Source organism: Lampetra planeri, chromosome 59 (assembly GCF_965212315.1).
Source record: "Lampetra planeri chromosome 59, kcLamPlan1.2.h2, whole genome shotgun sequence".
Classification (NCBI taxonomy): Eukaryota; Metazoa; Chordata; class Hyperoartia; order Petromyzontiformes; family Petromyzontidae; genus Lampetra; species Lampetra planeri.
Window position 1 is genome coordinate 2535638 of NC_136165.1, and position 121896 is coordinate 2657533.

A 121896-nucleotide genomic window follows, 5' to 3' on the forward strand; every position below is an offset into this window, starting at 1 on the left:
ATTTTAAACAATCCTCAAAAGGTTCTGAAGGGTATCGAGTCCGAATATAAAATCGAGATTTTTTCTGCAACCCAAATTTTCCTCGCCGTTTTTTTTTAAGCATGTAACTTTAAAGATGATAAAAAACAACGAGCGATGCGCGCTACCGGTCACCCAGTCAATACAAATGTCCAACTTTTACATCGCCCAAGAAACGCAGACGTGGCAATCGCCACTGCCCGTCGAGTCGTCCCCTACTGTCGGGTCCAACAAACGACGTCGCCGCTCATTAACATCCAATTTCCACTGCAAAAACCGAGCCGCGCTGGGGCCATGCCAAACCAGTCCCCTGGTGCTGTCCAGGTTGTGGAACTCGATGCAACGCGTCTGCACGAGATGCCGTGTCGACGGTGCACGCAACGAGCAAGCCGGGGCATGCGTGGGGGCGACACGGTGACCCTGTGTTTAAGTCGAATTGACGCATTAGCCTGACCCCTGGCCCCTGTCTTGCGAGGCCAGTGCAGTGATTTGATTGCGGCACAGCAAAACAGCCAGCGGGGAAAAACAATTCACGCTCGGCTGGCTTGGCTCGGATGCGTCGGTGGAAAACGGACATCGAGAGGTCCAAATGCACGTCGCATGTGAATTGTCAATCCACAGTGAACTTTGTTATCATTGGCACTGCAGAAATACCTTAAGCAAAACGAAGGGTACACATCCTCCATCCTTCCGTACACTGCTTATACCGTAAATTTAAAAATAAAAAAAACATTTCATTTGCACACTCTCATCCACTCTCACCACCCTATCCTTTACCCCCACCCAAAAAATAATTAATCGATACGTTTGATCTCGGCGTCATATATAACGTGTTCAGACAAGCACGAGGAACCGCAAGGTGAGCTTCACGGTGACCAGCTGTTGCATTAAAAATCCCTTTTCCTCCTCCGCAAAAAAAAAAAGCAATCCTATCCGGTTTCCACATCAGAACGATGAGGCAGTGACAGGTTTTAGCTTCAATGATTTGTTGTTCCCCATAGCAGGAGGCTTAGCGATGTTGGTGATAATCAACGCAGCGCGTGAAATGACTCGGCGCACGCACACACGGGAGTGTTTCACTTTTGGTAAACATCCCACCAAATTAGCAAAGGGATCATCATTGCAAGAACAAACCAAGACCCCCCCTCACCTCCCCTGCACGTAGGACCATTCATGCCAGTTGCGTTTCAGTGCCGGCGAGAGATGACGCTAGTCGTTTTTTATGAAATGTTACCGTTTGAATATAGCAGGAGAACGTTCAACCTGACACACCCACGATGAATTAAATAAAATGAAACCCAAAGAGGAATAATTACTTTGCCGCGCAGTCCGTTCGGGTTATAATTATTTTATGCAAAACAGCAAACCCGCTGTAGTAAGCACTCCGCTTGTGGTTGGAAACCAGGCGAATAAGCTGCGAATTAGTTGACAGCTCCACATGGGGGGGGGGGGGGGGGGGGGGGCGAAAATCTAAAGTAAATGGAATGAAACTGATTTGCATGCTTCTATTTGCAAATTTACACGGCAGAATTACAAAACCAAATGGCATCAATTTAATTGGGCTAGCACGGGTCAGGGTTACGGTACGGGGCCTACTTTTATTTACTAGCAGCAGCTGCTTTAGTGCGAAAGAAACTTCCTACGGATAGCAACCTCCCCCACCCCCACCACCCCTCGTTTGAAAGAGGAGCGAGTGAGTGACCGAGTCAGGGCCAGGTGTCCCCCATAGCATTCTCTTAACTCTTTTAAACTTGCTTGACAGGCAATGCAACACCCCGACTGCATCTCCTGCAGCACCTACCGACGTCGGGTGATCGCCAGAGAGACAGGCAGCCTGATGCTCGGTGGCGAGCGCGAGAAACGAATTTTCTTTCACCACTGCCGGAGGAAAGGGGCACCCACCCCACCCGCTAGACTGAGCTCTAAAGAGTCACTCGAGTGGTCGTTTTCACCTTGATCTTCTAACACGCTGAACAAACACACACATCGTCCAAGAGGTGGGAGTAACCCACACCTCACCCCCACCGCACACGACCTGCAGACAAACTGTGGCGATCTCGAGTAATAACTGCTGGCTGTACAGAGGCAGGGGAGGAGGGGCGTTTCGTGAACTTGCACCGGTGGGAGAACGAACCCGGTGACCAACAGATCGCACGCAGGTCCAGCGTGCTGACCCGAGTCAATCACGCCGAAGCAAAAATGTTCACGGGTGACGTTTTAAAAGTGACGCGTCCACGGGGCTTGTGGGCAACACTGTGCTGCTCACTGGGAGCATCGGTGAGAGGGGAGACTTGGGGATGGGGGGACACGTGGGGGGAGGGGAGGACGATGACAAAAAGATCGCGAGGTCTGAGACAGCGCAAAACGCAAACGTCCGCAGGAAGCGTTACGCGCCGAACTAAAAACAAAAAGTAAATAGACGTACGGACAGACGGGTGGCAGACGTACAAAAGACGAAAACGACAAAAAATAATATACACATATATATAACAAAACGTCGTTAGAAGGGTCGTTTGTGAGATGAGTGCGAGTGTGTTCTTTTTAGGAAAATGCCATCGTCAATTGTAGTTGTGCTCCATTTGTACCCAAGATTGAGTCGAGTGGGTGAGTGATTCGAGTGGACGGGTGGGTGAGTTAAGTGGGTGGGTGGATGAGTGGGTGGGTGAGTGGGTTACCATTATCAAGAACCACCCCTCATGTTGGCAAGCGGATCAGTGGGTGACTGAGTGAACGAGATGGTTAAGTTGGAGCGAGTGGGATGCCATTGCTAAGAGACAACTGACCCTGTGTAAGTGAGCGAGTGGGTTGGTGGGCAAGTGAATGAATCAAAGACCCCACGCCAGTGGTTCAATGGGCGATTGAGCGTCCGTGGTGTGGGTCGGCGAGTCTCCATCGACTGCAAGTATACACGGGTGAGTGAATGAACAGGTGCGCATGTCAGCGCGGGTAACGCAGAGGCAAGTGGGCGAGCGATCGTGGGTACGTGCATTTGAGTCGGCGAGCGTGTGTGTGCGTGCGGGCGCACGAGCGAACGAGAGCATTCGTTTTGGCCAAAGCACAGCGGGGGTGGGCCCCGCTGAGCCTCGGAGCCGCTCCCGCCGCCCGAACACGCGAGATCGCCGGGGGTGGTGGTGGTGGGGGGTGGTGGTGGTGACGGTGAACAAAGGGGGTGGGGCGAGCGAACCACCGACAAAACCGGCCGTACGGCCGACCGAGTAGCCACCCCCGAATCGGACGAGCGTCACCGCGGGCGGGCGGCTCTTCTTAAGTGTCCTCGTTCATGTCTTCGCTGTCGTGCCGCGGCATCTTCTGCGGCGGTGCTGCGCCCTCGCCCTCCGCGTCCATCTGGCCTTGGTCGCGCTTCTTGCCCGAGCTCTGGGGGGTGGCAAAGAAGAGGCGTTACGCGACGCTCTATAAGAACATAATTTACACTATTGGAACCTCATTTGCCAGTAAAAAATGATAATTGTTTTTTTACCCTTCTATCTGGCAACAAAACTGACACCTTTTTTACAAGGAGTCATGTTTGCATAGACCACAATACCTGCAGTCATAATGCCTTGTGGCGTCATCTGGTCCAACCCATGTGAGACTAGGCTCTAAGGAAAGCTGTCTCGGGTGTGGACCAATCAACTTCAAGGACAGTGCATATATTATCAGAGTTATGTTTTTTGTTTGCATTATGGCTGCAGGTATTGTGGTCTATGTAAACATGACTACTTGTAAAAAAGGTGTCAGTTTTGTTGCCAGATAGAAGGGTAAAAAACCAATTATCAAGAACATAATTTTAAACATTATACAATCCATAACAGGTGTTTTGGGTTAGATCGCGTAAATATGTGTCGATGGACCCGCCAGCACCCGAAACACAGCCAATTAGTAAGGTTTGTCACGTAAACCAAACGTGACAATTCGTTTCGCCGGTAATTACAACTAGCATCATCAGGCAACAACCAGGGTTGTGGGGAAATCTTCCTGTTTCGGACTTAGAGGGATAATTGTGATGTCGTCACTTGTGAGCCAAGTAGGCGCGAAGACCGGGGGTGGGGGAGGGTATTGGATGCATATAAATTACAGTGGATATCCATTAACGACTGGGTTACTCATAGGGTAATCAACATGCATAATGTGCATGCACAACGTGCGTGAACGACGCACATACATTACGCATGTCAATCGTCACGGTAACACGCACGAATTTCACGAAATGGACATGTGGGGGCTGGATCTGCCACTGAGCGTCACGGGGGGCAGTTCCGTCTGTCCCAGCTCGCCGTCGGTGAGTTTCTCTCCTTTCCTGTCGTTTATCCGAATATAGCGCGGCGCGCACCGGGCGGTAGGGAGCTCACCCGCTTGTCCAACCGCTGGTTAAGATAGCGGAGGAGGATGTTCGTCTTCTCTGTGATGATGACTGCGAAAACAAGCACAGCGCACGATGTGAACGGCGGCATGGTGGAGCCACACGGACCGCATCGCCTCCGCAAGCATCCAAGGCCTCCCTTGTCAAGATGAGAGGCTGCGCTGTCCGGGGACTTGTCTGGTTAGGACTCATCGTCAGGCCGCTGCCGAACGACTGAACGACAGCAGCAGTGAGGGGCGGCAAACACGACCGTGTCTTCCATGTTAAAGGTTTTTTTGGGTACGATCGCGTAAATGGATGTGTCGCTAAACCCGCTACCACCTGACATAGCTTATTAGTAAGGTTTGTCACATAAACAGAACACGCCAATTTGTTACGAGTACAGCACCCCGGTGTGTTCATATATTTACGTGATATAATCCAAGAAACCTGTATTATGGATGATATTGGTCGCGAAAGCCTTCGTGTTAAACGGCTGTGTCTGCTTCACAGAGGACGTTAAATATCCCAGGACGTCATTTTAAAATGAGCAGGCCACTTGCACCGTCTTCACGGTACAAATTACTTATCTGGGGAAACGCAACGCGGCAACTTTGCCCCCTGCTGTCAGACGAATGCCCAACCGGCAAGCCAGTGCTGCGTTCCCGTTGTGCCGCACAAGGACAGCCGCTACCGGGCGTATCCTTGGCTAAACTGCAGCAACGCATTGGAATGGTTGAGATGAGACGCAAGGTGCTTAGAGGCATACAAGCATGCGGCCCTATAAATACAAATCCTTATCCCCTTGTACCGACATGGGAAAGCTTTCTTCCCGAATCCCCATCTCGATAGCACATTCATCATCAGCCACAATCTGTTCACCGCGCAAGGCCTTCCCAAGCCGCCACCACCTCTCTCACGGTCTCGTGACGCAAAAATCCACCGAGCAGCCCCTGCATACGAACTGGCTCCCATCGCTCCATCTCTGCAGCGGACGTCCCTCTCCCGCACGCTCCTTCCTCTCTGGCCGCCACTTCATCGTCTGAGTATCGCCTCCTGCCCAAGCCCACTTGCCCCTTCCTTAAGAGTCAACACGATGCCCCGTAACTCACGTTTGTTCACCCAATCCTGCGCAACTCTAAGGTCAATTTCCACCTTCATTTGACGCGGCGGGTAGGCGAGCGTTGTCTGCGGAGACTCGAGCTTCGCCGAGGCTTCTCCATCGCCCCTCTAACAGACGACGGTGTAATGGGAACTGCCGCGTGGAGGGGGTGGGGGGGGGTGTAGTGTAAATGCACGTCTCACCCTGCTCCGAGGGGTACTCGCGCGTCGGCAGGTACACGGGCGGCCTGCGACTCTGCGACACCAAAGACAGAGACAAAGTTCCCCCGTGTAGCCTTAACAGACTGTTGGGGCAAGTGGTGTTAGCAAGCACTTACGAAGGCCGGCACTGTGGCACACGAGGGGGTGCGTGGCCAGCACCACACCCAACCTCTTTTGTCTCCCCAGTGGCGATGTTGACACACTGCACCAGGTACTCATTTGAGGCAGAGTCGACCTAGGGGAGGCCCAGGATCGGTTCAGATAATCGCCACCTTCCCCCCCTTCCAACCCAGCTTCACCTGAGGACGGCTGCTTGCGTTGTGGCCCATAACGTCGTGAGATTTCATTTATTATGTTTTATTCTATTATTTTATACCCATTCTACGTGACTTTACCGAAAGAACCAAGAAGATGAATCCCTGCAGTCACGAAAGCTTTAAATCGAAATTTAACACTGATACATTGTTACTCTTGGAAATGTGTATTACAAGTCACAGTGTTTAAAGTGAACAAATGTGCTCCGGTTAATTCGAAATCCACGTGATCGCCTCTACAGTACAGTAGTTGCATATCTTTACAACAGTGGGCGGAGTTTGATTGATGTTGACTGACATGGCTCTGATATACACTTCGTGGGCAGTCTTCTTTGTCGGAGCAGGAAAGTGTTATTGTATATCACCGAGCACGCGCATCTATCGGTCGTTTGTATTCATTCTAAATCGAAAGAGTAACAATCAAAATCGTCAGCTGTGCTTCATTTCGAGTGATTTATCTGATCATTTATGTTGCGAGTTCTAATTTACGAAACCGTGTAATGGCAGAGAAACGGAAGAGTGTTATTTTAACTTAATATCAGAAACTGGAAATACGTAATTTTTCAAACCTGTTTAAATGAGAGCATGTTTTTGATTGGCCTTTTGTAATAAAACAAGATCAATACATTCTTTACTACAAATTTTTGTTTAGTTAATTAACAAACTAAATTTTCTTAACTTAGACATAGAGATGCGCGGTAAATAGATCTTTTTGGATTATCCGCGGCCAACCTACCCATCATTGGCACGGATAATCGAGTCTACTTTCGTGTCTAAATAAGACTGCACCTCTAGACGCTGCACATACACAGTAAGGACGTTTACTTTATTGTGAGAAAGAGGCAGTTAGTCATAGGCAGAACGCAAGGAGGAAGGTCCTTAAGCCTCGAGTTGAACTGGAGTACAGAGTCCGAGTCATTATGGTCTATTGCTCTCTCTCTGAGTCTGTGGGTCTCTGTGCAAGACCAACAGATCCAAACAACAAAACGTGGATTTACATAGCATACAAACGCGACCAGATCTATCGACCTCCCACCTCATATAGATTTCTTCTCTCAAGAACAGTGGTTTCAAACTTGTCCCATCAACCCTCAATGTTTGCGGACCACTTTGCGCCAATAACGTACTTTTCTCGATTAAAACTCCTCCAAAAGTGCTGTCAATTGTTACTTTGAAAGTCTTACAAAATATAGCAGTAAAATTACGTCTGCAAACACAGTTCCTGGGGCCCACTTCTAAAGCCCCGGACGGTCGGCCAAAATATCGTCTCCAACAGTTTGGGAACTACCACTGCTGACTTCAGAGCTCATTATAAGATCGCGTAAATATAAATGTGTCGTTAAACCCGCCACCACCCGACACAGCCAATTAGTAAAGGTTTGTCACGTAAACAGAACATGCCAATCGCAAGTGACGTCATCACATCTATCCCTCTATTTAAGGAACGAAACAGGAGGATGTTTCCACAAATCTGGTTGTCGCCTGATGATGCCGGTTGCAATTACTGGCGAAACGTCGTACTCAGAATGTAAATGCTGTAGATTTGCTCTCCCAACACACCGGTAACGAATTGGCACGTTCTGTTTACGTGACAAACCTTACCAATTGGCTGTGTCGGGTGGTGGCGGGTTTAACGACACATTTATATTGATGCGACTGTTGGCAAGAGATAGACTGTAGGGTAAAGACCGTAGGCGATAGAGATATAGGCCTGGCACACTGAGTCCGCGGGGTAGTAGTACCCTGTGTATAGACTGCATTATGTATACTGCACAGACTGTACCACATATATACTGTAGAGTTTATGGACTATCTCACTGAGGCCTGGCACACGGTATCATGTGTGTGTGTAGACTGCATTATGTATACTGCACAGACTGTACAACATATATACTGTAGAGATTATAGACTGTCTCACTGAGGCCTTGCACACCGTATCCTGTGTGTGTGTAGACTACATTATGTATACTGCACGGACTGTACCACATATATACTGTAGAGATTATAGACTGTCTGAGGCCTTGCACACCGTATCCTGTGTGTGTAGACTGCATTATGTATACTGCACGGACTGTTCAACATATATACTGTAGAGATTATAGACTGTCTGAGGCCTTGCACACCGTATCCTGTATGTAGACTACATTATGTATACTGCACGGACTGTTCAACATATATACTGTAGAGATTATAGACTGTCTGAGGCCTTGCACACCGTATCCTGTGTGTAGACTACATTATGTATACTGCACGGACTGTACCACATATATACTGTAGAGATGATAGACTGTCTGAGGCCTTGCACACCGTATCCTGTGTGTAGACTACATTATGTATACTGCACAGACGGTACCACATATATACTGTAGAGATGATAGACTGTCTGAGGCCTTGCACACCGTATCCTGTGTGTAGACTACATTATGTATACTGCACGGACTGTACCACATATATACTGTAGAGATTATAGACTGTCTGAGGCCTTGCACACCGTATCCTGTGTGTAGACTACATTATGTATACTGCACGGACTGTACCACATATATACTGTAGAGATTATAGACTGTCTGAGGCCTGGCACACCATATCCTGTGTGTAGACTACATTATGTATACTGCACAGACTGTACCACATATATACTGTAGAGATGATAGACTGTCTGAGGCCTGGCACACCATATCCTGTGTGTAGACTACATTATGTATACTGCACGGTCTGTACCACATATATACTGTAGAGATGATAGACTGTCTGAGGCCTGGCACACCATATCCTGTGTGTGTGTAGACGACATTATGTATACTGCACGGTCTGTACCACATATATACTGTAGAGATTATAGACTGTCTGAGGCCTTGCACACCGTATCATGTGTGTGTAGACTGCATTATGTATACTGCACAGACTGTACCACATATATACTGTAGAGATTATATACTGTCTGAGGCCTTGCACACCCTATCCTGTGTGTAGACTACATTATGTATACTGCACAGACGGTACCACATATATACTGTAGAGACTATAGACTGAGGCCTTGCACACCATATCCTGTGTGTGTGTGTAGACTACATTATGTATACTGCACGGACTGAACCACATATATACTGTAGAGATTATAGACTGTCTCACCGAGGCCTTGCACACCGAGTCCGCGGGGTATCGGCTGAAGTTGTTCTCGTCGTACACGGGAAGACCCTTAAGGAAGTCCGCCTGGTGGAGAAGAGACACAGAGACACACACACACAGAGAGAGACACGCGCGCACGTGAAACACAACCCACCTCGTTCATGAACTACCCCCAACTCGCCCCACCTCCTCGCTCAACGAGGGGTGCGGTGGGGCTCGCGGAAAGCCGCGTTGCTGCTGCTACCGCACGGGCCTCGCTGGGGCCTCGCTGAGGCCTGCGGGCCCCGCTATGGCCTCGCTGAGGCCTCACTGGGGCCCCGCTGAGGCCGCCCCGGGCCCCGCGGGCTTCGTGAGCCGCGTCTCGCCACCACCCACCATGTCGCCTCGCCGCCTCCTGCGGGCCCCGCGCAACGCCTTGTGGGAGCGGAAGTGCGTCATTCGTCACACACCCCCTCCCTCTTCTCCTACGAACGAAACCCCGCCCCTCCCAATCAATCACCCCCCACCTCAGTCCCCCCCCCCACTCGATTGCCCCTCCCCCACTCAATTCCTATCCCTTCGAAACCAACACTCACTCAACCTCCCCACTCAATCCCCCCCACTAGCCCCCCCCCCCACTAAACTCACACCGCTGACCCCCCCACTAACCCCCCATTAACCCCCCCTTACTAAACTCACACCGCTGAACCCCCCCCCCCCACTAACCCCCCCCCCACTAAACACCCCCACTAACCTCACACCACTGAACCCCCACTAACCCCCTCCCCACTAACCCCCCCACTAAACCCACACCCGCTCAAACTCAACCCCCCCCTTCCCCATTGGTTCAAAATAAAACGAAACGATGGAGTCGTTTCGACACCCACACGGTGTCTCATCACCAGGGCTGCTTGGTTGTTACTGTTAGGTTTTTTCGGTAAAGTCACGTAGGTAAAAATAATTAATAAAAATAAATAATAAATATTTAAACTAATAGAAATAATATTAGAAATAAAATAATATAATAATGCTTCGTTGTTGTAATGTAACCGGACGATTGCCAACGTTGTGTTATGATTGCGCATCTTTACCCAGAATTGCCTCGCCCGAGATCTCAAGACTTTGTTCAGGGGCCGTCCATAAATGACGTCACGCACCTAGGGGGTGGGGGGGGGGTCAGACATTTGTGACGATGTGTGACGAGGGGGGGGGTGAGAAATGTGACGTCACATCAAAATGCGCAACTTTAAATAAACATAGGCAACACGTTCTACTTAATTAAATAGACGATGGGGGGGGGGGGTCAAAAATCGTCCAAAATCGCGTGACGTCATTTATGGACGGCCCCTCAGGCGGCTTCTTGCAAATGTTTCGCTGTTTGTTGTTGTTATTGGATGTAATCCCACTTGGAATTTACAACGACGAAAAAGTAAATCGTATAAGTTCCAATTCGGATGGAACCGGTCCTTGGGTTGTCTCGATGCATCAGCGCTGCTGCTGCTGCTGTTAGTCTGCCACAATTGCGAAAAGTTTATTTGACGGTAACTTAACACAATAAGGGCCAACAATGACAGCTCTTCAAGAACTGTTGATGGGGTGGTGGTTTTCATTTGCCTCACTCGCGTAGGTTGTGTCATTTTTACACGTCCTCCGTGTTGTTCGAAACTTGTTGGCGGGGTGGATAGGTTGGGGTTTGTATGATTTTTTCCCTTCCCAGACTGCACGTTTATTCTATTAAGATTAGTTTTATTTCTATCGTTATTTAGCGATTTTATTTAAAACGTAGCCTTGCACTGTATTTCTCCCCTACCTAAGATGGCCGTCCAATTAACATGCGCCCCGTACAGTTACAGCCGTTGTGCGATGACGCAACGACGGACTCCACCTTACCAAGATGGCCGCCACGACGTCATCGTCAACCACCACCGAGCTCTCACCTCCTGAATGGCTGACGGCGAGCACGTGGGGTTAGAGGGGGGAGGGGTGTGGTCACAGCCAATCACGTGGTGTACGGGGCGGGGCGAAGGGGTCACAGCCGTAGCACCGGAGGTCAACCCCCACGTGTCTTGGCGGCTGCTGCTGCTGAACGCACTCGCTCGACTTGGCATAGGGAAGGAAGCGAAGGCGGACGTCGCATTCGCGAGGGGAGAAGATGCGTCTCACGGCCGTGCTCGCCATGGCGGCACGAGCCGTCAAGCCGGTGACGAGGGCGCAGAGGCACCACCGCTACGGCATGAATCGCCCTTGGACGCTCGCGTCGAAAGCGCGCAACCCGGCGGGCAGCCGCAGGCCCATCGTGCTGACCGAGCCAATGGGGGAGCGGTGGAGCATCTTCCGCGGAGATATCGTGAGGCCGTGGGCACAGACACGCCGCAGTCACCCGCAGAACATTGTCGTCAGCAGCGGTAGCGAGCAGCAGCTTCGTTGAGTGGGTGACAACGGTTCTCGCTCAGGGGGTGTGGGCATCGTGGGGGTTGCGGGGGGTAGCCTCATGCGGCTCTTTAAACGACCGCTTCGTGAACGTTCTTTCATTGAGGACCGCCACCGTCTCGTGCATTGAGGCTATTGAATTATTGAGGGGTGGTTTTCTTTTTACTTTTTTGTTAAACCGAATTCTAAAAAAAAAATAACGGCGGCTCTTCTTATCTTCTTGGTTCTTTCGGTAAAGTCAAGTAGAAGGAAAATAATAAAATAATACAAATAAAACATAATAAAATAATTCTCACGACGTTTCGGCTACGACGCAAGCAGCCGTCCTCAGGTGAAGAATGAAACACCACCAAGCTTGGAGCGTATATTTAAGCTGGGTTGTAGCCGAAACGTCGTGATAATTATTTTATTATGTTTTATTTTTATTATTTACATTCTACGTGACTTTACCGAAAGAACCAAGAAGATGAATCCCTGCAGTCACGAAAGCTTTAAATCGGCTCTTCTTATGTTTTGATTGTCGATTCCTTCCTTGGTCGAGATCTGGAGTGCGGTCACCACTTGGTGTTGCGGTGCTTCACGGTTCGAATGCAGCGGCCGCCCCGGTTATCGCTGCGGGTGTAACGATAACCGGAATACTGTAATAACACGCGCCGCCCGCTTAGCCGTGTTCGTTAAAGATCTCCCGAAGAAATGCGCAAAAGTTTCCCATTGTGTGCCGTATATTTTGTTTTTAAAAATCGAAAATTACCCACCAATTATAATCCATTTGGAATCGTACATATCATCGCCCCCCCCACCCCTATTGGTAGAATAATGCCCCAGGTCTCATGGCCACGAGACTGCCCTGGTCTCCTGAGTTCTCATGTGCTTAAACCAAAAAAGACAACTTTGATCATTGAATCCTCATCAGCACTCCCATCAATCTTGACATCGCAGTCATTGTGGTGGTTATCAGCATCATCATTGTGGTGAATATCTTTTTATCTATAACGCTTTAACCAAGGTGCTTTACAAAGAAATAACATCGGTACCAACATATGAATGTCACGGTGGAGATGGGGTGAATTAAATTGATGAGAGAGGAAGCAATGAGGGCAAATCTGTGATGATTCGTCAATTTGGTGAAAGAGAAATTGATGACGGTAAATGATGGATGGATTGAATGAATGGGGTGAATGAATGATAGCCATATAATGTGAATAATTATTCTGACAGTAAATGATGATGGATGGATTGAAAGAATGGGGCTAATGAGTGATAGCCATATACTGTAATGAAAGTATGAAGAAGGAACAGTAACGGTGGTGGTGGTTATGAGGGGGAGATTAAGGGGAGGGGGGGGGTCGTGGGGTGAGCTCTGGAATAAGAAGTGTGAGTTTTGAACGAGGAGCGGAAAATTCGTGAGCGAAGGTAACAGCTTAATGTGGAGGGGTACGTTTGTTCCAGTGAAGGAGGGGCGAGAGCAGAGTGACAGTGTGGAGTGTGAGCACAAGGAGGAGGAACAGAGAGACGGTTAAACATTGAGAACGCATGAACGTGTTCACGCTCAACGAATCCCAAGTTCAGCATCTACCACGTGCTACCCGTCGCTGTATTATCATGGCGGTTCTAATCGTCTTAGTGCTGATGTAGCCCTCGGAAGGTGGCCGATCTCTTGACGCACCGAGGTCGTGTGGCCCCAGGTGGAGATCCTGAAGGGGAAGGACGCGGGCAAGCAGGGCAAGGTGGTGCAGATCATCAAGGAGCGGAACTGGGTGGTGATACAAGGACTCAACACGGTACGCGCCCGTTGCATGAATGATCTGGCTCTACCCATAACTATCCAACCAGCCACTTGTACGAGCCCTACCATTGAACCTAACCAACTAGCTACCAGTACTAGCACCTCCCCTAACCACTCACCAACTAAACACAAGGATTAGCATTACCTCGAACAGACAAGCCGCGAGTGCTATGAAAAATAACAATAAGTTTTACCCTTTCTGTTAAGATGTTCAAACACCAAATGGATACCTTTTGCAAGGAATCAAGTCTGCATTAACCACACGTACTTGTGGTGAACATGCAAACAAAACATGCTAATATACGCATTGGCTTTGAAACGGATTGGCCTACACCAGAGATAGCCATGTTTCGGGCCTAGTCTCACCAGCGTAAGATCAGAGAATGCCAAAATGCGAATAGTACAAAGACAATGCAATATCAGAGCAATTTATAGCTTGGGCTGAGCAGCAATATGATGGGACCTTTTTTGGGGGAGGGATAAGGTTGGTACTTTTTTGATACTGGCAAAAAAGGTATCGCTCGTGCCAGCCCTACCTCTAGCCCTAACCCGCTCGCCAACGAACCACTCCTACAAACCCTACCCACAGCTTTAATTTTAGCCCAAAGTGAAACTTCCAATTTGACGCGACAATATTTTTTTCGTGGTGACCGGGCTGAAACAAAGCAACTGCACTGCACGCGAGAACCTGGATTCAAACCCAGTATTCTTTGGAGCAGCAGGTCAGTGTCTCTGACCCCCTTAGGCAACTGGGCTACGTCTTGGAACGTAGTTTTATCGACTCAAAAACGTCCTGAAGATCTCTAAGAATGTGGAACAGATAAGCACACAATACGCATCCCTCCTATGTCGGTCTCTGCATGTAGAAAAATAAAATTAAATGAGGTTCCAATGGTGTAAATGCTTACCCCAAGCTCTCATACTCTGATGGTGCGGTGTCTTTGAGTTGTGCGACTTTTGGCGTCATCTGGTCCAACCCATGTGAGACTAGGCTCTAAGGAAAGCTGTCTCGGGTGTGGACCAATCAACTTCAAGGACAGTGCATACATTATCAGAGTTATGTTTTTTGTTTGCATTACGACTGCAGGTATTGTGGTCTATGCAAACATGACTCCTTGTAAAAAAAAGGTGTCAGTTTTGTTGCCAGATAGAAGGGTAAAAAAACAATTATCATATTTTTTACTGGCAAATGAGGTTCCAATGGTATTACACGACCCATAAACCTCCACAGAATTAAGTACAAAGAATGTTATTGTGCCCCCCACCAGCACCAACGCTCCCCTCTCTGCTCCCCGTTCCGCCCCGCAGCACTACCGCTACACGGGCCGCACGCCCACCTTCTCCGGCATGTATGTGGCGAGCGAGGCGCCACTCCTGGTCAACGACGTTGCACTCGTGGACCCCACAGACCGGTAAGATGGTTGCTCGCCAGCTCGACGTTCCTCATTCACCAGCCACAGCCAGATCTTCCTTTGTTATGTAGACTAGCCGTAGTGTCAAGCCGCACCTTACCATAATAAAGGCTCAGTCCTTTGTTATGAAGACTAGCCGTAGTCTCAAGCCGCACCTTACCAGAGGTGGGACAAAGTCATTGTTATGCAAGTCCAAGTCGAGTCGCAAGTCATCAAATTCATGACTCGAGTCTGACTCGAGTCCAAGTCACATGACTCGAGTCCACATCTCATAGGTGGGACAAAGTCATTGTTATGCAAGTCCAAGTCGAGTCGCAAGTCATCAAATTCATGACTCGAGTCTGACTCGAGTCCAAGTCACATGACTCGAGTCCACACCTCTGCACCTTACCATAACAAAGGCTCAGTCCTTTGTTATGAAGACTAGCCGTAGTCTCAAGCCGCACCTTACCATAACAAAGGCTCAGTCCTTTGTTATGAAGACTAGCCGTAGTGTCAAGCCGCACCTTACCATAACAAAGGCTCAGTCCTTTGTTATGTAGTCTAGCCGTAGTCTCAAGCCGCACCTTACCATAACAAAGGCTCAGCCCTTTGTTATGTAGTCTAGCCGTAGTGTCAAGCCGCACCTTACCATAACAAAGGCTCAGCCCTTTGTTATGTAGACTAGCCGTAGTGTCAAGCCGCACCTCACCATAACAAAGGCTCAGCCCTTTGTTATGTAGTCTAGCCGTAGTGTCAAGCCGCACCTTACCATAATAAAGGCTCAGCCCTTTGTTATGTAGTCTAGCCGTAGTGTCAAGCCGCACCTTGCCATAATAATAAAAGTGGGCCGGTCCTGACCCATCCCCCTCCCCCTCAACCAGTATATATACGGGGTAGTATCCCTTGGAATCTCTCATTTACTTGATTACGGCAAGCGTGCTGTGACGGTTCCACCTGAAGACGGAAGCTTGTGTTGCCTCCGAAACGTCGTGATTTTTATTTTACTTTTATTAATTTAGAATTTTTTACCTACGTGACTTTACCGAAAAAACCTAAGAATATGAATACTTGCAGTCACGAAAGCTTCAAATCTAGAATTAGTGGCATAGGGCCAATGGCTAGTGGCGTAACGATCATGAGTGTACAGGCGGTGCAAATGCATCAGTGCGCCGAGATGTAAACACCTTGCCTGGTGGTATACAGGTTGTGGGTTCGATCCCGACCCTGGTGCCTGCTGTATATTTGGAGTTTGCATGTTCTCTCCCCATGTTCGCATGTATTTTTCTCCGGGTCCTCCGGTTTTACCCTCCACATTTAGAAACAACGTGCGTTTAGAGTATTTGGCTGCGTTAAAATTTCCCACAAGCCACTTCGTTGAGCGATAATTCGTGGCCAGGTCGCTTCTGAAAAAGAGCCACATAGGCTTTACCTGGTAAAATAAAAAGTTAGTTTAACCGACGCGTCTCCGCGTGCGGCTGTGGCTTCTGCAGGAAAGCGGTGAACGTGGAGTGGCGCTTCACGGACGAGGGCGAGAGGGTGCGCGTGTCTGAGCGTACGGGACGCATCATTCCCCTGCCGCCGTACCAGCGAGACGACGGCATGATCCCCGAGCAGTGGAAAGGTTCGAGTCCATCGCCGCTGACCCCACCCAAACATTTCCCCATCTAACAACAACCGCCGTTTGGCCACTTCTTTCTCTTGTAATGTCGTTATTCATCAAACCCGTCCCCTCGAAGCATGCATCCAATACACTTATTCCGTCCCTTGATGGCTTCCTTTATCGGTCTTCTTTCGTTGAAACCACTCACAGCTCTATTTCTTCCTTAATCTTCTCAGTCCGGCTCACTCTGTGCAGCCTCCTACATACCCACACGTCAAACTCTTTGAAACGTCTCGCTCCATCCTCGCTCTACGCATATCTACACTCTAGGACCATTGGCTCGGCAGTCTTTTTCTTTTCCGGTTTCACTCCTCCTTGTCAAGAACACCTTTCCTCCCGCCGAATGGCTCCTTCGCCATACCGGTCCTTTGACTTTATTTCCACTATAGCCTTAGACCATCAATTGAAGACACTGGAGACCCTGGTTTAATCACAGGGTCTCAGCTGTGCCAAGCCCGGCGCTCCGAGCCACCCGGTCGCCTCGGCTGTTTTGATTCATCGGTTGCCACTGGCTCGAGTAACCCGCTCCCCTCCCGCATCCGTCCGGCAGACGGCCCAAAGGACACGTCGACGGAGAATGCATTGGCTTCCACCTACTCGCCGTCCCTCAAGACCTTCGAGGAGGAGATCATGGACGCCATGGGCATCGTGGAGGAACGACGGCCACGCAAGTCCTTCTGGTACTAGAAGAGGAGGAGGATCTGGAGTCGTACGCGCGGTCGCTGGTGGTTTTCGTAGCGGAGCACTAAGAGTTTGCGGGCACTGAAAGGTTCGTCGTGAAGTGAATTGTTGTTCACCACACACGCATCATCAAATCGCTCGTGAGAATCTATGAGCCTCGCACACGACGACGTGCTAATGGATAACTTGGTTTAACGGACAAGAGTACGTGGAGACAAACAAATAATCGATTTGTGAATTTAATCGTGGCAATTAAACAATTTAATTGCTGGTGAGGGGGGAGGGAGGGTGCACAGACATACTCGCATAGACACATGCGCATCGACACACATATATGCAGAACATACAGCAAGGGGGGCACCCACACATACCCACACACCCACACACACACCCATCGGGTAACTCCAACACAAAATACAAATATCCCCTGTATAGCCTTTAGCAGACGACAATTGCTCTTACGTGAGCACCTATTAAGGTCATCCCAGCGCTCAAGGGGGATGATGCAGTTAGCACCACGCCCGGCCACCTCTGTTTGGCCAGTGCTGATGTTTGCACACACTGAACCATGTACAAAGTTAAGGCCAAATTTGACCTAAGATTCAGATATCACGTGCCACTTGATGTCAGCCGTGGCCGAGAATTAAAATGGGATTGGTCGGCGGGATTGTACCGCTGTGCATCGCTCGCCAGGCACTGCACACAGCACAAATATCCCTGTATAGCCTTTAGAGATCGTTGGAGGATGTGCTGTTAGCGAGCACCTATTAATGCAGGCACAGGAAAACGATGGGGTGGGTGGCCAGCACCACCCCCCGGCCACCATTGTCTCCCCAGTGCTGAAGTTTAGACACTGCCCAAGGTACTCACTTAAAGGCAGAGTCAAGCTTGGGGAGGCTTGGGACCCGTTCAGATGTTTGACACCCATGTTGGCCGAGCGATGATCGGAATCTGGTCTCTGGGTGTGTAGTGCAGGGCGCTAACCACATCACGACCACTCCCAATTAGCACTCACACACAAGCAGACACGTCATTCCCATCCTCATGCTCTCCCACACGAGTCTCTAACAACACGACTTGTACATGATTCACACAATGTCTAGTTCTGCCCTGAGCAGGCGATATCAGTGAATGCGGAAACTTTAATCTTACGCTAGCAGAGCAACTGCATCGCAGATAAACCCACGGCTGTTCCAGTGGCACAAGGAAGGCCCAGCAATCTTGACACATCTACACCATGTGTGTACACAATTAACTGTTCAATATCTGTGGGAAGATTATCCGTGTGCGTGTGAAACATTCTTAAATAAAATATCTTTACATGCTTGTTTTGTTTTAAGTAAAATATATACACACATCTTTAAGTGTGGGTTGATTTCATGATCAGCAGCACCTCACACGCCGAATGGGTCAGCGACTCTGTGGTGACCGCAAACACGGTGGCCAGTGAACCGCTAAGTTTCGGGAAGCAATAAAACTGATTGAACGTTCTACATCGTCACACCCATTCCACGGAGGTCAACAATGCATCTGTATAACCATATTCACATGTATTCTTCATGATCTTCCCCATTACCCTAGCTATTTGTGAATCCGACCATCTTTGTCACTGAACTACATCATATTGCTCGCACAGTAACAAAAATAACTAGGAGGCAGACGCGCCGACCGAATTGTACACGATAAGCACACACGCGCACACACACGCTTTTGCCTCTAAGTCCATTTAAAACGGACGCCAAACAGCCCGGACATTCTTTGAAACTTTATTCATTATATTGGGAAAATAAAGCTATAGACAGGAAAAACCGGGTGGGGGGTGGGCGCTGTGGCTACTTCGTCCTAAGGTTACACACGCGCGCACACGCTACAAATTTAAAAACAAAACCGCAAGCGTGGGGGGGGGGGCATGCACTGCAGATACAGAGGATTAACAACGCTAGTTCGCATATAGCATGGCTACACAATGGGAAAGGCAGCAGGGTCAGCAACAACTTTTGTAAAAGAGCAAGGGGTGGGGGGGGGAAGCTGCATGGAAGATGTGTTGCATGGGGTGGGCTCACAAACAACTTCGTCATGCCATAGTTGTCACTCGCAACAGCGCGCCAAAGGATTACACACACAAGACGTTGCTTGTTTAGTCGCATTTCGTTACGCACCCTCTTCAGTGCCTCAACGCGATTCTGAAAATAAATGGTCGGTGTTGTACGGGCTGACTTTGGCGAGGGCGCGCGACTTTTAAAAACGGATCTGCCTCAAGCGCAAAACCAGGGGGTGGCTACAACTACCCCTTTCCTCCCCACCACGCACAGACGTGACCAATGATTCGATACTCTTACGAGTCTAGCCCGGCTTGGGGGTTGGGGGTTGGGGTCTTTGCTACGTACTTCCTGTGGGAGACGTAGTAGGAGCACATGCGTAGGGTTAAGGGGGGGGGCGTGTTCATTGCAGAAGCCTCAACCCCCTTCCCCGCCCCCGTTTTCCACCACGTGTGCATGCATCTAACCAGAGGGGGTGACACTCGTGGGGTGGATTGGGGGGGGGGATGCAATGAAAGAGTAAAACAATTCCACGCAAGACAAAAGGAACTAAGAGTTTAAACATCTGACAATTTCTGACCAGAAGGGAGAGGCAACCCAACAACAAGCGGCTCTTGCCTTGACCGTGCCTGCCCTAGGCCGTTCGTGTCTCGGGCTGCCCGACGCGATTCTGGATCTTCATTAATGGAAAAGGGGGAAAAGATATTAAAGTTACGTTGTGCACAGTCACAGTGACGCGGCTTAATACAATGCCAATGCAGGGACGTCACCAGAGCTCTGTAATGTCACGCCGAAGGTCTGTTAGGATGTCGCCAACAAAGCTGCTCGCTCACGTCGGCCAGCCCGAGATGAGTCGCAGACGCACATCCCCGGCTACGTAACCGCATCACGAGAGAACCGTTTATTTCTTGGGCTGCGTTCTCCTTTCGTGGACCAAGGGGGCGAGGGTTGGGGGGAGGGGGGGCTTCGCCATCATCACGACGATGGCGGCGGTGGACGCGGGGCGACACCCGGCCACACCCCGCCGACGAAAATCTCACGTTAGGGGGCTGGGACGATCGTTCGGGGTCTCGGGTCGAGTTAGGAAGAGGATGGAGTGGGGGGGGGGGGAGTGATGACTCAAGGTGGACTGGTGGTGGAGCAGCCAGGTGAGATGAGCGCGTCGGCCCGCCGTGGAGCCACTCGTGAGTGCGTGGCGCTCACCACCCCCACCCCCTTCCTCTCCCCCTCCCCCGAGACCCCTCTGCATCGCTCGGCCCCGCTCGTTATTCCTTCCCGCCGGCCGCGCCACCGCCGCCGCCGCTCTCCTTGGGCTCCCCCGCCGCTTTCTGCTGCTTCTGCTGCATGATCTCGGCGTCCCTGCGGAGATGGCGAGGAGTGCGCGCGCCACCCATTTACACGGCACCGCGGTTCACGCGAGTAATGGACGTTGATTCGTGAGCTGCTGTGGTAGGCCTTTTAAAAGCCTTGTGGGAGGCCTCGATTGGGTGCACAATGACGCACTGGTTCTCTTTGCATCGAATTTCGCTAGAACAATGGAACGAATAAAGCTGTACTGAAACGGATTACAAATTACGATGTCAGACGTGGAGGTAAAAATCGAAGCCCAAAGAATTGCAACCCCATAACACACCTGGGGTCAATTCTAATTACAAATACAGCAGCATTAAGATGAACATTACATATTCTTGGTTCTTTCGGTAAAGTCACGTAGAAGGGAAATAATAAAATAATAAATATAAAACAATAAAAATTCTCACGACGTTTCGACTGCAACACACGCAATCATCATCAGGTGTGAAATCCACAGCAATCCACACCTAATGATGATTGCTTGTGTTGCAGTTGAAACGTGAGAATTTTGATTGGTTTTTATTTTTATTATTTTATTATTTCCCTTCTAAGTGATTTTACCGAAAGAACCAAGAATATGAATCCCTGCAGTCACAAAAGCTTTAAATCGAAATGCACATTACAGTTGACATCACACTGCGATTCCCGTCCGTTGCCAATTACACAATAAAGCACAATCGCAACGACTAACTTCAATCAGAGCTGACACTGCCCCTATAACTGTAAAATACTAAACACATGGACTCCTCTACTTATGAACACTCGACTTACGAACTTTCAGAGATACGAACTAACCTGTCTGTACGTAAGTTCAACCGCCACAACAGATGGCGGTGGTGGCATCTACATCTGTAGAACGTGAAGAACAGGTGGCACATACAGGAGATTATACAACTTTGAAAGCCATTCCCCATGTTTAGTGTGCACGTCGTAACAACACGCTTGGATTCGACAGGCGTAAAAAGTTGGACGTACAAACACAAATCGACTTACGAGCAGACCTCTGAAGCCTAACTCGTTCGTAAGTAGAGGAGTCCCTGAATATATAATTGGTGACGTTTCAGGCAATGGCCCTTCTCCATCAACACATAGGCCAGGACGGGTGGCCGCCACGCGTGAGAGAGAGAGCTGGAGAGGGAGTAGTTGGGAGAGGCCAGTGGGCGGTAGTGACTGAGAGCGCACCTCTGCTTGCGAGCGGTGGCTGAGAGGCCGTCTTCCTTCTTCTTGCCCTTCTCAGAATTCTTCTTCATGTTCTTGGCGCGGGCGAGCTCGCGCTGGTTTCCGCCTGAGGGTGGTTTGGGGGTGGAGGCGATGGCACACGGTTACTTGACAAGTAACGGTCAATCGGCTCGATATCCGATTTTTTGTTTGTTAATCGATACAATGATAACATAAAACGAACGTGCGAGTCTTTGCGATGGAATATTCGGTCCAAAAAAACGTGCCAATTTACTGCTTCAGCACCACGCCGGTGTGTTGGGAGAGAAATCCACAACATTTAACAATCTGGTGCATCGTTTATGATCAAGTCGTGCTCGCCAAAACGTAATTTAAACTTTGTCTAAAGTATATGCAAATGTTCGGTGACCTAGGTTCGATTCCCCGGTTCTGACTCCCCACCCTTCAACACGCAAGAACCCTAACTCCTAAACCCAGTGGGCTGCAAGGTGGTCAGTACCCCGAGATAGATGAGAGATTGTGAACCCATCTGTGAGGACTGTTAAGTGATCCACCTCCGGTTATTCTAATTTACTCCCACACACTAAACTATTACCAAACTATTTTTTTTCTTTTACCAGGTAAGGCCCACTGAGCTATGTAGCTCTTTTTCAGAAGCGACCTGGCCACAAATGATAGCTCAACGAAGTGGCTTATCACGTGTAAATGTATAGCGGCCAAATACTCCAAACCAGTGATTCTTAATCTTTATTGCAGCCCCCTTTGGTTGTCCGAAAGGGCATCTCGCACCCCCAGGGGGTGCGTGCACCCCAGCTTAATAACCTAAATGCGTGATGTTGATGCTAAACGTGGAGGGAAAAACCAGAGCACCCGGAGAAAAATCCACGCGACCACGGGGACAGGGACATGGAAACTTCAAATATACAGCAGCAGGCGTCAGGGTCTGGATCGAACCGACGACCTCCTGTATACCAGGCGAGGGAGTTAACATCTCGCCACAGTGGAACCCTACAACACTCCTGCTAAAACTCCTGATGTGGGGGAAGGACAACAAACTAATCGCAAAAAAAACCAGGGTTAGAGTTGGTTTAGGATTAAGGTTGGAGTCTAGGGATGAAGCTAATGACAGCTGATAACCTAGACAGCTGTATTTTACCATGAAATCAGCGGGGACAGTAGTCGTCTCGGCCTGGCAACGTACGGTGCAAAAGAAGTTCAATATACATACTGCCCATAGACTCAACACTGCACCTCCGATTAACATGGTTGGCTACGTACCGGTGTGAACGAAGGTCAACATACATACTGCACATAGACTTAACACTACCCATAGACTCAACACTGCACCTCTCATTAGCGCGGTTGGTTACGTACGGTGCAAAAGAAATTCAACATACACACATTTACACCCTTTTACATTGCGCGAACCCTTATGCCCTTCATCATCACCTTTATATCTTAGCACTGATTTCCATGTCCCTCCTTTACCATGAACCCTAATCGCTGACCCCCTTAACTGGAATCCTAACCGCTAAACCAACGAATACCCCCAACGGCCTCATCCCCTACATTGTAACTTTAACCCTAAATCATAACCCCCATCCCCCACTACTTTGTAACCATTAACCATGAACCTACACGCATACCTGTCAACCCCTTATCAGTGCCCCTACCAGACCTTATTGGTCACTCCGTGCCCCTTACAAAATCCCATCGCAAGGACAGAGAAACGCAAAGCTTCAAATCAAGATTAAACACAAACAAATACAGTATATAACACGTTTTTTTGTTGCCCTTTTGAAACGGCTGTAGGTCGTATGGACCTGAAAACTCAATTTCCCTGTACAAGAATACGGGTAAACAATATTGGTTAACATGTATGCCACAGAGAATAGGTTTTCCCCTATTTTCTGGCAACAAAACAGTTGTGTTAAGATGTTAAACCACCAATCTGAAACCTTTTACAAGGAATCATGTCTGCATTAACCACAATACTTGTGGTCAGAATGCAAGCAAAATACCGTACTCTAATAATATATGCATTGTCTAGAAAAAAGGGGGAAAAAACTATTCTCATATTTTGGAACTGGCAAAGGAGGTCCCATAAGGTACGCTACTACAAAATACACTTATACACTACACTATACACTACACTCTAAAATGTGCCCCTATTGAAACGGCTCTACGTCGTATTGATCCGAAAACTCTATTTGCCTGCACAAGAATACGGGGGGGGTATAATAAAAACCCTACCTATGTGTTGACAGCTATGGAGCACGTCTTAACAAAAACAACAACACAACTTCAAATCAAAATGAAAAACAACACATTTTAAACCCTAGTCCGGATTGGCGCGGCCAGTACGCCGATCCGCGTCACCATTTCTAACCGCCCCCCATCCTCCGCTCATCTCGAATCGTGGCGGGGAGCGCGACTCACGGGTCATCGTCGTCGTCGTCGAGTTCGTCGCGCGGCGCCGAGCGACAGGAACGAGGGGAGCGCGAGCCGAAGGTGGCTGGAGGGAAAGGCGGGAGGGGCAAAGACGAAGGCGGTGTGAGAGAAAGATCAGCGCACACGAAGCTTCCCCAACGACTGCTGCTCCACGTCCCTACGACGATGGCGGCGAGTGACGTCACTTCCGTCTAGGGGGGAGTTTAGGGGCGTGGCCGTTCCGCAGGATGTGACGTAACGATCGAGATCGATTACGTGAGGGCGATTAATCGCCTTTATCGATTCCTCACGCAAAATCCGTGACAATTAACGGCATCCCGTTGAACAAAAAAAAAGAAATCGCTCGAAGCGCACGCGCGCGCGCGCGTGTCGTCGTATCGATTCGTGCGCGCGGAGAATCGAAATCAAAGAGAATCGATTACCTCACAGAAGGTGGGGGGGGAGAGATAGAGGGGTTTGGGGGTGGCGAATCGATTCACGAAGCCAAATCACGACACCGCGGATCGAACTTCGATTTCTCGATGCGAGCGGTGGAGGAATCGATCGGTGACGTCTAAAGGACGCGACCCGCGGCGAGCGGGGCGAGGTGGTGGAGGGGTCCCCGACTGAGGAGAGTTCTGGAAACGGGGTCGGGCGTGGGGGGGCCCCTAAAGCAGCGCCAGGTAGCCCCCCCCCCTCCTCCTCTTCTTCGTCTTCCTCCTCCTCGGTCGGTCACCTCCTTTGAGCTTCCACGCGCTGCCATCTTCAAGCGAGAGAGACGCAGGCCGCGCACGGCGCGTGACCCCCCCTTCTCGCTCTGTGATGCCCCCCCCCCTCACTCAGTGATGACCCCCCCCCCTCGCTTGGTGACCTCCCCCCTCGCTCTATGATGCCCTCCCCCTCGCTTGGTGCCCCCCCCTCGCTCAGCCGCCCCCCTCACTCGGAGGTCCCCCCCCCCTCACTCAATGATGCCCCCCCTCACTCGGAGGTCCCCCCCCCCCTCACTCTGTGATGCCCCCCCCCTCACTCGGAGGTCCCCCCCCCCTCACTCTGTGATGCTCCCCCCCTCGCTTGGTGCCCCCCCCCCTCTCGCCCGGTGATGTCCCCCCCCCCCACTCGCTTGGTGCCCCCCCCTCGCTCTGTGATGCCCCCCCCCCTCGCTTTGTTGTATATATTGTTTAAAAATATTAAATTAAATATTGTAAAATAATGAAAGTTAATTATGTTAAATATGTAAAAATGTGTAATTAAGTGTGATTACCTAAAAATGTGTACAAAGTGTAATTAATAATGTGTTTAAAAAAATTATGATTTATGTGTGTGGGTGTGATTATATTACGTGTGATTATGTGTTTGTGATTTTAGTTATTACGTGGTGCGAGTATTATGGGCCAGAGGTCGCAAACGCGTTTTGTTTCCTTACCCGTACCCGGCCGCACCAGGGTCGCAAACGGGCACCCGTACCCGGCCGGGTACAGGTAGCCGTTCCCTACCCGTACCCTACCCGAAATGAGTGACAAACGGTTACTCACCGGTGACTCACGGCCTACCCGTACCCGTACCCGGCCGGACCAGGGGCGCAAACGGCTACCCGTACCCGGCCGGGTACGGGTAGCCGGGTATCGGGTAGGGTACAGGTATCGGGTACCCGATTGCGACCTCTGTTATGGGCTCTCGTTGTCTAGGGGTATGTATGTGTGATTGTGATCATGTCAATGATTATCGCTTGAACAATAATGATTCTCGCTTGAACAATAATGATGTGTAATTATGACAGGTCTCGGGATTCGGATCTCACCGCAGGATACAGTTCCGTCATTTATGACTGATGCACGAGTGTCAGAAAGAAGCACTCAGAACCTGTTTTTAATCGAAGCAACTTTAATCTCACTGTCACATCAAACTCTTGTCAACAAGAATTAATAATAGCAACGGCAATACCCATGCAAATATACGTACTCATCAATCAATAGGAAATGACAAAAAAACAAGTATTGGCTAACATTCACGATCACGTGATAAAAAAAAAGGCAGGCTCTAAAATAGCAATATTCGTACGGAAATGCGTGTCCAAAAAAAGATGCCTATCAAATGGTCAGAAGCATCAACAATCGGATCTCACGATCACGTGATCAAAGAATACTTACAGGCTAAACCACAACAACTTTGTCAATATTATGAGACCTCCTTTACCAGTGGCAAAATATAGTAATAGGTTTTTACCTATTCAACTGGTACAAAAACTGACACCTTTATACAAGGCATCATGTTTGCAATAACCACAACACAAGCAGTCAAAATGCAAACAAAAAGAAACAACTCTGATGATGATAATGATATGCACTGTCCTTGAAGTTGATTGGTCCACACCCGAGACAGCTTTTCTTAGAGCCTAGTCTCCATTGGTGTTGGACCAGATGACGCCAAAAGGCGTACAACTCAAAGACAGCGCACTATCAGAGTATTGAGCATCTTTGACTGTGATGATGATGATGATAATGTGGATTGATTTCTGTTTACCCGTACGGATTTTCTGTTGCTTTATTTAACCATTAAAACCTCAAGGTATAAGTACGGTAGTCCAATGTGTTTTTCGATTCTTTTTTTTTCCCGTCCAAAAAATAGTTTAGCAAACTGGTGGAGCCTGTGTGGATTCCCACAGCTTCTCTACACCACCATCTGTGTGCGTGTGCAGGTGATAAAACCAGCAAATGGAGGGTGCGGTGTCCCCACCATCACCTCCGTCATCATCGCCACCGTCGTCACCATCGTCGTCGTCGGAGGAGGAGCAATTCCTCCACGTCTCCGCCCGCGATGTGCTCGACCCGGATGAGCAACAGGCGTCCGCAGAGGACACAGGCCGTCGGGAGGAGAAGGAGCAGGAAGGGTCCAAGTCGGTAGAATGCGCGGGGGGAGAGGAGGAATGGCGCGACCCCAGCGATAAGGTGGTTCAGCCCACTGACGACCGAGGAGTGGAGTTGGAGGATGACGATGATGACGACGACGACACAGGAATGCCCCCTCTCGAAGACACGAAGCTGTTGGTGAGTTCTTCTAGATCGAACGTGTGTCTTATTTTCACCCAATCATCTGAGTTGCCATGTCAGGCCGGGTAGAGGGGGCTAAACGGGCATGGCACAGGTTAGAGAAGATAGGGGCTGATTTAGTACAGGAGGATGTGGAGCTGATTGGACTTGCCAAAGACCGGTACCGATGGTGTCAAGATCAGCTTCTATGGAGGAGGCTCTTGACAGTCGCTATTGGGCAGTTGGAGGCGGTCGCTCTCCAACAACAGCGGATGGTAGAGGAGCGACACTCAAAACAACGAGCGGAGTGCTCGGCAGTTAAAACGCAGCAAGTTGGCACAGTAGGGAGCAAAGGTGGTGCATCTGCCAGTGATCTCAGTCAACCTATAGGACCAGGGTCTGTTCCGTGACCTCTTCCTCCCAGCAAGCCTCCAACATTTTGCATCGCCTCAAAGGGGATGTCACCGCCACTTAAGTGGCAAATGGGGGCTATTACTGCTGTGTGAATGTGTACATACCTATCTGCTTATAAATGAATGTGTGCTGTGTACATGTGTACGCGCGGACTTACAGGGAGCAGTACTGTAGCGGTTGTCGCACCGCGATTGTGAACCCAGTGACGTGAGTTTTATTCCTGGCCAAGGCCAACACCAGCGGCAAGTGATGCCTGAGCCCATCCTGGGCCGTGTGTGTACATCACTACTGGGGAGACAAAGGCAGGCGGATGTGATGCTAGCCACACTACCCCCACAGCTACTCAATATTATCACTTGCCCTGAATGTTAAAGGCTCAGGTGGGGATATTTGTCTACATGTGAACCTATATCCATTATGAATGCGTAATGTACGAACCTATGTCCACGTGCGTGTGTGTGACCCAGGCTAGCGGCAGAGAAGCGCCGCCATCCTACGAAGACGGAGATGGTAAATCTGGAGATTCCGGCCAAGTCCCAGGGCCCAGACCGGACCCCGCAGGAAACACAGACTCCACCGCCGCCACCGCCGCACTTGACCAGTGCATGGATGTGTTGGGTGGGTTTCGGAGGGCTCAAGTTCTCGCCGAATGTCTTTCCTGGTTCCTCTGTTGGACTGGCGTGGGCAGCACGTGACACGTAGGGAGAGATGTCCCGGATGTGGTGTGCGCGGTGCACGGAATGATTTTCTGGCTGGCTTACACGGACAGACCCGGCTGAAATAAAGGTCAGGGTGGGGCGGGGGGAGGTGGGGGTTAATGCTAGGCCGAGGCAGCAGCGCTGTTATGTGGGATGACTGCTCTCACTCGAGCATGTGGAGAGCGAGGGGACGGCCGGGTGGCGTGGGAGTCGGAGTGCCGAGGTGGCACGTGTGTGTGTGTGTGTGTGCGTGGGGAGCGGTGGTGTAGCGGTTAGCGCGCTGCCCTACGAACCTAGCGGCCCGAGTTCGATTCCCACTCACGGCCAACACCAGTGACAATATTTTGAACCGGTCCTGGGCCTCCCTTAGGTCGACTCTGTCTCAAATGAGTACCTGGTGCGATGTGTTAACATGGCCACTAGGGAGAAGAAGGCAGCTGGGCGTGGTGCTGGTCACCGACCCCCTCGTGTACCGTTCTGGCCTCCATGGGTGCTCGCTTAAACACAACTTGCCCCAACAGTCTGTTACAGGCTATACGGGGGATCTTTGTCTGATTTTTTTGTGTTCGCGTAAATCTTTTGGAAGAGCGGTCGTGCAGCGGTTGGCGCACTATTTCGGCAAAGCCGAGTTCGTATTCCCGCTCGTGGCCAATGTCCTGGGCCTCCCCTAGCTCGACTCTGACTTAAATGAGTACTTTGTGCAGTGTGTATAAAAGGTGAGTACTAGGGAGACGAAGGCCGTGGTGCTGGCCACCCACCCCATTGTGTAGCCGTGCCACCCTTCATAGGTGCTACTCGCTAACAGCACTTGCCCCAACAGTCTGTTCAGGCTATACGGTGGATCTTTGTCTTCGTGCAAGTCTCGCTAAGTTTCACCCTCCCGTCCCCCCTATCACCTGCGTTGCCGTGGCGACTGCAGGTAACGGGCTGCTCAAGAAGAAGGTGATCAGGGAGGGGCAGGGAGACGAGTCACGGCCGCAGCGGCGACAGGAAGTCACGATGCGAGTGAAGAGCATGCTGGGAGACGGCACAGTGGTGGATGAGCAGGAGGCGCTGCGCTTCACCATCGGAGATGGAGACGTCATCCAGGTGAGGGCGTCCACCCCTACCCAACCCTACCTGGTTCCTTGATGAAATTTGATGGTCTCTGATTATTCCTGATGGCTCGTGGGCTCTGTATGATTCTCGTTGGCCTTAATGGTCCCTGATGGACTTCCGATTAGCGCCGCAGTTGGCTACGTACGGAGCGAAAGAAGTTCAACATGCATGCATACATGGCCTCAAATAGTCCGTGATGATCCCTGACGGTCCCTTAGACTCTTTGACGGTTTCTGTTGGCTCATTTTGATCCCCATTGGTCTTTGTCTTTGGTGGGTGCGTGTGTCTGCGCTTAGGCCTTGGATCTTTGTGCGGAGCTGATGGCCTTGGGGGAAGTCGCCGAGATCACGACGGATGCCAAGTACGCCTATGGAGCACTGGGCAGGTGAGCGGCTTGGTGTTGGGTGAGGGGGGGGGCATTGGGAGGCAAGCCACAGCTCCGTGCCAGCAGCCCAGAGGTCGCAACCGGGTACCCGATACCCGTACCCTACCCGATACCCGACTACCCATACCCGGCCGGGTACGGGTACCCGTTTGCGACCCTGGTGCGGCCGTGAGTCACTGGTGAGTCACCGTTTGTCACTCATTTCCCAACGTCTTGTCTCTTCTCACAATTCAAGTTCCTAGAATCAACCCACCCGCGCCTGCAACATGGCTTCATCCCAGAGGTCGCAATCGGGTACCCGTACCCTACCCGATACCCGGCCGGGTACGGGTAGCCGGGTATCGGGTAGCCGGGTATCGGGTAGGGTACGGGTACCCGATTGCGACCCTGGTGCGGCCGGATACGGGTACGGGTAAGGAATCAAAACCCGTTTGCGACCTCTGCAGCGGCCGCTGCTGCAACCTCTCAGCTCTGTCGCTAAGAGCGCTGAGTCGGTACCGCTGAGATCCGGGGTTCGAGTCTAGGTCACAGCCACCTGCGATTTAAAACTGGGGTCTCAAACGTAGCACGCTTGCCCTATGTACGGCGCGAAAGAAGTTCTGCATACATACAGTCAGTGGATGATCTCACGCCCGGGTCACCAATGACATTAATTTGGCTCCGCTCTTAATTTGGCTACAGGTTTGAGAATAAAAATAAAAATTCGGTTTGACTTGCGCGACGGACAATTACTGTCGGTCGTAGAACAGGTGGGAAAAGTATGTCGTCCCTACTGTGTGAACCGCAGGTCACTGGATGGGAACTCGGAGGTAGCTCTGTGAAATCCGCTTCTGTGGGTCGTTGTGGAACACGGAGGGTCGCACTGCTCTGAGAGAGTTCCGAGTGGGTTCCCAGCCTCTTGTTTTGGTTTAGAGATGCAGGGAATTGTGGGTAGAGACCTGACGGGCAAAGTGCCGTCTGACACAAGTCTTGATTGAGGAAAAAAATTTAATCATGGTGCGTCGTGCTCTGACGATTTCGGATAATGACGCCGATGATGATGATGGCCGAATGGATGACGAAGATGCCAAGGGAACTTGTACCACGTACAGTACTCGCTCACTCTTGTAGAGAACAACTCGAGTTACCAATTCCCGCTAACAATTTCCCGAGCTCTGCAGTCCTCTCTGTATTCTAGGATGATGTTGCCATCCAGTTACAGTGGAACCCCTCTTAATGACGGTAATTGGTTCCACGAAACGGGTGATTTGGTCGTAAAGCGAGTTTCGGAAATGCATGTTAAAGGATGAATTTATTCCGATTGCATTGCAAGCTAACCTTTTTCACCCAAAAAATACTTTATAATATTTTGTAACAATGGATATTAATACATAAAGATACTACCAACATTATAAACACACAATATTAAAAGAAACATGGTTAATGCATTACTTCATATTTACTGTACTTAAAACAAAATTTTTACCTTCGGCAAAAAAGATGACTGGTAGACACTGAATGTAAACAATGCCCCAACGCTCATGAATGGATGTCACCCATTGGCCGAGGCCTGGTCAGACCACTTTGGAGCTCGCTGATTGGCCGAAATTGGCGGTCACGTGCTCATCTTTAAGCCATCTTGAATGGAGGAATTGTCGGTAAGTGAACACATTGGGCTCTATGGAAGCCCATCTTTAAGCCATTAGTCGTTAACAGGGGTTGTCGTTAAGAGGGGTTCTGCTATACACTGCACTACTATACACTGCACTACTATACTATACACTACACTACTATACACTACACTACTATACACTACACTACTATACACTACACTATACACCACTACTATACACTGCACTACTATACACTACACTATACACTACACTACTATACACTACACTACTATACACTACACTACGATACACTACACTACGATACACTACACTATACACTGCACTACTATACACTGCACTACTATACACTGCACTACTATACACTGCACTACTATACACTGCACTACTATACTATACACTACTATACACTGCACTATACACTACACATTGGGCTCTATGGAGTCCCGTCGTTAAGCGATTAGTCGTTAACGGGTGGTCGTTAAGAGGGGTTCTGTGCCGAGTATTTCCACGCGGTGTTGACGATGATGACGACGACGATCAATGCCGCCGTGGGCACCTGTGCGCACAGCCTCGGGGTGCCGGCGGTACCGGGCGGTGCCACGCTGGTGATGGAGGCGGAGCTGGTGGCGGTGAGCGACGCGCTGGACGCGGCCTCCCTCCCCGTCGACGACCGCGCCGCCCTCGCTCACCGCAAGCGCGAGCGCGGGAACCACTACTTCCAGCGCGGCGACTACACGCACGCCATCGCCTCGTACGACCGCGCCATCAAGATCGCCGACACGGAGAGCTCCGGTGAAGCGCGCAGCCGCCGCACTGTTGTCACCGTACGCTAGCGTCGTCATCCGTCATCGGTTATTATTTGGTTGGGATATGCTAAGAGCGATCGCCGTTCTCCCACCCCACCCGCCCACCTCACCGTCTCCTACTGTGAAAACTTGTCAGGGCCTTGCTGAAAAAGTTGTGATACTCGATGAGGCTTTCTTGGGTAAACAAATGGGATCCTGAATTTTGATTTAAAGCTTTCGTGACTGCAGGGATTCATATTCTTGGTTCTTCCGGTAAAGAACGAACCAAGAAAAATGGGATCCTGATAAAGATCGTCGATTTCATCGCCGGTTTTTCCGTTGTAAATAATCATCATCCATCGGCATTGTCGTTGGCTTCATTCGTTTATTATTCCGACATCCATCCATGATCATTATTTGTCGATCCATCGTCATAATCATCATCCATCCTCTAACCATCATCATCATCCATATTTTAATGACCATCATCATCCATTCTATAACCATCATCATCAGCATGATCCACCCATTATCGATCTTCAACGTAACGTTGAGCATACCTAAATTGCACCGCACGGTGGCCGTGCACGCGAACGTGACCGACGCGTAACGGCCGCTCGTTTCTCTACCCACAATCCCTTCACCACCACCGCCCCACCACTCGTTGACGCGGGTGCGGCAGTGGCGAGTAGCGAGGACGAGGACCGCTCCCCGCTGCTCGACGTCAAGCTCAAGTGCCTCAACAACGTGGCGGCCGCGCAGCTGCGCCTGGACCAGCGCGACGCGGCGCTGAGGTCGTGCGAGGCGGCGCTCGCCCTGCAGCCCGACAGCGTCAAGGCGCTCTTCCGCAAGGGCAAGGTGGGTGGGGAGGGGGGGGGGGGGAGGGGGGGGGGTAGTGGGGGGGAAGGGGGGTGGGGAGTGGGGGGGGGAAGGGGGGGGGGTTGACGGGACAGGCTCGCCCCACCGATCGCCCTCCCGCCTGCCCCGTGATGCTCGCTCATTTGCTCGCTCGCCTGACGCTCTCGTATGTATGTATATTCAACTTCTTTCGCGCCGTACCTAGCCAACCGTGCTAATCGGAGGTACAGTGTTGATACTATGGGCAGTGTTGAGTATGGGTAGTGTTAGTCTGTGTGCAGTGTTGAGACTATGGGTAGTGTTAGTCTATATGCAGTATGTACGTTGAACTTATTTTACGCTGTACCTAGCCACCCGTGCTAATCGGAGACTGAACGCTTACTTGCCTAGCGCTCTCTTGCTCGCTAATTTTTTTTGCTCACTTTGCCATCGGCTCACTCCCCTCCCTACTCGCTCACTTAACCAGTCACTCAATTGTCCATTCGTTTACTCTCCCGCTCGATTCTTTGCACGCTCGTCCGTCCGTCCGATCCATCGCTCACCCTCTCGCTCCCCCGACCTGGGTGGGAGTGCCTCTATGGCCAACACTTACCCGTGTCCCCCCCCCATCCCAGAGGTCGCAACCGGGTACCCGATACTCGTACCCAGCCGGGTACGGGTGTAGGGTACGGGTACGGCCGGGTACGGGTACCCGTTTGCGACCCTGGTGCGGCCGGGTACGGGTAAGGAATCAAAACCCGTTTGCGACCTCTGCCCCACCCCCACTCCGTGTGTCACAATGGACAGGTTTTGGCACTGCAAGGGGAGTTCTCGCAGGCCGCAGACACGCTCAGGAGGGCCCTCAAGCTTGAGCCGTCGAACAAGGTGCCTGCGGAGAAACACGGCGTCACTCGCGTCACATCCGCGTTCCTCACCCCCCACGCAGACTCTGCACCATCCTCGTGGAAGACCAGTGACAAGCAGCAATCTCTGCTTGCTCACAATAGATGACTTATTCATCCCTCTATGTAATGAGGCGTCTCGGGATCTCACGTGTCGTCCACTGTGGAGCAGACTGCGCGCGGCATTTTTCGTTGAACTCACGCACGGCATTGACCATTGGCTACCACATTCAGATAAGCCCCTCCCCCTTCCCTCCCCCCTTAACTTGTATTTAAGAGCTTGCATCTTGGAATTTTGCCTCACTTGATACAGCAAATCTGGCTGTGACGGTCCCACCTGATGACGGAGACTTGTGTTGCCTCCGAAACGTCGTGATTTATTATTTAATTTCTATTATTTTTTCTATTATTTTTATTATTTATTTTTACCTACGTGACTTTACCGAAAGAACCAAAGAGTACGACTTTAGTTTATAGTTTGTAAAAAAACAGATTCCGAGCTACGACCGCGGAGAGCTGGGACACGCGCCCCTCTGGCGTCTCACCACCGCTGCCGTTGCGTGATCCTCGCGACAGACGATCCAGGCGGAGCTGCACAAGCTCAGGAGGCAGCGCAGCGAGCAGCAGGCCGAAGAGAAGACTCTGTACAAGAAGATGCTGGGCAACATGGCCGCGCCTGCCGACGAAGCGGAGCGCGGGAAGCCGGGCACCTGGGTGAGCACCCGCGCGCACGCTCGTAAAACAATCATCCACCACTGTGCCGTCTCCCAGCATGCTCTTCACCCACATCGTGACTTCCTGTCGCCGCCGCGGCCGCGACTCGTCTCCCTGCCCCTCCCCGAGCACCTACTTCTTGAGCAGCCCGTTACCTGCAGTCGCCACGGCAACGCAGGTGATAGGAGGGACGGGAGGGTGGAACTTAGCGAGAAGACAAAGATCCACCGTATAGCCCTGAACAGACTGTTGGGGCAAGTGCTGTTAGCGAGTAGCACCTATGAAGGGTGCCACGGCTACACAATGGCGTGAGTGGCCAGCACCACGGCCTTCGTCTCCCCAGTACTCACCTTTTATACACACTGCACAAAGTACTCATTTAAGTCCGAGTCGAGCTAGCCCTTAACAGACTGTTGGGGCAAGTGCCGTTCGCGGTTCACGCGAGGGGGTTTGGTGGCCAGCACCACGCCCGGCGATGTTTACACACCGCACCAGGTACTCATTTGAGGCCGAGTCGACTTAAGGGAGGCTCGGAAACCGATATTTGTCTGTTGGCCGCGAGTGGGAATAAAACTCGTGCTGTTAAATGAGCACCTGGTGCTGTGTGTAACCATCAGCGTTTGGGGGACAAAGGGCGGCCAGGCGTGGCGCTGGCCACCCACTCCCAACATGTGGCACAGTGCCGGCCTTCATGGACGCTCGCGCACAGCCGGTCTAGGCTATATAGTGTGCTTTGTCTCTCTCGTATTTGTCCGCGTGTGTACGTGCGTGTGCACGTGCGTGTGTACGTGTGTGCGTGTGTACGTGTGTACGTACGTGTGAACGTGTGTACGTACGTGTGAACGTGTGTGCTCACCCGTGTCATCGTGGCGCCGTGCGTGCGTACGTGCGTGCGTACGTGTTCACCCGCGTTGTGGCGCCGTGTGTACGTGCGTGCGTGTGTACGTGTGTATGTACGTGCGTACGTGTGTACGTGTGTACACGCGTGCTCACCCGCGTCGTCGTGGCGCCGTGCGTGTGTACGTGTGTACGTGTGTATGTGCGTGCTCACCTGTGGCGCCGTGTGTGTGTACGTGCGTGCGTGTGTGCGTGTGTACGTGCGTGCTCACCCGTGGCGCCGTGCGTGTGTACGTGTGTACGTGCTTGCTCACCCGTGGCGCCGTGCGTACATGTGTACGTGCTTGCTCACCCCTGGCGCCGTGCGTGTGTGCGTGTGTACGTGTGTACGTGCTTGCTCACCCGTGGCGCCGTGCGTACATGTGTACGTGCTTGCTCACCCGTGGCGCCGTGCGTGTGTACGTGTGTACGTGTGTACGTGCGTGCTCACCCGTGGCGCCGTGCGTGTGTACGTACGTGTGTACGTGTGTACGTGTGTACGTGTGTACGTGCGTGCTCACCCGTGGCGCCGTGCGTGTGTACGTGTGTACGTGTGTACGTGTGTACGTGCTTGCTCACCCGTGGCGCCGTGCGTGTGTACGTGTGTACGTGCGTGCTCACCCGTGGCGCCGTGCGTGTGTACGTACGTGTGTACGTGCGTACGTGTGTACGTGCTTGCTCACCCGTGGCGCCGTGCGTACATGTGTACGTGCTTGCTCACCCGTGGCGCTGTGCGTGTGTACGTGTGTACGTGTGTACGTGCGTGCTCACCCGTGGCGCCGTGCGTGTGTACGTACGTGTGTACGTGTGTACGTGTGTACGTGTGTACGTGTGTACGTGCGTGCTCACCCGTGGCGCCGTGCGTGTAGGGCCTCCCCTGGAAGTGGGTCTTCGGAGCGGCCACAATCGCGCTGGGGAGCATCATCGTCTCCATCATCGTGGCAGCCAGGAGCTAGGTGGCGGCACCTCAACGCTCCCCATACGAACCTCCTCAACTGCTCCACAATCGCCCTGCGGCCCCTCCACGAGGGGGTAAACCCTTGCCTTCGGCGCCATCCCCCCCCCCCAAACCCTCCACACCTTCCGCACCCTCCACCAAGCACCTGACACCCTCCCGCCACACCCCACCCCTGATTCTCCTTGCCCTCTCCGTCGTATCCAGGTAAGCTCGGGCCCCCCCCCCCCCATGGCTTCCGTCTGCAGGTACCAGCAATGGCCAGAATCTGTTGCTGCCGGTCACGTGGTCTTGAGCGGAGGGCGAGTTGTTGGGTAGTGCGTGTTTATGGTGTTCGGCGTGGTATCCGACGGAGCGCTTGGGAGCGAAACGTCGGACATTGTGCCGAATTTCGATTTAAAGCTTCTTTCGTGACTGCAGGGATTCATCTTCTTGGTTCTTTCGGTAAAGTCACGTAGAAGGGAAGTAATAAAATAATAAAAATAAAACATAATAAAATAATTCTCACGACGTTTCGGCCACAACGCAAACCAGGTCTGTCGAGGCGACAGCGTCTCGACAGACCTGGTTCTTCACCTGAGGACGGCTGCTTGCGTTGTGGCCGAAGCGTCGTGAGAATTATTTTATTATGTTTTATTTTTATTATTTTATTACTTCCCTTCTACGTGACTTTACCGAAAGAACCAAGAAGATTGTGACGAATGACAAAGCACATCGGAGAGCCGAGCAGCACGACTGCGATGATCCCCGCGGTGGGTTTTTAACTCTTTGTCTTCCCACGTCTGAACATTTTTGGAAGTCTTGACACGGGGGTCGTTGTGGAGTAGGGGTTGTCGAGGTTGCAGCGCGTGTTCTTTAACGTCGCCGCTTCACTATCGTTTGTCAGTTGGTTCTTGTCTTGCGATAAATTCCTTGAATAATATGACGATAATGATAATTACCTTTTATTGTTAACCTCGGCTGTAACGACGTGGTGGGACACCGCCCAGAACTGAATATTTCACTATTTCCTGGGTCCGCTGGTAAGACCGGAGGAGGTGGCGCTTGACTTGGTATTCGCCACAATCCGCAGCCGGAGGTGTGTACTGGATGTGGTGTGCCGGGTGCGGAAATATGTTGCGGGGTCTTCAACTTGGGGGCAGATGCGGCTAAAATGAATCCCTGGACTCGAGAGCAGAATGCGGAGATCGTGCAATTCTGGCTCTCTGGCTTGTGTGGCTCCATGTGTGGCTCCGAAAAGTGATTATTCCAGAGGCCAACCTCTAAGGCAATAATAATCATCTGCTTCCTGCTGCTGCTGCTGCTGTAATAACGTATGCATGCACGGTCGTCGTCGTTTAACTAACCGCGTTAGTGGGGGTGGCAGCGACGTTATTCGTGCCTCGGTTAGTATCGAGCACTAAGGTTCACGAGGACACATGGGCATCTACGGATCACGCGTGGCAGAATGGATGTCGTATTTTGGATCGTGTGATTATTGGATCTGCGTCCCACTAGAGGCAGCTGTAAATGTCAGCCGAATCGCTTCGCTGAATTGGGTGTCGCGACGAATTTATGGGATTGTCCCACCCCGAAATCTCCAGTGCGTGCTTTGTGTTGTGATGACGCACACCCCAAGTGCACCTTCCTTGTACTTCACATGCAACCCAAGTAACTTTTACCCACCAATGCGCCCATGTCTTGAGTCGATTAATGGCTGAAACCGCACGGAACACATTGTTTTAGAAAATAACCCAAAAGTGAATAAAATTCTCAAGTGTAAAAAAAAAATCTACGGGGCAAGCTGGTCAGTCGTAAGGAACGCTTGCAAGCATTTTTCAGTCCCATCGAACCAGCGGCATAGCTGTTGATTGTGCCAGGCTCTGAAGGGATTAGGATGGGGGGGGGGGGTTAGGCGGGGGGGATGGTGCCCATTTCATTCCTTGTATTGGAGGCCGATGAGTTGAACAAAACCAAATAACCTGATTGCAAATGTGAATCTCTACAAGTGTGGGACCGGGTCCGCGTGAAACGCCCCTTCACGTGACGCGTTCAACGTTACTCCGGTGTAAAGTTCGTCGGAAATTCTACTGATTGGGCCCCTGGGCGTCTCGCGTGACCAGACTTTGTCTCTGTGGTCTGGGGGTGCGAGGTTGAGGGACTAAGTTATAACCAGGATCGAGTCGAGCCTGGTCAATTGTCCACCCATCCACCGGCGGTCATCTGCACCCGACTCTGGGTGCAGATGACCCTGGGTGGCCCCCTTGAGGAGAATCTTCACGCCTCCCGGCGCTTCACCAAAGTTGCTCGAACTGCAGCGCAGAGGTCGCAACCGGGTACCCGATACCCATACCCTACCCGATACCCGGCTACCTGTACCCGGCCGGGTACGGGTACCCGTTTGCGACCCTGGTGTGGCCGGGTACGGGTACGGGTAGGCCGTGAGTCACTGGTGAGTAACCGTTTGTCACTCGTTTCCCAACGTCTTGTCTCTTCTCACAATTCAAGTTCCTAGAATCAACCCACCCGCGCCTGCAACATGGCTTCATCCCAGAGGTCGCAATCAGGTACCCGATACCCGTACCCTACCCGTGCCCGGCCGGGTACGGGTAGGGTACGGGTACGGCCGGGTACAGGTACGGGTACCCGTTTGCGACCCTGGTGCGGCCGGGTACGGGTAAGGAATCAAAACCCGTTTGCGACCTCTGCTGCAGCGTTCCAGAGGACAGATGTCTCCGATTTCCCCGTGGCTGCTCATGGTACCAATTGCCTGGCCATCGCCCCCACCCCTTTCCCCCCCCCAAAAAAATTTAAGACCAAACTTTTTTTCCACCGTTTTTTTTTTTGCAAGCACATACACGTGTGTCTGGGGAATTAAAGAGGATTACTAGTTGTTGTTACGCGTCCTATTTAACGTTAATACTATGAATGATCTGTATAAATGTTTATCGAATTATTTGGAAATAAATTAATTACAGTCTGTGGATGGTGTCTTTCGAGTTGTGTCTGTGATGACAGTGGAATTCATTGCCGCTCGCGGTTGCCGTGCAGCATATTTTTAGGGGCGGGTGTTTGACCCCCAACGCTAATTGCAGAGGTTCACGGTTCAAGCCCAGTGGGCGCCCTGCTTAATACTGTGGAAGCATTTCCGTGACGACCTTAAAATGCACCTCAAGCGAAGTCGCGTAGATTCAAACAACCGGGAAATCTATGCTCTTGATGGACCATCATGGAGGGGCAAAATAAACAATGGAACTCAGCATTTTGAGGTCGAGTGAAGAGAGTTGATAGCCAGGAAAAGAGCACGCCTGGATGCACCGCCATGGGAGGTGCCGTATTATAAACATGGACGTGACCATGAAGATCTTCCTGAAATCGTTGGGACGAGCAGCGACGATATATTTCCACAAAACCAGATATCACCGGCTCCGGGAAGACACCTCATTCTCACAATCTCACCGGGAAGCGCTGCGTTGAAATGCCGGCTTGGTCACTAATCTTGCCGTCTCAAACGGTATCGGTACTCGCAGGGCCGGAGCGGCGGCGCAGAGACCGGTGCGGCATGAACCGGGCGAGCCGCGTTGAGTTTCTAGCCATGGAAAAAGTCGGTGGGCAAGGGATTATACAAATTGTTCGAGGGCAGCCTCCTCCCCCCCCCATCAATCACGACACAAGCCAGGGTGAGGTAGTCAACCAAATGGCATTCGGAAGGTCATCATCCAGTGGTGGCTTGATAACACTGGTCAACACACTTTTTCTGGCATAAGGTATTCCAAAGGTTTTAAGGGAATTTTGGGGTGCCCATTCTAAATCTGGCATCAGTTTTTGTCTATCACATCAGGTTTTTGAGATATCAAAGATTGCATTTTCAATAAAAACTGCAGAAGAAAAATATTAAACAAATGTGGATATCTATATAAAATGATATTATAAACACACTCTCCTAAAAATACAGCACCATATTTTAACACTAAAGCAGTCACTGACTCGCAACAACTTGCAATCATAAGTGACAGTTAATTTCGGGTAAAATCAATGAAAATGGGGTATGCCGATAGCATAAAAATGAGATGTGATCGAGCAAATCTGAGATCAGATTTGGAATCAGCACCCTGAAATTAGTCTGAAACAGCTGCAAAAGTCCAGGCCAGAAAAATATGTTTTTTTTGTTGACCAGTGTAATGGCAAAACCGTTACATTGCACTACGATGATGCGTACAGCCTTAAGTCACGTCACAGCGGGAATGTAAACATTGCAAGCAAGATTTATTAACATAGGCAGTGAGCACTTTTGATTTGCGCTGTACATATTCCGTATTTTTTGTACAAAAACATACAAAGGTTTGTTTGATAAATCCCGAGCGTAGCTTCGGAGCTGACGTTTCTCAAACATCTGTAAAATCTCCATTGTTAAGAGGTCCGGTGCTTTAACATCAGTGGCAGCATAAAAATTTGTTTAAATAAGTTCATAGCGCACATCTCCACGAATGGCACCGCAAATTTAAAAACACACAATCAAAACGTGTATAATACTCAAGTCAACACAACAAAATAAGCTTGTTTTAATGCCGGATTAATCAAGTGTCAGATCTAACAACTCCAGTGGTTATTTTCTCAATCGAATCAAGCGATTTACTCTTGACAACTATTTCACGGTTGTGCTACGTGGTTCGCTGGAGCGCGTTCGGGTCAAGCCGCGCATCGAGAGGTTCTTCAGGGACGCGGTTGCGGCAGCGAAACGTCAGACATCACGCCGAACAACAAACACAGCGCGTGCCAAGCGATTTTTTCTTCTCCCTTCTCGATTATCCAGCAACACTCATGGCAGCCAGTGGACACGTTTCCACAATCGCAGGTTCATGACATTACCCTTCATGCAACCGGGCACACAGGTGGGCCCCCGTGCAAGGAATTGAAATGAGGCCTGCCCCCCCCCGCTCCGTCCAATTTCCTCTGCTCCTCTCTGGGGACCCATTCGGCCCGTGGGTCCCAGCGTAGCAGCACCGCTAGCTACACAACGCGCTTGTGATGTCACGCCACCGTAGCCTCAGGTCTCGGAGACAGAGAGGGGGGCCCGCCCCTCGCGGTACGGGTGGTTTTCCACTAGATTTGAAGCTTTCGTGACTGCAAGGATTCATACTCTTAGGTTTTTCGGTAAAGTCACGTAGGTACAAAATGAAATTCAAATTAATAAGTTAATTTTATTATTACTTTATTTTTATTAATTTCATTTTTTACCTACGTGACTTTACCGAAAAAACTAAGAGTATGGTTTTCCACTGCCTATTTGCCAAGCCAAGCCAGCACCAAAGCGTCATACGCTGGGGGGAGGGGGGGGGGGCTCGCAAGACGCATGCAATCTGGTCTGGGGCCAAGCAGGGCCAGGTGCGGGGAGGGGGGTCAAAAATTCTCCGTTGTACACTCTGTTATTCAGCCTACGGCAGAGGTCGCAACCGGGTACCCGATACCCGTACCCTACCCTATACCCGGCTACCCGTACCCGGCCGGGTACGGGTAGCCGTTTGCGACCCTGGTGCGGCCGGGTACGGGTAAGGAATCAAAACCCGTTTGCGACCTCTGGCCCACGGACTGACGCAATGACCGTTCAGAAAGTCGCGACGTAGGCGGCACGGCTCGTGTCCTGCGGTGGCAAACAGAGTTGCGAGTTCTCGCGTCTTCCCTTGAGCAGCCACAAGACGGCACGGGGCGCGGTGATGAGAGCGCGAAGATGGGGGACAGGCGGCGCCACGAACAACAAACATCGGTCAGCACTGCGACACGGCAGCTATTCAACGTCGAATTAAATAACGTAAGCGACAATAAATTAAAAATTAAAAAGGTTTTACAAAACGAAAAACACTGTCGGAATCATCACTGGATCGGTCTCCAAACCTCCCCTTCCTTGGTGCAGCCTGAAATGATTATTTTTCTTCTTATAATTCGCGTAAGATAGCAATAATATACAACTTCCAAGCCTTTGTAAAATCAATGCTGGATGAAGACCTCCCTACGCCACGTCAGCTGAGGTGGTTGCTTGAGCATACTTCACCACGCTGGTTTGTGCGGGGGTGGGGGGAGCGGGGAGTAAGCCGAGGACTGATGACGTTTGCCGTGGCCGGGAATCCAACTGCGGCTCGCCGAGTTTATCGCGCGGTTTGATAACCCACCGGCCGACTGCTCTTCCCAAGTTATTTTTTGGCGCAAGGTGAAAAACGAAAATACTAAACAAGGAATTAACCCAACGTTACAATAGGAAGACCCCCCTCTTGAAATTCTTGAGACTCACTCGAGGCTATCCTGAACACACTGGAAACGACTCCAATAAAACCCAGTGGTAACTTCCAGACGCCCCACTGATTTATAATGCAACTCGGAGACTTCCCAAAAAGCGGCTGAATATTTTGAAAGCGATGGCTCCAGCCCGGTCTTACAGGAGGAGAGAGTTAGAAGATTTAATAACTTAGTCCGAGGCCAGGCCAAATATTTTACCTGTCGCTACCAAAAAAAAACTCAACTTTAAATCGCCAATGGACAAGAATTATGCAAAAGCCCACCCGTCAAATTAATTTGCAAACACCTGTGGTACTGAATTCAACCGTGGCCCGAACTGCGTTGAGATTGGTGGGAGAGACGCGCGGAGACTTTATAAATACAATGTTTTGTTTTTCTCGATAATGTCAATGTGTCCACAACAGAGTTCTGGAACAATAAACTCACAACTCCTCAACAAACGCTTCTCTTGAAGCTCACTTCGTCTGTCACACGGGAGGGCTTCGATGAGCCAAACGATTGTGCGTGCGACAGACGTACACGGCGTGCACATGGACACGCGTGCACACGGACAGTTCATGTCGGACGGGGGTACAGGTCCTGGGAGTCGTTTGACCATACTTCACTATGCTGGTCAGTGTGTGCCGCAGGCAGTGGGGGGTGAGGTGGGGAGGGGAGCATAGAAGTACAGTATAAATATGGATTCTGCTGGTACTGCCCTCTCATGCCAACCAACCGCACACGTAGTCCTGCATCCACACGGGGCGACCTGGCGCGCACGTTGGTACACACCACGGCAAACGCAATTGATCAATCGTGTTCGCGGGGAGATGAATGCGGTTGGAGGCGGTCGCGCAGCTCACCGCCGTCATCGCGCGTCACGGCCACGTAGCCGGCACCGCCGAGGATGCTGGGCTCAAGTTCGGGCTTCAAGACGGAGACGATGGTCTCAGCCCGGTTACCGACGCAAACACAAAAATACATTTATACACGCGCACCGCGGTTTGGTTTTCACTTATTTTGGCGTATTTCCAGATATTACGAGGATTCACGGCATTTCCGGTTTGCCGCGTGACAAACACGTCCGGGGCAGAGCGTGCGAGTAGGCGCACCGACGCAGGCGTGGATACGACGACATGTCAAGGGGACCTTCAGAAGTAGTCCCGCGACGTTTTTTTCTCCTCCACCGCGAGACCTCCGAGTGGTCACCGCATCCATCTGACGACGCCGTGACGGCAAGGGGCGGGGTACACGTTCGGTGAAAATAATCGTAAAAAAAGAATGCGCGGTGAAGGAAAAAAAAACACAAACACGAGCTGCTCACAGACAATTTAAAGTCCGCTCGCCGTCGTTCGCGCGGCCGTACACGCGTGCACGCGCGCGTGTGTGTGTGTGTGTTGACGAGAGTGGCATGAGAACGCGAGGTTCACGATCGCGTCTCTCTCTACTCCGCCGGGCCCGGCCTTCCCGCCCAACCCCCAGCGCCGCCGGCGCCTCCGCTCACCGAGCCGGCTCGGACCTCGGTGACGATGCCGACTGAGAAGAAGCCGCTCCCCGCCGATCCCTTCCTGGGCACCAGCGTCTCTGCACACGCAGAATCACCCGACGTTTAACAATAATAATTATCTAGTAATAGGTTTTTACCCTTTCAACTGGTACAAAAACTGACACCTTTATACAAGGCATCATGTTTGCATAGACCACAATACCTGCGGTCGTAATGCAAACAAAAAACATAACTCTGATAATGATATGCACTGTCCTTGAAGTTGATTGGTCCACACCCGAGACAGCTTTTCTTAGAGCCTAGTCTCCATTGGTGTTGGACTAGATGACGCCAAAAGGCATATAACTAAAAAACAGCGCACTATCAGAGTATTGAGAGCTCGGGGTAAGCATAACCACAACACAAGCAGTCTGTTGTGGTTATTGCAAACATGATGCCTTGTATAAGGGTGTCAGTTTTTGTACCAGTTGAAAGGGTAAAAACCTATTACTATATTTTGCCACTGGTAAAGGAGATGTCTCATAGTGAGAATAATAATGATCGTTTCAAATCGTACTCGCTCTCGAGTTGAGGTCAATAAATCAATCTGTACTTCATTGCCAATGTCGCCCTCAATAAAGAAAGGCGTCGGTGCACGTTGCAACGGAGCAGAGCAAAATTGAAACCGCGCAGCATCCAATAGCGCAATAAAGGTAAGTAAATAATGAGTAAAGAAACGGTGCTTATTTTACATTTTAGATTTTTTGTTTTTTTACAGAGAGAACGACTCAAGAGAAGGAACAGCAAACGAGCGGGGGGGGGGGAGGCAGCAGCTGGGGCGGCCGGTCGATGCCAACAATTGCCAAAGCTCTGTGGTCCTCTACGTATCGAGTTGTTTTCAGCCATTTAATGAGTGCCGATACATGTAAAGGAGGAAACCAGAGCACCCAGAGACAAAAAAACCCTGCGAGTGCAAGGGGGCAACGCTCTATCCCTAAGAGCTTATTTGCGTTCGAGCGCGTGAATATAAATGTGTCGTTAAACCCGCCACCACCCGACATACAATTACTCATGTTTATCACGTAAACAAAACGTGGCATTTCGTTACTAGTTCAGCACGCCGGTGTGTTGGAGAGCAAATCCACAGCGTTTACAATTCGAGTACGACGTTTCGCCGGTAATTACAACCAGCATCATCAGGCGACAGCCAGAGTATTTAAGACCGACACAGATGGAAACAGATGGAACTTCGTCCAAATTTGCTCATCCGTCGTGTCTCTGGACGAGCAAGGATATGGCACCTTGGAATTTCATCCAGCAGTAGATTCACAAAGGGGCTGATCGTCGGCTCCCGCGCTGCAACATTCCATCCAACTCTCGCACGCGAGCCGATCTCATCGCTCCATCTCCGCGACGCCCGTCACTCCCTCCCGGGCACATATGCCGTTCCCTTCCAACACGACTTAACGCCGACGAATCATTTACCACGACTCCCGACGGGCGAGGCGGCTCGCTAATCCCCGACACTCACCTGCATCGACTTTGTCGACGCGCCGGATTCACTTCACCGCTCCCAGCGGGCCGACCTGCGCCGGCTTGGCCGTGCCGGCCGGCCCCGATGGCCGGCGCGCGCTGCACGCGGCGAGGTTCGGCCTGGGCTTGGCCAAGCGCGCCCTCCTGGCCGGCGGCGTCACGTCGGCGCCGCCCTTCTTGGCATCGCCGGCGCTCCGAGTCGGCCGCGGTCGCGCCGAATCGGACCGTCCGTCGTCGTCGGCGGCCGGCGCCTCGGTCGAACCCGGCAGCGCCGGCGAGACGGCGGGTTCGGCCGCTTCTGCGACCGGCGCCTCGTCTTCGCCGGTGCCGCGGCCCGACTCGGGGGTCAGGAGGTTGTCGCTTGCGGCTTCTCTCGACGGGACGTCCGGAGCTTCCGGCGTGCCCAGCGTGGTGTCCGCGGCGTGCCGTTTCGCCGGGGGGCCGTCTGCCACGTCGGAACGAGGCCTCCTGGGCCGCGGCACCGCGCCTGCATCGCCGGCGCTCGCGGTTGCCGGCAGTTGCACCGGATCGGCCTGGCCACCGTCGTCAACCGCGACCCCAGCCTCGGTTAAAACTGACACCGGCACGGTTGGGACCGTTGGTTCGGCCGGCTCGGCGACCGAACCCCCCTCCTCCTTGACGGTGTCGCGGCCCGACTCGGGGGTCAGGAGGTCGCCGCTCGCGCCGCTCGGGGCCTCCCTCGGCAAGACGTCCGGTGTTTCCGGCGAGCCCGGCGCGGCCTCGGCGGCGTGTCGCTCGGCCGAGTTGCCGGCCGTGTCAAGGGCTGCGGCGGCGGCGGCGAGAGGCCACTCGGGGCTCGGCGCGCCCACTGGTGCTGCCCACGAGGTCATGTGACCATCCGAGATGGTGGGTGCCGCCCCCTCCCAGTCGCCGGGCGGAACGCCGCTGCCCTCCAGCGCCGCGCTGCGCACAGCGACAACAACGAGCCCGCCGCCGTTACGATGGGGGAAAAAAAAACAAGATGGCGCGCCGCGGCGTCACAACGGTGGTGGACGCGTGGCGGTCGTCGGTTCTGCGCATGTCCGTTTGTAAAGCAGCAAAAATGTGAAATTACCCTCCATTTAAAAGCAAAGGAGTTGTCGCTTTGGACAGGTCTCACCGATCGATACGAGTGGCGCCTACTCACGAGAGCTGCACGTGACCGTGTGACGCAAAAACAAAACACGCAAAGCCGTCACCTTTTCGCGTTGTTCGTCTCCGTGGAGGTTTCCTGGCCCTCCTGATCGTCCGCCACCGCGGCGAGCGAGAGGTGCTCAACGTCCGGTGCCGCCCCCGCGGCGTCACCACCGTCCCCCCCGGCCAGCCGGAACGCTGCGCCAGTCTCCCCGCCCTCGCACATCATGAAGCAAAGCATTGTGGGAGCGCTGCCACCCCCGTCGCCCTCTTGCGAGGACACGTAGGCGTCCTGCATGCTCCCGAAGCCCGCCTGCTCCATCATCTCGTACACGAATGCTTCTGCGGTTGACAGCAGCACGTGGGGGAGGAAGAGTGTTTCGTTTATTAGTGAAGACATTTACGCGTTTAAGGAGGTGAGATTCTTGCACATATGCGATTCATCACAATGTAGAAGAGAATAGGTAATAATTATCTTTTTTTTCAAAGAGCGCATTACCCATGACACAAGGTTCCGAGGGCAGTCATTAACAACGCAACACATTGCAAGACGAAATGAGGATCACGTGGTGTCGAGGAAGACACGCGGGTTAATGACATCCGTACCTCCGATTGGCACGGTTGGCTACGCACTGTGCGAAAGAAATTCAACACACACGCACGCACGCACGTCATCCAAACTGCTAAGACCAGAAGCGGACTTGGGCGGGATGCGTCATGGCGAGGAGGGTGAAGGGGCGTCGCTCGAGAGTAATCGCGGAGTGGCGACCGAGGAATGGAACGCGTCTAAGGGGGCGTCCATCAGGGAAATGGAGCCATGAGATCGGCTTGTGCGCGGGAGCTACGTTGGATTCCTGCAGCGGGGCGGCGCGCGGAATGGCGGTGGCCTTTAGAGGCCTTCACACAGCAGATGGTGACGATAAAAAAATATATAAACACGTCTAAAAATAAATTTTTATTTAAAGCTTTCGTGACTGCAGGAATTCATATTCTTGGTTCTTTCGGTAAAGTCACATAGAAGGGAAATAATAAAATAATACAAATATAAAACAATACAAATTCTCACGACGTTTCGACTGCAACAGCAAGAAAATGTTCTTGCTGTGGATTCACGCCTGATGATGATTGCTTGTGTTGCAGTCGAAACGTGAGAATTTTTTTGATATCTGTATTATTTTATTATTTCCCTTCTACGTGACTTTACCGAAAGAACCAAGAATACGTCTAAAAATAGTTTGACAAAAAAAAATCCTAATTAAGTTACGATGATCGTTGTCATCGACACAAACGCACGACATTGTAGGAATTACACACGATCGCACACGCAACACTTTGAGGCCACCAATGCAATGCAGAACTCACCATTAACCCTCAAGTGTTCGTCGTCAGCCTAGGAAGAGAAAAAGAACACAAACAAAAAGCATGTCAATAGACCAACCACGTTTCATTCGTGGTGTTCCTTGCTGGCGTTTCGTCAATTTGAATGACAGCCGCTTTGGTTCACTGATGCGTGGTGGTTAGGCCATCCAGGCTCAAGCCTGCTTAGCTCGTTTATAAATGCGGAGAGAAAAACTGGAGGACCCGGAGAAAAATCCACGCGACTGTGGCGAGAACATGCAAACTCCCAAATATACAGGGTCGGGATTGAACCCACAACCTCTTGCATACCAGGCAAGGTAATTAACATCTCATAGCCACCGTGTGCAAGTCCCTGACAGCAGCACGACCACTACTGGAGAGTTTAATTCACACCGGACAATCGTTGCGAGAGTCACCGTGACCCCAGGCACGGCCAGCGCCGATGCATTAACGATCTCAACCGCGGTTGGTCGACGTTGATAACAAACAAAACTAAACAGAATTGATAATTGGTTTTTTAACCCTTTTATCTGGCAACAAAACTGACACCTTTTTTACAAGGAGTCATGTTTGCATAGACCACAATACCTGCGGTCGTAATGCAAACAAAAAACATAACTCCGATAATGTATGCACTGTCCTTGAAGTTGATTGGTCCACACCCTAGACAGCTTTCCTTAGAGCCTAGTCTCACATGGTGTTGGACCAGATGACGCCAAAAGGCGCACGACTGCAGGTATTGTGGTCTATGCAAGCATGACTCCTTGTAAAAAAGGTGTCAGTTTTGTTGCCATATAAAAGGGTAAAAAACCAATTATCATATTTTTCTACTGGCAAATGAGGTTCCAATGGTGTAAACAGAATTGCTTTTTGCGTTTAGTTTGTTGTCCTTCCCCAGCACCCCCGATTATCACGGTTGGCTACGTACGAAGTTCAATAGACATGCAAACCCCCCAGGCGTGGGACTCACGATCACGACGCCGCAGTTCTGCTCGACGTGCAGAGCGCACGTGTCGCTGCCGGGGTCAACGGACTCCGCCTCCTCCTCCTCCGGACAATCGTCGTCATCGGCGACCACCATCTCCTCCACGCACGTCACCACCAGCTCCTCCAGCATCGCGTCGCCTTCCGACAGCTCCACCTGCTGTCGGAGGTCCGTCGTCGTGCCAACGGATTGAGAGAGAACGCTTCGTCAGCAGCTCACGCGTGGGCTGCTGCCGCCCCCCCCCCCCACCCCTGCCGAGCACGCGATGCTATTGGCTGTCTCGGGAACGGTGCGGAGTAATCGCCGGTTCCATCGGCGCCTCGGGATTAGTTTTACATTCGTGTGAGCCGCAATGTCAAGTCGCAAATGATGACCGTCGTCATCGGCGTCAATCGCGATCATCGTTACCATCGTCGCCGCTGCCATTGTCCTTCGTCATCGTCGTCGTCGTCGTCGCCGCCACCATCAACGCGATCACCTCGACGCTCTTCATCAACTGCTCACACAAACATTTCTGCCGCGATTTCTTTCTCCAATTCAACCGTCAGCGAGTGTCCGCTTCACGTCGCCACCGATTCACTTCGGCCAGAGCGACCGGCTTCGGCTCACTTCACCCACACGCAGTATTTCTCCGTTCACCCCCCCCGCCCCGCCCCGGCCATACCTCCTCCATGTGCTCCGTGAGCGGCTGCGGCTCGGGGGAGCGCAGGCACACCGGCACGAACGCTGGCGCGCAGCTCATGTGCTCCGGCCTCACGGGGGGTGCCGGCGTCGCCGCCGCCGCCAAGAGGCCGCTGGCGCGGTGGCGCCGCTCGCTGGCGCGGTCCCCCCCACCCCGCCCCTCCTCCTCCTCCTCCTCGGGAGGGAGCACGGCACGCAGAGTCACCAGGCCCCCCCGGCCGCGAGTCGCCAGCACCGTCGCCTTGTCCTGCCGAGGAGAGGCACGCGTCACTGTGGCTGCGCGGGTGGCGAGATGTTAACTACCTCGCCTGGTATACAGGAGGTCGTGGGTTCGATGCTGAATCTGATGTATATTTTTTTGTGGGCACACTTGTGCAAGCCAACACATTCACACTGTATTGGATAAGCGGATATCAGGGGTGCCACAGTGGCAAGATCTTAACTACCTCGCCTGGTATGCAGGAGGTCGTGGTTTCGATCCTGATCCAGACTCTGTACATTTGGAATTTCCCTCCACGTTTAGATATGCGTTTAGAGTATTTGGCTGCTGCTATGAATTGCACATGAAAAGCCGCTTCGTTGAGCTATCGTGGCCAGATCGCTCAGTGGGCCTAACCTGCTAAAATAAAAACGGCTAAGTTTAGTGACCCAAAAATATATTTTAGTGAGAAATGAATCCCCCCCCTCCACCCCCGACTCCGTTGACGCGACGGTCCGGCCGATGGCCGTCGCCGCCCCTCACCGTCGCGTCCCGACGAGGAGGCCTCATCGGCGGCAGCGGCGGCTTCCGTGCACACGTGCTAGGCCTCGGCTTGGGCCTCACTGGGGCCGCGGGGTCTTGGGCCTCGCGTCGCCGTGGCCGCTTGGCCGCCCCCCCCCCATCCTTGATCGGCTTGTCCCCGCCGGGTCCCGCCGAGCCGGTGCTGTAGAACGCCGTGGGCTTGGGCCTGCGCCCGGACCTGTGCGCAGGCGGTCGAACCGACGCTTGCGTCACGCGGGGGCGGAACCGCGCGGCCGACACCGTGGCCATTGCCGACACGTTACCGCCACAGACACCAAAACCGTCACAAAAACCGTCACAAAAACCGTCACAAACACCGTCACAAACACCGTCACAAACACCGTCACAAACACCGTCACCCCGTTTTAAGTTTAATTTTCTTGGCAGTTTTTCACCATGCCTGACCATGAGTTTTTTATATTTCTTGTTCTCAATCACGAAGCCTCGTATCAGAGAAAGGCCAAGGCCACAGCGTCTACTTTGTGGGGAGCTCTGCACACGACTCCAGCTGTGTTGTTTCCTGCGTTGCGCGCTGCTCCAAGTGAACCGTTCGTCGCGTCTCAATTCTCTACCCACAACTCCCTGCTGCCTGCATCTTGAAACAAAAAAAATCTTTTTACCCCAATTTCATCTCAATTGCGCTATCGTCGTCACGTCAAGAGACCACTCGGAACGCTCGCGAAGCAGTGCGACCCTCCGTGTTAGACAACGACCCACAGAGGCGGATATCACAGATCTACCTCCGAATTCCGGTGACCTGCGGTTCACACAGCAGAGGGCAGCACTTTCCCAGCTGCCCTACCACAACATCTGCTGTTGCCTGACATTCAGAGTAATATTTTGTGTTCACAGGAGTTGGAATTTAACCGAATTAAGAAAAGAAACAAACTTAAACGCGACGTTTTATATACTGGTGACCGGGCCGAGACCACCAAATCACACAACCTTGAGAACCCAGTTTAATGACAGGCAGCTGTGACCTGAATTTGAACCCAGGATCTCAGCGGTGCCGGCCCAATGCCCTGACCCTCTCTGAGCCACCTGGCCCACCCCATGCACAACATTTCTCGTCGTCCGAATTCGAAGTTTTAACCGACGACGCTCGCTCGCCAGAACCTCACCTCGTCGGGTGACTCAACATCCTCTCTTTGACACGCTCAAAATCTTCTTCGTCGTCGATGTCTTCGTCACCCCCACTGCGCTCGTCTCGGCGTTCTGCCGATTCCACCACCAACTCTAGGGACGGTTCCGGCGCCGGGGCGCCCGCATCCGTGCCCGTGCCCGCACCGGCACCGCGAGCGATCTCGCAGCCCAGCGACAGCAGCAGCTCCGCCTCCTCCAGGCCACTGGGCGCGGGAGGGAGCGGCGGAGGCCCGGGGACCGACGTGCACCCTCCGGTTCCTGGAGTCGCCGTTCCGGTCGGCGTCTCGGTTCCCGTTTGAGTTTCGGTAGCGGTTCTGGTCACGGTTCGGATTTCCGTTCCGATTCCGTTTTGGGTGGCGGCCGCCGCTCCGATCGCTCTCCCCGTCACGCTCTGGGCGGCGGTTCTGGCTCGGGTTTCGGTGGCCGCCGCTCCGGGCCCGCTCTCGCCGCCGCTCTCGCTCCAGCAGTCGGCGTCGCCGTCGTCGCTGTCCGCGTCGCTCCTGCGTCGCCCCGTCTCTGTCGCAGGACCGGCGGACGCGGCGTGAGGACGACGACGACGACGAGACTTAAGAACGCCACGGCATTCACAGGAAATACAAACGACATCGGGAGAAACCCGAGGGGAAGAGACAGAGGGGATGAAAAAGAGAAGCAGACCCACCCCTCCCTTCTCCACGCGGTGCTGAAATACCGCACGGAGGTGTTATGGCGGTGGTTCGAGCCCAGCGGCCGTCCTGGTTAATACCGCGGACGTTAAAAATACGCGCCGCGTCTACTTCACAGAGGGCGTTAAAGATCCCACGACGTCCGTGGGCAAAGCCACATTCGTCTCCCCGCCACCCACCCCACCCCCCCGGTGATGAAAAACAAACGCCCACTCTTTCCTGGCCGGCGCCGCGTTCTTCACCGAGTGCCTCACGGGGACAGCTGCCGCCCTGGCTTGCGGGGCGGAGGCGTAGCGGTGAAACGTAAAAAAGCGACGGCGGTGGTGGCGCGGTGAAACAGCCCCTCCGGGAACCGCCCCTCTCCTGGACATCTGTGAGAAAGAGCTTCGTAGCTCATCGGATTGCTCCAGCCACAAATGAAAAACCCGCACGCTCACTCTTTGGGTGGTACTTGCGCCGCCGCCTGCCCTTGGAGTCGGGCGCCCGATTGAGCGCCTCCGTCTTCTGCCGCTCGAACTCCTGCAGCAGCGTCTCGAAGCACGACACGTCCAGCGGCAACTTGTTGCCTGCAACACGGAAACAAATCAAAACAAAGGAACACAAGACAAATAATACCGGTCGGGGATCTGCCCGCCCGCTGCTGGACGAAGAATTTTTCCAAGCCGTCGCAGTTTCCCGACGGTGCTAGCGACGCGACGGTGGTAGCGACGCGATTCCAAGCGTGCTTCCGTGCGCGGCACCCGTCAGCTTTTGCTGCACGTTCTAAAGAGCGACAGCAAGTTGAAAACGTCGGACGAAATGTCACGACGCCGAGGCCCGCGGTTCCGCTCAAGGACCGTTTCTTTATCATCCCAATTCGTTTTTGTTGTCTGTCTCGTGTGTACGTTGCCCTCTCTCGCCGCTCGTCCGCGGTTTCCTCCTCGTGCCTCCGACTCGTTCTCTGGCTCCGTCGGGAGCGAGCGAATGGCGGGCGGCGCGCGTTGCAACTTTGACGTTTTTGTGTTCCTCTGCCGAAGATGACACTCCGGAAAAGGTGGAAAACTGCTCCGGAGTTTGATTCGTGAGTAACATCGGTCTGGAGAGCCGATAGGGCCGATGTTCGGACGTTTGATCGCAGCCACGTGGAGATCCGATTTGCACGTCATGCCAGAGCCCTAGCAAGTAACGAGGGACTCACGGAAAGCCTGGTCGATCTTGCGAGGATTGCACCGCTCCTCGCGCTTGAACTTGTTCTGCGGGAAGAGAGGACGTCCGATGAACGTGCTTTGCGGAGTCACACACACAAAGACAAAGGTCCCCCCCCCCGTATAGCCTTAACAGACTGTTGGGGCAAGTGCTGTTAGCGAGCACCTATGAAGGCCGCGACGGCACACGAGGGGGTGGGGTGGCCAGCAACAATGGCCGGCCGTCTTTGTCTCCCCCAGTGGCGATGTTTACTACACACCGCACCAGGTACTCATTTAAGGCTGAGTCGACCTAGGGGAGGCCCAGGACCAGTTCAGATAATCGTCACCGGTGTTGGCCTTGAGCAGGAATCGAACTCGGGTCGCCGGCTTCGGAGTGCAGCGCGCTAACCGCTGCGCCACCGCTCCTCACGAACGCGCACACACACGCACACACGCACACACGGGCGAGCAAGCGGGGGCAACGCTGAAGTGAGTTTGTGTAACCGTGCAACCCTGACGCCACCTTGATGTCGACGCGTGAGCGGTTGGGGAAGAGCTGTCCGATCATGGAGAAGTCCATGCCGACCATGCTGATGGCCAGGAAAAACAGCTCGGTCTCTGCGCAACCAACAACAACAACAACAACCACAACGTGATCAGGAACAGAAGATGCACGTACGACCACGTGCGTGTGTGTGTTGGTACCTACCCATAGGGAGCGATAGTGTTGAGTCTACGGGCAGTGTTGAGTCTACGGGCAGTGTTGAGTCTATGGGTAGTGTTGAGTCTATGGGCAGTGTTGAGTCTACGGGTAGTGTTGAGTCTATGGGCAGTGTTGAGTCTACGGGTAGTGTTGAGTCTACGGGTAGTGTTGAGTCTACGGGTAGTGTTGAGTCTATGGGCAGTGTTGAGTCTACGGGTAGTGTTGAGTCTACGGGTAGTGTTGAGTCTATGGGCAGTGTTGAGTCTACGGGTAGTGTTGAGTCTATGGGCAGTGTTGAGTCTACGGGTAGTGTTGAGTCTACGGGTAGTGTTGAGTCTACGGGTAGTGTTGAGTCTATGGGCAGTGTTGAGTCTATGGGTAGTGTTGAGTCTACGGGCAGTGTTGAGTCTATGGGTAGTGTTGAGTCTATGGGCAGTGTTGAGTCTATGGGTAGTGTTGAGTCTACGGGCAGTGTTGAGTCTATGGGTAGTGTTGAGTCTATGGGCAGTGTTGAGTCTATGGGCAGTGTTGAGTCTATGGGTAGTGTTGAGTCTACGGGCAGTGTTGAGTCTATGGGTAGTGTTGAGTCTATGGGTAGTGTTGAGTCTATGGGTAGTGTTGAGTCTATGTGCAGTGTTGAGTCTATGGGCAGTGTTGAGTCTATGGGCAGTGTTGAGTCTATGGGTAGTGTTGAGTCTATGGGCAGTGTTGAGTCTACGGGCAGTGTTGAGTCAATGGGTAGTGTTGAGTCTATGGGTAGTGTTGAGTCTATGGGTAGTGTTGAGTCTACGGGCAGTGTTGAGTCTATGGGTAGTCTTCTTGGTTCTTTCGGTAAAGTCACGTAGAAGGGAAATAATAAAATAATAAAACTAAAACATAATAAAAAAAAGTGTTATTATGTTTTTTTCCCTTCTACGTGACTTTACTGAAAGAACCAAGAAGATGAATCCCTGCAGTCACGAAAGCTTTAAATCGAAATCTATGGGTAGTGTTAGTCTATGTGCAGTATGTATTACGTTGAACTTCTTTCACACCGTACGTAGCCAACCGTGCTAATTGGCGGTGCGAGTCCCTGCTGCCCTGTGTAAACATCGCCACTGGGGAGACAAAGGCGACTGGGCGTGGTGCTCGCCACCCCCCCCCCCCCCGTGTGCCGTGCCGGCCTTCATAGCTTCTACTCGCGAACAGCACTTGCCCCAGCAGTCTGTGAAGGCTCCACGGGGGTGGTGGGGGGGGGGATCTTTGTGTTTGTGAGTGTGTGCGTGCGCGTCACCGTTACCTAGGAGGCCCCACTGCTTGGCGTGGTAGCTCTTGCGGAAGCTCGAGTAGGTGGTGTGGGAGCCGTACTCGTGGATGGGGTCGCAGTCCGACACGGGGGGCAGCCCCTCCGTGCGTGACACCTCCACCATCAGGCTGCCGCAACACACAAAGGCAAGCGATGTTAGGCAAGCGATGTCACCTATGAAGGCCCGCACGGCAAACGAAGGGGTGGTTGGCCAGCACCACGCCCGGGGAGGCCCAGGACCAGTTCGCTTGTCACCGATTTTGGCCGTGAGTGGAAATTAAACTCTGGTTGCCCGGTATGTAGCGCGGTGCGCTAAGCCGCGACGCTGCCGCTCTCCACACACACAACAAACGCACGCACAGGCCCATCCTTCCTTGTGCCAGTGCTTAACCGCAGCAACTTGTCCAGGGAGGCAGTTGGCCTCGACTGACGGGGTCACAATGACGACCGAGGAGAGAGACCGACCACTGCTCCAGCGCTGATGATCAAGTCAAGTGCGGGGGGCACAGTCAGAGACAGCAAAGTGCAGCATCAACTCCTGGCAAAGGGCCCCTCCTGACAAATCTACCCCCACCCCTGTGAACCCACGTCACAGAAGTCATAGGAGTCCCTATTGACAAAGACCCCACACTGACGTGCAAAATGCGTTGTCGTGACAGGATATGGTGGAGATGTGCCCTTGGAGGCAATGCTGGAGTGTGTGCTTGTGAACGGGCGGCTGGGCGAATGAATGAGCGGAAGGGCGAGCCGACTGGCGAAGCAAATTACCGGGTGGGCAGGTGTAGCAGCAAGTCGATCAAGCTGTTGCGCAGGGCGAGTGGGGAGAGCTATCCGGTGAATGAGTGATTGGAAGCGAGGGTGGAGGTGTAGATGGATGAGCATTCATGTTCATGGGCGAGCCGGTGGGCAAGCAAAAATGTGAAAACTAGTGGGTGAGCAGAGCACCATGGTGACAAGAAGTTAACTATCTTGCCTGGTATACAGGAGGCTGTGGGTTCGATCCCGACCCTGACGCCTGCTGCTGTATATTTGGAATTTGCATGTTCGCCCCGTGGTCGTGGATTTTTATTCTGGCCCTCCGGTTTTTCCCTCCACATTTAGAATCAACGTGCGTTTGAAATATTTGCCTGCTGTAAATTTCCATGTGATAAGCCACTTCGTTGAGCTATCATTTGTGGCCAGGTCGCTTCTGAAAACGAGCTTCATAGCTCAGTGGGCCTTATCTAGTAAAATAAAATAAAAATGTTACTTTATAGAGTGAGCTCGAGTTTACTTGGACAAGCGGGTGGCTTGTTGGGCGACTTGGTGGGTAAGAAATTGTGCAAAAGCGGGGTGAGCAGATGTCATGGCTGGTGAGCAAACGATTGGATGAGGGGCAAGAGCAGGCGAGTAGGTGAGCAAGCAGGCAAACGGACAGATGGGTAGGCGAGCGGACGAGCAGACAGGCAGACCGCTCACTTGCCTGTCCTCGTTGAGCACGATGGAGCCGTCCTCGGCGACTCTGACCTGCGGCACGAGCAGCGACTGCGCGTCGCCCGCGGGGCTTAGCGACGGCGCAGCCGCCGCCGCCGCCGGAGAGACGTCCGCTGGCGAGTCGCTCGACGCCGGCGCGCACGGGGTGGACGGGACAGACGCGTTCGAGGCAGCGGCGGCGTCGGACGGAGGAGTAGGGACGCCGGCGGCGGGAGCAGCAGCAGGGCTCGGGGAAGGAGCCGGATCGTCCAAACAATCCGGTGGTGGCAGTGGCGGCAGCGGGGAGGTGGGGCCGTCAGGAGGAGTCGGCTCGAGGGAGCCGCCGCCGTCGCCGTGAGCCGCCGACCGATCGCCCTTGGGGTACTTGTCGAAGCGCTTTTCCGGCAGCAGCTTCCCATCCTCCGACTTGAGGCGGCTGAGAGCGAAGCGCAGGCGGAAGAATGGTGAGCGGGGATAGGAGGTGGGGGGGGGGGTTTAAACCTGGGCTTAATTTCAGCCGGGTCAGTGACCACAGAAAGTATTTCCGCACCCGGCACACGACATCCTAATTTGGCTACAGCTGTGGCTACTACGAGTCACGTGCAGCCTACTCCAAGTCTACTAGCGACCCCGATACATATTCATTGACAAGTTAAGCCTCGATTAAAACCAGTTATCTGATGGCGCACCGATTAGTCAATGAAAGTATGATCTTACGCTCGTCGTGTAGGCTTGAAATCGCGAGCGAGAGAATCGATTGCATTGGCATCAGTACAGCAGCCGCTGTACTGATGCCAACTAAGAGTGTGGCCGCAAAACCGAGAATAGTGAAGGTGAACCAAGGTCGCGACCATCAGCGAACGCCAAGGAGTAGAACACAAACGCAAGTTAACACTAACACGGAGATCTGAGCAGCCAATGCTATGTACAGGATAGTATATTCAAACTATAAAACTAGTAAACCATTTTTATTTGACCAAGTAAGGCCCACTGAGCTGTATAGGTCTTTTTCATGAGCAACCTGGCCACAAAGTGGCTTATCGTGTGGCAATTTATAGCAGCGAAATACCGGAGGACCCAGAGAAAAATCCACACAACCACGGGGAGAACACACAAACTCCAAATATGCAGGTGTCAGAGTCGGGATCGAACCCACGACCACCTGTATAACAGGCGAGGTAGTTAATATCTTTCCACCGCGGCAGTCATAATGAATAATGCATACGGTGTTAATCCTTGGCGCAGATAATTAGCAATACAATTAGAATATGTTACGGTTAATAACTAGTTTACATCACATTGATTATTCCTGTGATGTCATGACACCAATTTCAGAGGCCGGGTCAGGTGACCCAGTTCTGACTTCCTGTATCTTTCCCCGAAAAAGCTCGGTAAAGTTTCCAGCGAAACGTCGTTGGTATCTCGTCGCGAAATTCCATTGTGAGAATTGTTCTTCCAACTTAGCGGAGGAGGTGAAAACGGAAATAACCGGCGCGTCAAATGTTTTCACGCCACGTTTGCCTGTATAGGGAGGTTGGGGGGGGAGAACTTATTCCTTACCGCACACGAAATTTTGCCCGAATCGCCGCATGGCCTCGCCTCCCAACGATCAATTACCGATGCACAAATGCAAGTGTGCTTCATATTCCTTTGCGAAGCGTGGGGTTGCTTTACTCACAGCATGGGGTTGTTTCTGGGCACCCAGTAGAGCAGGTCCTTCATCGTCATCTGCGAGCGGTCGGGGGCCGACTGGTGCTGCTCCCACGTGCGCCACGCCAGCTTGCGGGCAGCCTGCCCCCCACCACACGACACAAAGAGAAAAAGATCCCCCCCCTGTTAGCGAGTAGCACCTACATCACCTACATGAAGGCCGGCCACCACGCACGGCCATCCGTTGACTCACCGGGTAACTCACAACAACTGCCATTGCACCACTAAGTGGCGGTGACGTCACCACGGCGCTTGTGCCAGGCAATGTGCACTATAAGGCCGCCACGTGAAGCGTCGAATGCCCGCTGGCAGGTCACGGGGCATACCCAGGTGCCATGGGTTGATTGACTGAGATGACCGGCAGATGCACCAACTCCCTGTGTATTAGCCGCCCGGCGCTCCGCTCGTTGTTCCGAAACTTGACATGGCATAACTACTGCTGATGTCACTTTCAATAGGCCCCATCTATCCACTTTATCCACACAAGGGGGCACATCTTTTACATGTCCTGCCAAGAGCGTCTATTGTATGTGAATCAAACCAAACTGTTGAAGCCTCACAGCCAGAATTTAACCAAATGAAGTGCACAGCTAAGTGCAGAACCTGCACCTCCGATAAACACAGGTTGGCTACGTACAGTGGGACAGAAGTTCAAGACACATACGTACAACATTTAATGTTATAATTGTTTTTTTACCCTTCTATCTGGCAACAAAACTGACACCTTTTTTACAAGGAGTAATGTTTGCATAGACCACAATACCTGCAGTCATAATGCAAACAAAAAACATAACTCTGATAATGTATGCACTGTCCTTGAAGTTGATTGGTCCACACCCGAGACAACTTTCCTTAGAGCCTAGTCTCACATGGGTTGGACCAGATGACGCCAAAAGGTTCCAATGGGGGAACATTTAATGCGATGGATTTATTGTTCAGTCATTGGTGATGAGGCTGAGACCATCAACTCACCACAAGTAAGAACCCAGTTTAATCACAACTCAGTCTATGGGTATCTATGCGAGTCTACGAGTCTAAGGTTCTTTATGTTAGTCGGTAAAGTCACGTAGGTAAAAAAATTAAAATAAATTTTATTAATTTTTATTTTTTACCTACGTGACTTTACCGAAAAAACCTAAGAATATGAATCCTTGCAGTCACGAAAGCTTCAAATCTAGAATTCTTTATGTTAGTCTACGCATCTATGTGAGTCTGTGGGTTCGTATGTGAGCCTATGGGTTCCTATGTGGGGTCTCCATCCTTAATTACTGTTTTCACGGCACCTTTTTAGCCTCGGTCTTCTCAGCCATCTCCCGAGCTGTCTTTTGCACCGTACGCGACGACTTCTTAAAGTTGGGCCTTGGTTGGGTCCTGCCAGCATTGGTCCCGCTCCCCCCTCCTCCTCCTCCTCCCCCACCACCACCACTGGCGGTCCCAGGCCGTGCCGAGCCATCTTGCGCAGTCACCACCGCCGTCCCGGAGTCGTCATCGTAGTCGTTGTCGTCATTGGCTCCCGCCGGTGTGGCCTTCACCGACAATGCCGGCGGCTTCAGCAGGCTCTTCTTCAGCGACGCCAGCAGCTTCTTGGAAATCTCACTCCTGCTCGGCTCCACCAGCCTGCACGGCAAAGCTGCGGCGCTCCCGGGAGCTCCGGAAACCTCTGCCGATTGCGCCACCGGTGGCGTTTCGGCATCGGCTCCGGTGGCAGCAGCACACTTCACTGCCCCGCTCGCCGGTTCCTCAGCGCTCACTCCAAGCTGTGCTAAAGTTACCGGGCCAGGAGTCTCGCCATCCGTCACACGCCAGTCAGGCACCATTGGTGGCCTTTCATATACCTCCTGTGCATGGTCCACCGCCTCCGCTGCATCCGCATCGGAGGGGCCAACCGGTGAATACTGCGTCTCGCCGGGAGGCGGTTTGACGGGCACTGCCAGCGACACTTCACCGGATGCCTCACTGGTCGACGACCTCCACGGGTCACGAGGTCCTTCGACGGTGGTTGCGGCGGTGAGCTTGCTGGCGGTCCCATCCTCGGCAGGAAGCGAGGTCGGTGGTTTCTTGGAAGGACCGGCTGGAACAGGAGCGTGAGCGGCTGCCCGGGTGCGAGGGATGATCGGCGCGGCGGACAGGCGCTTACGGCGAGACTGCGGCAGCAGCTTTCCGGCGTCAGGTCTTGAGGGGGTGGCGGCGGCGGCAGCAGTGGCGGGAGCACGGGCGCTGTCAAAACAAAGGCATGAGATCGGAGCCACTCCCAGCTTCACACACCCGCAGGTTTAGTATGATCTAATAATTTCCACGTCCGACGCAACGTGGAGAAGCTTTCATCAAGCGGTGGATTGACCAAGGCCATAGATTATTTGTATTATTACCCAGGAAACCAATGACGGAGTCTTAAAATATTATTTTTGAGGAGGGTCCTGCTTTGGGATGATTGACCAATTGCATTCATTTATATACAGAGTGCTTCAAGTTTTGTTTAACACTTATATAGGATTAACGCTTTTAATGGAAAAAGAACGGATAATACACTGTAACATGATAACAAATGTAATGTTAATAGCTTCAAAAAGTCTAAAGAGTCTCCACTTGTTCGCCATCATTGCCAACACATGCCTGGAATCTTCTCCCGGTGGTCTCCAGAAGCCTGGAGGCACATCTCGTGATATTGTTTTAAATTCTCGGAAGCGTTAACATTTTTTTCAAGCATCGTGTGTCATTCAGACACCGTCTTTCCGACAGACCAGTTCTTCACCTGAGGACGGCTGCTTGCGTTGTGGCCGAAACGTCGCGAGAATTATTTAATGTTTTATTTTTATTATTTTATTATTTCTCTTCTACGTGACTTTACCGAAAGAACCAAGAAGATGAATCCCTGCAGTCACGAAAGCTTTAAATCGAAATCTTAAAATATTCTTTTTGAGGAGGGACCTGCTTTGGTATGATTGACCAATTCCATTCATTTATGTACAGGGTGCTTCAAGTTTTGTTTAACACTTATACGGGACTAACGCTTATAATGGAAAAAGAACGGATAATACACTGTAACACGATAACAAATGTACGTTAATAGCTTCAAAAAGTCCAAAGAGTCTCCACTTGTTCGCCATCATTGCCAACACATGCCTGGAATCTTCTCCCGGTGGTCTCCAGAAGCCTGGAGGCACATCTCGTGATATTGTTTTAAATTCTCGGAAGCGTTAACATTTTTTTTTAAGCATCGTGTGTGTATATATATGTGTACACCCATGAGATTAAAAAAGCCATACATGCCAGGAAGGGCGAACACACACACATCCACAAAATTAGACCACAACCTAACTGCTGCACTGCATCACCACCCACGAATTGCAAGAATCCCCCCTTCCCCATAACAGCCGTAACAACCTGTTGCCTCAATAGCATGCAGCCAACCACCTCAGGCCGACTGAACTTTACACGAGGGGAGGGTGATGTGACTAGAACCAGTGCCGAATTATCCTAGTCGCAAAAGTAGCTACACATGCTACGGGCCCCGCACTTTAAAGGGCCCCGCGCTAAATGCTTTAAAGCTATCAATTCCGGTTCAGTGATTCTGCACTTGCTCTATTACTATAGCACTATACCGCCTTCAACTTTTATGAACGACTGGGTGTTTAAGGTTCGTGATTTGTCTATTACCTGGCTGTATAGTAAATTAAAAAATACAAAAACTTTACTGTGCAAGTTAAAATTTTGTATTTTTATGTTTAAGTGTTTTTTATTTAGGGCCCCTTTATAACATTTATGGTATAGGCCAGGCACTACCTTAATCCGGCACTGGCTAGAACCACGCCTTTGTCTCCCCAGTGCCGATGTGTACACGACGCAACATCAGGGAACGACGCAACGAACGCCCGAGTCGACCTCTGCAAACTCGCACACCTGCGGTGGTGGCGCGCAGAAGCAGCAGTAGCAGCAATCGACAACGTTGTAGCTTCTTCGAAGGCATCAGCAGATGGAGAAAGCAAATTGGAGTCAGGGCCCGGGCGCATTGGCTCATCTCCTGCCGTGGCGTGCTGCTGCGAGCGTGCAGCACTGCATGCAGCAGTAGATGATGCAGCAGCAGTAGTTGTAGGAGTAATTGCAGAAATAGTTTCAGTAAGAAGAGAAATAACAACAGGTGGAGCAGTAACAGTATGAGCAGATGGCGGAGAATGTGCGGCAGGATTCGATGCAGCTGAATCTGCAAGGTCTGCAGAAGAAACTGCAGCACAAGTAGCAGCAAGAGTCGGAGGTACAGCAACAATCGAAGGGCTGGAATGTGGTGTGACAGAAGTGAGTGGGGCAGCTGAAGTAACGTCTGCATCGGTATCAACAGATGCAGCAGGCGTTGCAACTACATCAGCAGCAGCGTTGTCATCTGCAGACGCAACGAGATTATCAGCACCCAGAGAAACCAAGACATCAGGAGCAACAGCTGCAGCAGTGGAAGCAACAAGACCAGAATTATCAGCAGCGGTAGAGGCAACAGCTTCAGCAATATGTGCAACTGAAGAAGCAGTGGTAGAAGTAGAAGAAGAAACAGGGGCAGCAGGAGAAGCAATCAGTTTAGTAGGAGCAACAGCAGCAGGAGTCGCAGTGGCCGGAGCAGCAGCAGCCTCCTCCGGTAGCCGGTGTTCGGAGTCTGTCTCGACAGTCCGGCATGGTGGTGTCCGTGACGTGGCGGCTTGGGTCTCTGGAGCTGCCGGCGTCGCCTCGGGAGCTTCCCCGGCTACCTCGGCTCCCTCGGCTTTCTGGCCCCCGCGGTCCCGGCTGCCTGCCTCGAGGATGCCGGCTCCCGCCCGGCCCATGCTGGGACGAACGTTCGGCTTCACGCTGATTCTGGCGCGGCGAAGCATGGCGGATGGGTCGCGCACGCGCGTGCGTGTGTTCGTGTAGGTGTGTTGTGTGTATGGGTATATTGTGTAGGTGTGTGTCTATGTGTGTGAGTACACGTGTGTAGGTGTGTGTCTGGGTAGATTGTGTGTGTGTGGGTATATTGTGTAGGTGTGTGAGAGTACACGTGTGTAGGTGTGTGTCGAGGTGTGTGTGTCTAGGTGTGCGAGTACAGGTGTATGTAGGTGTGTGAGTACGTGTGTAGGTGTGTCTGGGTATATTGTGGGTGTGTGGGTATATTGTGTAGGTGTGTGAGAGTACACGTGTATGTGTGTGTCTAGGTTTGAGAGTACACGTTTATGTAGGTGTGTGTGTCTGGGTATATTGTGTAGGTGTGAATACACGTGTGTGTAGGTGTGAGTACACGTGTGTCTGGGTATATGTGTAGGTGTGTGAGAGAATACGTGTGTGTAGGTGTGTGTCTGGGTATATTGTGTAGGTGTGTGAGAGTACACCGTGTGTGTAGATGTGTCTAGGTATATTGTGCAGGTGTCTGTGCGTGTCTATGAAAGAAGTGCGAGTTGTATGATTGTGTCGTTATGCGTGTAGTTATGACTGTACCGTAATAGCATTTGTATCTACGTGTATAAGTATGTACACTATACTTTAAACGTATATATATGTGCACATTGTTGTGGTGATATTAAAGTGTCTATGTGTCCATGTATATATTTCCGTATGCATGAGACCGACAGCTTTCACGAGGGTCCAACGACCACCCCCCCCCCCCCGAGGTGCGGGTCCCGGGTCCCCGCGGCTCGCCGGTCTCACATGACCGCGGGCAGGCTGCTCAGGAAACACGTAAGGCTCCGAAGAGGCCTACCCGTATGGACACTCCAAAATAAGGCTCAAACAACTCAAACGCGAGTCCCTTTGAGACGCGACGCCGACGACTCGCTCATACCGACACTAGTTGCCGCCGATCGAGTTTAGTTTTTGTTCGCGTGTAATTGTTGTTACAATAAAAACATTTTTTTGCATGGAAAGTTACGCGGCAGGCTTAAGAAATGTGGGCCGCCATCCCACAATGCCGCGCAGTTCCTTCCCCCGCCCACATGCCCCGCCCATCACCGCCGCAACCAATGGGAGGTCGGCGTTGACGCGTGACGACCTCACCGCAATTAGCATATATGAGACTCCTCGACTTACGAACATTCGACTTACGAACGTTGAGAGATACGAATAGATCCGTCCCATATCGTGACTGCAAGGGTGGGGCTGGGTGGGGAGGGGCTGGTCACCCCGTGGTGCCCTTATAAAACTCAACGTTTAACCTACTCACGCCGGCTTGTGCCCGCCCTCACAGTCGGGCATATTTGTGGAATACACCACGCCGCCGTTGACCCTGGCTATTGACCGAGCAACCCAACGTTCCTACCAGCTCCCTCCGCAGGAATGTGTTTCCATTATTGTTAGCATATTCTCGTTAATTGCTAACATATTCTCGTTAAGAACTGCTTGTTGTGTTTTAGATTGTCGCCCTTCCCCCGCACCTCCGATTAGCACGGCTGGCTACGTACGGTGAGCGATCCAATCGAGCTGACATTTTGCACACAGACTCGTTGTGCGTGACAATTTATTTTCGTGAAAATTTTTGTCCTAAATTTTCCACTTTTTAGGGCATTTTTTTTTTCATATTTAATTTAAAATACCAATGTGATAAAAATGAAACTCTTACTCAAGAGAAACAGAAATGAATAATAAAATAAAACCGATGCCACGCATATAAAGGATTTATAGTGAAAAACTTTGTTTTTACGGGTTAATTTTTCAGAAGCGTCCTCACCACTAATGATGGCTCAACAAAGTGTCGACTTATCACGTGGAATTTTATGGCAGGCAAATGATCTCGATTACTTTCGGTGGGTTAATGATCACAGCCTTGTGGTTTGCATGAAGGGGTTGAATTCAAGAGAGGAGAGAGAGAGGGGGGGCCACTCAGAAACACAGAACTCAATCACTTTTATTGGAGACGACTCTGTAACGAGTTACAACGGCCACCACCACGACCACCACCACCACCACCACCCACAACACTCGTCACAAACAGAGAACAACTCTGGCTAATTTACGCGTCGGCAGCGACATCCGTTTTGAATATACAGGATGCTTCAAAAAAATGTTAACACTTCGGAGAATTTGCAACAATACCACGAGAAATGTGCCGCCTTCGGGCTATGGAGACCACCTGGAGAAGATTCCAGGCAACGCGTTGACAATGATGGCGAACAAGTGAAGACTGTTTTGACTTTTGAAGCTATTAACATACATTTGTTATCATGCTACAGTGTATTCATTATGTGTTATTTTTCCAATAAAAACGACAGTCCCATATAAGTGTTAACATTTTTTTGAAGCACCCTCTTTATTATTTTAAAGTCCAGCATCCTGCTCGTGGCTCCAGGTCGGTGCGGAGGCGGGGTGACCCACTCCGTTCCGGGTTTTACAGCTAAAGGCGCGAACCGTGCAGCGGGTGAATGCAAAAAAAGGTTTAACGATAGAGTTGGCCAGGTTCTAATCCGGGGTGGCCTTCGGTCGCCCCCCCCTCCCCCGTTGGTTAAAACCCGGAGTAGATTTGTGGTCCCACCGATCCGGATCCGCGCACCGAGCACTTGGTTGAAGCATTAAACGCTAGTCGGGGTAAACGGACACTCGGTTAGCACAACGCGCAGCGATAAAGTGCACGGACGAAGAAGGCTTGCGCAATCTAAAAAAGGGTGGCGCGGCTTTAAAAAAGCCACAAAGACACGAGCCGCCGGACTGATTTCCGCCCAACCCACGAAACCCACCCACCGCTTCTTCCTGGGAAGAACATCCAAATGTGCATTGCGCGCATTTGGAATCGGCGAAAGCCTCGACCCTGCCGGTGACATCGCAGACCCCCGGCATTGCAACGCGAGGGAGACCTGGCACGAAGAGGCGGGGGGGGGGGAGGTTGAAGCACACAATAAGTTACACGTCGCAAAAAAACCCGCGAACAAACGTCGCGTGCGGTTATCGCCACCGAGCGATTGCGTGCGGCGGCGAGCGCGGACACGCACGGGACTGGCAAGAAGGCACGATGGGCACCTGCGCCTACCCCGAGCTAAGAACGCGATTCATAAGGCGGTCGTCACTGGCGTGGCTTGAGAGCGCACTTAATTAATGAGCCTTTAATTACGACAGAAGCCACAGACCCCCCCCCCACGCGCGCCCGCCCCGAAAGAATGCCTCCCATTAGCATCCTCGATGAAGAAACTGAAAGTCCGTAATTGGTGAAAACATCCAGAATTTAGGGTGGCAGCCCTCCTCCTCCGCCTCTTCCTCCAGAGCAGTTGCCAGATAACAACATTTGCAGAACTCACAACGAGGATCGCCTTCAGGTTTGGCCTGTGCGTCCCATCGCACCCAAGCAGCCCAGGATCTGGCACCATCACATTTCCCATCTCATTTTGGCTCATTCTGATGGGGGGGGTGGGGAGGCGGGCGACCTACGCAGGGCAACGTTTAGAAAGTGACGCCGCTGTCGTCCGTGCCGGGGTGACCGCCGTTCGCCGGCGACTTTACGCGCGTGCCGACGACTCCTGAGGTCGTGACGAACGCCCGGCGCGAGGCTTCCACGTGAACGCCAAGTGCAAGGTAGCAGGAGAGCCGTGAAGTACGCGCGCGTTGACAATTATTTCGCGCCGTACGCGGGCAAACCGTGCTGTAATCCGGGGGGGGCGGGGGGGGGGGCTGTGAGAAGCAGCCTCGACGATTCACGACATTCACCGAGGTTCAGTGTCTACGATTTAACATCGGCGCGAACGAATGTTACTGGGGGAGGGAAAACCGGAGTCTAATTTCTCTTTGGCTAATCCGTGATAGGCAATCCCTGGGCAACCGAGAGCCAGGGGGGGGGGGGGTCGCTAGGGACGAGAGTCCCCGCACTTCAGACAAAAAGGCACCACACAGCGCCTGGTTTCCTTTATGCCGTGCAATTATTACGCAAACACACACACACACAAAGATCCCCCGTAGAGCCTTTCAAGGACCGTTGGGGCAAAGTGCTATTAGCGAGTAGCACCTACGAAGGCCTGACAGAGCGTGACAAGGGGGTGGTGGGTAGCCAGCATCATGCACGGCCGCCTTTGTCTCCCCAGTGCTGATGTTTGCACACCGCAGCAGGTGTTCACTTCAGGGAGACCCAGGAGCGGTTCCAATTAATCGCCGCTGTTATTGGTCGTGAGCGGGAATCGAACTCTGGTGGCTGGCTTCGTAGCGCAGCGTGCTAACCACTGCGCCACCACCCCCACCCCCACCTACCCCTCCGCCACTACTTTACTGATTGATCTCGCGCGCACCGACACACATTCGTATGTGAGCTTAGACACGGTGTTAGACACGGTGTTAGACACGAGGACAAAGACACGAGATAAAGACACGTGCCCCCAAATCCCGACCCGTAGTAGTAGCAGCATCAGCAGCAGCAGCAATTTTGTTAGTGCCTTTCCTTTTTTTCGCAGTGCAATCTTTAAAGTTTAGATGAATATTGCTTTTGCGCTCTGCAATTACGTGTTCATTTGCATGCACATTTTCAAGACGTCAGAATCACCATCGCGGTGCTGATTATTATTGTTGTTATTATTAGGCAGCAGCAGTAGTAGGGGGTGTTGTTGTGAGACCTCACAACTAAACACCTCAAGGGAAAAATCTCGTAATAAAGTAATTTTTTTTTGGGGGGGGGGGGGGCATTAGAACGCGGGGGCACGGGAACACGGCAAGAGGCGCGCTACCTGATGCTCAGTGACAGACGGGCAGCACTGTTCGACGCAACTTTGGAGTCTCGGCTGATGGCTTGGCACGTTGACGTCGCGAACGCTTTCGATTTGCGCGTCTTGCATAGCTCCGTGCGGCCGCTCTCGACCTGGGACTTTTGTTTCCGCGAGCTGAACGAGGCACGGGTTTGAGGTCGATCCTTCCGGAGTTTGGCGTTGGTCGTCACTCCGGGGGTGGCAAACCTCCCCCACCACCCCACTCCCGGCACAAGCGGCACCGACTGTCGCCACGGAAACGGGCATATCGCCGCGGCGGCGACGCGAAGACGGGCCGGCCGCGTCGCCCGCTTTCAACCGAAATCGGCTGCACCGAGAGATACGACGAGGGTGCCGTTTTTTTGTGATTTTTCCGAGCGCGCCGGCGTCGACGGACATAACACGTGGGAGGGGAGAGAGAGAGAGAGAGACAACAAAAAGTTACGAGATGAAATTAAGGTGGTGGGGATTTCTCGCAGGGCGAAAAGGTCGTTTTTTTAGCAGCACCTTCGGCGGTGGCGGTGGACCACCCATCACTCACCGCGTTCGTCATTTCCACCACCTTAGAGAAAGGAGAAAAATATTCCCTCCACTCGGCTGATGTTACAAGCAAAGGCCCCGATTCAGAGCGAGGGCTTTGTTCGATCAGAAAAAATAAGCAAACTAAACAAAAATAATAATAACGACCACAACAAGACACACCCGTCTCTCACCCACGCAAGCCCCAGGCTCACACGGAGACCCACAGACTCACGCGGAGACCCATAGACTCACACGGAGACCCACAGACTCACGCGGAGACCCACAGACTCACACGGAGACCCAGATAATCACATAGAGACCCACAGGCTCACACGGAGACCCAGATAATCACACAGAGACCCACAGACTCACACAGAGACCCATTGACTCACGCGGAGACCCATAGACTCACACGGAGACCCATTGACTCACATAGTCTCACATAGAGACCCACAGACTAACATAACGACCCATAGACTAATATAACGACCCATAGACTCATATAGAGACCCATAGACTCACATAAAGACCCACAGACTCACATGGAGATCCATAGACTCACATAGAGACCCACAGCCTCATATAGACACTCATAGACTTACACGAGACCCACAGATGTTTTTTAAACAACAGGCCCAAAATTAATTTCCCGCGCGGCTGCAGTCAGACACCGTTCTCGCCGGGCCGTGCCGACAGCGGTGGCGCGGCTCCCCTCTTGCCGACGCCGTCGGCTCCACCGGTACCGTCGGCGCAGCCCCCACCGTCGGCCACTTCCAGCTCCAGCCCGCCGCCGCCCAGAAACGCAAACACGGGGAACACGGGGCCCGAGCAGTCGACCGGCATCTCGCAGAGCCGGGTCGCGCCGCCGCCGCCGCCGTCGGCGTCGTAGAACGCCACCGTCCCGGCGCCGTGGTCCAGGCACACGCCGAGACGCGCCGGCAGCGCCGACACACGCGCGCTCCGCCCCCCGGAGGCCGCGGCGCGTCGCGGCGTCCCCGGCGCCGACTTCGGCGCGGAGGCGGAACGAACGAGAGGCTTCGCGGCTCGCTGGGAGCGAGCGGAGGTGGCGCGCGGCGCCGGCTGCTGCTGTTGCTGCTGCTGGCGGTGCTGCGGAGACGCCGACGCCGGCGCCTGCGGTGCCGCCCGGGTCGTGCCCTTGGCGGGAGAGGAGGGGGGGGGGCGCAGGCAGCTGGGCCCAGCTGGGGGCCACCACCTGACCCATGCCCACAGAGACGAAGGCGCAGGAGGGGGCGGCCGAGGGGGCAGCCGAGGGGGCGGCTGAGGAGGGGCTGTCCGGCTTGTGCCTGCGGGCGGGGGGGAGGGCAGTGGCAGAATCGTCGTCATCGTCGCCGTTGTGCTGATCGTCATTGTCTTCATCAAATCAAATATCAGCATCATCGTCATCATCATTGTGATAATCTTCAGGATCGCCGTCATCATTATCTTGATAATCATCGTCAACATCATCATCATTCTGAGCAACATCGTCATCCCGTAATTGTCATCGCCCATGTCATCGTGCATGGTGCGAAAGAAGTTCAACAAACATACGTATAACTTCCTGTCAATCGTCATCATCATCATGGCTCTCACCCAACGAAGCTTTAAACTCGTGGGACAGCCTGGGACATACGGCCTACGCATGCATCTACACGGTGAGAGGTGGACGTGCGTACATTCACCAGCTGAGAGACATAAGCTCTGAAAGACAATACAGCCACCGATCGGAATTCTCTTTGGGGCTAAGGTGATGCTGTATTGCCTAGGGGAATCCCCCTTATGGCAGCTGTCCCTGCGCAGCACAAGGCGACTCGGCACGGAACCGGCAATTGGCATGAGCCTGCCGGTAGGGTCGGGGGGAAGGCGATGATCGCCGTGCGTTTTCCAATTAGGAGTAATTTTTGTTGGGTAATTTTTTAAACTGATTTTAAAAAGGTAAAAGACCGTGACACGTGGCGCAGATGGCCTGCGATGTTTGCGAACGACGTCGCGACATCGTGGGAGTACGACGTGGCCGACGCGTGATATTAACCGGTAACAGCAAGAACAACAACAACAATAACAACAACAATAATAGATCTGCGTTAGGAACAGAATCGGGGACCACCCAAGAGCGTTAGCGCCGCTCACCGAACGCCCTTCCCCCGCGCGGCCGCGTCCTTGCCGCCGGTGCTGCCTTTGCCGCCGCCGCCGCCGGTGACGGCGCGACGCAGCCAGCACCGCAGAGCCTCCGGCGCCGCCACCCCGACGCGCACCAGGAAGCTGCTCGGCCGCACGCGCACCACCCAGAAGTGGCGCCCGCCTCTCACGGCCGCGTCCCCGGCGATGAACGACAGCGGCGCCAGTGGGCCGGCGGTGCTGGCTGCGCCGTTGACGCCGCCGCCATCCCCGTGGCAGCGGTGCGGGTCGTCGTTGTCGCCGGTGCTGCTGCTGCCGGCGCTGCCCCCGGCGAGCCCCTCGGACGCGAGCAGAGCGGGCAGCCCAACGACGCTGTCGACGCTGGCGCGGCGCGGGGAGAGGACGAGCCGCTCGCGCTCATAGCCACAGTCGTCGTCCAGCAGGAAGCTGAAGACTGTGACGAGGGGACGGAGGAGAGTCGCGGCAACACAGCGCCGCTCGCTCAAAGACCTCGGCGTTTCCAAGCGCCTTCAAACCCCCCTTCATCCCCCCCCCACCCCCCACCGTCGCGTCCCATCTCAGCCGTCCCCACGCCTCGCCGCGGTCTAGCCGAGGCGGGCGCCACCGGTGTGGCAGCCGTCCCCGACTTGCAGGCTCACGCCCACTCACAGGCCGGTGCCGAGTCACTTTGCGCCGTGCAGGGGACAGCCCTTCGAGTGACCGAGATGAGGGTTTGATGCCAGGCACCTTGACACGCCGGGTGCGTTTAAGCAAGCGGCACCGAAACGCAGAGATTGCCACGATTCTTATTCTTATTCTTACGCGTGCCAATGTGCACGCGACGTGCGTGCCGGCGCGCGCAGGCGTCCGCCTACCTTGCGCCGGCGGCGCCGCCATTGTCATCTCCGCGCTGAACGCACTCGCTCCGGCTGCGTTGACGGCCCGGACTCGGACCGCGAGGTCCACGCCGGACTGGACTCCTGTCACCACGTGGCTCGTGCTCCGGATCCCGTCCACGCGGCTCCACTCCGGGTCGTCGACGTCATCTCCGCTAGCCGGCTCCGGGGTGCCGCGGTCCAGGACGGGCGACGGGCGGCGCCGTGGAGGGTGCCGGAACTCGAGCTGGAACCGATCGGCAGGAGCGGAGCCCTCGGGGAGAGACCAGCTCACCTGGGCGTCCTTGTAAATGGCGCTGCGGCTCGGGTCCAGCACCGGCGTCTCCGGGGCTGGAACACAAACCGCAGAGGGGTTCACCGTCACCGCTTCACTGTCACCGCCGTTTAAATCCTCACCGCCGGTTTACCGTCAAAGTCGCCGATTCATCATCACCGTTGCCGGCTCATCGTCACCACTGGTTCGTCACCGCTGGTTCATCGTCAACGCCGGCTCATCATCACCACCGGTTCATCGTTACCATCGCCGGTTCATTGGCACCGTCGTTTAAATCCTCCCGCTACGTTGGGGATGTCCGGCCAGTTCCGCTTCGGGGCGAGCGCTCGGCGCTTCGGGTGCAGGGGGGGGGGGGCAGGGAAACCGGAGAAAGCCCGGGGAAAACCCCGAGCATACACGAGGGGGGTGGCGCTCGAACGTCTACGCGGTAGGGGCTGGGGGGGAGGGTGGGGGGCTGGGGGGGAGGGGGGGGTTTGCAAACGTGACTGCCGGATCGCCGCCAATCGCCGGGCCGCGTCGTATCGCGGGCCAGTCGGGGTTAGACACGCATCTGCGGTGCGGCTCGGCAGCGTGGTCCACGGTTGGACACGTTGCCACGCGACGTTCACGAGGTGCGGCGGTAGGCGCAGTGTGCCGGCGTGGCGGTCCACGTTTGGTGAATCTACTCACGAAATCGATCGGTCGCTGGGGGAATCCGCCGCAGAGCAAACATAGCTCCGCTACCAGCAGGCGGTCGACACTTCACGTGGCCTCAAAGTGCACCCAGCCTGGCGCAAGGTGACGTCACTGCCACGAAGTAGCGAATGGCGGTTGTTGTTGTGGTGGTGGTGGTCGCTGTGGTGGGGGTAGTGGAGGTGGCAGTGGCTGTGGTGGTGGCGGCGGTGGTGGCGGTGGTGGTGGCTGTGGTGGTGGTGGTGGTGGCTGTGGTGGTGGCTGTGGTGGTGGCTGTGGCGGTGGTGGCTGTGGTGGTGGTGGTGGTGGCTGTGGTGGTGGTGGTGGCTGTGGTGGTGGTGGCTGTGGTGGTGGTGGTGCTGGTGGTGGTGGCTGTGGTGGTGCTGGTGGTGGTGGCGGCTGTGGTGGTGGTGGTGGTGACGGTGGTGGCTGTGGCAGTGGTGGTGGTGGCTGTGGTGGTGGTGGTGGTGGCTGTGGTGGTGGTGGCGGCGATGGTGGTGGTGGTGGTGGTGGCTGTGGTGGTGGTGGTGGCGGCGATGGTGGTGGTGGCTGTGGTGGCGTTGGTGGGCCCTCACCCTTGAGGAAGTCGAGGGAGCCCAGCAAGGCTTGTTCCCGAGCCACGTCCACCGTGAACCCCGAGAATGACGCGTCCACCACATCCGCCTCAAACGACTTGAAGCGATCCGTCGCCCTCATGATCCTGCGGGATCACAAAGACAAAGGTGCCCCGTGTAGCCTCCAGCAGACCGTCGGGGGCAAGTGCTGTCAGTGAACACCGCCGAAGGCCGGCACGGCGCGCACGCGGAAGTGGGTGGGGGCAGGACAGCACCGCACCCGGCCGTCTTTGTCTCCCCATTGCTGATGTTTACAGGCTTCACCAGGTCCTCATTTTAAGCCGAGTGAACCCGATGGGAGGCCCAGGACCGGTTCAGGTAGTTTCGTCACCGATGTTGGCCGCGAGCGAGGATCGTGTGTGTGCGTGTGTGTGTACGTGTTTGCGTGTGTGTGTATGTGTTATATGTGTATGTGTATACGTGTGTACGTGTGTATATGTGTACGTGTGTTCTATGTGTACTATGTGTACGTGTGTACGAGCACGTGTATGCGTGTGTGCGTGTGTACGTGTGTGTGCGCGTGTGCGTGTACGTGTGTGCTTGGGTGCGTGTACGTGCGCGTGTGTGTACATGTGCGTGTATGCACGCGTGTGCACGTGCGCGTGTGCACGTGCACACGCGCACGTGCACACGCGCACGTGCGCGTGTGCACGTGCGCGTGTGCACGTGCGTACTGCCTGGCCACAAAACGGCCGAGACGGCAGCTCCGCTTGCAGTAGCCGGCTCGCGCCACCGCTGGCGGCCTCCACCAGCGGGAATAAAGGGGCCTCTCTGGCACGCGCGGGGGGCCTCGCCATCGTCGTCATCGTCGTCATCGTCGTCATCGTCGTCATCGTCGTCATCGTCGTCATCGTCGTCATCGTCGTCATCGTCGTCATCGTCACCGTCGTCATCATCGTCGCCGTCATTATCATCATCGTCATTGTCACTGTCATCATCGTCGTCGTCGTCATCATCGTCATCGTCGTCATCGTCGTCATCGTTGTCGTCATTGTCATCATCGTCGTCGTCATTGTCATCATCATCATCATAGCCTTCATGATCGTCGTCATCATCGTCGTCGCTGTCGCCGCCGCGTCTACCTGCTGTGCAGCAGCTTGGCGGTCTGCATGAAGCACGAGGGGTCGCTCTCCTTGAGGAACTCGCGGGCGAGGCCCACGAGCCCCGAGCTCTGCAGCAGCTGCTCGCACTCGGAGTGCTGCGCATGCAGCCGGCACGCGACGTCGTCGCGGCAGCCCTCCAGGCGGTGCGACATGGCCGCGCGCCGCGCCCGCACCGCCTCCTCCAGGCCCCCGAAGGCCTCCGTGACGCTGCGCGCCGCGAGATCGCCGCCCGTCTGCACGCGGAACGGAACGGACACGCGGAACGGAACGGACGGACGCACAGACATGCGGACGGACACGCGGACGGACACGCGGACGAACACGCGGACGGACACGCGGACGGACACGCGGACGGACACGCGGACGGACACGCGGACGGTCACGCGGACGGACACGCGGATGGACACGCGGACGGACACGCGGACGCACGGACGCATGCGTGGATGCGTGGATGTTATGTGGACAGATGCACGCACGCGCCAGTGGACGCGCGGACACGCAGAAGGACTGATGAAGACAAAGATCCTTCGTATAGCCTTAACAACTAGAAACACAACCACACAGAAGACAAGGACAAAGATGCCCCGTGTAGCTTTAACAGACTATTGGGGCAAGTGCTGTTAGCGAGTAGCACCTACGAAGGCCGGCACGGCACTCGAGGGGGTGGGTGACCAGCACCACCTTTGTCTCCCCAGTGGCGATGCTTTTACACACTGCACCCCGTACTCATTTGAGACTAAGTCGACCTAGGGGGGACCGGTTCAGATAATCGTCACTGGGTGTTGGCCGTCAGTGGGAATCCAACTCGGGTCGCCGGGTTCGCAGCACGGCGCGCTAACCGCTACACCACCGCTGACAGACACACGTGCACACAGATGCAGTCAACAACAACCATTTGCCACGAAGTGATGGTGACACCACCACAGTGCTTGTAAACCAGGCTAGGTGCACCTTCAAGCCACGCAAAGTGTCCACGGCTCACTGGCACGCGGTGACGGGACAGACTCAGGCGTCACGGGTTAACAGCTGGGCTGAGACAAATGCAGAGACGGGAGAAGAGTTCACACGGACGAAGGAATAAACAGACGGAAGGGTGAGTGGAGGAAGGGTGGAAAGTGGAATGACGGCGGGGGGGGGGGGATGCAGGCGTTGAAGGATGGACAAACCGCAGAGACAGAACGTGGGACCCATGGCCAAATGAGACAGACGTACAAATAATGACGGGAGGAGATGCAGTTGAGGACAGCCACAGAGGTGGAATGACAAACACGTGGATGGGCACAATGGACCGGACACAGGAATAGAACAACGACAGACGGACGAGATGACGCACGGACGCACGCGCGTACGTTCGCTTGAACTTCTTTACCACCGCACGTGGCCAACGGCGGTGTCCTCATGACCCGCTGCTCGGACCGCCGCACGACCCCGACGACGGATGGGCGGGTGGGGGGGACGGGGGGGGGGGGAGCGGGGTGGGGGTCTGGGACGCCGATCGATAAGCAAAGCAAAGCATCGCACCTCCGTGTCCTTGATCAGAGTCTCGATGACTCCCAGCTGCTCCTTCACCTGGTCCTCCTTGCTCACCAGCAAGTTGATGCTCTTGGCCAATTTCTCCTGGCAGCGCCGACGAGGGAGAGACGAGAAGAAGCAGCGGGAGGGATGGGGGGGAGGAGTGGGGTTAGAGGTGATGCCACAGGATAAGACGTGGAGTTTAAGCTGTAACAATGTGCTTGATGCGAATGCGATTTGGTGGGGTCACCTTTTCATGAAATTAGATTTAGTGGGGGGTCACCTTTTCATGAAATTAGATTTAGTGGGGGGTCACCTTTTTATGAAATTAGATTTAGTGGGGGGTCACCTTTTTATGAAATTAGATTTAGTGGGGGGTCACCTTTTTATGAAATTAGATTTAGTGGGGGGTCACCTTTTCATGAAATTAGATTTAGTGGGGGGTCACCTTTTCATGAAATTAGATTTAGTGGGGGGTCACCTTATTATGAAATTAGATTTAGTGGGAGGTCACCTTATTATGAAATTAGATTTAGTGGGGGGTCACCTTTTTATGAAATTAGATTTAGTGGGGGGGGTCACCTTTTTATGAAATTAGATTTAGTGGGGGGGGTCACCTTTTTATGAAATTAGATTTAGTGAAGGGTCACCTTTTTATGAAATTAGATTTAGTGGGGGGTCACCTTATTATGAAATTAGATTTAGTGGGGGTCACCTTTTTATGAAATTAGATTTAGTGGGGGGTCACCTTATTATGAAATTAGATTTAGTGGGGGGTCACCTTTTTATGAAATTAGATTTAGTGGGGGGTCACCTTTTTATGAAATTAGATTTAGTGGGAGGTCACCTTTTTATGAAATTAGATTTAGTGGGGGGTCACCTTTTTATGAAATTAGATTTAGTGGGGGGTCACCTTTTTATGAAATTAGATTTAGTGGGGGGTCACCTTATTATGAAATTAGATTTAGTGGGGGGTCACCTTTTCATGAAATTAGATTTAGTGCGGGGTCACCTTATTATGAAATTAGATTTAGTGGGAGGTCACCTTATTATGAAATTAGATTTAGTGGGGGGTCACCTTTTTATGAAATTAGATTTAGTGGGGGGGTCACCTTTTTATGAAATTAGATTTAGTGGGGGGGGTCACCTTTTTATGAAATTAGATTTAGTGGGGGGTCACCTTTTTATGAAATTAGATTTAGTGGGGGGTCACCTTATTATGAAATTAGATTTAGTGGGGGGTCACCTTTTTATGAAATTAGATTTAGTGGGGGGTCACCTTATTATGAAATTAGATTTAGTGGGGGGTCACCTTTTTATGAAATTACATTTAGTGGGGGGTCACCTTTTTATGAAATTAGATTTAGTGGGGGGTCACCTTTTTATGAAATTAGATTTAGTGGGGGGTCACCTTTTTATGAAATTAGATTTAGTGGGGGGTCACCTTTTTATGAAATTAGATTTAGTGGGGGGTCACCTTATTATGAAATTAGATTTAGTGGGGGGTCACCTTATTATGAAATTAGATTTAGTGGGGGGTCACCTTTTTATGAAATTAGATTTAGTGGGGGGTCACCTTATTATGAAATTAGATTTAGTGGGGGGTCACCTTTTTATGAAATTAGATTTAGTGGGGGGTCACCTTATTATGAAATTAGATTTAGTGGGGGGTCACCTTATTATGAAATTAGATTTAGTGGGTTTACCTTATTATGAAGATTTAGCGAGGTGGCTACGACCGTGCAGACCCTGCCACGTGGCACAGCACATCGCGTGAGTATCAGAAATAAACTAAACGATAAAAACTAAAACTTGATTATTATTTTTTTTACTACCAGACAAGGCCCACTGAGCTGTGACGTATTCAGAAGTGACCTGGCTTTCACAAATGAGAGCTCAACGAAGTGGCCTCATAACGTGGACATTGACGATGACGACATTGACGATGAAAATGACTGTGATGATGTTGACGACGACTCAAGTCGATGACCGACACGACGAGGATGATGACGACGACGATGACAATGTCGGTGGTGACAAAGGTCACCATCGTGACGACAACAATCGTGAATATTACAATGACGATCCCAACGATCGCGACGATTGTAAGAATCGTGCCGAAGCTCGTGGCGAGGCCGACGATGAACGTGAAGACCCCGAGCGGGACGATGACGGTGACAACGATCGCAACGACGATCGTCGTGACGATCGCGACGACGACTACGACGACGACAATCGTCGTGACGACCGCTAAAATGACCGTGAAGATGACCTCGACGATGACTGTTATGACAACTGCGATGACGAACGTCGTGACGACCGCGACGACGACGACGATCGTAACGATTGTCGCAACGATCACGACGACGATCGTCGTGACGACCGCAACAACAATTGTCGCAACGACCACGACATCAATCGTCGCAACGACCGCAACGACGACTACGGCGACGACGACGACGATGGCGGCGGTCCCCTCCGCGTCGTCATCGTCGTCGTCACGTGCCCACCTTGAGCGCCTTGTAGGCGCTGTTGATGTTGGTGACCTTGTGGTTGGAGTGAATTCCGGCGAGCTTGCACAGGTGGCACACGGGGCGGCGGCAAACCTCGCAGTACATGTTCACCTTCTCCGCCTCGTGCTCCGGGCACATCAGCACCTACGGGGGGTGTGGGGGGCACGGGGGGTGTGGGGAGCACGGGGGGTAAGCAGGGAAGCGGTGGCGCGTGGCTTCTCAGGCCACAAGCGAACTGAGCAAGGAGCCGAGGGCCCCGAGTTGCTGGTCAAGGGGTCCCCCCCCCCCCCCACAAGCTCAGGCAAATCTACACAAGTCTGACCAAATGTTAGCGCGCTTTCAGAGCCGGGTAAACGTAACGAACGAAACATTCTAAGAATTCTAAGAACGTAGAGAGGGATGGGGGAGGGGGGTGGGTGTGGATCTAGGTCAAGCACGTGGGGGGGGGGCGGAGCGACGTCACGATCACAACGCACGGCCCCCACCCCCCCCACGCGGTCGGGGGGGGGGGGTGGAGAGGGGGGTGGAGAGGGGGGGGGGGAGAGTCGGGGGGGGGGGGTGCCTGACGAGCTGCCCTCGCGCCGCGAGTCCCGTCCCCACCTTGGGCCGGAAGTTTTTGGTGGGCCCGATGTACTCGTGCGTGGCCTTGGGCGTGTTCCACGGGTGGTGCACCTTGAAGCACTCGTTGCAGTAGCTCTTGCGGCAGTCCAGGCAGCTCTTGGTGGCCTCGGTCGGCGGAGGGTAGCACAGGTCGCACATCACGGCCGTCGCGGCCCTGGCCGCCTGTAGGTGGTGGCGGCGGGGGGTGGCGGTGGTGGTGGCGGTGGTGGTGGCGGTGGTGGTGGCGGGGGGTGGCGGTGGTGGCGGTGGTGGCGGTGGTGGTGGTGGCGGCGGTGGTGGCAGTGGAGGAAGTGAAGGCGACGGTGGTGGTGGTGGAGGTGGAGGTGGCAGTGAAGGTGGCGGTAGTGAAGGTGACGTAGGCAATGGTGGCGGTGTTCACGGTGGTGGTGGTGGTGGTGGTCATGGTGGAGGTGCCAGTGGTGGTGACAGCAGAGGAGAGGGGCGTGCAATAAAACAAACGCCCCTTGCCAACAACGCAGCTGGGATGGTGCAGTCTGTGCCCCAGCGCTTTGGGGGCACAGGGAGGGTGACACGGGGGGGGCGACACGGGGGGGGAGGGGACATGGGGGGGGGCGACACGGGGGGGGCGACACGGGGGGGGGGCGACACGGGGGGGGCGACACGGGGGGGCGACACGGGGGGGGGTGATACGGGGGGGAGGGATGCGAGGGGTCAACACGGGGGGATGGGGGGATGGTGGGGGAGAGGGGCGACACGGGGGGGCACGATACGGGGGGGGGGGTGGGGGGGGGGACAAGGGCGCCCGCACCGCTGTGCAGCTCTCCCACGATGTCCGGCGTTCGCGATCCACGCACTGAGAGCTCCGTCAGGAACTCAATTCATTCGGAAACTTGGGGGAGCGAAATGGCAGGCGGACAGCACGCTGCACAGCCCGATAAGCGAGACACAGAGGCCCATTCTTGACCTAATTGCAACAGTCCCCTTTTGTTGTTGTTATTCTCTCATTTCATCGTTTAACTTCACTTCCCCATTGGCAACACTCAGCAAATAATGTCCCGTAAAATGTTTTTCAACAACCGATTTACGAAAGAGGGCGCGAGGCTGCTTTTCCTTGCGCGCATCAACGTCGATGACTTCGAGAGACTTTGATTGACTTTGATCGACGTCGAGACTTTGATAGGCTTTGATTGACGCCGATAGACTTTGATTGAACTTTAATTGACGTCGATCGAAATTTAATTGACGTCGATCGAAGTCGACTTTGATCGACGTCGATCGACTTTTATCGACTTTAATTGACGTCGATCGACTTCGCCCACGCGTAGGCGCACTACCGCCCCCCCCCCCCCACCACTAACCCCCACACCCCCCCCAAACACCTCCCCACCCCCACACGCCCCGCCCCTGTTGGACACCCGCCTGTCGGAATCGCTCCACAATGGTCTCCAGCGTGAAGTTGCGGAAGAGGCCGGCGATCCCTTTGGGCCCCAGGTCGACGTCGCGGTCGCAGGCCGGGCACGGGAAGGAGCAGCCGCCGCGTGGGCCCGGGCGGGCGGAGCGCAACGGGGCAGCCGTCAGGTTCACAAGGGATTCTGGGTAGATCGGAGGCGGCGGGCGGGGGGGGGGGCGGGCGGGAGGGGGAGTGTTAATTTTGTTCGTTTAAATTATTCGCTCGTCTCTGGGCGATCCGTCGAGTGTTGTTATCTCCTGGCGCGAGTGCTGGGGGGGGTTTTTCTCCGGCTTGGTTTTTCTGGGTTTTCTTGCCACGCGACGCCAAACGCTCATCGCTCAAGAAACTCAACACGGGATCGGCCAAAACATCGCGGTGGAGAGGTGCCCTCCCTGGAGAGAGTGCCAGAGAACTCTGTGATGTCTTCCTAGATAAACAAAAAAGTGCATCCACCCTTATTGTCATCATCGTCGTCGTCGGACGTTCCCACCGGCCGTGTCGGAGACACCGCTATAGGAGAGCTAGCGAGCCGTGGTTCGGGGCGCCGCAGTTCGCCAGAAGGGACGATCGATCGCCGATGGCCGAGGGAAAAGGGAAGGAAGGTAAAAAAAAAACCGAGTGGAGGCCAAGGAATGGAACCGCCTCTTCGAGGATGACCACCGAGGTGGATGGAGAGGTTAAATCAATTCCAGGTGCCGTACGGATATATTGTGTCGCAGGTTCGCGAAAGGTTGACGACGATAATGACGATGATCATCGGTCGGGGGTGGGGGAGAGGGGGGTCGCGACGTGACAGTCGGACGGCGTCGCAGCCTCCGGACGCGTGGATCAGCAGCGAGGAGGAGCGGAGGACGCTAGACCACGCACGCCACCCACACAGAACCCACGCACGGACGCTCACACACACACACGCCGCCCACGCACGGACGCTCACACACATTCCCGCAGGAGACACGGAGCTCCCACTCGGCGGGGCCTCTCGACCTGCTCGCGTCATCCATTCCGATCGTGTTAATACGCGCACGCACACACACCACACGCACACACACCACATGAACACAACACACACACCACACGCACACACACACACACACCACACGTACACACCACACGTACACACATACACACCACACGCACACACACACCACACGCACACACCACACACCACACACACACATCACACGCACACATCACACATACACACACACCACACGTACACACCACACAAACACACAGAGATCCCCCAGTGTAGCCTTCACAGATTTTTGGGGCAAGTGCTGTGAGCGAGCACCTATGAAGGCCGGCACGGCACACGAGGGTGTGGGTGGCCGGCACCACGTCTGACCACATTTGTGTCCCCAGTGGCGATGTTTACACAGCGCACCAGGTACAGTTCTCATGTGAGGCCGAGTCGACCTAGGGGAGGCCCAGGACCGGTTCAGCTAATCGTCAGTGATGGTGGCCTTGAGCGGGAATCTGACTCGGGTCGCCGGGTTCGTAGCGCAGCGCGCTAACCGCTACAAACACTATTGCTTCCCCACGGCACACACAAACAGAAACACACACACAGACGTGCACACAAACACACAAATAGGCACACACGCTGTACCCTGTAACAGGATTTGGGGGCCAACAGTAACGAGCGAGTGACAGTAGCGGTGATTGTGCCGTCACGAGCGGGGGGCTTGTTGGGACTCGGTGCGAATTAGCGTGGAAGAGGTTCAGGTATGCAGGCGCTTGCGCTTATAAAGCAAACCCGGGGGGGCTCCCACCAACCCCCCCACGCTCCCCCCCCCCCCCACTAAGAGACAATCGAGCCTTTGTGCTTTAATCATCTCAGCACATTCACGCCAGCTCACGCAGCCCGCGCGTGTCTGTGCCGAGGCCGAGCGAGTGTCTCTCCGTGCGAGGGCGAATAGTTTGTGCACGAGTTGTGCGCGTTTATCAGGGCTGCGTGGGAGCGGCGGTGTAGCGGTTTAGCGCGCCGCGCTACGGACCCGGTGACCCGAGTTCGATTCCCGCTCATGGCCAACTCCAGTGACGATTATCTAGTACCGGTCCCGGGCCTCCACGAGGTCGGCCCACCCCCGCCCCCTCAAACGAGTAGCTTGGTGTGGAGTGTAAGCATCGCCGCTGGGGAGACAAAGACGGCCGGGCGTGGTGTTGGCCAGCCACCCCCTCGTGTGCCGTTCCGGCTTTCATGGGGCAAGTGGTGTTAGTGAGCGCCTAACAGTCTGTTAAGGCTATACAGGTACCTTTGTCTTTGTGTGTGTGTAAGGTGCGGTGGTGTAGAGATCAGGGCGCTGCACCACGAACCCGGCGCCTCGAGTTCGATTTCCCGACCACGGCCAACAATCGGTGGCCATCCCCTACGTCGACTCAACCTTAAACGACCAGCTGGCGCGGCGAGGTAAAAGATCAGCTGTGGGGGGAGACAAAGGCGGCCGGGCGCGGTGCTGGCCACGCACCGCCCCCTCGGTCGTGTGCCGTGCCGGGCTGAGCGCTCGCGAGCGTTCGCGAGCTTTGCCTGCGGAGGGAGATGTTACAATGGGGGCCATCGTCGTCAAGGTTCACGACGGGGGAGAGCGGGCCGCGATAGGCCACGATAGCTCCGATTGACGGCGGCGCCCGTGGGTACGGCAATCCGAAAGCTCCCCCCCCCCCCCCCCCCCCGCGGGAGCCAGCAGCATGCGGCGATCGATTTGGCCCGAAATCTCCCTCTGGGCTGACTCGGCAGAAAAACTAAAAAGCAAGCTTTTTTTTTTTTAAGACTTGTGAAAGCAGCAGACTCTTTAGATATTGCTGGACACGTCGCACATGTAACCCCCCCCGCCCGCCCGCTCCTCCCCCAGACCACGTCGAAAACCGTTATCCAGATTGTGGTCTATCGGCGGCGGCACGAAACACAGAACCCATTTGTAAGCGGATAGTACAGAGCTACCTCCGAGATCGATTTTAGAGTCCTCTGAGCCCACAGAGTAACGACGCAGCACTTTCCAGCCGGTTCCGACTATTAAGGGAAGTGATGTTCGTCGTTACGGCGGAGAAACTGATCTGCTTATTTATTTATAAAAAATCTCCGAGCGTCAATGTATAATAATTAAGTGCGGTGCCAATTTATTGTGGTGCGTAGTCACTGGTGATCGGGCTGAAACCGGCTTGTACCAGACGCGGCTGAAACCCAGATTCGAACCCAGGCTCTCGGCTGTGCTGGCTTCAGCGCTGTGAGCTTTTAGTCACCGGGCAACCTTTGATTAGTGATTCACAGTATTGAATCACTAATGTACATTATTTATAGCCACGCATAATTATCCACGCAATCCATGTGGTGTAATAACGCTGGCTGCTGACGGAAAAGTGGTACTGACAGCAGAGGACAGTACACACGTCAGCAGAGGGAGGAGATATGGGGGGGGGGGGGCGTGAGGAGATCTAAAGAGAAGCTCAGGAAGGGGTTCATCTGGAAGCCCGGGAACCTGCGAGTAGGTTCCAGAAAGGGGGCGTGGCGAGGGCGGAGCGAGGACACGCCGGGAGAATAAAAGGGGGCCCGGGGCGAGAGCTCGGGGCTGTCGCTGGAAGTGGATAGCCCCTCGCCATGCCGCTGTTTGTCACCTTCGTCTGCCGCAGTCTTGAGCACGTTCGACGCCGCTAGCTCGACAGCCTGCTGACTGTACTGGCTAGGTCGTGCCGTCAGAAGAGACGGATGCGTGACAAGCGTGTACACACGTAGGGTGCCTGGCCTGTAGTTCCCTGACGTGGAGAATAAAGAAGGTGCCTGAACGATCCCTGTCTCAGAAGTGAGTCACTACACATATACAAAGATCCCCCCACCGCCGCCCGTATAGTCTAACAGACTGTTAGGGAAAGTGCGAGTAGCACCTATGAAGGCCGGAACGGTACACGTAGGGGCGGGTGGCCAGCACCATGCCTTTGTCTCCCCCGGTGGGGATGTTTACACACTGCACCAGGTAGTCATTGGAGGCCGAGTCGACCTAGGGGAGGCTCAGGAGCGGTTCAGATCACTAGTTTTGACCGTGAGCGGGAATCGAACTCAGCTCGCCGGGTTCGCAGCGCAGCGTAGCGCTAACCGCTACGCTACCGCTCCCCATAACAATACATACACGCACAATAACAATAATTCACATGCACACACACATGGCATACGCACATCAGCAAAACACGGCGTGGGGGGGGAGAAACACCTTGCAAGTTTCCAGCTGCAACACACGAACACGCATGCCACCCACATGGCCATTATGAGCCAACCCACGGGAGCGACAGAGGCTCTGCGCATCAACAACAACAGAGCGCGAGAGAAGAAGAGACAGCCTCCCGACACCTGAAACCACGCAGGCAGCGGCAGGGCAAGGCAGCGCGCTGCAAGCTGCAGCCGTAGAGGAAGACTGGCCTGCAATTGTGCCTGGGAGTGTGTTTCCCTATCCGCAGCAAGCAGTGCCGGGATTAGAGCAGCGCTGTGCCTGCCTCGCGTTTAGAAACGGCCCCCTCCCTACGGCCGTGGTCAGGTCTTCTTTGCCGCGCTGTGTGGCTTTCCGGGGAGTTGTCGGGGGTCGCGACCGTGGTGTCGTTTCGGCACGGTGTCCGACGTTTCGCGCCGCGTGTTGCCGAGAGCTCGCCCGGGAGCTGCCGGCACGAGGAGGGAGGAACGTCGGCACGCTATGCGCCGAACGACGCCTGCGATTAGAATCCCCCGAATAAAGTCAACGGAGAGGCAAATCCTTTAAAAAGAATCACCCCGCCCCTATTTGCGCAGCGTCCTCAGACGGGGGAAGTCACATTTAGCGGCTTTATAAATTTACATCTCGAGTTGTAAATTTAGGATGCACGGGGGCCTGAGTGCGGGACGCGCTACAAACTACCGTAGCGGCATACTCTTTGGTTCTAGATTTGAAGCTTTCGTGACTGCAAGGATTCATATTCTTAGGTTTTTTCGGTAAAGTCACGTAGGTAAAAAATCAAAATTAATAAAAGTAAAATAAAAATCACGACGTTCCGGAGGCAACACAAGCTTCCGTCTTCAGGTGATTTTTATTTTATTTTTTATTTTACTTTTATTAATTTTGATTTTTTTACCTACGTGACTTTACCGAAAAAACCTAAGAATACTCTTTGGTTCTCTCGGTAAAGTCACGTAGAGAAAAAATATAATAATAGTAGATCACTACGTTTCGATCGCCACGCAAGCGATCGTCCTCAGGTGGGATAGAGTATGGATTCCTGCAGTCACGAAAGCTTCAAGTCAAGATTGAACCGCAGCGGCGTCGCCTACTTCGGTTCGGGATGACGAATTCCCTTCACTCCGAGCGAAGGAGGGTTTTTACGGGACTCGTCGTTGGCAGACTCATGGCGAATCTCACCGGTCCAGCACCCGTCAGCTTGTGCCGGGCGGGTGCTGGTCCCCGTCTCCCTGGCAGGGTCACCGGCTGGAGACGGTGGCAGTGAGGACGCAACTCCCTAGCGACAAATCTTACGCGGGTGGGAGCTAAGATCTCACTACGAATCCCCTGTGTATGTACGTCTGTATGTACGGTACGTTGAACTCCTTTCGCTCCGTACGTAGCCAACCGTGCTAATCGGAGGCGCGGGGGAAGGACAATCTCGATTCTGTAAAAGTGCATCATAGTTCCCAGTGGGCTTCCTAATATCGGAATGAAGAGCGTCGTTCCAGACGGCCGCAGAAGCGCATCTGAATGCGCCGCGCGATGATGCGGTGGGGCCGCAGTCTTTGTTCGATGGCCTAAGCCAAAAGCTGCCGCCGCTGCCGTCGCTGCTGCGAGGATGACGACCCGAGTGGGTTTGCTCAGCCCCCCGCCCGCCCACTGGCTCCAATGATCCGATCTAAATCCCTCATTTCGATCGGATCATTGGGGTTTATTAGTAATAAATTGGCATTTTGCGACCCCCACTGCCACTGTGTAGCATATTTTTACGTGCCAGGGACTCTATGAGATAATAGGACAATAGTCTGAGTCCATAATTGGCAATAAGTAACGGCAAAGCGGTTATAAGTGACTCAGAATTGTGCGTAGTTGCGTATACAGGACACGACTTCCCTGAAGGCATTCACCTTCAGCGAGCGCGATGCCGATCACACAACACGGTTCGAATTCGACCCTCGATCGATGGCTGCGTCATCGCCACACACGCGTCTAACAATCATTTTTAATTGCTGGAGGGGTTGCCCCCCCTACCTAAAAATCCTGGCTACGCCATTGCCCCCGCCGCGCTCTTGCGATGTATTACGATCGCACTCCGATTGTAGCCAACGGCGCTGCGTCGGACGAGAAACACACTCCCAGGTGGGACCAGAGCGCACGGCTTGATGCGCTGAAGCTTTTAGAAGATTTTGTTTCCATTTACCCCCCCACCCATCCCCGGGGGGGGGGGCGGGGAGAGAAAGAAAAACAAACATCTGACGACGAGGTAGGGGAACGGGACATCGTCTGCCTCGAGGAAGAGAGACGTGCAGGTACGGTTTACCTGATTTCTTCGGAGTCACTTTTCTCAACTTAACCACTGCGGAAGGGGGTGGACAAAGAACCGGTGACAGGCGGTTAACGCGCGACACAAAGGCGCTTGATTGTTATCAATCAGTCCGGCTCGCCCGGGTCGACAACCAGAAGACGTTTCCCACAGCCGGCGCACCGCACGCCACAGGACACCTCTTGCTGCGGCCGGAAGTCACTACGTGCCCCCGTCCAGTGTCGGCCACGATTCACAGTCGAGACGGCACCGCGGGCGACGCCGGCGCTCCTCGACCCCCGCCGGTCTCTGTCTGGCTTCCGGAGACAGCGCCACTTCCGAGGGGTGTTGCTCCTGACAGCACCCCAACCTCCCCCCCCTTCCCTGCACCACAGAGGTCGCAACCGGGTACCCGATACCCGTACCCTACCCGATACCCGGCTACCCGTACCCGGCCGGGTACGGGTACGGGTAGGCCGTGAGTCACTGGTGAGTAGCCGTTTGTCACTCATTTCGGGTAGGGTACGGGTACGGGTAGGGAACGGCTACCCGTACCCGGCCGGGTACGGGTACGGGTAGCCGTTTGCGACCCTGGTGCGGCCGGGTACGGGTACGGGTAAGGAATCAAAACCCGTTTGTGACCTCTGCTGCACCACCACCATCTGGCCTTAGGGTCGCTGGCCTCGTGGAAAGCACTCCAAAGGGCATGTCTCGGTAAACGCAGTGATCCCGCGCCGAGAGACAGCGCCCTGGAAAGGATTCTGTACGAATCCAAAATACAATAGAATAGACATTAATCCCGAACCCTCCGCACGGGCACAAACGGCGTTTGCGTAGAATCCGCATTCGTTACGGATTGCGGATTTCGTTTTTGCCCTGGGAGGAGAGCGACTCAGCCGCCGTGAGCTTGTGGTTGGCGGCGGGGGGGCAGGGCAGACGGAGGGGATGGGACGGTGGGGCGAGGACCCCGACGTGAAGCCACCACAACAGGTGGCGCAGATGCCCTGACGCACGACCGCCCCCACAAGAGCGAATCGACAGAGGCGCGTGCACGCGCTCCCGCCCCGCTCCTCTCCACCCTCCCACCCACCCACCGCAACGACACAGACTTCGACCATTCGCTGCGCGGCACTGTACGCCGCTCGCGCGCGAGGCTGCTCCCAGGACGAGCCGGACCGTTACCTCCTGCGAGGGTGTGGCAAAGCGAGCGCGAACGGAGCGTTGCAAGCGTCGTCGAGGAATTATCACGATGCAGCCGCCGCCGCCGCCGCGGCTGAGCTCGCTTTGGTCCCGTTCGGTGTTGCAAAGAAAAAAAGAAAAACTCAACTTTTTTTTTAACTGCCTCGATGCCGCGAGCGTACGATTTTTCAAGGGGTGTACGTGTTGCACATGATCCATTCCTAATGTGCCACATACGAATCACCAGGCAGGGTCGCTCCACTGCTGGATAGATGGCCCCTGGCCCGGCTCCCCTCCGAATTTTAATTTTTATTTATACCTACGTGACTTTATCTAAAAAACCTAAGAATATCCCCTCCTCTCGCAATCCATCCATGTTAACCATCCACCTGCCGGCGTCTGCCACTGCCAATGTGTCAGCTGTTCTGTCATTTCCCTTCTCGCCGGAGGCTTCTACCGGCACGACGCCGCTGCCCTCCCCACGGCTCACGGCACGCCGTGCCGTGCCGTGTCGTGCCGCCGCCTGGTCTGCATCGTTGTGCTTTGGCTTCTTTGTCATGTCAGCCAAAAGAACATAGCATGCGCATGAATTCCACCAGGCCAAACAAGTTGGTGTTATATAAATCGCGAAGGATTCGGTGACCGTGAGAGTACATTTTTTTTATATATATATAATTTTAGCCGAGCAATCGATCGATGCAGTCACCGGATCATTGCGTGCCAATGCGCTGATAGCCGAGGGCCGTCCCTGGCACTGGCTAGAATGGGGGAGCGAGAGGGCCGATTGAACGAGATGGTGACGAGGTGGTGGGTGGGTGGGTGGGTCGGTCGGTCGGTGGGAAGCTAAAGTGGCTGGGACGCAGACCTCTGACAGCCAACGCAAGCAGAAGGAGATTGCATTTTGAGAATGTAAACCACTTTCAAAATGCGTCAGAGGCCAAAACCTGACTGGGCACGCAGAGAATGGGATCGCACCCAGGCAAGAAATGTTCTAACGGCCCTGCAAGTGGTGGCACGCTGACACGGGTGGCAACCCACGTCACAACCGGTGACCTCGGGTCCCCACTGCACCAATCTGCCCTGACCTGCGGTCAAACCAACCCCCCACAATCGAAGTGTCTTGGGGGGGGGGGGGGAGCCATGGCAGTGGTTCGTATATCCAGTGGCCAATCTAGGACCCTCCCCCCCAACCCCGCCTTAAATTGCCCCCCCACCACAAACCCTTCACCGACTTGCACTGATCAGCACGGTGAATTACGGTTCAGTAGCCCCACGTGATCGACACGTGCGTGGCCGGGCCTTCAATCCAACGGTGGTACAACGTCTTGGCGGAACGGCGGTGTGCAGAGGGAATCCAACTCGTGCGAGCACGACTTCACATTCTCGTCATCATGGAGACAGCTCGAGGCAATTACACGAAAATTAGTTGGGAGGGGGGAAGAAATAAAGAAAAAAACAACGGGCCGGCTCTCTGTCCCGTCGCGTGTCGCTGGGACGGGAAAAAAAAAAACCCCGTTAACTTTCCCCCGCAAAGCGGCACTCACCATTGGAACCTCATTTGGCAGTAAAAAAATATGATAATTGGTTTGTTACCCTTCTATCTGGCAACAAAACTGACACCTTTTTACAAGGAGTCATGTTTGCATAGACCACAATACCTGCAGTCATAATGCAAACAAAAAACATAACTCTGATAATGATATGCACTATCCTTGAAGTTGATTGGTCCACACCCGAGACAGCTTTCCTTAGAGCCTAGTCTCACATGGTGTTGGACCAGATGACGCCAAAAGGGTGTAGACCAATCAACAGTGCACATTATCAGAGTTATGTTTTTTGTTTGCATTATGACTGCAGGTATTGTGGTCTATGCAAACATGACTCCTTGTAAAAAAAAAGGTGTCAGTTTTGTTGCCAGATAGAAGGGTAACAAACCAATTATCAAAGCGGCACTCGTTTCACCGACCGCGGAAGGACGGCTCGAGTCGACTCCGAGGGCGTGAGATCGCGAACCAACTCGCGGTCCGCCCCGCCGCTGAGCCACGCTGAGGCCGCCCGCCACCGCCACCTCCTCACGGTTCCGCCAGCGAGCCGGGAAAACCACCGCGGCGGGAGGGGGGGGGGCTCGGGGGGGGGGGGAGACGACAGCGGCGGCGCACGGGCTCACCGGCACGCAGCACCTTCTCCAGCCGCTCGACGCTGGGGGAGCCCCCGCCGCGGAGGCTGCGGCGGCGCGGGCTCGGCACGGGCGACGCGCTGGGGGACGCCGGCTCGGTGGAGGCCTCGTGCGGCGGCGGCGGGACCCATGGCGACGAGGTGGAGGTGGAACACTCGCGAGAGCAGAGGAGCTCCTTGGCGCAGCGGTGGCACACGCTGTGCTGGCACGGCAGGATGATTGGGTGCGTGAAGAGCTCCTCGCACACCGGGCACAGCAGTTCGCGCTCCAGGTTCTTCATGGGGACCTGGCGGGTGGCGGGTGGTGGGCCGAGGGGTGCGGTAGGAGGTGGTGGGGGCGGGGGGGTGCAGAGAGAGGATGGAGAGCCACGTGGAGGAGACGTGGAGGGGTGACGGCGTGGAGGAGATGTGGAGTAGGTGTTGATTCTTGACTCGTTATAATAGTTGATTATATCATTCGAAAATGTTTTAATGATGACCACTCCAACAACCAGAACCAGCCATCAAAACAACCACAATCATGCATCACAAAAAGTGTGCCAACACAACTACACACGCAAAACACAAAAGCTCAACTAGAAACACAACTAGACACACAACCACACAGAAGACAAGGACAAAGATACCCCGTGTAGCCTTAATAGACTATTGGGGGCAAGTGCTGTTAGCGAGCACCTATGAAGGCCGGCACGGCACACGAGGGGGTGGGTTCCCACCCCCTCGTGTGGTTGTGTGTCTAGTCGAATGATATAATCCCCCAGTGGCGATGTTTACACACCGCACCAGGTACTCATTTGAGGCTGAGTCGACCTAGGGGAGGCCCAGGACCGGTTCAGATCATCGTCACTGGGTGTTGTCCGTGAGCGAGAATCGAACCCGGATCGCCGGGTTCGTAGCGCAGCGCGCTAACCGCTACACCACCGCTCCCCACACACAGAAGTCAAATTACACAAAGACAAAGACCCCCCGTATAGCCTTCACAGACTGTTGGGGCAAGTGCTGTTAGCGAGCACCTATGAAGGCCGGAACGGTACACGAGGGGGTGGGTGGCTAACACCACGCCCGACCGCCTTTGTCTCCCAAGCGGCGATGTTTACACACCGCACCAGGTACTCATTTGAGGCTGAGTCGACCTAGGGGAGGCCCAGGACCCGTTCAAATCATCGTCACTGGGTGTTGTCCGTGAGCGAGAATCGAACCCGGGTCGCCGGGTTTCTTAGCGCAGCGCGCTAACCGCTACACCACCGCTCCCCCCTCCACACACATAGAAACCAATTGACACACACACACGCGCGCACACACACACACAACCGATGAGCACGGTTTGGCTACGTGCGGCGGTGCGAAAGAAGTTCAACAAACCAACAGAACGGCAACACAGCACGGACACATGACAGGAGGGCATCGAGGCAATGCGGCCCTCTGCGTAAATCCCGCGGTAGAATCGTAAAAGCGAAAATTCGTCGCCCAAGCTACATTGTTTTGTTTGTTTGTTTGCAATTGTCGGGGCCGTGCAGTAACGTAACTCGCGCCCCAGGCATCCAGATCCCACCCCGGTCAACGTAGAACGTTGGGCGAACGTTGGGCCCACGTTGCATGTTTAACTGGGCAGGCCCAAGAACCAGAAACGCAGATCCAGAGACGTAAAAGCAGCCGATCTAAGACCACGGAAGCTGGCTTGAGTCAAGAGACACAGAATCACAAAATCAGAATGACTCGGGACTCAAAATCCGGGGCCACAGAAAAAAAACCCCAAGACATTAAGTGCTCAGGAACCCCCAGAACCAGGGATCTAAAACCGTGGACGTGCGAAAAACCCAGAGCTCCCGCAGTCAAATTATTTGGGTCCTTCGGTAAAGTCACGTAGATCGGTTCAAATCAATAAAAAAATCAAGAATTTGAACCTATCTCCGTGATAAAATAAGAGAGACCTGGTTTTCACCTGAGGACGGCTGCTTGTGTTGTGGCCGAAACGTCGTGAGAATTATTTTATTATGTTTTATTTTTATTTTTATTATTTTATTATTTCCCTTCTACGTGACTTTACCGAAAGAACCAAGAAGATGAATCCCTGCAGTCACGAAAGCTTTAAATCGAAATTTAAATCTATCTCCGTGACTTTACCGAAAGACCCACAGAATATGAATTCCTGCGGTCACGAAAGCTTTTAAGTGAAGATCCTCTCCCACAGTTAGTTCGCAAATCCCATGGGGCGGCATCGGCAGCAGCATCGGCGGTGCCAATGCACCAGGGGACCCACTGTGGCAAGCCTGGGGCCAGGGACACAGAAGGGGAGAAGCCACGCGGGACGAGGGACCCAACACCGAGGGTAACACCAAGCACCAGGCACCTCCCACCCCACCCAGTCAACGTCGAACGTTGGACTAATGTTGGCCCGACGCAAGGCCAACGTTGGTTTAACGTCGGGCCAACGTTGGTGCAACGTTAGGCCAACGTTGCCCCAACGTTAGGCCAACGTTGGTTTAACATCGGGGCAAGGTTGGGGCAACGTTAGGCCAACGTTGCCCCAGCGTTAGGCCAACGTTGGTTTAACGTCGGGCCAACGTTGAGGCAACGTTAGGCCAACGTTGGTTTAACGTCGGGGCAAGGTTGGGGCAACGTTAGGCCAACGTTGCCCCAGCGTTAGGCCAACGTTGGTTTAACGTCGGGCCAACGTTGGGGCAACGTTAGGCCAACGTTGCCCCGACGTTAGGCCAACTTTGGTAACGTTGGGGCAACGTTGCCCCGACGTTAGGCCAACGTTGGTTTAACGTCGGGCCAACGTTGGGGCAACGTTAGGCCAACGTTGGTTTAACGTCGGGCCAACGTTGGGGCAATGGTTCCAACAACATTGCAAACGTTGCCCCACGTTCAACACGCGTCGACTGGGGGGGGGGGGTGAGTGCCCCCCTCCCCTTCCTCACCTGTATCTCCGACCGCTCCAGAAGCGCCTCGTGCACCCCGGAATCCAAATCTCCTCCGAACCAATCCTCCTCCTCCTCCACCAACTCGCCTGCAGCCTCAGAACCCGACATGCTGCTGCTGCCGCTGACGATGAAGAAGCAGCAACAGCCTCAAAATCAGGTCCTGCAGGTCTTGCGTGGGGTGTGGGTGTGTGTGTGGTGTGTGTGGTGGTGTGTGTGGTGTGTGTGTGGTGTGGTGTGCTGTGTGTGGTGTGGTATGCTGTGTGTGCTGTGTGTGTGGTGTGTGTGATGTGGTGTGGTGTGTGTGTGTGGTGTGGTGTGTGTGGTGTGTGTGTGTGTGGTGTGGTGTGTGGTCTGTGTGTGTGGTGTGTGTGTGTGGTGTGGTGTACTGTGTGTGGTGTGCTGTGTGGTGGTGTGCGTGTGTGTGGTGTGTGTGTGTTTGAGTGTGGGTGTGGTGTGTGTGTGGTGTGTGATGGTGTGGTGTGTGTTTGAGTGTGGTGTGCTGTGTGTGGTGCGCTGTTTGTGGTGCGCTGTGTGTGGTGTGTGTTTGAGTGTGAGTGGTGTGTGGGTGTGGTGTGTGTTTGTGTGTGGTATGTGTGGTGTGTGTGTGTGCGTGCGGTTTGTGTGAGTGGTGTGTGTGAGTGTGTGGTTTGTGTGTGGTGTGTGTGTGTGTGTGTCTGTTATCGAGGCGAATGTAGTTAGCGAGCGCCTATTAAATCAAGCCAGGCTCATGATATTCCTCCAAGGCTGAGATTGTGCCGGCTTCCTTGGGCCGATGTCACCGATGCTGCCACGTCAAGCTTGCTTCTGCGTTGTGCTGCTGCTGCTGCTTCTTCTTGTTGTTACTGTAACTATGTCGCTCGTCGCTGTGATTTCTTCTATTTGCTGTTGTTAGCGCAGTGCAGCTGCTGCTGTTGCCACTGTGTGGTCTTGTGTCTCTGCTGAGTGTGGGGTAGTGCGGCTCTTCTGTTCGCCTGCGTTACGGGTGGTGGTGGTGGTGATTCTCTCAGCTGTTGTAGTATCACCGCTGTAAGGTGGCTGTGATGTTCCGAGGCAAAGGTCTTGAATGACTTGCTGATTATTGTTCTTCCCTTCTGCTGCTGCTGCTGCTGTTGCTTGTGGCTCAGTCAGCTGTTGTGTTACTACCGCTGCTGCTGCTGCTACTGTGTCTGCTGCTGTGTCTGCAGCAGCGATAGCTTCTTCATCATCATCATCGTCAGTGGCGTTCGCGAGCAGACCCGGCAGTGGCTGCTACGGCACTTGCTGTTTATAATGGGCGCTGTCCGCCACTCGCTGTTGCTGCTATATAAGGCGTGCCCACTCCTTGTGTGCGAATCGGTGTGTGCGCGTGTCTGTGTGTGTGTGGGTGTGTGCGTGTGTCTGTGCGTATGTGTGTGCGTGTGTGTGTGTGTGCGTGTGTCTGTGTGCGAATCGGTGTGCGCGTGTGTCTGTGTGCGTGTGTGTCTGTGCGTGTGTGTCTGTGCGTATGTGTCTGTGCGTGTGTGTCTGTGCGTATGTGTGCGTGTGCGAATCGGTGTGTGCGTGTCTGTGTGTGTGTGTCTGTGCGTATATGTGTGTATGTGTGTGCGTGTGTGTGTGTGTGTCTGTGCGTATGTATATGTGCGTATGTGTGTGTGTATGTGTGTGCGTGTGTCTGTGTGTGTGTCTGTGTGTGTATGTATGTGTGTTTGCGCGTGTCTGTGTGCGCGTGTGCATGTGTGTGTGTGTGCGTGTGTCTGTGTGCGTGTGCGTATGTGTCTGTGCGTATGTGTGTCTGTGTGTGTATGTGTGTCTGTGTGTGTATGTGTGTGTGTGTCTGTGCTTATGTGTGTTTGTGTGTGTGTGTCTGTGCGTATGTGTGTGTGTCTGTGTGCGTGTGTGTCTGTGTGCGTGTGTGTCTGTGTGGGTATGTGTGTGCGTGTCTGTCGCTGCGTATGCGCGTGTCTGTGGGTAAGGTGCTTGCTAAAAGCACTTGCCCCAACAGGCTGTTCAAGGCTATACGTGGGATAGTTGTATTTGTGTGTGTGTCACTGTGTGTGTCACTGTGTGTGTCTGTTACTCCGTGTGTGTGTGTCACTGTGTGTGTCACTGCGTGTGTCTGTGTGTCACTGCGTGTGGCTGTGTGTGTCACTGTGTGTTTATGTGTGTCACTGAGTGTCTGTGTCACTGCGTGTGTGTGTCACTGTGTGTGTCACTGCGTGTGTGTGTGTCACTGCGTGTCTGTGTGTGTCACTGTGTGTCTGTGTGTCACTGCGTGTGTGTGTCACTGTGTGTGTCACTGCGTGTCTGTGTGTGTCACTGTGTCTGTGTGTGTCACTGTGTGTGTCACTGCGTGTGTGTGTCACTGTGTGTCTGTGTGTGTCACTGTGTGTCTGTGTGTGTCACTGTGTGTCTGTGTCACTGCGTGTGTGTGTCACTGTGTGTCACTGCGTGTGTGTGTCACTGCGTGTATGTGTGTGTCACTGTGTGTCTGTGTGTCACTGCGTGTGTGTCACTGTGTGTGTCACTGCGTGTGTATGTGTATGTCACTGCGTGTGTGTGTGTCACTGCGTGTGTCTGTGTGTGTCACTGCGTGTGTCTGTGTGTGTCACTGCGTGTGTGTGTGTCACTGCGTGTGTGTGTGTGTCACTGTGTATCTGTGTGTGTCACTGTGTGTGTGTGTCAGTGTGTGTGTGTGTCACTGTGTATCTGTGTGTGTCACTGTGTATCTGTGTGTGTCACTGTGTGTCACTGTGTGTGTCACTGTGTGTCTGTGCATTACTGCGTGTGTCACTGCGTGTCTGTGTGTGTGTCACTGTGTGTCTGTGTCACTGTATGTCACTGCGTGTGTCACTGCGTGTGTCTGTGTGTGTCACTGCGTGTGTGTGTGTGTCACTGTGTGTGTCACTGCGTGTGTCTGTGTGTCACTGTGTGTGTGTGTGTGTCTCTCGGCTCTTTGGCTGCATCGCCCGCCCCTCTCCTATCACTGCAACGCCGCCTTAATTAATGACGATTCATTCTTTCACACGCGTTAGGTATTCAAATTCATGTAAAGTGCTCACCCTCTCACCCACACAGCTCGTGGTTGTATAACACGGGCGGTGGAGCGGTGGCGCAGTGGTTAGCGCATTGCGCTAAAGGGCCCGTCCATAAATGACGTCACGCGATTTTGGACGAGTTTTGACCCCCCCCCCCCCGTCACACGGCGTCACAAAAAGTCAGACCCCCCCGCCTCAAATATGACGTCACAAAGCTCTGCCCCCCCCCCCCAAATAAAACATGCTTCAAATCGCTATAAACTATTGTCATTGTAGTGCGTATTTAATGTGGCGCTGCACTCTGATGTTGTAGGAGAAAACGTTTATTAAAAAGTAAATTTAATTAAGTAGAACGTGTTGTCTATATTTATTTAAAGTGACGTCACATTTCTCACCCCCCCCCCCCCTCGTCACAAATGTCTGACCCCCCCACCCCCCCAGGTGCGTGACGTCATTTATGGACGGCCCCAAAGTAGCAAACGGAGCAGCGACCTTAGTGCGACACCCAGCCATGGCAAACATCAGCGGCGAGCGATTCCTGAGCACCCAAACCTGCAAATGACCAGCGTGGTGAAGTATGGTCAGACGACCACCCCTCCCCCCCCCACGACCAAAACTGCGTGGGGGGGCCCTCCATCCAGCAGTGGATCGAGAAAGGAGCTGTGCGTATTTCGATTTAAAGCTTTCGCAACTGCAGCGATTTATCTTCTTGGTTCTTCAACCTGAGGACGGCTGCTTGCGTTGTGGCCGAAACGTCGTGAGAATTATTTGATTGTTTTATTTTTTATTATTTTATTATTTCCATTCTACGTGACTTTACCGAGATAACCAAGAAGATGAGCTGTACGTAATTAAACAACGTCTTCAAATCTGTTGAGATACGAGACATTCTCCCGTGTAGCCTTAACAGACTGTAGGGGCAAGTGCTGTAAGCGAGTAGCACATATGAAGGCCGGCACGGCACACGAGGGGGTGGGTGGCCAACACCACGCCCGGCCGCCTTTGTCTCCCCAGTGGCGATGTTTACTACACACCGCACCGGGTACTCATTTGAGGCTGAGTCGACCTAGGGGAAGGCCCCAGGACCGGTTCAGTCACCGGTGATGGCCGTGAGCGGGAATCGAACCTTGGTCGCCGGGTTCGTAGCGCAGCGTAGCGCTAACCACTACACCACCGCTCCCCTACACACACGCGGGCGATTGAAACATTGTAAATAAACCACACATGCACTTCTCTCCCAGTCTAACAGTCTGCATCGTGTTATGTAATCACACGTAATGGTTGACCGTTACGGTCCCTCTGTCCTATCCGCATATTACATCGTATTATTCAATTGAGGTTACACGCGCCCGCATAGCAATTGTCGTCCCCTGACTGCAATTAGCTTAAATAGACGCTCCAAGCGTGGTGGTGTTTCATTTAGACGCTGTCGCCTCGACAGACCTGGTCTTCACCTGAGGACGGCTGCTGTGTTGTGGCCGAAACGTCGTGAGAATTATTTTATTATGTTTTATTTGTATTATTTTATTGCTTTCCTTCTACGTGACTTTACCGAAAGAACCAAGAAGAAGCTTAATTTTCGTTTTACCGGGGCACGAATAAAAACACCATTTGGGGCAAAATCAAATGTTTCAATGTTCGATGTGTGGCGCTGCTGGCACCGCAGACACCGGCGAGGGTTTATTAAATTTTTGTTTCTGCAGAAGAAAAAACAAATGGAAGAGAATCTTAATTTTGGAGCTTTCGTGACTGCAGGAATTATTCTTTGGTTCTTTCGGTTAAGTCACGTCTAAAGATAAAGTAATAAATTAAATAATAGCATATTACGACGTTTCGATTGCAACACAAGCAATCATCATCAGGCATAAAAGAAATAGCAACAAAAATCTAACTAGAAAACTAGACAGACATACAAGCACACTCTCTGTGTGTCCTTGTGATGTCTGTCTGCTTGTATGTCTGTCTATAGTTTTCTAGTTAGATTTTTGTTGCTATTTCTTTTATGCCTGATGATGATTGCTTGTGTTGCAATCGAAACGTCGTAATATGCTATTATTAAATTTATTATTTTATCTTTAGACGTGACTTAACCGAAAGAACCAAAGAATAAATGGAAGAGAACCCCAAACCCGGAGCAGAAGCGACCCACAAACACAACCCCTCCGAGTAAACAGAGTTCAGGCAAGGTACACACAGCCAGCCCACGTAGTCACCTGCAGTCTGCGAGGCGGATAGGTCAATCGCACACTCACAGACGCCATACACAAGGATTTTCGAGGTCCGGAGAGTAGTTTAAGGACGATAAGGATTTGGGGTGGGGTGGAGGTGGCATTTGTTTAAATGATAAACATACTGGGAGGAATTTCGATGTAAAGCTTTCGTGACTGCAGGGATTCATCTTCTTGGTTCTTTCGGTAAAGTCACGTAGAAGGGAAGTAATAAAATAATAAAAATAAAACATATTTGATTTTATTATGTTTTATTTGTATTATTTTATTACTTCCCTTCTACGTGACTTTACCGAAATAACCAAGAAGATACTGGGAGGACGAATGCTGCAAAGGTCACTCTTGCAAATGAGACTCAATGGTTTATTTTTGAGCGAGATTGCTTAAATTATAAATGCGTCGTTAAACCCGCCACGACCACCCGACACAGACAATTGTTAAGGTGTCTTTCGGTAAAGTCACGCAGATAGATTCAAAGAAAATAACAAAAAATAACAAGTTGTTTTCTTTGAACCTATCTACGTGACTTTAGCGAAAGACCCAACGAATATGAATTCCTGCAGTCACGAAAGCTTTAAGTCAACATTGTTAAGGTGGTTTGTCACGTAAACTAAACGTGCCAATTGGTGACTTGTTCAGCACACACCGGTTGTGTTGGGATAGTAAAACGTCTTCGAGTTGTCACTTGGTGAAACGAAATCAACTCGACCCTGGAAGCTCCCCCTCCCCACACGCACGCCCGTGTCGGTCATGGGGGGGGGGGGGGTTGTTTGACCATACTTCACCACGCTGGTCAGTGCGAGTTGGTGAAACAATTTAAAACAAAAATTACGAGCCTAAAAGCTGCTTCAGATTAACGAATCGCTCACTGAAGTTAGCCGTGGCCAGGAGGAATCGAACTCGGATGGACGGGGTGCGTTGGTCCAGTGTGCGAACCTCTACGCCACGGCTGACAGTAGTATAATGCTTAACACGTAGGCTTTCGCGACGAATATTATTCATAATCAACGTTTTTGGGTTTAGATCGCGTTATTTATAAATGTGTCGTAACCCTCCACCACCCGACACGGCCAATCAGTAAAAAAGTGTCACGTTGACAAAAGACAAATAGTTCACTGCTTTAGCCCACCGGTGTGTTGAAGCGTGAAACCACATTTACAATTTTAGTACTCATTTGAGTACTCAATTTGAGTACTTGGCCGTGTCGGGTGGTGGAGGGTTACGACACATTTATAAATAACGCGATCTAAACCCAAAAACGTTGATTATGAGTGTAATTCTTGTTACAGGATCTCGCCCAAAAATAAACAATTGTTAAAAGCATTCCCGTTGTTTAACAATGCTGACCACCATCTGTGTGTGTGTGTGGGGGGGGGTAGAAAGTTCGTGGTTGACCAACCGATGTGACATCGTCGCATTTGACAGAGGCGAAATCAATCCATGCCTCTTGTTTTTGTCAAATCTGTCTCTCATTTCCGGTGGGGCTCAACCGGGACACATTGAATCGCCACATCTGGATCAGCCTTTGCTCACACTGGATCATCTTAAGGAGAGTTGCATAACTCCAGCGCCTCCCCCTCCCCCCCCGCATATCACCCTTAACAGATAAACAAACCCCTAATTGGAAAGCGTGAACGATGTGAAATGAAGACGGGGAGGGGGGGTGAAGGATAATAAACAAAATGCTCGTCATGTCACTTCTGGTTGGTTTCCAAACATGACAGCATGGGTCTGTTGGCTGGTTTCAAACCAGACACAACACGCGGAGCGTTATTTAGTAATACGAAGTGAAAACTAATTTTCAAAGCACTTTATTACCGTAAAATTTGTACAATATACTGTCGAGACGATGCCTAAAACAACAAAGCAGATTATCTAGCATAAATAATTTGTTTTATTCATACAAATCTATGAACAAAAAGAAAACAAAATGATAAAAGTTTGTAGTTGTCGAAGAGATTAGTTCCCCCCATCTGTCCATAACTAGGGACGAGATCTGGATAGTTTAGTGACAGACGTAACTTCAAAAAAATCAAACTTTATAAAGATTATCCCCCGATGAGCTCAACTGATGGTTAAGTTTGATCGAATTTGCAACTTTTAGCCATAAAATGAGGACAGCATGGCCAATTTTCATTCGTTTAAAACTGTCGTCAGTCGAGAGTGAAAGTACAGAGTTGTCAACGCAGGGCAATAGGGCGACGCTGCACTGAGGACTCCAAAATGCAGGGTGATGCAGGTACACGTGGGTTGGCAAAGCCGTTTTTACTGCCAGGAGCTTTAAAAGGCCACGCTTTCATCCTCCCAAGGACAGTGGCTACAATCAGGCTACTGTGCGCACACAAGACAAAGATCCCCCGTGTAGCCTTAACAGACTGTAGGGGCAAGTGCTGTTAGCGAGCACCTATGAAAGCCAGAACGGCACACGAGGGGGTGGGTGGCCAGCACCACGCCCGGCCGCCTTTGTCTCCCCAATGGCGACGTTGACACATCGCACCAGGTACTCATTTCAGGCTGAGTCGACCTAGGGGAGGCCCAGGACCGGTTCAGATATAATCGTCACCGATGTTGGCCGTGAGCGGAAATCGAACTTGGGTCGCCGGGTTTGTAGCGCAGCAGCGCGCTAACCGCTGCGCCACCGCTCCCCACACTGTGCGCACACAAACAACACACGTGCTCTCCGTGGCTTGCATGATTCCGCGCGAATATTTGCGTGTTGTTTCTTCCTCCTCCAGAAGACCGCACATGCTGGACATGGTTAAGTGATTGAAAATAGACCTACGGGTCCACCTGAGCGCTGAGATACGAAGAACATTTAAAATCAAAATAACTTTCAAGAGAAACACAGAGAATGGGGGAGGGGGGTGGGGGTGTACCCCCACCCAGTCCGATGTAATCCATCGCACCTGAATGGGAGGCACGCCCCGTGTAGCTTGGGCAAGAACTGCCGAGTGTCATGTTCTCAAGCTCATGCGACACATCACACACACAAACACACAAACACGCGCGCGCATTATCCAACCAGACCTGGCCAAAACCAAGCCATGCAGTTCCCCACGCTACAGGCGCACTTTGCCACAACCTTATCTCCTATCGTCCCCCCCCCACACCCCCCACCGGCAGAATCCTCACTCCTTAATTGGCCAAGTGTTAATTAAGGAGCATGCGTTGGGCGACAGTGGTGGTGGTGCGAGCGAAGGGGGTGGTGGAGCCGAGGCTAGGATCAGGTCGAGTGTGGAGAGAGTTTAGCAAACCCCCCCCCTTCCCCATGCTTGGAAATGGAAAGGTCCGCCCACAGCAAAAGATTAATGTTATTTCAAGACATTAAGAGCGCACCACTGCGTGAACTCAGACGGGGGGGGGTGGTGTTGTGGATTTACAGATTTACGTTCCCCATCAATCTCGCGCCCCTCCCCGAAGCTGGTCGCGTGTCGATAATTCACAGTTCCTCGTCTCCCGTCGCCTCCCACCTCCTTCCACAGCATAGCTTCCACTTGCTCACAAAGGGTAAAACGTTTTCTTGGTTCTTTCGGTGAAGTCACGTAGAATGGATATAATAAAATAATAAAAATAAAACATTATAAAATAATTCTCACGACGTTTCGGCCACAACGCAAGCAGCCGTCCTCAGGTGAAGAACAGGTCTGTCGATAAGACAGAGTCTGAATGACACGTCCTGGGCCTGGAGCGTCCTCCCAACTTAAATAGACGCTCCAAGCCCAGGACGTGTCATTCAGACTCCGTCTTATCGACAGACCTGTTCTTCACATGGGGACGGCTGCTTGCGTTGTGGCCGAAACGTCGTGAGAATTATTTTATTATGTATTATTTTTATTATTTTATTATATCCATTCTATGTGACTTTACCGAAAGAACCAAGAAGATGAATCCCTGCAGTCACGAAAGCTTTAAATCGAAATTTAGGGTAAAACGTTCTTAGGATTCAGCAGAAATTCCCAAATGTCGACAAGGGGGACAAAACAAAACTCCGGTCACGCGCAGTTAAATCAAACGTGGCACACTTTAGCCCCAAGTGTGAACAGAGCGCAACGGGACTTGGGGGGGACGTTTGGCTTATTCTTATAAATCTTATTAGCACACGGTACATGCAGACACCAATACCCGCAATTCGCCACTAAGTGACGGTGGCGTCATCACTGCGCCTGGTGCCAGGCCAGGTGCACTGAGGCCACGTGAAGTGTCCAAGGCTCGCTGACACGTGGTCTCGGGACAGACTCAGGTGTCATGGGTTAGCCGACAAATGACCGGTAGATGCAAAAGCTGTACCCCTTACAGTGCCAACTTGCTGCATTTTAGCCACCCGGCGCGTCGCTCCTCCACCCTCCGTTGTTGCTGGAGGGCGACTGCCTCCAACTGCCCAGAAGCGTCATTCACGAGCCTCCTCCAGAAGCCGATCTTGACAACTGGTACCAGTCGTCGGCAAGTCCACACAGCTCCACATCCTCCCTGACAGCATCAATCCATCTCTTCTCCAGCCCATGTCATGCCCGTTTAGTCCCCTCTGCGGCCAAACAGAAGCTGCTTGGGCATGTGGTGGCTGGGCATGCGGGCTACAGGACACAACGCAGCCTTGTCTGCCGGAGGAGCTCACTGATGGGAATGTGTCCAACATTTTCAAGGATTTGTGAGCTCCTCACATTAAACAAAAGATGGATCGTAGGCATGCCAGCCTGAATGTTTATAGCTGGCATTCCATTAGAGGGGTCCACGTTTCACAAGCACAGAGAAGGGATAGCATGACTGTGGCCAAGAAGACCCGAAGCTTCATGAAGAGCGACAGACCAGGTAGCTTCTACGGAATATTGCACAGCCGATTAAAATGCTGCCCAACGGATTCGGAGTGAGACCTCTGCTGTCAAACCCGGAGCTGGTCATAAGCACTGTCCAGGTACGGGAAACTTCACTCTCTCCACAACTGCTCCATCACCATTGGGGAGCCGAGGGAATGGAGTGTTTGGTGGCACAACATACCCAGGCAGGTGCTTAGTTTTGGTGGCGCCGATGCCAAGACCCCACCCACTTCTTAGTGGCACACACCAGGTTCAGCAGCAGCAGCACATCAAACTCCTCCTGAGTGACTGTCTGGACCCATCCTGTGGTCCAGAGAGTTGTGATATCATGTAGGGCAGTCTGCACACAGATGTCAACCTCCCTCAGCATTTCGCTTGGGAGATCATCTCTGACCGGCACTTTTCCTGGTCTCAGACTTTGGATCGCCCCTCACTTCCTCCACAAATGGCACCCAAGCCAACCATTCACAAGGGGTGGCTTCTTCTGCCAACGAGGCACCGCCGCACTAGCAGGGTCGTCCCCACCTGGCCCCACGAGGGTGTCTGGATTGAGGGAATTCCACTCCCAAAGACATCACTCAAATGCTCTGCAAACCTGCAGACCTGTTCCTGGGGGTTGGAGGTCGGCTTTCCGTTCTTTCTCTCAAGGACGGTGATAGGCGAGGGACTGCAAGTGACCTGATGGAATAGCAATTTGTGATTGCCGGCTTTCGAAGCAGATTCCATCTCCTCAGCAACCCGCCCCACCACTCATCCTCGCAGCACTACACGGCTCTCAGATCCAGAGCAAAGGCTCATTCTCCAATGTTGGATTTTGTACATGGGAGTGGGTCTGTTATTTTCTCTCAACCAGCCAGAACATCTCCTTCAGACAGGGTCTCTGGGGAGGTCTGGACCACATACCCAATGCAGCCATTGCAGCTGCATGAGCCACAGTCCTACACCTCACCCATTTCCCCTCGGCCTCAGGGTAGCACAATGCGAACCCCAGCTGCAAGCGATGTTGAAATGCCTGCGTGCAACTGTCCTCAGCTAGCTGAGACCAGGCTACGTGGGTTTGAACTGGGTCCTCATTAGACACCCACCACCAGAATAGAAGAATGGTAGGCACATCTTACAGAAGACAAATCGATGGTCAGTGGGCAGATCAGCTCCACGGTAGGTCCTGGTGTCAAGGACATGGGCCCACATCCACTGGTCTGTAATTATATTAGTCCAGCAGATGTTCTTGCTTGGACCCGGCCTGCATCTATGTGGTGTGGATGCGCAAATGGCGGAACAGAGTGTTCGTAATTACAAGCCCATGGGCTGCACAGAAGTCGAGCAGCCTCCTTCCGTTATTATGAGCCGATTTGGCCCATGCCTTCCGATCCATCCCACGCAGGTGTCTGCGTCATGACCCACTCGGGCATTAGAGTCACAGGATGACTCTATCCTGAGGGGCCACTTTAACTAGCACCTGGGACACACACGAGCCAGTCCCGCCGAGCCTTGCATACCAACTGGGTTAGGTTCTGTTTGCGAGCGCAAACAAAACTAACCCCCGGTACAGCGCATAGGTGGGCGGGTGAGTCCATCACCATGCTTTGCTGGCGAGTGTGAAGCGCTGGGGGGGGGGGGGGAGGGGGGGGGGGGCTCCGGGTGGCCGAATCGGCCTCGCTCCTCTACCACCCCCCTCCCCACCCCGGGGAAAAGACGGTGGGCCACGGACCCATTTCAGACACGTTCTAGGCGCCCCCCCCCCCTCCCCCCTTTAGCGGACAAACTCGAAAACGACAGATTTTTAGATAGACGAGAGCACAGCGGGTATTATACTAATAACATATATAACGTACACTGAATTTCCATTTCAAGCAAATTTAAAAACAAACGAAACTCACACGACCAATTAAATGGGGGTGGGAGGGGGGGGGGGAAAAACACAAAATCCATCCATGCGAGCCTCACTCCGGTTTGGAAGGAGACACCGTTAGGCTGTTGTGCCGACGTCCAAACCTAAAGAGAGGATTCGCCGTCGACTATCACACAACCGGATCGTCTCGTGGAGCAGAGTCCAACAGATTTGCTAATCTTGAAGCCATTATAACCAATATTCATGATATAGTTTATCTTATTCGTTTGTCACTTGCCGTAATTAACTTTGTACTCTTCACTGCTATCGTTACCGCCGTCTGCCTAAAAATGTACAAGTCTGTCGCATGCAGGAACAACCGCGAGAGTTGGGCATGGGACAGAGCCCAATCTCGCTCATCACTCGATTATCATAGTTATTTTTGTATTAACGAGCTAATTATCGCGACTGCTGGTGAAACTGCCTAATGCTAGGACCCCGCTGCTTGGCCAAACACAAGCCCTTTTGCCCTCCGCTCAACCCAGCGCAAGGGAAAACTCCGACAAACGTATCACCGTTCCATCTTCCAGCGGGGGGGGGGGGGGGGGGGGGGGGGGGGGGGGGGACAGGGCATTATTCCGCAACGTGTTAAGTAAGATGTGCGAGCAAGTCCTTTATTTCTCACAGCACCGCAACCGACGGACAGACCTCACGCGCGCCACAAGCCCCCTGCTTGCCGTCAGAGCTAAAAACGTTCCCTTGCCACCAGCCACGCGATATTTGTTTCGAACTGCGGGAGTTGCACAAATCGATGGACGCTGGCGTGAAAGCTGGCCGGTGATAGTGCTCCACGCGATGATGGCGCCTCTCCGTTCGTGGGCTCCTCCACGCCCCCTGCAGTTCGCAAGGCGGCCCCCACTTCTTCCCCTTTTAATAGTCAAGTTTTCGGTCGACGCTGCGCATGGGCAAACGGCCCGGCAAGGAGTCGCGCAGTCGGCAAATCTCCAGGCCCCTCCCCGTCACGGTGTGGGCGACCGGGCGCGTACACAAGCGTGTTCCGGCGACGTAAAACAGAAACAAACCCACTGTTTCACTTAAATTTGTTTAAAACTGATGGTACTTGATTCAAAATAAACCAACAGGAAAAGAAAAAAAACAAAGAATAAAAGTTGAGGGGGGGGTAGAAAGTAATAGTTGGGAACAAGCCAAACATCCTCGACGCTTTATTATCTTCAAAGGATTCCAATGCGAGCATGCCTGGGCACCTTGTAATGCATGCCGGTCAAAAAAAAACAAAAAATTTAAAATAAACCAAAACGTGTCCCCAGCGCAAGGAGGTGAAGGACAGGCTGAAATGGCCCTCATCTTCCACCACCCCTCCTCCCTCCCCCCCACCCCCACCAACTCCCTCCCACCACCCCATAACGAGTGATCGGTGGAGGCGGCTCGGAAGGAAGGAGGTCGCGACTCGTCCTCCTGGCCCCCCCCGGGTGCACGTGCGATTGTTCCCCTGGCGTGCGTCCCCCCCCCGCCTCCACCCGGTGGCAACGCCGCCACCGTTTCAAATCTTCTGGATCTTCTCGCTCACTACGATGGGGTTCTCCTTGCGGATTTTCTCGGCCGCCTCAGACTTGTAGTCGTACGAACACTCGTGTTTGTCCGAGTAGCGGTGCAGGCCGCAGAACAGGTTCCCGCAGCGACACTCAAATCCTGCTGGGCGGGCGGGTGAGCAAGTAAGCAAGTGGGCGAGCGAGTGAGAGAGCGCGGGGCAAGCAGGCGGGTGGACGGGCAAGCGAGCGAGAGGGCAGGTGGGTGAACAGGTAAGGTGGGCGAGCAAGCGATGTGGGCGCAAGAGAGTGAGCAAGAGGGCAGGTGCGGGAATGTGCACGGACGCAAAAGTGTAAATAAGAACCGTAATGCCCAACCGGTGATACAGAAACCACAATCTCCACTCACCATGACCACCACCAAATTACATCAATCGCCACCACCATCACCATTCCTGCAATTGCCACCAATGGCACTGGCTAGAGAACCATAACCACCACCGCCACCATGCATGAAGTTTGAGCCCCGTGTTCACAGTGGAATAAAACTAATTCACGAAAATAAAACTGAACTAAAAAAAATCTAATTCCTCTCATTATCTTTGACGCAATTAATATGATATAAAATTTGTGCATGATTTGACTATTAATCTGGAGGGTCTGAACTTTACAATTCAACCGTGCATTAAGTACACACGAACACAGACACAAGTGTTGTGAGCAAGCACTTCATTTTTAAGAATGGCACAGAGCACTAGGTGGTGGTGGTAGTAGTGCAGTCAGCACTCATTTAGTAAGGCTCAACCTAGTAGCGACCAACAACAAGGTTTCAGATTACATACTCTACCTGTGTTACCCTTCATCAGGAATCGAACTCAAGTCACCGACTTCTCACACACAAAGAGTCAGATCCCCTGTGTAGACTGTTGGGGCAAGTGCTATTTGCGAGCACTTATTAAGCCAGGCATGGCGTACAAGGGGGTGGGGGGTGTCGCCAGCACTGTGCAAAGAACTAATTTTAGGCCGAATCGATATAGGCGAGGCTCAGAACCAATCCAGATATTCGTCACTGATATTGGCTGTGGCAGTAAATTAAACACAGGTGGGAAGTCGTAGCGGTGGCGTAATGGTTAGCGTTACCACCTGTGTATGTCAAACCCAGCGACATACAGGCAGACACGCACACAAAGACACGAAGGACGACACGCACTTACAAAAACAATAAACGCAAACAATACCAAAGACAAACACGGGGCCCCTCGTGCAGGGAGGGCGGCCACATACCGGTGAGGCCGACTTTCTTCCTGCAGGTGTGGCAGCGGTTCTTCTTCTGCTGCCGGGGCTTGTCGGCGCCGTCTGGCGAACCCTCGGCGCCATCCAGATCCGCGAGGGTGCACGCTGCGGGTGTGCGGCGAGGTGTGCACCACCACGAGAGTGAGCGACGTCGACAGACCGCCATTGACCGTCCCCGCGACCTCTCGTGAACGCTCGGTTTCGTCACCACCCGTTTTTCTCCAATGGCCATTGCGGCAGTGGGCAATCACAAACCGCATCGAGGACTTCCCACGGACGACGCGGATCGTACCCGATACATGAGTGGTGACGATTACTAAAAACACAATCCGCGCTGCAACTGGGAACGTGTCAAGCAACCGTGCCAATTCCACCTCCGATTAGCACGGTTGGCCAACGTACGGTGCACAAAAGAAATTGAAAATACAAAGGTACAACAACGGCAGACACCGCGAATCGTCGCCCCTGATATTCACTTTCCCAGCGGGACGACAAAGGTTAATTCCGCTTTCGACGATGCCCTCGGCCGGATATCTAAACTCGCTCTACCTTCGTAAATATTTATATTTTCGTATGACAAAAGGTTAAACTTCTGCCGTGGAAAACATTCCAAGGCGGCAGCCGAGCTGTCGTGGAGACGTGTGATCGTGCGAGCGCGCGTGCGGCCGAGCGAGAATACCGCTGAGGTCGGCGGAGGTGGTGGCGGCCACAGGTTGGTCGGTGGTGACCACGTCCTCGCCGTCAGCCACCAGGGTCATGGCCGTCATGCGGGAACTGACGGGTGAGGGCTGGCTTGTGATGGGGCTGCAAACACAGCAGAGGGCATCCACGCAACGTCACTCACCCACCCATTCACACACGCATCAACAACTCGCCTAGCTGCCTGCTCACCAAGTCACCCACTCACTTACTCAACGAGTCGTCACTCGCACACCTCACACACTTTTCGTTGAGTCACCCACCCACTTAATTACCAACCCACCCATACACCCTCTCAATCACCCGCTCAACTACCAAATCACCCCCTCACCATCTCAATAAATCACATATAAATATTCACCTATTAACTCTACCCACCCACTCAAATCACCTACTAATCCATCTACTCACCACTTTACCAACTCGCACTATTAATCTAGTACTGGTAAAAAAGGTCCCATTTTGCTCACCAAGCTATAAATGCTCTGAAAGTGCATTGCCTTTGTACTGTTCGCCATTTGGCATTCTCTAGTCCGACACTGGTGAGACTAGGCCCTAAAGAGGGCGGATCAGTTTCAAATACAATGCCACTTATTATCAGCGCATATTTGTTTCCATGTTCACCACAAGTACGCGTGTGGTTAACGACGGACACGATTCCTTGCAAAAGGTTTCTATTTGATGTTTGAACATCTTAACACCTGCTGTATTGCCGGAAAGGGTAGAACCTATTCAAATTTTTCTAAAATATTAATCTACTCACCTCGTCCACCGGCGCTCGACCACTCAATCACCGACTCACCCACCAAATCACCATCTCACTATTACTTGCGCAATCTCTCTCAATCACCCCAACTATTTACGCAGTGCCCATCCCATTCACCCCTCCCCTACCCACACCGGTCAACGTCCCCACCCCTCTACCCGCTTTGCCCCTCATCGCCCAACCGACTTGGCAGCGCCAACTGCCCGTGCCCACCTGCTGGGAGAACCAAAGACCCCGGGTGAGGGAGCCTCCGCCTGCGAGGGCTCCTGTTGTGGCGTCGGTGTCGTGGCAGGGCTACCTTCCCCCCGTGCCGCCGTCACCATCATGTTTGCCGTTGCCATGGCGGTGCCAGTCATCACCGCTGAAGAGGCGGCAGTGGCGGCGGCAGCAGATGACAATGACGTTGAAGATGGCGATGGTGATGGGGCTGGCAACGGAGAGGCACTGCCACTCGTCGCTGGAGCGACCGATGAAGGCGACGAAACCGCAGCTGCCACGGCAACGGTTGCCGTCGACGATGCGAGGCTGTCGGCCGCTGCTTGAGCGACCGCGACTGCACCGCTGTTCCCGGGACTTGTGGCTTCAAGGGGGTGCGAGTCCACATTAATCAGAAAAAAAGCGATGGGAACGCAAAGTTATGGATTGTAAGTAATGGAACAAAAGAGATGGAGCGCCAGTGACTGAACGCAAAAGCGAATGCAAAGTGACAGAATGCAAACAGTAGAACAGTGACAAGAACTCAAGAGACTTTATACTGGTAGGAACCTCCTGGTTACACCAGCCCACAGGGGATTATTGTGTCCATCCGTCGTGCATCCAAAAATGGGAGGGGCTGGGTGGGGGGTGGGGAGGGGCTGGTCACCCCGTGGTGCCCTTATAAAACTCAACGTTTAACCTACTCACGCCGGCTTGTGCCCGCCCTCACAGTCGGGCATATTTGCGGAATACACCACGCCGCCGTTGACCCTGGCCATTGACCGAGCAACCCAACGTTCCTACCAGCTCCCTCCGCAGGAATGTGTTAAACTTACAGCATTTCAGGGGTGCGATTCGATCATTTGGAAGAGAATGCTTGTCTCGTTTGTACCGTATTGTTCTCTTCATTAGGTTTAACATTAACAAATCACCTGCATACACTTCTAATAAATAAGAATATACAAACTTACAAAATGCACTTTGATGCATGCATCATGAACTTGATAATTAAAGCATTGCTACACACCTAGCCAAAAGAATGTAATGATTCAGGCCTGCCTTAAAGTCATTACGATCCGTAGTCATGATTTGGTTTTGGAATCGACACGTTCCTGCACAGTGGTGCAAATTTGCAAAACCTAGGGAGGTACGATTCAATAGAAATGTAATCTATAGACTCGAAAGGACATTGGTGCGATTATGGACTGTAGGGTGGTGCGATCTAGTGTTGAAAGTATATAATTGTACACCGAGCAAAGGGGCCGACAACCAAAATAATTCGATAAAAAAACTCAATATTCATTCTAGATTTGAAGCTTTCGTGACTGCAACGATTCACAGTTTTTCGGTAAAGCACGTAGGCAAAAAATGAAATTAAAATTAATAAAAATCACGACGTTTCGGAGGCAACACAAGTCTCCGTCATCACAGAGATTTGTGTTGCCTCCGAAACGTCGTGATTTTTTTAAAATTATTTTATGTTTATTAATTTAAATTTCATTTTTTACCTACGCGACTTTAGCGAAAAAACCAAGAGTATAAAACTCAATATGCCAAGAAGCACAACAACGAGCATGAATAACGCCACAAAGCGGTCCATAAAAATAGCCGCACGCAGGTCGCCGACCCCTGACCCAACATAAACACGAGGGGACGAGACGCGCTGCGATAAAAGCAGAGTCAGACGCGGCGGGGGAAACCGACCGGGGAGCCGAAAAATTCGCAAAAGAAATAAACGAGTTGTGTCTCTTCTTGGTTCTTTCGGTAAAGTCACGTAGAAGGGAAATAATAAAATAATAAAAATAAAACATAATAAAATACAATTCTCACGACGTTTCGGCCACGACGCTGTCTCCGACAGACCTGGTCTTCACCTGAGGACGGCTGCTTGCGTTGTGGCCGAAACGTCGTGAGAATTATTTTATTATGTTATATTTGTATTATTTTATTATTTCCCTTCTACATGACTTTACCGAAAGAACCAAGAAGATGAATCCCTGCAGTCACGAAAGCTTTAAATCGAAGAGTTGCGTCTCCTATTGTGCATTCTGCGCGACTGGTCCCCGCAGCACGGAGCAGTCTACTCGATGGCGCTAGACTTGTACCAACGCGAGAGGCTTTTAAGAGATCACTAAGGATGCACTCGTGTGCCACATCTCTTCTGTAGCATTGCACAACGTCCTTAAAGGATGTAGTTATCGCGGTATGGCGTGACAGAAGCCATCCAACTCATGATCATCATCATCATCATCGTCGTGCGACTATTCAGTCATGTGAATTTACAGTGGTGCGAATATAAAATACACAGGGGGTGTGAATCTCTAGTGGTGTAATTATAGAATGTGTGGCAGTGTGCAAATCTTCAGCGGTGAACATTTACAAAAAAGACTTCATAATTCTGTAACAACCCATGCGAGTGAGAGTTCGAATAAAAATAAAAATGCTTCGCAGAGTCCATCTGCCGTCCCGTCAACACAAGAAGCGATTCGTCGCGTCGCTCAAGCCTCCCTAGCGCAGGTCACCGACGCGGCCACCGCACTTTACCTGTGGGGCTGAGTCTGCCGCCAGCGTTCTGCCTCTGCAGGTGCTCCTTGTAGCACACGGAGCACATGCCGTTGGTGCGTGGGTTCCCGTAGAAACCGCAGCCCATGGTGCACAGCATGGGGCCCTGCGAGCGGTTCGCTTCTTGCGCCATCGCTCGCCTCGCCGCCCTGCTGCCTGCCGAGAAAAGCGCCGCCCAAGTTCAGATTTTAAAAATTCAATTAGTTAGAACGTTTTTTTTACGTGCTTAGATTGTTGCCCTTTCCCCCGCGCACCGTACGTAGCACGGTTGGCTATGTAAAGGTATGAATATGAAGTTCAACATGCATGCATACTAATCGCAGAACGGAATTATCCACAGTCACGTCAATGTCAATTAAATCGCATTAAGCATCAGCGTATCAATTGTGGTAGAGTATGGACGTTATTACTTACCGACGCTTTTATGTCTCGGCGGCTTCGTGTGGACAAGCCCGCCCCGATCACTGTAGAGGCACAGACTGGCACTGCCTAAGGGCGACAATGATGAAGAAGTCACACAAGACTGAAAAGAATGTGCAGGCTGCATCCTTACCCTTACTTATTTCCAGCCTGCACTAGATTTTTTTTTATTACAAAGTTTCACAAATGTTACTCGAATTGCGCAAGGTGTAGCACACACACACAAAACACCGAATTTGGCTAAATTCCAGCTTTGAGAAATAAAAATATGCGTTTGAGTTTCATAAAATTAACATTTCTCAATACCTGTATGAAAGTGCTGCCCCCTAGTGCGTAACAATGGTCACTTGAAGGAATTTTAGAAGTAGTTCCGTGACAGCCACTTTGTTGAACATTTTTTTTTCACCGTACAAAGCTAACCACGCTACTCAAAATGTTCTCTAAACAAGGGTGACACTGCACCAAGAGAGTTCCGAATTGATTAGTCTCGTGACACGACATCAAGAGCACAACCGGGATAAAAACTGGGGAAATATCCAAAAGATAAAATAAAAAAACAGCATTATATTTCATGACTTAAATAAGTTTTTCATTACCAGAGGAAGCGGGAGGGAGGGGGGTGAATTTTTATTTCTGCCACAGTTTTCCAGGCCAACGTGCAAATGAGTTGCAGCACTCCCGTGTCCCTCACCTTCTACAAGAGGTCATCGCGCACGTGGCTCCTCCAATAATAGTTGGACTAAACCCACCCCACTTCACATCGCTCGAGCAATAACGACCCACGTCATCTCATCGTCATTGCTAAACGCAGCTTGGGTACCGAGGATTCACCTCCGACGTTGGGTTTAAAGGGCGCTGTAATATTTCTTTAAAGCCTCTACAAGAAATCAGCTTAGGTCTTGATGTTGCCGGCAGTTAAGCGTGAAAACCAACGTAGGTCTTTGCAGGCACCTATGAAGGCCAGCACAGCAAACGGATTCGCACATGGGTCAGTCACCAGGTTCATAGCAGTGCACAAATACTACAGGCTCCACATACCACAAATGATAAAGATTCCTCGTATAGCCTTAACAGACTATAGGGGCAAGTGCTACTAGCGAGAACCTATTAAGGACCGGCACAGCACACGAGGGGGGTGAGTGGCTAGCAGAGAGCCCGGGTGCCTTTGGCTTCCTGGCGCTGATGTTTACTACACACCACACCAGCTACTGATTTGAGGCTGAGTCGACCTAGGGGAGGCCCAGGACTGGTTCAGATAATAGTCACTGGTGTTGGCAGTGAGCGGGGAATAAAACTCGGGGTCACTGGGTTAGTAGCGTGGCGCGCTAACCGCATCCCACAGACCACCATACACACACATCATTTACACACTGGAATGTCCTGTGTTAGGAACAGGGAGTTTTTTTGGTGGCATTTAACTTTAGCTGCACTACTTTCAGGAGGTTGATAATGACGCACCTGGGGCAGGTGTGTGTGCATCAGTTGCTATTCAGCGTCAATATACATCGCATGCAAGCACACACACACCTGTTCAACAGGTATTTGAAATGACTCCGGTTGAAGGTTCACTTAAAACAACCAAAAACATCACCACAAACAAATACACGAGTTATGCATCACTGAGGAATATATTGTACGTCATCAACGAAGCAATTCCACCAGAATGCGATTATTTAATCGGCGATCTCCTGCAGCCTGGAAGGGCTGTTGGGATGGCTGCCGTTAGCGAGCGCCTTTAAAAAGGTCTTCACGACCGTGCGACTGGCAAAAGTTCGCAGCCGCACTGGCTAATTAATGCGGATGTGTATGTACCAAACATATGCAGCATACCACTTCACAGTGGACGCTAAGGATCTGTAACATTAAAAACAAAGAGTTAGGCCACATGTGCCAGTCATGGTCCAAATTTTTCAATAAAGAAAAACTCAAATTTATCATCTGATTGGGTAAAATCAGAAAGAAACATTTCTCCCCCCCCACTGTGAAATTAGTGCGGACTACAATCGTCAGGAAAACATCGCACCTCCGCCGATGACCTCGCGCTAACGGAACGGCGCAAATATCAAGTGCCAACGACTGAATAAATGATTTGGGAGGCAGCGACTCGCTAGGTCTCCATTCACCCACACCTCTACCAATGCCGTACTACCTGCCCCAGGCGCAACGTTTAAGGCTGAGCTGACCCACGCGAGGCTTTCGTTCACGAGTGCGTGTCGTGGATCAGTTTGAATTATTAGAAGTTTTGCACACAGTTACAAGAAAAATGTACAGACAAGACACCGTGGCTCAAAACCAATTTCGTGTTCCCCAAATCGCGATAAGCAATACACGACACCAGCCACAACAAATGACACCGGAGTGGGAGCTGAGATTTAAAAGAAGTGTAAAACTTTAAAGGGGGAAAGTTTCTACTTAAATCTGACGTCAGCTAAACATCGGGTAAAGTGATACCTCCATCTGCGCATTCATTTACAACTTGTATTCAAATAACCTTGAGTTTGGCTATGGCGTAAACTGCAGTCTTAAGTGAAAAAACGTTACTTCGTGCTGTACAGCGTTATCATCACGAGCGTCCCAAACAAGACATCCGCCAAATACTGCGACAGGGCCATGGCTTTGAGGCCAAAATATTGACCACGTTCAACTGGAATTCTGCACGTGCTGTTTTGTGTTCTTTGGTCAATTATTACCTTGTTCAAATGGAAACCAGGAGTGACACACAGCGATGGCACCAGTGGGTTGAGTCACGATACAATTTCTAAATATTTGGCGTCTATGTGCAACTACATCAAGACGCCATGAAAAAGAGTGGGGTGTCCATCACCCTTGCCAGGTTTCCTCTTCACCCTTTCATTCTATACAATTAGTGATTTGAAAAAAATCAATATGATTGATAAATATTTATGCGTTTCAAAATCTCAATATGCTCAAACAAATAAAAAATGCATAGATTGATCCAGAATCAAGACGCTATTGTAAACGCAATGTGAGAATCACAGCAACGTAAAGAGATAAAGGTGTAGCCCTGCAATTTCTTGCTCATTTCACTGCTGGCAGAAGGGCCTCTGCAGTTTAGAATAGAGCACCTCTGTGGTGGCTCTTCCACGAGGGCCAAATGTCTTGGAAGGGTTGGGAGGACCTACACTTTACCCCACCACGCTTGACCTGCCGATCGAACAATTGTGGCGTTCCTATTTATATGTGGGGATTTAAAAACGTGCCGATCGCTTCAATGAGAGTGCCGAAATCAAACCGGTGACATCCAGAGTGCCAACCATTACACCGCGGCGGAATCCCTCGAACCCAAGTTAGTGGCCGTTAAAGAGAAAATATTCTGACAAATGACTCCAATTAAATAAAAAGAGAAAATAGTATAAAACACGTTTAGGTATGTCTCCTACCTGCTCGTGGCAGTTGTTCCAAGGACCCGGTTCGGAGTTTAACCCTCCCCCCAACCCTGCCTGAGGTGACTGGAAAATTCAGAAGGGTGAGAGAAAGGACACTGATCTTGAGTTCTGGTGGCCATGTCGCCTCGCCTGGCTCCGTAAGCCCACGCCAGAGGTCGCAAACGGGTTTTGATTCCTTACCCGTACCCGACCGCACCAGGGTCGCAAACGGGTACCCGTACCCGGCCGTACCCATACCCTACCCATACCCGGCTGGGTACGGGTATCCGATTGCGACCTCTGGGATGAAGCAATGTTGCAGGCGCGGGTGGGTTGATTCTAGGAACTTGAATTGTGAGAAGAGACAAGACGTTGGGAAATGAGTGACAAACAGTTACTCACCGTGACTCACAGTCTACCCGTACCCCGCCGCACCAGGGTCGCAAACGGGTACCCATACCCGGCTGGGTACGGGGTAGCCAGGTATCGGGTACCCGGTTGCGACCTCTGGCCCACGCTCCTGACGACAAGCAAAAAGTGTTTCCACCAGTCCCCCTTCACTATTAATAGAAACCACGCATTCATTACAGCAAAAGGTGACTCAACTCGCAGGTCAGCCACTGGGAACAAAAAAAATTCCGCTCTCCCACACTATAAGTTCTTAAAATAAAAACAAACGCACCCTCAATGTGGGCGTCTTTGTAGCTTCGAGATAAATGCATTCTTACGTGTTCGAAAAATCATCCATCATGAACCAGTCAATCCACAGCTGGATGAAGACCTCCCGAAGACACCACCCACCTCTCATGACCGTGATGTAAAAATCCACCCAGCACCTGTATACTCCATCTCCTCGGTGGACGTGCTGTCATGCATTCCAATCCTTGGCTGTCACTCCATTATTTATACTCCATTATTTATTCTTGACTAATGTAAATGATTCATAGCCCCGTGTTCATCCATTTCTGAAAGCATCTACATGCGTTGTCAGTCATGGGTGCCTATTTAAATTTACCACAGTTCTAGTCACTGGTGAGTATGGGGTTGAAGGGAGGGCGCGCGGTCAGGACGGGTTCATATATCACTCGCCACTGATTTTAGTCGTGGCCGAGAATCGCAGCGTGTTACTCACTGCGCTGCCACTCCACCCCATTGTTTTCTATGGGTTATAAAAATGTCAATAAATGCTGTTTTTAAAAACGAAACTCTTAGTGTTCATTTGTAAATGTTAGTTTTCTCAGGGCCACATTGTGCAAAGTTCGATCTCAAAATATAACCTATATAAGAGACGCCAGAGATATGCTCTGCCATTTCGCTCTGCTCTGAAGGAGGGCCCACTGCCTGAAACGTAAATCTGTTACTTCATGTACTGTTATGACGAGTTCGTCTGCCCCTTACATTAGTCACTCTTCGCCAATTGTGGACATTCCACACCTCTGTGGCAGGGGATGGTCTTCTTCACACAGCTATTTTTGCCCTTTCGCAAAATCGCGCGATGGGGATGGGGCCTTTCTTGACGTAAAGTCCGGTCCATTAGGCAATAACTGTACTCGCTCAATTCTGGTGACTCAAGGGTAGACAAGTGTAAACAGCCATGGTTTTATACACTGCTCAATGCAGGCCTCCAACACAGCGCCATTCCTCGTGGTCTTGCAATGCCAAATCCACGTCACTCCTGCACACAAGCCGATCTTGCTGTTCGCATCTCAAAGTGCGCGCACAGACCCTTGGGCGTTTCCATCCTTTGGCTGCTATTTCGTCACTGGTCTCAAGCCCACCGGCTATCAACTTTATCCCACCCCCTCAGCAAATTTCTCACGCTCAAGCCTACTCATTGTGTTACTCTTTTCTGTCTCTGTTAAATTGCCAGCATTCCCCTGAAAAATGCTCTTTAAGCGTAGTTATCAATTTGTCCGACTTTATCATGTACATTTCTGATCCCTTTCAGAGCAAGCAATGCACAGCAGCAATTGAGAGACATCTTTTGGAAGTACATTGGCGTGTTGTTTTTTAATTGTCAAATTATTTTTCATGAAATTACCGTGACCTGCTCTTGCCAACATCTTTATTTAACAATAATGATGCGGTTTCATTTTTAATCAGTCCTCCGTGTTTACAGACACACTGCTGTATTTTTTGGTCGTGGAATACACAGCAGGTGATGAGGATGATGGCAGTGACGATAATAACTACAGATATGATTTGCAAGAAAATTGAATATAACAAAGGCTCCAAAGTTTGACTCAAGATAAGTGTAACTGACAATGGGACAAATACAACTCAATGGGGCTATCACCTGGTTCAAAGGACACCGATGGCTAATAAAAATCATGGCACTTATAAATTTAAGTACACGGGGCTACAGAAGCTGCAACCAATTGTCAATGTGTACCCTTCCTATAATACGCACTCCCATCGTGTTTTTGTATTGGTTGTTGTAACGTTTTGCCCACCACGACTGGACGCCTGTGACAAAGAGCTTGATAGCTCATCGGATTTCCTCCAGTATAAACATTTCTGATTGTAACTGCACATTTTTTTGACAGTTGGCCAATCCAACCATTTAAGCAAAAGATTACTCCACCGATTAGTCGGATTACTCGTCTAAATCGGGTTTATCAGCCACCCCACCATGAGGCATGGTATGGGGGGGGGGGGCAACAATCTTCAAAAAGTGGGCTCGGAAATAATCGACGGTACAAAAACACGGCAGGCGATTTTCCCACGCAATAGGCGAATTAACCCAGTTATAAACACCAGACATTACTGTACATGCAAACGCGACCTTTATAAATATGGCGAAAACACAAGGGGGAGATAAAAAAAACACCGACGACAGGTACAGTATTTCGGGATGTACAACCTGGACAATGAATCGCTTTTTTAAAAGTTTTTGTTATTGTGAGCCGCTCAATGGCCCCTAAACACCGCACGAAACAAAGTCGCGTAAGCAATACAAGGGGGGGGGCCTCGATGTCAATCCACTGAAGGATCATTTGGCCATACTTCACCGCGCTGGTCAGCGCGCGAGCTGGTGAAGTGATGATGTAGGAAATACCAAGCATGTTTGATACATAAAGGGAACGCAACAATATATACAAACGACAAACAGGCGAGAAAAATAAACGTTGACAAACCACCAAACCCACCCCGCGACCGGCATGGTGAGTGCCCTAACCAAAGCTGTGGATTGAAAACTGTCTGAGCAAATACAAACATAATCCCAAACGCAATGGTTATTACCCATTAACGTATCCTGTTTATCCGTTTAAGCATTTACCTTCTAATAGAGTGCGCTTATGTATTAGATTAAAGTGTTTGGTCAATGTCTGTTTGGGGAAGGATGTTCACGAAGCAGTGCTGGTGATGACGACTATCCGTTTACCTGTATTGTTGTTCATGTACAATATACTTGTTGTAGTTTTAAAACCTGTTAATCTTGTAAAATGTTCACAAATAAACAAGAGCATTAAGAGCAGGCCCCTCGGGGTATCGCTCAGACCCCGCTGCTCGGATAGTTTTCCTACCTGCGCAAGAAGCGATCCGACCCGGCAGGGCCGCCCAACCTACTCCGGCGAAGGCCTCAAACAACGAATTCACAAATTAATCGACATCGAGACGACTCGGCGTTACGTAAAAGAAACCACGACACGTGAGGAAGTTAAAGGCAACGAAACATACTTTTCTTTATTAAAGTTCGCTTTATATTCCAGGAATTATACGTTACTTGCCGCCAGGCTCTTTATGAATACCGTATCATCGTAAGCCTCTGTTACAGCTATAGCGCGGTCATTTTACAACGCAATTACCTTCAAACGCGACGCTCCGGCGGTGTCCGAGTCTTCTTACGTCGCCCTACTTGAGCGCGAATGGCATCGGTGGCGACGCTTCAACTAAATTCGCCTTAAATTCGCGATTCCCGTACGCGCGGGGGCCCCAGGCCTCAGGGCCCTACTTTCCCCGCTCGCCTTATCACCGCGAGCCGCGGCGGTGATGCGGCCGCGGCTGGCGGTGGGGAGGGGGGCGGGGCGGGGGGGACGAGCCGGAGCACGGCGGAGGGAAAACGTGACGACGCGGCGGTGATGCCGCGTAGATTTCACAGAGCGGATAAGCCGAGCGACCGAGCCGATCGGCCCGAGGCTGCCCCGCCCATACGTTGTACGATTTAAAATCGCGCCGCGACTGGGCGGTGAGGTCACCGCGAGCGGCGGTTGACGCGATCCGATTGGCTGACGGAAATTACCGAGCGCGGTTCATCCCTCCCCCCCCTCCCGCGCTAATGCCGAGAATTAATGAGGGCAGGCGGCGAGGTTAACGCAGGGCTGTGCGGGGGGGGGGCAATGCACGGGGGGGGCGGGGTCGTGCACAGGGGGGGGGGGGTCGTGCACGGGGGGTCGTGACGTCACGTGCACGTGCCGCCTTGCATTTGCGCGGGAAACAACGGGGGGGGGGGGGGTCTGGAATACAATACTCCGCTGACGTGATTTAACCCAATAATTATTACAAATGCCCACGTAATTTAACCCAATAATTATTACCAATGCCCACGTGATTTAACCCAATAATTATTACCAATGCCCACGTGATTTAACCCAATAATTATTATCAATGCCCACGTGCTTTTTTTTTACCCCGATAATTTACCAATGACGTCATTTTTTCAGCCATAATTACCTCAAGTCCACAATAATGTGTGCCCTTGACAATTAACATTGCAATACAATGCACTCTGCCCACGTGATTCAATTCGATAATCACCACAAATCCCACGCCTTTGTTCATCAAACGCGTCACAGGTGTTTTCAGCAGGCCTATCCGATTTAAGTCGCGTGTAATCGATTCCACCACCGATAATCGGTGCGATTGATTAATCAAGTGACGATATTTTGGACGGGGGAACGGGGTCTAACGTTTTTTCACGGTGTGCCGCTGGACGGGAGGTTGTTGGCCACGTCATCGGCGCGTTTTGCCACGTCACGCAGCTGGGCGTGGCTTATAGGGGGTTTCCCACCTTCGGAGGCGGAAATTCGTGGTGGATGCCCCGAGGAATCGAACACAAATTCGACGTCGGTTGCGAATGGAGCCGGTTACGTTGAAGAGAATAGTCTCATCTTCTTGGTTCTTTCGGTAAAGTCACGTAGAATGGAAATAATAAAATAATAAAAATCAAACAATAAAATAATTCTCACGACGTTTCGGCCACAACGAAAGCAGCCGTCCTCAGGTGGAGAGCAGGTCTGTCGAGAAGATTCAGACTGTCTTCTCGACAGACCTGCTCTCCACCTGAGGACGGCTGCTTGCGTTGTGGCCGAAACGTCGTGAGAATTGTTATTTTTTTTATTTGATTATTTCCATTCAGACTGTCTTCTCGACAGACCTGCTCTCCACCTGAGGACGGCTGCTTGCGTTGTGGCTGAAACGTCGTGAGAATTGTTATTTTTTTTTATTTGATTATTTCCATTCAGACTGTCTTCTCGACAGACCTGCTCTCCACCTGAGGACGGCTGCTTGCGTTGTGGCTGAAACGTCGTGAGAATTGTTATTTTTTTTATTTGATTATTTCCATTCAGACTGTCTTCTCGACAGACCTGCTCTCCACCTGAGGACGGCTGCTTGCGTTGTGGCTGAAACGTCGTGAGAATTGTTATTTTTTTTATTTGATTATTTCCATTCAGACTGTCTACTCGACAGACCTGCTCTCCAACTGAGGACGGCTGCTTGCGTTGTGGCTGAAACGTCGTGAGAAGTTATTTTTTTCATTTGATTATTTCCA

General features: G+C 52.5%; 7 protein-coding genes across 10 annotated transcripts; 2 read left to right on the forward strand and 5 right to left on the reverse strand.

Annotated features, from left to right (window-relative positions):
• Window positions 1–2222: 2222 nt before the first annotated feature.
• Window positions 2223–9574, reverse strand: DDA1 (DET1 and DDB1 associated 1). The gene is made up of 5 exons (XM_078618780.1): window positions 9499–9574; window positions 9127–9207; window positions 5663–5714; window positions 4368–4429; window positions 2223–3393 (listed from the first exon to the last, which is right to left on the reverse strand). The coding sequence occupies exons 1-5, from the start codon at window positions 9559–9561 to the stop codon at window positions 3283–3285; spliced, it is 369 nt and encodes a 122-aa protein (XP_078474906.1). The 5' UTR covers window positions 9562–9574; the 3' UTR covers window positions 2223–3282.
• Window positions 9575–11127: 1553 nt separating this feature from the next.
• On the forward strand, window positions 11128–18377 carry MRPL24 (mitochondrial ribosomal protein L24). Its single transcript, XM_078618835.1, has 5 exons — window positions 11128–11449; window positions 13218–13313; window positions 14627–14730; window positions 16203–16333; window positions 16923–18377. Exons 1-5 carry the CDS (start codon window positions 11255–11257, stop codon window positions 17057–17059), a joined length of 663 nt encoding a protein of 220 aa, XP_078474961.1. The 5' UTR covers window positions 11128–11254; the 3' UTR covers window positions 17060–18377.
• A 426-nt stretch (window positions 18378–18803) lies between these two features.
• Window positions 18804–24274, reverse strand: LOC144736222 (small EDRK-rich factor 2-like). The gene is made up of 3 exons (XM_078618836.1): window positions 24064–24274; window positions 21628–21730; window positions 18804–20451 (listed from the first exon to the last, which is right to left on the reverse strand). The coding sequence occupies exons 1-3, from the start codon at window positions 24068–24070 to the stop codon at window positions 20358–20360; spliced, it is 204 nt and encodes a 67-aa protein (XP_078474962.1). The 5' UTR covers window positions 24071–24274; the 3' UTR covers window positions 18804–20357.
• A 328-nt stretch (window positions 24275–24602) lies between these two features.
• FKBP8 (FKBP prolyl isomerase 8) lies at window positions 24603–39320 on the forward strand. 2 transcript variants are annotated; one of them, XR_013588739.1, is made up of 11 exons: window positions 24603–24737; window positions 26750–27098; window positions 27962–28112; window positions 29112–29281; window positions 29587–29675; window positions 31857–32080; window positions 32756–32931; window positions 33718–33795; window positions 34389–34526; window positions 36272–38903; window positions 38973–39320. XR_013588739.1 is itself a non-coding variant. In XM_078618838.1 (10 exons), the coding sequence occupies exons 2-10, from the start codon at window positions 26766–26768 to the stop codon at window positions 36356–36358; spliced, it is 1446 nt and encodes a 481-aa protein (XP_078474964.1). In that variant the 5' UTR covers window positions 24603–24737; window positions 26750–26765; the 3' UTR covers window positions 36359–39320. The 2 variants fall into 2 exon arrangements, 1 of the variants encoding a protein (XP_078474964.1); XM_078618838.1 differs by having other exon boundaries at window positions 36272–39320.
• Window positions 39321–40583: 1263 nt separating this feature from the next.
• On the reverse strand, window positions 40584–64622 carry LOC144736223 (uncharacterized). Its single transcript, XM_078618837.1, has 16 exons — window positions 62590–64622; window positions 59973–60906; window positions 58658–58770; window positions 56990–57415; window positions 55522–55655; window positions 54063–54157; window positions 53551–53605; window positions 52811–52939; window positions 51687–52224; window positions 50527–50743; window positions 49768–50031; window positions 49089–49262; window positions 48122–48149; window positions 46825–47101; window positions 45624–46549; window positions 40584–44190 (listed from the first exon to the last, which is right to left on the reverse strand). The coding sequence occupies exons 1-15, from the start codon at window positions 63543–63545 to the stop codon at window positions 45652–45654; spliced, it is 5238 nt and encodes a 1745-aa protein (XP_078474963.1). The 5' UTR covers window positions 63546–64622; the 3' UTR covers window positions 40584–44190; window positions 45624–45651.
• A 905-nt stretch (window positions 64623–65527) lies between these two features.
• Window positions 65528–94902, reverse strand: LOC144736237 (E3 ubiquitin-protein ligase Trim36-like). The gene is given in 12 exon segments (XM_078618861.1): window positions 65528–70052; window positions 70054–70180; window positions 71007–71448; window positions 71870–72220; window positions 73412–73536; window positions 74533–74786; window positions 76075–76170; window positions 78576–78722; window positions 79179–79361; window positions 80580–80752; window positions 90437–90731; window positions 93369–94902. Coding segments are annotated over 12 exon segments (2817 nt in total). The 5' UTR covers window positions 93480–94902; the 3' UTR covers window positions 65528–69539.
• Window positions 94903–105908: 11006 nt separating this feature from the next.
• Window positions 105909–120120, reverse strand: LOC144736132 (AN1-type zinc finger protein 6-like). Of its 3 annotated transcripts, XM_078618693.1 has the most exons (8): window positions 119933–120120; window positions 119651–119705; window positions 112732–112806; window positions 112300–112473; window positions 109774–110140; window positions 108775–108899; window positions 108087–108200; window positions 105909–106968 (listed from the first exon to the last, which is right to left on the reverse strand). In XM_078618693.1, exons 4-8 carry the CDS (start codon window positions 112448–112450, stop codon window positions 106817–106819), a joined length of 909 nt encoding a protein of 302 aa, XP_078474819.1. In that variant the 5' UTR covers window positions 112451–112473; window positions 112732–112806; window positions 119651–119705; window positions 119933–120120; the 3' UTR covers window positions 105909–106816. The 3 variants fall into 3 exon arrangements, with proteins under 3 accessions (XP_078474819.1, XP_078474818.1, XP_078474820.1); XM_078618692.1 differs by lacking the exon at window positions 119651–119705; XM_078618694.1 differs by lacking the exon at window positions 119651–119705 and having other exon boundaries at window positions 105909–106965; window positions 119933–120119.
• Window positions 120121–121896: the final 1776 nt, after the last annotated feature.

What these genes read in the sequence shown, in the direction of transcription:
- DDA1 (XM_078618780.1), bottom strand. Translation starts at nt 9,561, where the DNA reads ATGACGCACTTCCGCTCCCACAAGGCGTTGCGCGGGGCCCGCAGGAGG. An exon ending in ACTCGGTGTGCAAGGCCTCG is followed by an intron (nt 5,715 to 9,126) that starts GTGAGACAGTCT and finishes TTGGTGTCGCAG; the next exon opens with AGTCGCAGGCCGCCCGTGTA. An exon ending in CGAGTACCCCTCGGAGCAGG is followed by an intron (nt 4,430 to 5,662) that starts GTGAGACGTGCA and finishes TTGTTTTCGCAG; the next exon opens with TCATCATCACAGAGAAGACG.
- MRPL24 (XM_078618835.1), top strand. Translation starts at nt 11,255, where the DNA reads ATGCGTCTCACGGCCGTGCTCGCCATGGCGGCACGAGCCGTCAAGCCG. An exon ending in GCATCTTCCGCGGAGATATC is followed by an intron (nt 11,450 to 13,217) that starts GTGAGGCCGTGG and finishes GTGTGGCCCCAG; the next exon opens with GTGGAGATCCTGAAGGGGAA. An exon ending in TGATACAAGGACTCAACACG is followed by an intron (nt 13,314 to 14,626) that starts GTACGCGCCCGT and finishes TCCGCCCCGCAG; the next exon opens with CACTACCGCTACACGGGCCG.
- LOC144736222 (XM_078618836.1), bottom strand. An exon ending in GCCACCGCTCGCAAGCAGAG is followed by an intron (nt 20,452 to 21,627) that starts GTGCGCTCTCAG and finishes CCATCTCCGCAG; the next exon opens with GGACGCCGAGATCATGCAGC.
- FKBP8 (XM_078618838.1), top strand. Translation starts at nt 26,766, where the DNA reads ATGGAGGGTGCGGTGTCCCCACCATCACCTCCGTCATCATCGCCACCG. An exon ending in TCGAAGACACGAAGCTGTTG is followed by an intron (nt 27,099 to 27,961) that starts GTGAGTTCTTCT and finishes TGTGTGACCCAG; the next exon opens with GCTAGCGGCAGAGAAGCGCC. An exon ending in CCAGTGCATGGATGTGTTGG is followed by an intron (nt 28,113 to 29,111) that starts GTGGGTTTCGGA and finishes TGGCGACTGCAG; the next exon opens with GTAACGGGCTGCTCAAGAAG.
- LOC144736223 (XM_078618837.1), bottom strand. Translation starts at nt 63,545, where the DNA reads ATGCTTCGCCGCGCCAGAATCAGCGTGAAGCCGAACGTTCGTCCCAGC. An exon ending in ATCGTGCTCAACGAGGACAG is followed by an intron (nt 55,656 to 56,989) that starts GCAAGTGAGCGG and finishes GTGTTGCGGCAG; the next exon opens with CCTGATGGTGGAGGTGTCAC. An exon ending in TCACGGAGCACATGGAGGAG is followed by an intron (nt 49,263 to 49,767) that starts GTATGGCCGGGG and finishes GACCTCCGACAG; the next exon opens with CAGGTGGAGCTGTCGGAAGG.
- LOC144736132 (XM_078618692.1), bottom strand. Translation starts at nt 112,450, where the DNA reads ATGGCGCAAGAAGCGAACCGCTCGCAGGGCCCCATGCTGTGCACCATG. An exon ending in GTCTTTGGTTCTCCCAGCAG is followed by an intron (nt 108,900 to 109,773) that starts GTGGGCACGGGC and finishes CTGTGTTTGCAG; the next exon opens with CCCCATCACAAGCCAGCCCT. An exon ending in CACCTCCGCCGACCTCAGCG is followed by an intron (nt 108,201 to 108,774) that starts GTATTCTCGCTC and finishes GCACACCCGCAG; the next exon opens with CGTGCACCCTCGCGGATCTG.